The 128,508-nt window shown below is 41.4% G+C and overlaps 2 protein-coding genes across 10 annotated transcripts in view; one reads left to right on the top strand and one right to left on the bottom strand.

Annotated features, from left to right (window-relative positions):
* sema5ba (sema domain, seven thrombospondin repeats (type 1 and type 1-like), transmembrane domain (TM) and short cytoplasmic domain, (semaphorin) 5Ba) overlaps nucleotides 1-41,133 on the bottom strand; it is a 192,874-nt gene extending 151,741 nt beyond the window's left edge. For 6 of the 8 annotated variants that reach the window (XR_013902313.1, XM_026144737.2, XM_026144735.2 and 3 more), the window contains exons 1-2: nucleotides 40,955-41,133; nucleotides 2,295-2,361 (exon numbers count right to left, since the gene is read on the bottom strand). The gene's annotated coding sequence lies outside the window, so the exon portion shown is untranslated. The remainder of the gene's footprint in view (nucleotides 1-2,294; nucleotides 2,362-40,954) is intronic. The other 2 variants (XM_080290786.1, XM_080290785.1) reach the window with 2 other exon arrangements.
* Nucleotides 41,134-42,361: 1,228 nt separating this feature from the next.
* Nucleotides 42,362-120,687, top strand: pdia5 (protein disulfide isomerase family A, member 5). 2 transcript variants are annotated; one of them, XM_026144230.2, is made up of 17 exons: nucleotides 42,362-42,497; nucleotides 57,894-58,020; nucleotides 61,007-61,094; nucleotides 72,945-73,028; nucleotides 73,177-73,222; nucleotides 76,504-76,596; nucleotides 78,192-78,252; nucleotides 81,555-81,622; nucleotides 85,316-85,407; nucleotides 89,843-89,914; nucleotides 91,939-92,075; nucleotides 102,684-102,754; nucleotides 103,441-103,604; nucleotides 104,047-104,177; nucleotides 107,751-107,821; nucleotides 118,366-118,500; nucleotides 120,532-120,687. In XM_026144230.2, the coding sequence occupies exons 1-17, from the start codon at nucleotides 42,372-42,374 to the stop codon at nucleotides 120,610-120,612; spliced, it is 1,647 nt and encodes a 548-aa protein (XP_026000015.2). In that variant the 5' UTR covers nucleotides 42,362-42,371; the 3' UTR covers nucleotides 120,613-120,687. The 2 variants fall into 2 exon arrangements, with proteins under 2 accessions (XP_026000015.2, XP_026000014.2); XM_026144229.2 differs by lacking the exon at nucleotides 120,532-120,687 and adding an exon at nucleotides 118,688-118,831.
* The last annotated feature ends 7,821 nt before the right edge of the window (nucleotides 120,688-128,508 follow it).

A 128,508-nucleotide genomic window follows, 5' to 3' on the forward strand; every position in this document is an offset into this window, starting at 1 on the left:
TGTGTTTGTGTGTGTGTGTGAAGGTATTTGAGACAAGTTAAATGAAAGTTTGAGCTCACTCTGCATGCCATTGTGTTTAAAACATGTAGGCCAACAGTTTTCTCACCACCTCTGTTCATTAGCACATGCTCAAGGCACGATCTGATATCGTCGTGTTGGTGTTGTTCCCAGATCATCATACTAAATGTTGTTCGAGGATCAACATTGCAAGTGACCAATCAGAATGTTGTGACATCATACTTTTGCGACATTGGGAAAAACCGCCGTAAAACCAAAAACTGTACTTAAGCTGCGAGAAACCGCCTCTGTCCGCCGATCAACGGACCCTGACCCTAACCCTAACGCTTTAATAAACGGTAAGCAGAACTGATATTGTCCTTGCAACATTGGAATTTCATAAATGCCCAAATGGCTTGGCGCACAAAAGAATAACGTCACAACAATGTGATTGGTCACTTGCGATGTTGAACCTGGAACAACATTTTCATGATGATCTGGGAACAACACCAACACGACGATATCAGATCATCCAAACTCCAGGAGAGCTTGCATATATTAAAAACTTAGCCTACTATTCAGTTTTTTTGTAATCTGGATACCTTCCCTCAGGGGACAATCACATTCCAACTGTACTCACCAACATAGCTATGAGATTTAAAAATGCCACGTTAATAACACATTTAGAAAAAAACTGTTGTACTTTGTGTACATTTTTGTGCAATTATGGACAGACTACTTTCTATAACTGCACAAAAAGCTGCACTACACTTCCCTTCACTCTTTTTTTTTTAACAGTATAATTAATTTTTTCTAGTAGAAAACCAACATTTTACTTAATTTTCGCCACAGTTCATCCAGTCATAGGGTTTAATGTCTAAACCTAATATGGTGACGGGCCTTACTGACACGGTTTGGCCGGATGATTAAATCTGGCCCTGACAGTTTAAATGCACAGCAAGTTAAGAAAACACCAGGAAACATTTTTAAAAAGAGAAACCACTTCACACAAAACACAAGGGAAGTGTTTTGGGGGGAGACGAGAACATGAAGGAACAGCTCCAGAAGTGACAAGCTAACAGTGAGCAGCTAATAGCAAATATATAAGTTTAGTATTACATGACTCATGTGATTAAAATACACTCTGACTGCATATTTCTCTCCCTCACAACACTGATGAATCTCCACTTCGTTTTCTCTCAGTGCATTTATTCGTGTGTTTCAGTTTCTATATGCAAAAACAACCCCCACCCAAAAAAACCACTATAACACTTCCGTTGTATTTTCTGAGTTTTTTCCTACTTCCGTTGCCTTTTGTGTGCTTTTGCAGGGTTTGTCTATTTGCTGGTTACGTTGCAACTCTCCGGCCCACCGTAGAAATATCTTAAAACGTTACATAAGATAAACTTTCAAGCGTCAGGTGTTGATGGACGGAATAATGACCCAACTTTCTTGCTCTTGCTACAGCTGAATTAAAAAAGGCATGTAAAAGCTCTGAGAATGGCCCCAGCCTGCTCTGGTGAAGGTGATTTCAAAAGATGATTATGCACTCATGTCACCTGTATAATAATTTCACTGTGCTGTGTCAATTAGGCACAAGGCTGTCGACGACCGGAGTGCTTCGCTTTCACATGGAAAAAAGTACTTTTGACTATCCAGCATCAATTTGACACTCACTTATTTTATCCTTGTCTTTATTTTTTGTTGGCATTGTGCTGTTTTTAACTCATTTTTAAGTACAACAATTTGAGTTGTAGATAACTGATGCGTGGCTTGTGCATCATAGTTTGATTGATTGAACGAGATGGATAGAAATAGAGGGACAAAGAGAGGTGGAAAGGTAAACCTTGACCGTTAGCAGCCTGCATGAAACCCCTCCACCCCTACCTGCCCCCACCACTTCTGCTTATCCTCCTCTCTTCCGCCTCTACTGCAAAACTCTCCCCACTGCCTTTCAAATCACTTCAGTCAGTCAGAATAAAGGACTTTCACCAAAAAAGACTGCCTTACTTTTACCACAAAGGCCAGTGAGACTTCTTTTTGGTCTTGGGGGGAGTGGAAGACATTTAAATAAAGTTAGAATGAGAGGAAAAGAGTAATTGCTATCCTTCATCCACAAGACCAGAGAGAAATGTTGTTGTTTCCCAGGAAAAAAATTGAGGATAAAAGTAAAAAGAGTCAACTAACTTGCTGCACCACTGCATAGCAGCAATTCAGAGAAGGATATAGAAACCAGTCAAAGTAGTGCATGAAAATGACACGGAGGCTCCAAATGAAAAAGATTAAAGTGTACTCACCAGCTAAGCATCACTGGGGTGTAGGCACAGGGGGCTGTGAGGGCCGTCTGTCCTTTTCAAATTGATTCTGTTAGAAGGGGAAAGGAGACAGAGAAGGAAGGGGGAGGGGTGAGTGTTTCACTAGCTACTCGCCTCCATCTCATAAGCAGAGCGCAGAACCACAAAGAAGTGCTGGCGGTCTCGTAAACAAACCGCCAACTTTTCAATGAAGGAGAGAAGGCGGAGCGGGAACGGCTTTTTAAACCCCAACCTTAATGGGGTTTGGGGGGCGGGGGGCTGAAGGGAAAGAGGGACCTGCGAGAGGCCTTTGTAACAACTGATGGCCTAACTGGACAATAACAAACCACCAAGTTCAGTATAGTTCAAGCACATTAAGCCCTAAACCTGACTCGACTCGCACAAACAACACAACCAATATGTGGCTCAACTGTAAACGAACACACAGATGTAAATGCGGCACACAGACGCCTAAACTGTGTCGAACCAAACACAGATGCTAATATACAGAGAGCACATTTGGTTCCAAGCTTTTTGATCTCAGTGCCACAGAGCAAATTGGAACAAATAGCCCTGGTTTGGTTTCTAAGGCAACCTGAAGGAGCAGCTCAGACTCGCGATCCCTCTTGTGTCGTCAGCTGCCGTGATATGGCTGCTGTTTCTTTCACTTCAACACAGAGGAGCAAAAATGAATCAAAGAGGAATGATAAAGTTCACTAATGATGATTTATTAACTGTACATCTTATAGGATGTTATCACATAAATGCAGAAATTAACTAAAAGGGCATTTAGGTTGGAACCAAAGAATAAAAGGCTTTGTTTTATAGTAATAATAAATATGAAGTGCATATCAAACTCTTAGTCAGCTAATTAAGCACCCAGTTCTTCGACCACATTCTCCAGCTTGATGCTGAGACACTTAAGAGTGAGAAAGACAGGTAGAAAAATACAGTAAAGAGGATTTTCCATGGAGCTAAGCCGAGAATTTAGGGCTGAGCAGCAGGAAGTGTCCGCTCACACACACAGAAACTCCCCATAATCTCCACTGTCAGTGTGGGATCAGGCTTTATTCACTGCAACAAGTGAGGAGGAAGAATTCTCATAAACTGCTTAGTCTGTGACCTAAAGTCTTATTCACTTTCTCTCACACACACACACACACACACACACACACACACACACACACACACACACACACACACACACACACACACACACACACACTTACTTCAATGTCCCGCATCTACACAAGAAAGTCGTGCAGACAGGATCTGGGATTGCATGACCCTGCTCAGATTCAGTATGGCTTTATTGACCACAAGTGGCATGAATGTGATACTGGGCTCGGTGCAAATCAAGCAGCAAAGCCGAGATTTAAGTAAGACAGATAACAATAGGTAACATCAGGGCCAACGTTTGGCTCCAGACCTCTGTGTGAGCACCTTCATCTTAGCGTGGGACATTTCAGATTCACCAATCGTGGTGCTCGTGAGGCGTTTCTGCAGATCAGGTGAAAAAAACAGAGAACCAGCAAGGGTTTTGTTGATAGCAGCAATAAAGACGTCACTCTCAGTCAGAAAACATCGAGACTGAAAAATTGCAACGGGTTTGGATGAAAATGGCACCGTTTTTTTTCTTTTGTTCTGAAATGTTTTGACAGAACACACGGAGAGATGCAGAGAAACTCGTCACCAACTGAAATATCGCAAACATCACATTTTCTCATTATCACTATTGGATTGAATGTACACTGAAATGCATGATATATCTACCAGCAGCAATTCGTGAAATTTATTATAATAAAAAATGAGTGCAGAAGCAGGACAGCGTGGTTAGCGCTGCTGTCCAAGGTCCAAAGACATACAGTTAGTGGGGTAGGATTAACTGGTGGTTCTAAACTACCCATAGATGTGAATGTGAGTGTGAATGATTGTCTGTCGGTGTTAGCCCAACATCAGATTGGCGACCTTTCCAGGTTGTACCCCGGAAAGCTCTCAGCCTATGGCAGCTTGGACCCTGAATTGGCTAAGCAGAGGAAAATGGATGGATGGAGTCCTGAAAGTATTTTTAGTAATACTGCGCAATACTGCAAATTTTGGTATATATTCAATGCCAAGTGAATACAGGGCCAGTACTGCTGATATTAATGCCGATACTTTTAACCTATAAAGCTTATGCAGTGCAGAGCACAGTGCGATGATTTATGAGCTGAATCATCATCAATTTGCACATTTTAATGACCACTAAATCACTGCGATTTTTTACTTTCCACAATAATGAGTTAACACAACAAAACACACCGTTCGGTTTTTCATGCAGTTTGAAACTGTGTTTGTTGGAGACCTGGTAGGTAAATGTGCCTTCCGCTAAAACACTGTGGGTCAGATTGGTTGTTTAGATGTGCTATAGGCTAGAAATCAAAATAAACATGATAGTCAACACAAAAAGGTTCAGAATTTTTTTATAGTGCATGTTTGAGCAATAGTTTTTCATTTGCAAAAAGTTGTTTAACACAGTTCAGTGCTGCTAGTGCTGAACTTAGGGGATAGACACAAAGTATCAATCCCATCACACTAGTATCGGCCTGATACCAATATCAATGTTGGTATCGACACTATGGATATTTAGATTGACCTGCTCACCTCTAATGTTTAGATGTTTCAGACCCACACATACAGCACAAACACACAGAGACATATATACAGAGCAATTACAACAGATGCTGTCCATCTTAATTTGAATCTTATCTTGAATCCTTGAAAGTCCTCTTTCTTCTTGGTGGTCATCCTGTGAACTTATGTGAAGAACTAGTAAAGCTTTCAAAAACAGCATGAATCAAAGCAGACTGGAGGCACAGTCTCCAACCTGGAACTTTTTTTTTTTTTTTTGCAAGCTGAAACTTTTGCAGCCCACCGCAGAGCATCTCACTCATTTTCTGTCCATAAGAAGTGATTATCAACATTCTCCACGAGACCCAGCAGCGAAAATCAAATTCTCCTAATTAAGCTCCAGTTACTGGTAACTGAATCAGGCAGTTTAATGAAGACTTAGCGGGAAGCGGGTGAAGAGGCAAGTTACAGAGCGGCAGGAGTTCACGGCTCAACAACTCTCGATGTTTATCTCACACAGAAATGCACAGGAGCACAAACACTTATACACACATTGTACTTGTGCAGTTCAACATTCACCCTTTAGGCACTAAAGGAAACGTGTCTAATTAGGAGCAAATTACTGCCTGCAGCTTTCCAGTTGAGATCACTAGGTTGCTGTTGCTAAACAAACTTTTTTTTTATGAAGTTCAAATCGAACACAGCAGATCCCAGCAGTTACTGCAACGAGGACACACTACGTGATATGAGCTGGGAAAAGTGGCACTTCAAAGGCTCTCATTACTCTGTTATACAATCATGGAAACCTTTAAAGCCACTGTCATATCTTTAGACGTTACCACCAATTAATGTGCTTTTTACCAAACTTGCAACTTTTTTCCCCTAAAAATCGTTTGAAAACTGACACCAGCCCTTTCATTTTTTTTTAAATTCAAACTGACTTAAAGTTTGTTGTAATGTTTGTGAGCAACGGAGCAGGTAGCGAAGTGTTTGATCTATACGTGTCGACTAATCTAATCGATCTCCAGGCAGCGCTGTGTCTCAGTTTTTAACAGCTGATCGTGCACACTCAAGTGCAGCCTTCAGTTAGAGTCCTGTCACATTAGTTCTGCTTCTGTGAAATGTTGAAAATTTCCAGAAAAATATGCAAATTGGCGTGTTGTTCAGTCGCTGGCTGTGCACTCAAAAGATCATGAATCTCGCATAATTAACTGAGCGTCGGTGACTTTTGTGAGTCATGTCATTTCGCTGCTGCTCTCTACCGAAGTGCGTGCTATTCTTGACAGCGCAAAACAAGCAGAGGTGGCGTGCAACTGGCATTCCCAGGGTGACTCAGGCTGCAGCAGTGCTCATGGGCAAGGCAGGAGCCATAAACCATGCCAGTTTATGAAAATATTTTTAAAAAATCTGATTTTAAAGGCATAATGTTCATTTCGAATGGTAACAAAAGTGTAGACAGATTGTTTTAACCTGACCTCACACAGAGACGAACCATAGATTGCAATTTAGTTGGAGTGTTGTATGGTGTTTGGGTTTGCTTGCCTTGTTTTGTTTACATCAGCAAACAATAATGTGTCAACACAGCAGGATGACGCGCCTCAATTATGATTAGCTGTGTGGGAAAAAATGCACATTTCTCAAAAGCATCACTTCAGCTGTGTGTCATTAAACTTCACACTAATGTGGTTATCAACTAACAGACTGGTTGAAATACACTGTTCTTGTCTGCCTATTCGCATAACAGAGCAAAAAGGAAGCAACCTTTAACTTTAACTGAAATATATAATCAGCCAATCACATGGCGGTATGGTAGGCATTTACATAGATGTGGTGAGCATCAGAATGGGGGAGAAAGGTGATTTAAATGACTGTGTGCTTGCTGGTGCCAGAGAGGCTGCTCTAAGTATTTCAGAAACTGCTGATCTACTGTGATTTGTCCCACACAACCATCTCTATCTCTGTTTCTCTGGGTGAAAATGCCTTGTTGATGCCAGAGGTCATAAGACAATGGCCAGACTGCTTTGAGCTGATAGGAAGGAAGCAGTAAGTCAAAGAACTACAAAGCTCAGATCATCATAAACAGGGTTCTTTACAGTGAGGTTACAAACCCAGTAGTAGCAAAGTGTACCTAATAAAGTGTCCAGTGAGTGTATGTCTTCTCTTCTTTGTATTAAAATTAATGGCATTTCCAAAAACAAGGCTTAATTACTTAATTGTGAGAAGTAAATGACTGATTTGTCTCAGAGGTTTTTACTATCAGAACAACATGTAGGAATCTTTCCCACTAATAACTAAACTAAAAGTGATAAATAAACACAAAATGAATTCATTTTCATTTTATGTATTTTATGTAAATAAAATAATAAACCTAATCAACAGGACACGGAGGGAAGAGAACGAGAGAAGGAAGGGAGACAGGGGCAGTAAGGCTAATAATCTACCACATCCAAGAGACTGGGAACCAGAACACACACACACACACACACACACACACACACACACACACACACACACACACACACGCACACACACACACACACACACACGCACACACACAGAGCTGCTATCCGAAAGGTCGAGCCTTACATACAAGACGGTTTAATTTGCACAACCTGAAACCATGGCATCACACTGACGGGCAAAGTCATCTATTACCCTCGTTATTATGCACCGTCCTCCTGTGTCCTCGCAGCCCACTGGCTGAGTTTCCAGCACAGTTTCACATATCCTCGGCTTTTCATCATCACATCTGACACCTGTTTATATACGTCTTAACCTCTGACCTCACCCTCCCTGCTCTCAGAGACAACAGCGCTAGGTGAGCAGAGAGGTCGCCTCCGTTACCGCGAGAGTGGCGACAAAAGGTTACAGCGGCAAATGAATTGAGGACTAAATGTAAAGACCAGAGGGGGGAATAAAACTAAGGGTGGCCGTCCTGATCCAGGCCTCCGTGCCGTGTATGTTCTTGCATGTAAAAATGTGTTCCTGCACTCGACGTCTTGGTGAAAAAGCAATTTCAGATTTTGAGCAATGCGTATGTGTTTCTGATTGCTCAGTAAGCTCAAGTGGGTCTCTGTAGTAATTAAGTGGCACCTCCATTAAAGACGCCTTGGGCTGCTAATACATCAGTGTTAGTTTTAAAGCTGCACAGCTGACCAAATGGCTTAGAGAAATGATGGGGAGCTAACTATGCTATTTAAATTCAACAATCCTCAGAGATGTGACATCACCACGTGCAGAGTGCTCTTCCGCCGCTGAGTCCAAACACTGAATGTTAATGATGTCTCTGCAACAAGCTTTCATCATTTAAAAAAAAGAGAGAGAAGGTGACATTATTACTGCTACGATTTTATTATTTATTTTTTAAATCCCTTTAAAAATTTACCCCAAAATCTTCCCCTTTCCATCACTTTGACATGCTCGCTGCTGCAGTTAACATCTACAGCTGTATTTACGATTTATTGATGCCAGCTCCTGCCATTGTGTATGGCTCACCAGCTCAACTAAATGCAGCTAATGATAGTATTTCCACAGGTTTCGAAAGGTGATTAATCTGCTTTAATAATGGCCATTCAACTTAGGTTGAAGGTTACATAAAGGGGAGACCCTGGGCTAACAAGCTTATAGTCTCAAGTTAAAGCCAATTAAATAGTAGCTGCTAACAGGGCAACATTTACACTTACATGCATTTGCTTTGTTGACAGGACTTCCACTAATCCTGTAAATTGATGCCATCATTTTAGACTGCTGTAATAATTCTAAAGGTCACTCGTATGGGATCAGTTTAACCATAGAAGCATTTTTTAAAACAGCATTTTTTAAAAACAGCATCTTTTTAAAAAGCATTTTTTAAAACAGCATTTTTTAAAAACAGCATTTTTTAAAAACAGCATTTTTTTAAAACAGCATTTTTTAAAAACAGCATCTTTTTAAAAAGCATTTTTTAAAACAGCATTTTTTTAAAAAGCATTTTTTAAAACAGCATTTTTTAAAAACAGCATTTTTTAAAACAGCATTTTTTAAAAACAGCATCTTTTTAAAAAGCATTTTTTAAAACAGCATTTTTTAAAAACAGCATTTTTTAAAAACAGCATTTTTTTAAAACAGCATTTTTTAAAAACAGCATTTTTTAAAACAGCATTTTTTAAAAACAGCATTTTTTTAAAAAGCATTTTTTAAAACAGCATTTTTTAAAACCGTATTTCTGTCTTTTTCTTTATTTTTTTCTTAAATCTACTTGTTTCTATTTGAATATAATTTGCACTTGTTTTCCCGTCCATACAACCGAGTCCTCGTGAAGCTTACTCGTGAAGATCTCTCCATTTTGCGCTCGCATGATGTCAGCCTTACAATTTGAGGAGGAGGGGGGAGGCATAAATATCTTATCGTTTTTACGTAACCCCTTTAATGACGGTAAGCTCTCAAGCTGGCCCTTCTCAGTCTTCAAGTTCCTCCATAAATATTCAATCGGGCTGAGGTCAGGTGACAATCAGCACTCCTCGGTTTTCTTTGGTCTTTAAGTAGTTTTTTAAGTAGTTAAGTGAGTTTGGGCTCATTATCCTGCTGCTGCACGATTCCTTCTGCACAAAGATGCAAAGACGAGAATGTCGTGCATCGCTGATGGAGTGCTGCTTCTCCTTGACCTCCTTGGGCCATGATAATCAGATATTAGACGTAATATATTGTGACAGCCCTACAACCACATTTGCATATTCCCGCCATCATGTTTCGCTTTTGGTTTGATCGACTGCGATGACATCCTCTGTCGAATTTCTCTTGCTGCATATCATCATCCGCTGTGAAATACTGTTAAAATTTCACCCGCACCAAGTATTTTGCCTCATTTTCCTCTCTTTACAAGTGCTTTACAGAAGCCGCTCATCTTCTTAGACCACTACTAGAGTCTCTGTCTGATAGTGCTTTAGCTGATTGGAGTCTTGTATTGGTTATTTAGCCAATTCTGTGTTGTGATGAAGCTCCTTTTGCAGCTTTTATTAAGCCTAGGATGTATTGATCTTCCAGTGCTGTGGATACAGCTGAGCCAATTTGCGCAAAATATTTTAGCGTAGCGCCACTGCCCCCTCAGAAGACTCCAGTCCAGCTGTGTCAGAGTTAACATGGTCAGTGCAACTAATAGAAATACTTTTAAAAATGCTCTTTTGTTGCTTGTGTTTTTAAATATTTCTTTCTCTCGTTACCCCCTTGCAAGCCTACTAGGTGTAACTCTTGGAGCTCTGTTCTGAACTGAGTGGTTTCTCTCATATTTCAGGTCTGCTTATAGAATAGAAATGAATGAGCTGTGCAGCTACCCATGGAAAAACACAAAGGCTATTCTAATGGTCAAACTATGTCTTTATTTGCATATAAAGTGGCATCTGAGCTCATCATTAAAGGTACAGGGGAGGTCCGAAACTGTAGTCTTTATGAGGGAAAGAGTTAAATGACTTTTCCACAATTTTAAAAACGATTTTAACAGCAGTGAAGAGTGTAGACAGGAAGTTAGGGGTAGGAGCAAAGGGGAATGACATATAGGAAAACAACCTGGGTCAGACGTGAACACACACCCCCTCGGCCTTTGAGACACTGGTCCCATGCCCAGCCAGGTGAGCCACGGGGATTCTCAAACTTTCGGATTGCATCCACGACCAAAAAACCCCTAAATTACGCTTCTTTTTTAAAATCAGAAGCATAATTTTCTTTAAATATTTCTTCCACATTCATTGGCCTTATACAGTTGTAGTCCTAACAGGACTAAATAATTGTTATAATTTTACAATGCTGGGTTTAATTAAACACATGAAAAACATTTAAGCCACAGAGGCACATTTGGAATTGAGTGATGGCTCAGGATGCAACAAAGAAATGCTGTGTGGTGTCTGAGTGAACAACTTCAGTGAGTGCGTGTGCTCCTCTGGACCAGGTGTTTGCTTTGGGATAAATGCTGGTCTTAACCGTGATCCCAGTACTGCTGATTAGTCTCCCACTCGAGTAAATACGTTCACTCTCCAAGCTGTTTGTGCGTGATGGCACAGTTTCTAAATGTGTGCACTTACATGTGCTCTCCTCCCCACCTTCTTTTTCTGCTTCTGTTTGCCACGGCGCTCGTTTTGTGGGAGAGGCCGCTCAAATTTCTGTTTCTCTAAGCGAACTCGAGTCATTCCAAATAAATTTTGTTGTGATGGCACAGAGCGGAGTTCGCAGCAGGGGGGAAAAGAACTGTCAGCAGGCAGGCGAAAGCAGCGACCTCAGCTTCACTCCGAAATGATACTTATCGAGCTGATTATTGATCCGCACGTCCGAACTGTGCAGCAGCCAAATGGCCTCAGCGGTCTCACTGAGCCGGCAGAACGAGATCTGGATCCATGTGACCGCACAAGCATGCAAAGCATGTGATGCACATGAGAGGTGAGAGTGACGCGAAGAAGAAAAAAATTAACCCTTGTCTGTTGCAGCAGTGGGTCTAGCTCACCCTGCCTCTGAGTACACAAAGAGCAAACACGATGTGACTCTTTATTGTGGTTCTAAATGAATGGCTGACGTTGGTGCCAACATTCAAAGTGCATTTTCTTCAGCACAATGGTACAGACAGGTGTGTCCACAAGGTGGAGGAGAATGGGAGACAAAACTGAGCTGAACATCAATGAAGTGATGTTGTTAAAAATACTCTAATCCTCACGTTTCCTGGAGAAAACTCTTTGGTTATTAAAACATCCGAGGTAAAACACAACAATTGCGCGGGACGGGGAGTGCATTCACACAGTCAGTTACACTCCAAGTTGGTGTGTGGTATAACAAATCTTATATTTTGTCCTTTATCCTCTCGTTCATTCTTTATTTCCCCTTTAGGTAAAATAAAAGAAACATGTTTTTCCACCTAACAGAGCATCTGTCTTGTTTTCGAGCATATTTATGAGCTTTTTTTTTTAAATTAGCTTCTAACAACGAGTGACAGGCCCTCACTGAGAATAACAATTCTGGTGATTTCATCTGAGAGAATTGTGTTTTTGCCTGTTTCTTCGCCTTCTTCTTCCTAGTTTGAATTGGGCTCAGCTCAATAAAAGGAATGTCAAAATATGTGAATCAAGCTGTGACGGTTATATTGCTTGTTTTGGCATCATGCCGTCATTCAAATCAGAAGATTGTTGCAAAAATGATGATGAGACCAGGTTTGCCCTCGTGCAGGAGACGCAGATGAACAGAATCAAATATACTGCGGATACATTTATTATGAAGCAGAAACTTGATTTCAAAGAGAGCCGGTGAACACGTATTACAGCGGGCTTTGTAAACCAATTACAAACACCTAATCTTACACAGTTTCATATACAGCACCACTCCAGACGAGGAGACACAGAGGCATGTGTGCTCTGACAGCAGGCAGCTCGGCTGTGTTTGTGCCTCACATGTCATCATGTTCCATAAAGCCCCGCCCCATTTATAACGTTGACCTGTATGCTCAATGGCTTAGTTTATTTTATTTTGTTTAAAAGGCCAAAGCTGTTTTCATTTCTGACTGTTATTTTTTTCTTGTTCAGTCATTAATCTAGCAAAGTTTCATTTGCCATTTCCTTTTTTCCTCAGGTTTCGCATTTGCTAATCGAGCCTCAGTCTCTTGATATCTTTTTACTCTTTCCACAGAAAGGTAGAAAAAAGGTAAGACTCATGATATATATAGCTTTTAGCTGGTTGCTGCTGCTGTTGGCCCTTTACTCCTTTGTTTGTTGTACAAGCTGCTCTATTTCATAATTTATATTGTTTATATCTTGTGCTAACACTACTGTACATCTTCCTGTTTTCTACATTTAGCGTTTTTGACATTAAAACAAAATCTTTGAATCGTTCTCTCATTGACATGACAAACATCGTCAGTGGCACATTATACCATCGTGATGAAACGATTCTCCCAAAGGCCAAAAATCAAACTTGGCTTTTGTCTGTTGAGTGTGCTTACTGGGAAGCACCGTCTGTGCTACAGAAAGAAACAGAGAATATTTTCTGTCATCTCTCCCTAACAACACAGCAGTGATGTGTTAGAAAAGCATGGCCTACTCTCACAGGGCTTGTTAAAATCATTTTTAAATACCGAAAGATTCCACGAGTTAGAAGTGACTTCAGGCTGGGCCAAGCAATTCAAGACTTGGTTATTTATTTATTTGAAGATTTCAATATTCAGTATTTAGTATGATCACCTTCATCCTTCAACACAGCCTGAACTCACAGCACAACATTCTTGTCATTTCTTTAAGTAGTATTCAGGAAAAGTTCTCCAGGCTTCTTAAAGGACATTCAAAGCTGGATGTTGGCTACCTCTGGTTTTCCCGTTTTTGCGTGGGTACTTGGCTACCTCCCACAGTCTAAAGAGATGCAGTTAGTGGTGTTGGTTAATTGGTGCTTCTAAAATTCCCCAGGTGTGAATCTGAGTGTGAATGGTTGCTTGTTTCAATGTGTTAGCCCTGTGACAGACTGGCGGCCTGGTTAGGGTGTACCCTGCCTCTCGCCCTAAGACAGCTGGACTCCAGCCCACACCCCTGACCCTGAAAAGGATAAGTGGACAAGAATGGATGGATGGGTGACAAAATTTCACCACCTGCTGAAATTCAGCCTCAAACTATGACAGATCCTCCACCGTGTTTCAAAGACCGCTGCAGACACTCCGTGTCACACTTCACTCCTGACCTCCTTCATACATACTGATGATGATTTGAATCAGAAATACCTAAAGATACAAAATGCTTCCTTGCTAAACTGTCTTTTATGTACAGTCAAACGGGAGTCAGCGTTGACCGCCTCACATTGTACAGCATGTTCTCCCCCTCTCTAATCCTGAAACTTGAATTTTCTAATGAACCTTGGTGAGAATATCCCCAAAAGCATGAACCGAAACCCTTTGTCCCTCATTATCCAAAACACTTGATATCTGTTTTCTAACTTTTTCTCCACCTTACAGCTCAAGAGAGGAAAAACTCTGACAAGAGCTGCATCATTAAAATATGCAGCAAAAAAAAAATCTAGCTATGCCCCCCACCCCACTCCACCCCCCAACTTTGTGGGTGGAGAGCAGCTGTACTCAAAAACACGGGAAGACAGAACTTATTATATCATACAGACCTGAAGTGGTTACTTCTCTCTTAGGAGGCTCTATATGTGGCACTGAAAGGAGAGGAAAGCCATTTGCACCTGCCATTCACAGGCATATTTACTAAACTTTTGCAGCATAGAGCCTTGAGGATAAAGAACCGAAGAAGTGGGGTGAGGAATTATTTATTAAGCCAAAGGAGTCCAATTTTTAGAAGAAATAGAAAGAATAACTCTCTGGCTTTTCCCTGTTGGTCAGATGCCATCAAGGGAAAAAGTGAGCAGAGCTGAGCAGAGCAGCAGTGAGTATCACCCCGACTGAGGAAGAAAGAAGGAAAGAAAGAAAGAGTGTGGGCGATGAGGAGGAGGAAACAAAAGGAGAAGGGAGAGGGGAATTGCAGCATTGCAGCACCACACAAATCCAGAGAAAAGCGCACCTTTGGGGAGGACATGCTGCTAGAAGTCTTACACAGAACTAAAACTAGATTCTCTGCAGTATTCAGCCGCATCACAGCAAATTAAAACATAGATGGCATAAGCCGTACCATGGCAATCAGTTGGCTTTTTCTACTGCTGAAGCTGGTGCAGCTCATACGCTTTTATCCCCTCCACTATGTAAATTATGAACAGAAAACTGAGCGAAATGTCCCCATCAGCCTAATGTATTATGTGCATTAAGCTAACGCGGTTTTCAGCCTGCAGCACTAAAACACAGTCCCAACTCATAATGTGAGAGCAAAAACTCTTGTGGTAATGTATGGAGAATTAGAATTAACCCTGGCATGGCTGACCGGACCTCAGGTGACCCTATTATTCAACCCGTGAGTCTTGTGACTCAGAAGGGTTGCTTTCTACACTCAAAGGTTTGTAGACGTGCAAAAATTAGGGCCAAATGGAGAGAGAAAAAATACATTAACCTCCTGATTTCACAGTCTTATCACATGATCTTAGGACCTGGATGGTTGCTGGGATTTTCTTCCGTTCAGCCGTGATGGGCTGTCAGGTGACAAGGCCTACAGGAGCTTGTAGTCCACTTAATCCTAATGATGTGATGTTGAACCCTTTGAAGTCAAATCTTACGTGTGACTATGTGAGACGGGGCTGAGCTGGGTGTTCATCAGCCAGTATGCTCTTGGATGACTGAAACTTTTCCACATCTATATACATGAATAGGCAGAGGTTGGCCTTATTTCTGATCGAGGTGTTTTAATCAATATGAGTGAGACACCGAGTGGGGGTAACATTTAATTGTTCTGTGTGCATTCAAATAGAAAAGGTTCCCCAAACTGTTCTTCATAGCTGGAAGCATGCTGCTGTTTGTAAAATCAACGTGTTTATAGCATTAACATCTCCCTCAGTGTCACTGAGGGATGCTTTCCAAACAACTAAAAACTACAACAGGCGAAAAGTGGTACATTTTTGTATTTTTGATGAGAGGGTAGGCTTTTTCTAACAGTAGCATTGTGTAGGTTTCAAAGGTGCCTCGTGTTTGTTGCTTGCTCCTTTGTGTTAGATTTCAACTCAAGGTCTAGGCAACCCAGAGTCACCCTCCACTATGGTCACATGGTCTATGTTGTCGATCCGTATGTTAGCAAAGCTATCGCAGTCTCATTCTAGCCAACTGAAAGTAGCATAGCTCTGGAAAGAAAGTTTGGTTTATACAGGTGAGCGTGCTGGATGACATATTTACACTACAGTGTGCTTGAATTAATTGCCCTCATAGAGACAAAAAGTGAGAAAGCATCTTTGCCAATCTGACATCACATATATTACATCGTGGGACAAATTCTGCAATGTAAGAAAAACACAACTGCTGCAGGATGAGCATCAGATCTGTGCAACAACCATCTAAACAACACGTTCAGAAGGTTTAACAGAGTAGTTACTTTTACGGTTACTTTTCAGTGACCTATATATCATCTCTGTTGCAGTCTGTGCTATTAACAGCGTTTCAGTATTTGGAGTCTCCCTTACTTTGTAGCTTTTTTCTGAATGCTGCTCAAAATTTTCAAGACTTTTTTTGTAGTTTCCTTTTATTTTATCTATTTGCCTGGGTATTCTTCTCAAGTTTCAGTCCATCAAGCACTCAGGGCCACTATAGACTACGGCTGCCATACTCGAAGGACCAAACCTTTCAAACTTACAGCGTCTCAATATTTCATACAGAGAAGACTGATTTTACGCATTTTGGGGGGAGATTTAAGCAAAAAACACTGATCCAAGCTGAGAGGCCCTCAAGCACCAATGGTTTTATTGACTAAACCCTTATATACCCACACAAACACACTAAAACGGCTTATTGTTTCCTTAACAATCAGTCTGGGGCTCGTTTCATTTTAGAGCCGGCAGCCACGAGAGTCAGGGATGGATGTGGAAGGAGTGCAGACTGATAGAAAAGGACTGCAGGTGATTCGTCTTAGTGAGCTGGGCTTGGTCAGTTGGACACAAAAGTGCAGGGTACGTCTGGTTTTAATCAATGGAAATCCCACCTGGAGCAGAGAGTGAAAGGGCCAAAAAAAAAAAAAAATGAAAGTGGCTTAGTGAAAAGGAGAAAATTGGTAAAAGAGAGACATCAAGCAAGGAATGAAAAGCAACGGCATAGCGGACAGGCAGGAAAATAGGACATGGTCAGGAATTAAAAAGCAAGTTTGTGATTAAAAAGGATGATACACAGTAAACAGGGGAGAACAAACGACAGAGATAAATGTGGAAAGTGTGAAAAGGAGGGGTGGAAGAGAGCACGAATTAAACCGTTTAACATGCAAAGGGCTGAGAAATCAAGCTCCCGATCCATCTTTTAAAGTGCAGAAATGAAACCCCCATTCATCATCGAGCTGTGAGGATATAACTAAAGAAAAAGGAAAGTGGCAGGTAACCAATGCCCCTGTCTGTTATCGAATTCTTCTCCTGGGACGACAGCAAAGAGTTTCTGACTTTTTGAAAGGCACCAGGAAGACAGAAAGAGTGTTTGATGAAGTAATTTGGTGTTTACTGCCACAGACTCATCCGTCATACACGCAGTTTGCTTAACAACTCTTGAAATGGAGGTACTTAGCAATTAAGATTGAGTTGCAGAACGGAGAGACAGGTTCAAATTATATGTGATGCAGTAAAGAAGGCTATTAATTTGGGTTCAAAGAGAGCTCTGCCCGAGGGGGGGGGAATAAAAGGAAGCACTAAAGCGTGTTACACCGTCTGAGTGTGCATAGGCGTGGGTGTCGTGTGCGTTTTAAAAGCCTGCTTCCAACTGATTCCCAGTCCACTCTAACAAAATGTTTGAGCTAACACAACATAACTTACTCCTGACAACACTTTAAACAAACTTAAGGTGCCCTCTGCACAACCTGCACGAGTCAACACAAGGTAGTTTGCAAGTGATACATTATTAATTCAGGTTTCATCAGGCGGGCAAAGAAAGAACATTTCCAAGCAGAACTCTGTGAAGCAATCAAAGTTGTGATCTAAGCATCCCTCTTCTGTCAAGCCTCTCAAAGCAGCGGATCAAAGTTTGCTGGGATACAATCTGGCGTGAATGAGGCCAGTGTTGCCTCCAACAACTTTAAAACCACCCTTATTCAATTTCTGCTTCATTTCACTTTATGGCATCTAGGAGGCTGCTGCAAAACAATTCTTGGTTCTTGGGGACACGCGGGGTATAAAGTCATTCAAAAGTGCCTGAAAACATTGAAATCTAAAAACAAACACAACTTGTTATTAAAGTGGCAATAGAAGGGTTTTGATCATAAACTGAATGTTGCTAGCTCAATGTAATTGCTATGAAATGTGCCCATCATAGTTTAGATTCAATCCCAATCAGACCGGTTTTCACAATGCCACCAGTTACAGAATCTCACAGTAGAAAGTCTACAGCACCAAAGAGGGGAAAGAACAATGCTCTCAGAAAAGGCAAAAAAAGGCTCAGAAGGAGACAAGAAGAACCTTGAATAGATGCACTGGATAAAGTGCTGGGCCACTTATAAAACTAGGGCAGGGCAATATGGCCAAAAATATTTATCACGATATACATTTAAAAATTTGCGATAACGATATAACTGACGATATAATTGACACTAGACAAAATACTTTACAACTCCACAACTTTATTAGTGCAAAAAAATCCCCATCAATGTATTTTCACTTAAACAAGCAGCTGTTTTTTTATGTGCATTAAAGTTATATAAAAATTTACCAGTGCAAATGCAAATTCCTTGCTGACAGTTTAACCAAAAGGCATTTCCAGTGGAAATTGGCCGACATATCCTCAGCATAACCATGTATAATATCCACAAAACTTAAAAAGAGGTTATACACACACAAGATGTTGAAGCACAGTACGTATCACTCCGCGAGGCTCCTGCCTACGGTAGCCTTAATGCTCCGACAATCCATCAAGCGGTGCAGGTTTGTAGCTTAGCAAAGTCGTACTGAAACATTTTTGACAGATTTTTGAACGCCGTGTGCCACATAAAATCGGTTCGGTAATAACGGTAATAACGGCCCGCTTGCATGCTCTACCAAAAAAATGTGCTTTGGTGTGTATCTGAGGGACGAAAGCCAAACCAGTTCCACACCACTGAAGTTGCAGCATTTTTACAAACCAATTCTGGTTCATCTGTTTCATTCAACGATCCGCTTTCGCCCTTCTCATTCTCCATCGCCGGCACGCTTTTTCCACGTGCGTATGAAAACAAAGGCACTGCGCATGCGCGTTTTACCCATCTCGATATTTCATTTTCTTACCATTGCCTAACCTTATACCTGTATTACCGTGAATGCTATGATATGGCCCAGCCCTAGTGGAAACCCATGCCACGAAGCTCCTGGCGCACAGTTCTTGTGCTGATGTTAATGCCAGAGGAGGTTTGGATCTTTGCAATTATTAAGTCTGCATAAGAAATTTCAAAAAGAAGAAATTTCACAAATTCACTTGTTGCAATAGTTGCATCCTATTACAATACCACAGTCGAATGTTCTTTCACAAACGTGTGTAAAGGCTGACCGTACGGCTAGGTGCTCGATTTTACACACCTGATTCAACAGGACTGAAAACACCTGAACTCAGAGGTTAACAGTTGTGGGCTGAGACTTTTGCCCATATAGAGTATTTACTCTGAAACAGCAACATTCATATGGCATCATTTCTTTCTTCCCGGTTAGTAAGTAACGAAACCTGCTTACTTAACAGCCAACGACTGGATGCTTTTACAGAGAGCAATTAGAAACAGAGCCCCAAAATGTTAATATACAGCAATCTGTCATAGGAAAAACCCAGTGTGGCTATTACTTAGATAATATAGCAGTGTTAATTAAGTCATTTTCTCCCCTGGAGGGCCGTGTGCCAGGACCGAGGCCTATCTGTTACAGCATAAAAATGCAGCCGCTGCTGTTTTTTGAAGGATGCCGGGCATGGCACAGCCACTGAAAAAATGCTTCTCTGTGTTAGTGTGGCTAAAATTTATGTAGCATGTGTTTCCTCTCTGTTGCATCAAATCTGTCGCAGCTGCAAATTTTAAGAGGAGGTTCAATAACATTAGTGTTTCCTGACTCATGAGATTATCATTTACACTCTAATCGACGGTTGAGCTTGCAGTCGTTGCTGGAATATCTAAATATCACTCTGGCCTTGTAAAAAGGGCAGCAGCCTCTACTGTATTTCAAGTGTCTCTTATGCAAAAAAAAAAAACCCAACCAATCAGTGTTTTGCAACCTTTACTTAATAAATTTGTTATTTGTTTGTTTTATAGGTGAAAAATTTCATTAATATTTCTATAAACCTAAGGATCTAATAGTGAGATCATTGACATTTTTAGGCCAATATCTTACCTTATTTTTATTAATGGCTGACATTTATTTAATTATTAATTCTTGTGATATAATTTTGTCTAAATTAAAGGTTTTAAAGTCACTAAATCCAACCTGATTGGACATTTAAGTGCTCAGAGCTAAATTAAAGGTTGGGATATGTTGTTGAGCTTAAGAAAGCCTTCTTTGAAGCTCAAATGTGTGATTACGGGTAGTTTCAATACAACTGTCTCAAGGTGTCTTAATATTAATTCATAGAAATCTGAAGGAAAGCCTTTAAGTGAAGGGATTATAAAGAAGCCACTGAACAAAGTGCCACTGCGGTTTGTGTAACTAAACCACAAACAGCTATGGAGGCTGAGTGATGTGCTGTGATAGATGTACTGCAATCACAATAAGCATGAAATAGGTTTGACTCAGTCAGCAACAGAGCCAAAGAAAAGCAGCAATTTAGGAAGAATATGGTCATTCAGACATAAAAACCACTAACAAGATAAACTATGCTTTACAACCAAAGCTTCTCAATAGCTCCAGAGCGCATATTTTGCATCACTCCACTCAGGCTGAATGGATAGTAGTGCCTTTATCATCAGCCAGTAAAGAGAAAGAAAGAAAAAAATGCTTTTTGTCAGTTGTGCGCATCTTAGATTCCTCACTCATAGCCTTGGGTTTTACAGTACGCTTTGAAATCATGCACCTGTGGTGTATTTAGAGTCTGGCACCAAAACAAAAGACAAAAACGAGAAGTGGCATTGGAGGGAGACGATGGCTTGAGGTGGCATAAGTCTTTTAGCCTCTGTCACATTCCTGTGCCAGCTAGCTGTCTGGGTGTCCCTGGAGGCTAAAGTCACCACACTAGATCACAGGGAGTATGTGGGAACACATAAACATGCACGTATACAGTAGCAAAGAGCAGTGTCCTGTCCTCTGTCCTCAGTATCAAATGGCTGTTGTCAGCAGATGCAGGGCCATGATGCTGGATTCAGGCCAGGGTCTTTTTACTTCAGAATATTTTATAGCACCCCAGGTCATTCTGCTGCATCACAGATCTGAGCTGCCTCAGTCATCACAATGTCACCATAATGGCTTTTAATACTGATCTAAAACTATAGTACTTAGAAATTATGGAACCATATCAGCTCAATGGGTTACAGAAGAGGTTTCCATCATAATTCCAAGTTAGCCACTAAAAAACGACTTTCTCCTTTTAACAGTGATTTTTTTCTTCAGTTTTTATGCAAACCTGGAAAATGATCACAGGTCTTGTGTCCACATTTCAACTTAATGGGTATCCACTGCTGGACTGTCGAATATTAAAACAATTATTCGAAAAGATTAAATACTCTGTCAGCATTCAGCAAGTATTTTTCATCAGGGTTTGACAGCACTGATCTCGCTGTTGAAAGCTAATAGAATTATCGTTGTTCTATATACTGTTAATATTCAGCATTCCAAAGTTGTAGAAGGATTTCATTGTTGAGAACAGGAACAGAAAGCCAGAGAGAAGACAGTTTTAACATATACACTGCCTACAGAGCCGATCGCAGCTCCCACAGGGCAAAAGTCAGTTGACATAACCCATGCATGTCTTTGGACTGTTGGAGCAAGCTGGAGACGCAGGGAGAAACTTCACACACAAAGTCTCCAGCCAGCTGGCAAACAAGATTTCTTGCAATTTTTTCCTGTATTTTCGTGGCAGCATGGCTGAGAACATCCATTAATAAGACGGCAAACATTCAAAAAAGTTTACTGAACACAGTTTCTTCCACCTATTTAATTCAGGATCAAGAAGGGGCTGGTTCCAGCTGCCAAAGAGTACATCCTGGATATTTTACCAACCTGTTGCAGGACTGACACATAGAGACAGACATTCACACCTATGGGCAATTTAGAATCACCGGTTGTCCTGACCCAATGCACGTTCTAGGACTGTGGGAGGAAGGGAGAGCGCATGCTTTGTTGGGTTGATTTGAACAACAGATGCACTGATGCTCTGCTTCATAAACTTGCAAATTCTTGTAGGATATGAGTTTACAAGTGAGTTTCTGAATACTCAAAACTATTAGCTTTCAGACTCTGTTTGCAACACCTGCTGCTTGTGGAAATTACAAGAGAAAACAAAAAGTTAAAATTCCAGTCCATTCAAATCTTCTCCAGATCCAGGGTGCCGCATTTATTACCAGTGAACGATTGTAAAAAAAAATCAGATTTTGATTGAATCTAAAATGAAACTAATCCAAGACACAAATCACAGAAGGGCAATGAATTGAAGACGCACCAGGAGGATCCTGCTAATAAATATCCATCACAGAAAAATGCGGCCACTGGAAAACGCTCATTTAGATTACCTGCGTTTACTTTCTTCATGCAAAAACAAATGACGACATGGAAGAGAGGCACAACGCAGCAGAAACAAAACAGGAGGGACAGAGAAATGACACCTAAAGTTAAATGAAGTCCAGCCAACACAAACTGGCCGTCCTTGACCAACGGGCTCGTGTTTTATGCCTTGGTTATCCCTCGCGCCCCAGAGCACAAACGGCCCTCTGTCGTTTGTGCTGCCTTAATGAATAGGAGCACATCTTCGGCAAAGTCAAAGACGCGTGGGCATGGCCGCCACCACTGCTGATTTGTAAATCGCTAAGGATGTCTGGGCATCCTGCCAGCAGGGGCATGCTGTCAAAGCAGCAGGGGGCATCGAGGGTGACTGGAGCAGGCTACTCCGCTGCGAATAAAGCTAAGAGAAACAAGTTTCCAGTCCAACTGTGAGTGTTAACTGGAATCTTGCACCATGCCACATGTTTAATACATATGCACTTCATACACATGGGACAGCGAACCACAGAAAATAGCCCAGTGGTTAAAAATCCTTTCATCCCAATCAAATAAAGTCCATAAATATAATGTTTAAGTAATGCCTTTCCAGACGTGTTCCTGTTTGAACACCACATTACCTCTGTACATAAGCCAAACCAGGCCCGCAGGGAAATGCTTGTCCCAGTTTTGTTGCAGAGGAACTCGACTGGCCTGCACAGAGCTCAGAGATCCCCATTCAACACCTGGAATGCTCTCAGCGAGCCACGATTTATCAGCCAACATTAGCGTTGGATTACAGTAATGATCGAACGGCTGAATGGGATTAATTTCCCCGCAGAAAGGTTGCAGAATTAAAGTGTTCCAAGAAGAGTGGAGGTTATTACAATCACATCTTCATGCTTGTCTTCCAGCATTAATGTAGAAGCCTTATCCAAACAGAATAATCCCAACAATAAAATACTTTTTTTAAAGAGTAGAGGAGAAGTAGTAGAAGTTTTCATTCCAGCCAAACCATATGAGTTTCAACCACTGCTGAACTTTAGATATTTTAGTTTTAGGAAATTCATATCTAAAGATACACTCAGCCTTGGTGCCATGAACCCATTTCCACTTGCTGCAAGCCACAGGTTATGAGTATTGCGAACACTGATAGCTAAACAATCTGTCCTTTCAGGGTGAGCTCTGCATACAGAAGACCCTTCCACGTGTAAACTGAGACATGGGCATGTAATAACAGCTTCTGAGCTGCGCCAGCCTGCTGTCTGAGTCAAAGAACCCTATCTTCATGACCAGTGCAGGCAGCTTGAGAGTATGCAAAAGACACCTGGCTTCTGCTAGTAACTAAAACCACCTGAGACCCGCCGCTTATAACTTGGTTTTCTGTTGTTTCCTATGTTGGACAATTAGGATTACAGCGCCTCATCAATCCTGAGTGTCATGGCTTCCTTTCCAACTTTCCTAACAGTTTCTCATCTTCTACTATTGAAATGTATCACATTGTCACATTTTATTTCATTATTAATTTCTCCTGTCACTGTAAGGCTTAACTAAAAGCCCAACATCTGTCTTTGGCACAGAATCTGTGGTGATGTGTGCTTACATTGTCCCACTCTGCAGCAACCAGACATCAGGCAAAGCTGCAAACGTTCAGACTTTTGGACAAACAGTATAAAGTCTCATTGCATGAGGAGGTTGTAAGTCACCACACCCTCCTCTTTCTATTCAACTTTTGCCAGGCCTTTTTGCATTTTGCACTGCTGCCCATGAAAACGCAATCTCAGGAGCTCTTGGAGATTCAGTTTGTGTGCCCAAGCCCTACTTCTTTGCGTCTGTTGATTGTGCTTGCCGCATCACAACATGTCTCACAGTCTCTCAAAGCCTCTAAAACTTTTAGAAGCCACGTCTGCAGCATAAAAGTTGTTTGAGAGAGCTGTGTGAAGAGTATTTCTTTCCCATGTCCCCACGGGCGACATAATTCACAGGAGCTGGAATGAGAGGCGAAACCAGAGCACCACAGAAAATGAGAGAGCAGCATGTGTCTAAACAACACACACAGGCTTGTCTGACCCTGTGGTAATTGCCAGTGCTGTTGCAGTGACGTGATGTAAGTATTCATCTGCCTGCCTCCATCACCATCCCGCCATTCACCCAGCCAGGTTGGTGTTAACAGACCAAACCACTGTAGTGTAATCAAGTAAATAAAGCCTTGTGGGTTAGATGTAAATTAGATTCAGTGCAGCTGAGAGGAGGCACAGAAATAACAAGGTCACATCTCTGGACATTGATATAGTTTAAGATACTACAAGGACACATTAGAATGAGAAGGGACAAGCAGGGCATTATGACAGAGAAAAATGTGACGGGAATACCTCACAGCATAATTTGTTTATGCAGTTTATTCCTTCGCTTGTTTTTTTGGGGGGGGTTTTGCCTGTCCCATTTGGTTCTTTAGCCGTCAGAATTGTTGTCTGAAGACCAACAAGGAGACCCAATAGATTTACTTTGCCAAATGGATCATCACAGCCTCGCCGTATTGGTCCATTTGATCGACCTTTGTTGTTATTATTTATTTTATTTTATTTTCAGTTGTTACAGACGGGACAGACATGACTGAGGGATAGGAAAGGGAGAGAGAACGATGAAGGAAAAGAAAAGAAAAACAGAAGGGAAGAGGGACAGTGAGAAAGGGCATTTAAAAAGAGAAAGGAGAGGGGAAAAAAGAAGAGAAAACAAGCAAAAAAAAACAGCAACATACTAAACACAACACCATCACGTTAATCTAGCTAAGTGTAAACAGCAGTAAATACTAAATATTGAATGTTGTTGTGTAGCAAACAGAACCGACAGCGCACAATGTGCTTGGAAATAGCAGCCTATGAGGTGTAGTTTATGTCTATGAACAGTGAACACCCGTGTGCACACCTGTGTGGATCAGCGCGCTTGTAATCGAAAGGTTTCCCCATGTAACGGTCTGCTAGAGGATGTAGAGAGCCATAGCCCCGCCCCCAGGGCATGAAGCAGGCATGGAGGAGATCCAGACTCCAGACATCCAGAGGCCCCAGAGTGCGAGAGCCCAAAGAGGACCACCTTCAGTTGTTTAGGATATGCATGTTGGCCTAAATCTAAAATTATTCCCTCGTGTTACTGCTTTGTTTTTTTGTTTTTCTTTTAAGTTGCACTCCACAGTCTTTTTCACTGGTGTTGCTGATATTCATTCTAGGTATTAACATGTTTTTATCTCAGCAAACAATCCTTCAATATGTTTTTGTTTTGTTTTTTTCAGATATAAGCCACATTTTATCTCCTTACTGACACTATACATCTTTGCCACATGATGACACCTGAGCTTGAGCCTCTATTTAATGAAAAATGTGGCATGTGGCTGACAACTAATGGCAAATTCCAGCTTGTATGCAAACACTCGCCTCCAGAAATAGAGAAGATTTTACCTTAAAGTAAACTTTAATACTGCAGTCAACACATTTCGAAAAACATGCATGTTTTACTTCCATGCAAACTGGCGACCACAGCAACCTGTGTGCAACTAAAGCAATGGCGATGACGTTTTTTGGTGTATCGCCAGTTTTATGCTAGCGACTGCCAAAAGCCTGCGCTTAAACCAGTCTAGGCAGGACTAGTCATGCACGCCTAGGCCAGGGTCTAGCCGTGCATGACTGGTCTCTAGGTCTGTAGACTTTAGCTATCAGTTTCACAGTGACTGACACCAACTCCCTGAAACTGGTCAGGAAATACACAATTTTCTCCTTTGTGTGTAGGACTGACAGCTAAGTGGCAAGTATCTGTGTCTGTGTCTGTGTTGGTGCTTTGCATACAGTTAATGTCTGCAGCTTGCTAACCAAGCAAGCTAGCTAGCAATAGCTTATTACGTCATCCTCGTCCAAATATTTCTTTAAACACACAAATCCAGTCCAGAAAACATCGTGATGGTTATGTGATTATTTTATATACAGTCAGTGGCTAAAAAGTCTAAATGCTAGTAAGTGAAGGTCTTAAATGAATTTAACTCTTTACCCCTTGAAAATCTACTAGGAGTAACCCTTGAAGCTCTTGTCTAAATTGAGTGGTTTCTGTCATATTTTAGGCCTGCTTACAGAGTTACTGAGAGTAATCTAACAGTCGTCAAACCACATCTTTATTAATATACACTGAGGTTTTAGTACTTGTTATTGTGAGTACAGGGGAGGTCGTCAAATGTTGTCTTTATGGGCGAAAGAGTTAAAAAGAAATCTGAGAGCTGAGACATAAATGAGAGCACACATAGATAAATAAATGAGGTGTTCTCAGTCCTTGCTCCAAATGTCTGTTTAACAATACATTTAGCATTCAGGGGGACGCCACACATTCAAAACCTCCACTGGGACCTGAGCCATACCTAAAAGAAAACCGCTCATGGCGGGTGATGAATGGGGCTGCTGGCCAACACTAGCAAGAGCAATCTGCTGTGAGTGGGGGCAGACATTTACTCTGCCATCAAACTTCCACCATCTGATTTACACATAGCTAGAAAGTGCTCTACTGCTTTCCTGCTGTGTTTCTTAAGCCTTTTGTAAACAGAAATTAAAAACCTAAAACCTCCCATTTATTGCACTGGAGTCCATTGAAGAAGCTATACTGTGCTTAAACAAATTTATTAGAGCACCTGTCAGAAACACAAGCGAACGCAAATAAAACTGTCTGACACACGTGTTTAGAAACGCACATAAATTACAGTAATTTGGCAGACAATGCTGTGCTTGACTATTTTTTCTGCTTTTTTCTAAGACTGTACATGTGAAAATTCATAAATAACAGCAATAATTATCATTAGAGTTAAAAACATTATTTGAATTAAAGAGGTTGCACATGCTGGTGGATTAACCATTGCAGAAATACTGTTAATTTAAACATAAACCTTAGATCGGGTGGTGGTCTAATAAGTTTATTAAGCATTGTAGGTTTGGGGAAGATGGCAAGGTTATGTTATCTCTTGAAATACTGCCTATATATGTGGAGCCACTTCTTTGTGCCTTTTAAAAAGGTCTCACACAAGCACTGTACTGTCACTGCACTGTAACCAACATGAGATGGAAACCCAGAGGGTCAGGTAACAGAGAGCAAAAAATGTCTGTAGGTGGTGGACATGGATTCCAGGTGCAAAGGTTACTGGAGGAGATTAACAGCAGTGCGTGACGCTCACACACTGGGCAGTACAGTGGCCCAACAGAGGATTTCAGCCACAGTGTTGCAGCGGGTTGGTGGAGTAAAAAGAAGCAGAGGAAGGAAAAGTGCAGTGATGTGCAAAATCCCGAGAAGAGAACAAGATCCTGAAAAGGAGCTCTAATTGGCCTAAGCATCCAGGTGGGCCACATGAAAGAGGGACAGTCACCGTGACAAAGCTTTAAGAGTTTTTTCCCATACAAAAGTGTGTCCAATACAAGGAGGGTTCGTGCACGTGAGTGGGGTTTTTTTGTGCAAATATAGCCACATACTAAAGTTTTTCCATCATTGAACCCTGCTGGTTAAATATCCAGGCATAGTATTTCCTGAGTGTTCTTGTTGGGGGTGGAGGGGTTGGATGCGGTGGTGGATAGAGGATGCCCAGTTGGCCGCTTATCTCTATCATGCAGACGCTTGGCCCACAGTCTTCCATCACTTCGCTTCCTTGTTAACAGGCTGCACGGTAATCGGAGAGCCATGTGACTCAACAGTAGCCCCTTCTCCCCTCGCCACCTGGAGGTTGGAGAAAAAGGCCACTTCGACTTGTTTGATGTTTTTGGAATAAGATGCATTTACCTCAGTGCAAGATGCTGAGACAAATGTTCTGCCATTAATCAGCAGGATGGAGAGGATTGATTTTAGGAGACACGCAGGTGAATCTCATTTCCTTCTTGGCTTAATCCAACATTTCAATTTACTCTCGCTTTCATCCACCAAGTCAAAAAGTAATAGATTTTTATGTAATAAATAATTCACATGACTGTGATTAAACCTCCAGCCATTCTGGTGCTTTTGAGACGAGGTGCTGGGCGCGGCGTGCTTTTTAATACTCTGATGGTGACAACGGGGCTCTGAGAGTTGACCGTCTCTGTTTCTGCCAGGACATTAATCACTGTCACACTCCTCTCTTTCTGCTTCAGTCTCAAGCAGACCCTCCTGCCCCCACCGAGAGCCACTTCTATTGCCATAGTAACCAAAGCTAACCCGACTCAGCAGTGCTGTAGAGGTAGTGTGGCACAAAAATGTGTTTATGATTGAACACTTAAAGCCAGGGAGGCAGAGCGTAGACGCGTCGTGCTTTCTGTTCCACTTTGTTGACTTGCCCGTCAGACTTGTCATTGGCCAAAGACAGCAACCTTTGTTCAATGTTCAGCTTCAAATAAGGATCGTGGTCACAATCTGAAGTGCCTGCACTCGCAGTACTTACTGTTTCGCTCATTTCAGGCCTGTGCTTGTATATGTTCTCAGTGTTCAGCACCTGTTAGCTAATGAGTCCTTAATTAAGGCTACAGTCTTGCAGCACTATTCCCCTGTCAGCCTCATATCCAGAATTGAGCGTATAGAATAGAATAGAATAGAATAGAATAGAATTCAACTTTATTGTCATTGCACATGCACAGGTACAGGGCAACGAAATGCAGTTTGCATCCATCCAGAAGTGCTTAGTGATATAGATATATTACAATATATATTAGCAATAATATAGAAATGGGTCTATTATGTTATAATGTACACGGTATGAAGTATGTTGTGAATATTCTATAACTATAAGTATGTACAGGCTGTAGTGAGTACAAGCTATGTACAGGATATGGACAGGATATAAATATGAAAAACTATACAGAATATGAAATAAATAACTTTACAGGAATCTGAGATATACAGCTATACAGAAATGTGAACTATGCAAGTTGTAAACAGTTGTAGGGTTAAAAATTATCGTATGTACAGAATGATTGTTTACACAGGGCTATACAGTAGTGCAGGTAAGGTAAGTGAGGGTGTGGATAATTTCTACAGAGGCTATATAAAGTGCTAGTGGTTGTGAGTGGTGGTTCAGTCCATGTTATTATTGTGTGTTTGAGGGTACAGTTGTCCATTGTGTGTGTGTGTATGTTCAGTCCATGAGTTAACGTGGGTCAGATGTCAGGAGGCAGAGTTCAAGAGTCTGACAGCTGTGGGGAAGAAGCTGTTCCGGTACCTGGTGGTCTTAGTCCGGAGGCTCCTGTAGCGCCTCCCAGAGGGCAGGAGGGTGAAGAGTCCATGTGATGGGTGACTGGGGTCTCTGATGATTTTCCCAGCCCTTTTCAGACACCGCTTCCTGTAGATGTCTTTTATGGCAGGAAGTGGTGCTCCGGCGATGCGCTGGGCAGTTTTCACGGCCCTCTGCAACGCCTTCCGGTCCGAGGCAGAGCAGTTCCCGTACCAGACTGTTATACAGTTGGTCAGGATGCTCTCGATGGTGCAGCGATAGAAGTTCACCAGGATGTCTGAGGACAGGTGGTTCTTCCTCAGAGTCCTCAAGAAGAAGAGGCGCTGGTGAGCCTTCTTGACCAGCTTGGAGCAGTTGGTCGTCCAGGTGAGATCCTCGGAGATGTGGACTCCCAGGAACTTGAAGCTGCTCACACGCTCCACAGCCGTCCCCTTAATGTGGATGGGTGGATGTGGGTCAGCATTCCTCCTGTAGTCCACGATGAGCTCCTTGGTCTTCTCGGTGTTAAGCAGCAGGTTGTTTGTGTCGCACCACTCAGCCAGACGATCCACCTCCTCCCTGTAGGCGGCCTCATCGTTGTCACTGATGAGGCCAATCACCGTGGTGTCATCTGCAAACTTAATGATGGTGTTGGAACCATCAGCAGGTCTGCAGTTGTGGGTGAAGAGGGAGTAGAGGAAAGGGCTCATCACACAGCCTTGTGGTACACCGGTGTTCATCGTGATTGTAGATGAGCAGTGGTTATCCAGCCGGACATGTTGGGGGCGGTTGGTCAGGAAGTCCAGTAACCATTTGCAGATGAGGGAACTGATGCCCAGGTCTGTCAGTTTCCTGATGAGTTGTGAGGGGTGGATTGTATTGAATGCTGAACTGAAGTCTATAAACAGCATTCTGGCGTAGGTGTTGTTGTTGTCCAGGTGTGAGAGGACAGAGTGCAGTGCGATGGAGACTGCATCCTCTGTGCTCCTGTTCCGGCGGTATGCGAATTGGTGGGGGTCCAGGGTGGGGGGGAGACAGGATTTGAAGTGTGCTAGGACCAGCTGCTCTAAGCACTTAGTGATGATGGGAGTGAGTGCTATGGGCGGTAGTCATTGAGGCAAGATGGGTTGGAGTTTTTGGGTATCGGGACGATGGAGGTGGATTTGAAGCAGGCCGGTACCACAGCGTGGGCCAAGGACAGGTTGAATATGTCTGTGAGCACTCCTGCAAGCTCCTCAGAACACGCTCTGAGAATACGCCCGGGGATGCCATCGGGACCTGCAGCCTTGTGGACATTGATCCTGCTCAGCACCGCTCCTACATCGGTGGGGGAGAGAGTCAGAGGTTGGTGGTCTGGCGTCACGTCTGCTTTGGTTGTGGTTGTGGGGTTCCCTCGCTCAAAACGAGCATAAAAGTTGTTGAGCTCGTTGAGGAAGGAGACATCAGAGGATGCGGGGGAGGGTTTGGTGGTCCTGTAGTCTGTAATGGTCTGGAGTCCTTGCCACATGCGTCGGGGGTTGGAGTTGGAGAAGTGTTCTTCTACCTTCTTTTTGTAATGGTGTTTGGCTTTTTTGATGCCCTTCTTTAGATTAGCCCTGGCTGTACTGTAGGCGTGTGCATCTCCTGACCTAAAGGCGGTGTTGCGGGCCTTCAGGAGGAGACGAACATCCCGGTTCATCCAAGGCTTCTGGTTGGGGTACATGGTGATCCGTTTCTGGGTGGTGACACTGTCTGTGGTTTCGGAGATGTAATCCAGTACAGATGAGGCATACTGGTCCAGGTCTGTGTGGGTGAACATATTCCAGTCTGTGTTTTTAAATCTGTCCTGGAGCACTGCGTCTGTCCCCTCTGGCCACACTTTAATTGTCCTCACAGCAGGTTTCACACGTTGGATGAGTGGTGAATACCGAGGTGTGAGGAACAGGGAGAGATGGTCCGATTGTCCAATGTGGGGGAGGGGTGTGGCTTTGTAGGCTCCAGCCAGGTTGGAATACACATGGTCTAAAGTCTTGTCTCCTCTGGTGTGGCAGGAGACATGTTGGTGGAATCTGGGAAGGACTGTCTTTAAGTTGGTGTGGTTGAAGTCGCCAGCAACAATAAAAGCAGCCTCGGGGTGTTTATTCTGGTGTTTGTTAATGGCTGTAGAAAGTTCTTTCATGGCCAACCTAGCATTAGCGTCGGGGGGTATATACACGGCAGTGAGTATGATCGAAGTGAGTTCTCTGGGGAGATAATAAGGTCTGCATTTGACCATTAAAAACTCCGCAGCTCGCACGCAGCATGAATCACAAATCAGCCACTTTGGCGGAGAAAAAGAACAAATTCCGGTCTGCCTGTTGGCTTAAAACCAAGAGATTTCTGGCAAGAGCCACACAAAAAGGTCAAAAGACACGGCAGAATAATTTCTCCTGAAAGTCTGTCAGGTTAAGCTGGAGTATTGCTGAGTGCTCATTGCTACGCAGGTCAAATAGACAGGAAAAAAAAACAAAAGAAAACAGACGCAGACAATGAATAATAGCATGATCGGATTCTCCCTGAAAAAGCTGAAATGTTTTGACACCTCAGATGTGAAATAGGTCTATAGCTGCCACACAAAATAAGTGTATATGCTCTCTGTTGTTGTTTCCCTTTGTCAGAACCGTGCTGCGTCTTGCAAAAGTACACGTCTATATATGCTGATTTTCTGGAGAAGGCTGACAGCAGGCGTGGATTGTTTTGGATTGAGAAGAAGAATAACGCAGCTGTGAAGATTAGGTAACAAAAGGGTTTTTTTGGTGGATTTCACTGTGGTACCTGAGGAGATAAGTAATTATTCAACACGCATGCCTCTTGTTATCTGGTCAGGGCAGCGATAATACAAACTGCATAAAACATTTAGATGGGGAAATGTGAACTTGTCACACTAAAGGGAAATCAGAAAAAAACAAAGGGCGAACAGCGTGACAAAGTAGACATCAAAAAGCAACAAAAAACACCATGTGGGATCTCTGTGCCAGTGCTCTTCAGCGCATTTGATCTTACTGGAGCTATACTTGGCTTTGGAGTTGTCGACGTGGCATTATCCACTAGTTCAAAGCAGCAAAGCAGAGCCCAGCTGATATAGGATTATTAAGACTGATACCGATATTTGGCAGTTTAAAAATCTGATATTCAAATATATTGGCTGATATGTTTTTTTCTTTTAGACACACAAGACATAAACTTTCACGTGTAGTTATTTATGTACCTGTTTGCGCTCTTCCTGGCTCGATCAGCTGGTTGTTGTGTTTGTTGGTTATTCATAATGTTCCCACCTTTCTGTAAAATGTTATTTCCTTTTATGAAAAGAAAAACACATTCAAAATTCCCAGGGAGGAGTTTCCTCTACGTCCTCTCTTTTGTCCTTCTAAAGCTGTTGCTACACGTGAAAAGTTGTGCTTTTGTTTCCACTGTCCTCTATTCTTTGTTCTGGAAATTATTTGAAATGTTTCAGGTATTTGTGGGAGGAAAGAGTGGGCGCTTACACGGCACGTAACATCATGGCAGCCTAATATTAACCATATTTTCACTGTTGCTGTACAATAATAAGGACTTTTTCAACCTTCATACATCATAGACTCATAAAAATGATGACAACTATCCCACGGCGCTCTCAGGATCCCAGGACAACTCTGTCATTCTCTACTCTCCACTTGCATTAGATTTCAAGCCATTATCTGGAAGAAGGACAACGCCACTGAATCGTATTTAGTGCTGCAAAATCATTAGGCTCATGCTGCACATCGCATCCTGACATGTGGTTGTCCAATTATACATGCTACGTGAATGTGGGGATGTGGGTAACAGTATAATCGGAGAGCAGCTGCCCGCTTTCACTAACTGCTGCTGATTTTCTAGCCATTACTGCAAATGTACACAACAGAAGCCGACACGCATATGTTCGGACACAAACACATGGATACTCAAACAAACAAACAGGCGCGCTCACAAACGCCAGATTGCTGACCGGCAGAGATGCATGTGCTGCGCTTTCTAATGAGCCAGTTCTACGACCTATCAGAGGCTGCTGATAAAAATCTAAAATACTGCAAACGAATGTCAAGTAAACACATCAGGAATTCTCAGCAGCTTTATCTGATAGTCTCCAAAGCGCCTGGTACTATTGAAGTCACATACTGAATAATGGCAGCTTCTTAGCATGCCAAATAGTCTCTAACAAAAACAAATAATGTATATCGTCATTCCATTTCCTGTCAGCGTGTAAATAAAAAGCTAGATGAGTAGTGCATGAGTTGCCTCTGCATATCAGTTTAAGCCTTGTTTGCACTGCCTTCTTCAAACCTATTATTTCACAGAGCACAAACTGAAGAAAGGAGTTTAGATCTCACCGTATGACTCCATTTGGAGAGATATAATCATTTTACAGGGTAAAAATGAGCCTTAGTCTATTAGGAGAGGTTTCTAAAAGCTGCACACAATGGGTCTTTTTGAAGCAAAATACCTGAAGCCCTGAGATCCCTGAGAGGAATGTTGACGACTCGAAAGCAAAAGTATGAGTTTGATGAAGCCACTTAACAATATTTGAACACTTTATACAGCCAAGTGTAGTTTTTATAGACTCCTAGTCGTATAATCTAATGTTTAAAGTGTATGAATGAAAAATACCAGCACTTCTGTCGACCTCAACGTGATTTATTTATGCTTTGTGCATTCAGGCTTAGGTCAGGTTTCAGACAACCAATTTCCATTGTATTTATATTTTGCTCCACATACCTGAATTTCTATACAGCAAAACGTAGCAATCCAGATGCTTCCATAGAGGAATGAAAATACATATTATCATGTTCAGGCTTTGCTTTTTTACCAGATCTCGGTTCAAAGAAACACCTACAGGAAAGCGCGCAGCAACTTTTCAGACAGTGCTCTTCAACGCCTACATGGAAACAAACAAGTGAAGGGGCTGTTGAGAAAGAATGGCGTTCATTCATTGCAGTAAAGTCACCTTGTAAGGCAGCTGAATTCTCGCACGATTCGATAGATCACGATCATGAGAGCTGCGGTTCAATCAACAACATAAAGGGAAGTGCTCGCCTTCTTCTCCTGGGTGTTTAAATAGATAGATGGTTCATCCAGTCACTTGACAAATGTCTTTTGGAAATGAAGATGATGTCAGTTATACACAGTTTTGTTTTTGTTGCATAGACCTGGAATCACAAACGTCTTTCTGAAGCCCCTCAGACTGCGACAGGTTTTACTTCTTTACACCTTTTGTGTAATTCGCCGATCTTATTCGATGACGTTTTGGTATGTGGTGTTAATCAAATGTCTCGTGCAATAATGTGCTAATTATTTAATGAAAAATGCTGCTCGTTTTCCAAACAGCTTACATGTTACCTATTTGGAAAACTGGTAACAACTTCCTAGCTGGTTCAGTGGCACGTCAGGTTACCAGTGAAGTAGAGACCTGCCATCTGTTGATTTAACAATATGCTTTCTGCATTGTATTAAAAAAGTCCAAATCCACTCTGAGTAATGCCAGATAAACTCAGACATTCAAAACAAGTGCTCTTACATACTCAATACCATCCGGAAGGTTTAAGCAATGGTAAATGTTAAATGTTCTTATTTAGCTTTTTTTTACGATGAGCACTCAAAGTGTTTTATACAACTTGTTCATTCACCCAATCACACCCGTTCTCACAAGCACTTCCAGTTAGCAGGTGACCTGCTCTACTACCTGAGCTACAGCCACCCCATCAAATCAAACTACTTGCTTCAGCCAAAGGAATTCAGAAAGGAAATCATTGCCGTCTCATGCCCTGTTCTAAGTTTGTTTGTTTGTTTCAGTTTTTGAAGGTCAGCTTTTGTCCTTAAATCAAAGGTTATAACAGAGGCGGAAATGTGTACAGGTTTCAAAGCAAAAGCAAAATTGTGATTTATGATTTCTTGACCTATTTCATGCGGACTGACTTGACTTGAAGGAGGAGGCTTGGGGCTTGGGGTTTTTGCAGAGGTACAGCATCCTGTTCTTTCTTCTTTGCAGCTATGACAAAATCAAAGGTAAATATATGTGATTTTACCTTTGAACAATGGCCAGATGTGTTAATGATTTGTCACTCAACTATGATTCCTCTGAGAGCAAAGAGAGGAGATCCTTAAATTACTTTTCCAAATTACAACATTTTCTTTTTTTTTTTTTTTACAGAAAAACCCCCCCAAAAAAACACAAAAATCTAATATATTCTATCTAGAAACTGCAGAAACAATCTCTTTGACTTGGAAGATTCAAGAAACTTCCACTATAAAAGACCTCTCCGGTGTCTTTAGAGTGAAAACAGACAACCTGAGAGCCCATCCATCTCACAGAGCCAGTGGTTCACAGTAGTATTAAAGCGGTGGAATGGGAACAATGTTCCCACCGTCCCCACAAAGGGCTCAACACCCATCTTCCAAATCAGTCCTCTGGGTCACACCAAGCCTTGAATGAGCTCCCTTCCTAAAGCTTCTGGGGGTTTGAGCCGTGCATCCAGAGCATCAATGGAAATAGTGTTCCTCCCCCTCACAATAGTCAAATCAACTGTGGGAGTACTTTCTCCTCCTCTCGCTCCCCTTTTATTCCGGCTTTGCTCAGACCTTGCCGAGGCTGAACGGAGGAGGGATGGGAGAGAAAAGGCACATGCCTTCACGTCCGCTTCGCATGCACACAAAGAGAAAAATCAAATTGCTCAGACATGCACACATGCGCGTATGAGCGCACGCTCGCTCACGACGCGCGTTCTCGCACACCTCGTCTAATGGCCAAGAGGGGTAACAATGAGAACGTGTGGAAAAAGACAGAAATCCCAGAATATTCTCATGTTGGGAAGAATGCACATCCAGTTTAAAAGCTGCCCTCCAAATGAGGAACAGAGTCGCCTTTATTCAAACCACACCTGTTATTAATTGTTTTTTATTATTAATTAATTATTAATTTTATTAACCAATTAATCCTTTTCATCTGGAAATTCTTAGAAAATGTGGAGGCTGTTCATCACTAGACCAAGACCAAAGTTTATATGTTTCAGCCAACAAGCTAAGCAGCAAATTCTCACATATGGAAAATAAGAAAAGAATAATCTGTTGCATGCTAATTTTAAACTCCAATAATCATTTAAAGCTTCAAAAAAATCAAGTTTCCCCTCCTGCTTGACAGGCTTTCCATTTTTATCTCTATTCTCCTTGTTTGTAAATAGCAGAGGAGGAAACAATGATGATAACGTTCCGCAGACAAATTGAGACTGTTGGGTCGCATCAAGCTTTAATTAGCAGGGTTGCAGACAGGGGGCAGAGACATTGCTGCCGTACTGGATTTCACAGACAACGAGGTTGTCTGTCAATGCAGAGAAAGGCCAGGTTACAAACAGCCAGACAGCGTGAGTGAAGGCCACGCCAAGTACACTCTGCATTCAGAAACAATGAGATCTGGGGAGGCTGAGGGGACCCAGACAGACACTGTGGAATTATTCATTTCCACCCACCAGCTCAGACCGCTCGGCCTCCCTCTGCTGACGGCTCAAACTGTCTGCTTATTGCAAGTACACGTTCCTCCTCAAACCGAGTCTGTCATTAACAAAAGACTGAGCTAAAAAAAATCTGATGCAGATTCTCATCAGGGTGCTGCTGCGGCGGTGAGGCAAAGTGCATCTGTCAAGCTGCAGTTTGTTTCTGACAGTAAAATTGGCCACAAAACACTCACATCAACCTCAAAAAAAGGACAAAAAAAAGCAAGAAACAAGCCTGGGCCAAAATTTGAATGTTTCTCTAAGTTGTCACATAGCTGAGGAATGATTTCATTTTGAATAAAATGAGGCTCGGGACCTCAATCGAGCCTCGGTGTGTGTCTGTGTGTGTGTGAATGGAAAATGGCAACATTTATGTCAGTACTGTGGGACAACATAATCACATTCAGGTGACTAGGCAGCAGAGCTCTGTATTCTCAGTATAAAGACCACGGCGAGTATTGAGGCGAGGGCTGCCACCTCAAATCATAGTGTCTGACGCTGTTATTTCAAATCTGGCGTTATATTAACATAACAGAGAGCAACAGACACTCCAATGTGGCTGCAGTGTTCTGAATATACAGAGCCACTTTAAGGCAGCATCTCTCCATGTGTCTCTTCACACTCCTTGAAATATCTTAACAAAAAAATGAAGAAAGAAAGAAAGAAAGAAAACAGCACGTCTTTTGGACCCTCTCTCTGCTTTTGGACAGCTTTGTTTTTCCTCAGTGCACCCTGACCTGATTACCATGTGAATCCTGCTCCAGAAGGCCACTTTAAAACTGTAAAAAATCTCTTTTCTTTACTTCCACATAGCAAGGACATGCACATACACACACAAAGGGGTGCAAAATAAGGACCAACAGGCAGAATTGTGCACCCCTGCAAACCACTCATTACTTTGTAACCATAAAGGCATCCTTCCTGAAAGTGCAGAGATAGGTTTTTGGTTATGGGGGTGTTTTTATTTTTGTTGGAACTCTCAAGTCAGGGTTCAAAAAAGACATAAGATGATAGAGTGCATAAATGAAGTGAGGTGTGGTTCACACGGGTGGCAGCAGATGTCCTGGACAGCTTGTTTGGCGTGCATGAAAAGTCAAACAGCTGAATGACAGACTAACAGCAGAGATATCGCTCTGTGAAAGCTGTCAGTTTCCACTCTCTACCTTGGTTTCTTGGATGGTGAAAACCTACACCTTGAAATGACAAAACAGTCTGTCAACAGCAAGAGTTATTGTTATTTTTATCCCTCAAGCTCCTTTTCCATCTTTATACAACTGGAGCTATATGAAGGGTAACTGCGCGAGAAAAGTGGCATCAAACCTGACACAATCACACTTCTTATCTGTATCCGTCTGTTATCGCTTTAGACGAGACGTGCTCACGGCAACACTCGCGCACCTGCGATGGTCAGACCATATTGAGCGTTTCATCCTCGTCAGGCGGAGGAGAGGAGAGATCAAGTTCTCCGGACATTAAACTTTCATATCTGTTCACCGCATCTCAAATGATGCCCGACAACAGAAATATCTCACCTGGCCCCGTCTAAATATGCATCATTAAAAATCTGATGAAAAGGCCGCCAGCTCGTCTATTCCACACCTATCATATTTGGTAATGGAAATGAATTATTTATGTCGCCATTAGATGCCATGGAGATACATGACCCCTGGATAACATTGGGAAAACAAAACACTTCCACACGCTGTAGTTACATGGAAAATGAGAAAGAAGGGGAAAGTGAACGTAGAGTAGTTCTAAGAGGATAGCTGGAGGGGGATAGGTTGCAGGGAGGTTATCCAGTTTGGGATTGTTTTTTTTGGATCTCTTTCTGCTTGGTAGGTCTGATTCTGCCCCACCAGGACCTGTCAAGAGCCCTCATAAATTCATCAAAGATGAACCTACTTTCCATTTGAATGGAGTGACCCAGGATACTAAAAACAGCTCTCCAAATAACAAAAGCGTTAATGATCCATATGACAAGCATCTGGGCCTAACAAAACCTGTCAAATGGATGAATATCAATCAAAAGATGAGGGAGATATGGTAGTTTCACACATATTGATGAATGAACAAAATAAAAGCAATAGTTATGCCAATGTAGGGTGATCAGATGAGATGAAATAAGATGATGTGGCAAATTTATTCATCCCATATTTGGGAAATTCTTTTGTTACGGCAGTTTAAGTGATCAATTATAACTGGATTGTGATGGGGTTGCTCCTTGTTATTCCACAGAAAGGGAAGTGGGAAATTACCACTATGAAGCTGTCTTTAGTGGATTACTAATTGTAGCTAATTGAGGATATTAAATATGTTTTTTTCTTGTCTGTTGTATGGAAAAAAAACAAGCTGCATTAAAAAAGGATTATATCATCACCTTTGCCAAAACTCACACCAGCCATGGTGCATATTTGAGTGTTAATGAATAATACATTAATTTACAATACTGAAGAAACTGAACAACTGGGGCTCAATAAAAACATTTTTTTTAAAAAGCTACAGATGAATAGAGTGCAGCACCACAAAAACTACCAAGAGCCCAGTGATGATAGTCGCTGTTGCAGGAAAATAGCTTTCAGTTGAATAAGCTGTTTGATTAATTTGGTCGGGGGGGGGGGGGGGGGGTAATAAGATTTAATATTTTAAGCCTTAAAAATTCCAGCCACAAAATTTCTCTGAAAACTGTTCTCAGTGAACTGTCTCCAGATAAAAGTTTGTGCGTAAGCTTTTGGCATTTGATCGACTGATTAAAACAAAAACAAAAAAACAATCAAGCAATACTTCATGAAAGTCTCTTTGCGTGCTCATTTGACCAAACTTGTGTGCGTGCAGATTGTCTGTAACTCTACAGCAGACGTTACCTGGCAAGGTGTCGCCACAGCTGTACAGTGCCGCTCAACACTGCCCTCTGTTGCTCTGCTACAACACGGTCCGCTTTGGAGCGCTTGACAAATCATTTCAGGATAATCAACTCAAATTTACGCAAAATGAAATCGACCTATTTCTTTTATAATAGGGTATCTCTTTGTTCGAAATCCACAGCCTCAGGCGCTTTTACCTGGACAGCTTTACAATTTAAACTATTACAAATCTGAAGTGTCTTTATCGGGGAGAAATGGAGAAGCTATTCATCCAAGTGACAAGCTCATGAATATTTTCTGAGTGTTCTCGTGCAGAATTAGCCTCACTAACGTTTCCTGGGATTGGGAAAGAACAAAACACCCGAAACGTTGTGCGCAAGGCTGCTCAACCCGTGCGTAAAAGCTGTTAATCTGTTATCGGAAGTGATGAGGTCATTATTGGCCGTCTTTAAGTCAGACAATAAAATTCACTTGCACAGTCGGGAAGAAAAGACAGGGTGGTCGATTTTACACCAAACTTCTGAACCGCCAAATTGGGTTACCGCGCACACAAATATTTAAAAAGAGAAATGCCGACCAGGCGCACAATCTCCCAAAAAATGCACTTTCCTTCCCAAGCATATCTCCTAACAACGGGAACAAGTTTCCCAACAAGGTTGCTTTTTAAGTCCACGTCTTGCCTCTTACCGGGACTACAGGACAGCGTGCAGCACAAAGTAAGTTTGAGGCAGTGCTAATGTGGCAGGCACAGCCAGCTCCTGCAGCCCACAAATGCGCCTCTGATCCTGGGATGAAACGTGAGTGGAAAGTAAAACTGGCGAGACATAAAGGAGCAGCTCTGAATAACACGCTATATCAACGGACAAATCACTTTGCCTCAAGCAGTTAAAGTGGGAAAAAGAGGATATCCGCAAAGTGTCTGACATTTAGGATAAAAACACAGCCCCACCGCTCAAACCCCGCTCTGATAGAAAAATGGTCCAGAGAGAAACGGACCCCACAGCATGGCTGAATAAAGCTTTCGAGTAGCCAATCCATTAGTGATGGAGGGTCCCTTATTTATTTTATCTGTGCAGGTCAGCTAAGCTGCAGCAGGCTATTGTGCTGATTTGCCTTTAATATGAAAAAAAAATCAAACACCTCAGTCAAAGTCGAACTGCAATCCATTTCGTAAATCTGAAGCGGGATACAAGCTGGAAACTGGTGCACAACACACCCAAAAAGTGCTTTGTATTAGTCCTCCCAGGTATTTTGCAGTGGAAAAGAAGGGAAAAGTGATTTTTCTTTTACCTTGCAAGATGTTTGTATTCCCTAAGTTGATGAGAATGCCAGGTAGAGATAAGGAGAGAATCACAGTCGCAGTTTTTAAGCTGTGGAGCCAGAATAGAGATGGGTTCTAGTCTTGTTTCCTCAGCCGCTGCGCGTTCCTCTCCGAGAGACCTGCAGCCGACAACTGCGCTCTCTCTTCTTTACCGTCGGACGATACCACCGGGTTGGGGGAGAGCGGGGAGGAGTGGAGGATTGGGGGTGGTGAGGAGGGTGGGGGGGGAGTAAGAGGCCGATTTGCAAGCGCAATCGGGAGGAACATACGCACGGACACCCCGGAGAGCAAGAAGAGTGTCACAACACTGCCTATGTCCAGTGCAGAAACAGCCGCACCGAGTTAAGAAAAGACCAAAGGGATTTTCTGGGAAAGGTTTGCCCTGCGTGCTGTTGTCTGGGATGCAACAGCAGCCTACCTGCCGTCGGGGTAACCGGGCAATAAAGGTCCACTGGGAATGTGAGTGTTCCCCTGCTTTGCAAGTAACAGCAAGCTTAAACAGGGAACACAAGTTATGGTTATACACTTTTCTGTTTTGTTACTACTCTAGTCTATTTACATTCCACAAGCCTAAAATTTACAGGAAATTCTTAACTATGTCTTAGGCCAATTACAATGGCAACAACCAATACATGCAAGTAAAACCAAACAAACAAAACTTTTCAATTTGTTTACTACTGAATTTCAAGATGGCAATAAGGTTAACATCAGAGCAAGTCAAAGTCCATTCTGAAAACACTGTCATTCTATGCTGTAGATGTGTTTTCTTTAGTGTCAAAAAAGACTTGATGGGCACATCCGAAAGAAACATTTGTTTATAGAGCATCACTGCTCTATTCTATTCTATTCTATTCTATTCTATTCTATTCTATTCTTCACTGACGTATATGGATTAAACTGGGTGTTTGATTGGCCCCTTTTTTATCGTTATACAGTGTTATCACTGTACGCAATTTTCTACAATTCTCCACATCTATTCTGTTCTATTATATTTTATTCTATTCACCTTGCGCCAAACGTTGCAAATCAGATGTTGTTGAGCACATTTCATCAAGCCAATTTTTCTTCAGGAGTGGAAGTCCAATTGATAAAGAGCTAATTAAGATCCTTTCAATCACAAGCCAATTTACTAATTAGCCCCTCGTGTAATTAATTGTCCTTCAGTATGTCTGCATTAGTCCGATAAAAACAAAACCACGTAGACTACAGTTCTTACACTCGGTGCTAACCTGTGTGTGTGTGTGTGTGTGTGTTTGTGTGTGTGTGTGTGTGTGTGTGTGTGTGTGTGTGTGTGTGTGTGTGTTGGGGGTAGCAGCTGCAATAGCTCCCCCGTGACTTTTGCTGCCTCCCCCGCTCAGGACTACATTTCCCAATAACCCTTGCGCCATGCTCAAGAATCCGTGGAAAAGCGAATGCGCCTGCGTATCCAGACGTGGCAACGGCATCATGGCCTCTTGGAATCGCTACGGGAGTCGGATGAGAGAGGCGAAAATGTTAACGTTGGTGTTGCTGGTGAGTCACACGAACCTCTTGTGTGTTTCATTTAAAGTGCGTCGCTGTGCCATCCCTCAATACAGAAGAGAAATTATTTTTTAAAAATAAATCTAAATCGCTCCTCCTCTCCGCGTCTTCTAGCCTGTCCGTGCAGGAGGTGCAGGAGGGAAGTTGACAGCCCTTGACTGAACTTGGTGCCCAGATTTAAGCAGCTAGTAATAATAATAAGGGGGCACTGCGGTGTGTGTGGCGCAGGTATTATCACTGGATTTATTTATGTAGCTGCCCGCACTCAGCGGCGTCTGGCCGGCGGTCGCATGTGCACACACGGGGTCCCTCCCATGTTTCTAAACCGTAAACCGTCCGGTAAAGTCCGGACAACCGGGGCTCCTCAGAGAGCTTACCTTTCTGTCACAGCTTATGCTGCACATGCCGCTTTTGTTGCATTCACCGGGCGTGTTAGACTTACACTCCACGGTCGCAGCTCAGCAGCCCATTCATTTTCACTCTTAAGTGGAACTGAAAGTTGCAAACTGAAGTGACTTGCACAGTGCGGGTCTGGCTGTTGACCACTGACTGGCAGTTGGGGAGCATGCAGCTCAAGTGCGCTTTGGAAGCAGGACAGTAGGCTGTGCAGTCTCCCTCCGTGTGGCGTGACGTGTCACAACGTGTTCACGTGCCCTAATTTAATTGTATCAAACAGCAAATATGTTGACTCTTGTGCACTATAATTTAGGATAAGAAAACCCGTGATTCTAACTTGGTCCTGCTCGGTAAAATGAGATAGGGGCGATCGTGGCTCAAGAGTTGGGAGTTCGCCTTGTAATCGGAAGGTTGGCGGTTCGAGCCCCAGCTTGGACAGTCTCGGTCGTTGTGTCCTTGGGCAAGACACTTCACCCGTTGCCTACTGGTGGTGGTCAGAGGGCCTGGTGGCGCCAGTGTCCGGCAGCCTCGCCTCTGTCAGTGCGCCCCAGGGTGGCTGTGGCTACAATGTAGCTTACCATCACCAGTGTGTGAATGTGTGCGTGAATGACTGGATATGTAAAGCGCTTTGGGGTCCTTAGGGACTAGAAAAGCGCTATATAAATACAGGCCAATGAGAGATCATGGGGAAAATCGCCTGTGAATTTGTCACAGAACTCAATACCTTCACAGAGCAGAGATGCCAAACTCATTTTACATTTTGGGCCACGTACAGCCCACTTTGATCTTAAGTGGGCCAGACCTGTGAAACTCCTCTGTCTGTCAGTGTGAAGAAGTTTAGCTACACATTTAATCCCCGAGATATTTTAACATAAGGAAAGGAAGAACTTTCAGCAGTATATCTCAGTTTTTCCTACATGATTAAAAAAAATGCTGTAGTAAGAACTAAGTCTGTAAAATTACAGAATAAGTGATCTTAGCTTAATGTGCAGACTGTCCTTCTATTATAAAACAGAGAATTTGTGTTGTGTTCATTGACAGATTGTCCTCTTCCTCCCACTGTCAGCCCATTGTAAAAGTCATAGGTTTCTATTGTTGACAGTGGAAGAACAGGACATTGCTGTCATTTAATTATTTGTCTATTAATTATTCACTTTGGCGTAGCATGAATGGAGGAGCTCAGTAGAAAAAGCTGTAAAACATAGGAAGCTACAGTTAAAAGTCTAAAAATGTACCCCCTCCTTCACATTTTCCAAAGCTGTCCAGTGGGCCAGATTGGAATCTTTAGCGGACTGATTCTGGCCCCAGGACTTTATGTTTGACACCCCTAGCATAGCGTAAGTGAATCTTTGGTGTTTCCATGCGATTAATGATCTTAAATAAGCATTAACAGTAAGGACAGCCCTCCTATGTAGGTGTTCCTGGAGTCACACAGAGCTTTATGTCCGTGAAGTTTGCTGGGACACTCACGTGTGGAGCCCAATGAAGATTCTTCGCTCTGTAGACATAATTACATCCAAAACACACAACAGGGACACAGCTTCTAAAGTGTTAGACTAAACAAAAGTGTGTTAAGATGTCAGATGTGCTGCTGTAACTGCTTAAACATTTATAACTTCAGGAAAAATCTACACTGATCTGCTCCAGTTGATTTTCATCTTGCAGAGCGATGATAAATGGAGGACAATAGCTCCCCGGAACTCTGGGAAGATATCTTAAATTAAATATAAGCCTGCAAAGTGTACCATAATAAAGAAGGTAAGGTGTGCGAGCACCCTTTAAACAGGTAATCAGTTCATTGTCTCAGCTCTAAAAAGCGAGCTAGCTCTGTAATGTAGAGCGACATTCGTGCCACTTTAGACCACGGTTACTGATGCAGACCTTTTCCTGCTCTGCTTCCTGTTGTGAAGCAGCCTTTCGCACACAAGGGTGGTGATTGGGTGTGTGTGTGTGCGTGCGTGCAGTACGCTCTGTATATATGCATTTGACAGTGATACTTTGTGGCACCGTGCCACAGCTCTTGGGAGTAAATAGTGACTGTGCTGTTCAAGCGCTTACTCTCGGCTATAATTTTACAGCATTTACATTCACAGCAGAAACATGGAGTCAATTTATTCAGCTGGTGTTAATTATTAAAACAGAACAAAAATCAAATTTCTTCAATTTCGACCTCTTCCAGCCCAATTTAAACTCCTTGAGTCTACTGGACCTCATCAGAACCGGCAGATTTCAGTATATTGGGCCTGATAAGTGCTTTATGACGGCAGGTGAATCCAGCAGCAGCTTTGAAGGCTCCATCATCTGCCAGTAGAAGCAGACCAAGCTAGATGCCGGGCATCAAAACTGATATGTGATATCATGAAAGGAAATGTGCAATTTATTGCTCAGGATGTTGGAGTTATTCCACAGTAGTTCCTGTGCTATGAGCCACTGGGATTTTCTCTTGGCTCTTGATAAAGCCTCTTTGGGTGTTAGGTAGCACTGTCGGGTGTTTGTAGGTGATTCTGTATGGGAGGTGATAAACCACTGCAGCAGTTAGAGGCCAGCTGTCTGGGTGGTAAAGGCCTGCCTGTCAAAACAATTTAATCCAAACACCCTTCTCTCTCACACACACACTCAGACACACACACCCCACCCACACCCACCCCATATACACAATTAACTATCTGGATTGCTTGCCCATGGCTGGTAACTTTAAAATTATGTCTCCTTGTCAATGACACACTACTTTTTTTCAGGCCAGAAAAATCAATGTGTGGCCCTACCTTCTTTCACTGACATTTCGTTTACACATTTACAGAAATAGCAGCGTTAGCAGTAGCCATGGGGATGGAGGGGACTTTATTGATGTGTTCCCCGAAACATATCTTTGTGGTATTTGCAGTGTTGAACATGTATTTTAGACATTAATTATATCCACACACTGTCATAACCACACTCTGCCATTAGCGATTGCTTGGTAAATTAATATATGTCGTAATACTTTACATGTTATTTCTGATTGCTGTTTATCTGAAGGAGATGGCCTCCTGGCAGTTTTTACTTGCAATAAAAAAATGTGTACTCTTAAACTTAATAAAACACTAAAAAATTGTGTCTTTCGTGTGTTTTGAGCATGATAAATAATCGCTTGGTCCTGGGTGGAAAAAAGAAAAGACTAAATCTATCATGTGTAGAATCTTTAAGACATTTCTCATAGGTCCTAAAAAGAGTTGGACAATGATGAAGAGGAGTTTGGGAAGCTCCTTCCAGCTATAGCCTTTTTAGGTCGTCAGTATTTGTGGGAGGTTTTAATTGAACAGCCTTCCTGAGGACATGACGCAATATCTGGGTTAGTTTGAAGTCAGCACTGTGGATTGACCATTTGAAAACCTTTTATTTTTTTCCCACCATTCTGTTGTTGATTGGATTTGGTTCATTCTCTTGTTGCGTCACCAAACCTCTCCTAAGCTTCAGGGCATGGAAAGGGGCTCTGACATACTTCTGTAACTTTATTGAAACGGTTTAGCTTACATTGTTCTCTAAATAACTGCATCTCACCCTCAGGTAGAAAAGCCTAATGCCTTCCTAATATGAGGATTATGCATTTTGCTGTAGGTTCAACATTTGCGTCATTGTCCCAGAAGTGTTGTAGAGCGTCCACTTGGCCTTTGCTACACTTGTGACATGGCATGTGTTTCTTATGTTTGGAAGTTGTCGACGTATCTGTTGGTGTTTTGCTGTTAGTCTGGTTCTTTTTTAACCTCTTTCTGTATTTCATGGTGTCCTCTTGGTGTGATCTTTGCTGGTGCCCCCTCAGAAAGAGACGGAGAGTAGCAAGAAATCTGGTTTCCCCTATTTGCTGTCAGTTTGTGTTAATGTGTAAATTGTTTATTTCTTTGGTAAAATGTGTTTGCCTATAATTTTAAATCACATGAAGATTGGCTTAAATTTTAGGAGTAATCAGTATAGAAATCCTGGTCATTCTAAAGGTTCACATCTACATGACTGCATTTAGTCATCAGTTATTATTAATATCTATGTGTCCTCCACTTCTCACCTTCAGCTTGTTCTAGCAGATGGCTGCCCTCCTGAGCCTGGTTCTGCCGGAGGTTTCTTCCTGTTAAAAGGGAGTTTTTTCTTTCCACTGTCACCCAGTGCCTGCTCACAGGAGGTCATCTGATTGTTGGCGTTCTCTATGCATTATCGTGGGGGCTTTACCTTACAATATAAGACAGCTGTTGTTGTGATTTGATGCTATACAAAATAAAATGAATTCATATTTGACTCTTTGTAAAAGATTTCTGCTAAAATGTTTGGTTAGTACCAGAAAAGCATCCATGCTTTATTTCACAGCACTGGCTCAGCAGTGTGTTAGTAGGCCAAACTTCTCTCGTGACGTCTGTCAGTGATAGCTGAAATGTGATAGTTGCAAAAGCAGTTAATTGATTGCTCCTCTGCTCATTTGAAAGCTAAGAGGCCTCTAAATCAGCACTCTGTGTGTGTATGTGTGTTATCAGATGCTAAATAGCTTCCTTTACAATCAGCCAGTCCGCACACACCAACTACACCTGAATGGCTCATTAGTCATAGGAAACTCAAGGCAAGTGCTTGACAAACACTGGTGTGATTTGTGCTGATTCAGTAATGCCCCTAGAACTGGATGCCATTTATTAAGCAGATTTGTCAGAGCAGATGGAGGGTGTGGGCTCGCAGGCAGGGGCTAGGGCTCCTGCTGCTTGGTGTGCACCACATTTTTCTGCGGTGACGTGATGGGATATACCTTTTATGGCAGAGGAGGAAGGTAGTTGTATAACCTACTAATGGATTTCCTCTGCCTTCTGAGGCATATTCAGGGTTGTAATTAGTGATGATGAACGCATTTCAGGTAGATTACCTTCATGAGAATGAATGTTTCACATTTGTACGTGTTTAAGTGATTGCGCCCTTTTTGGTTTTGAGCTTGGATTTGATATGTTTTTTCTTTTTGTTTCACTTTTCTTCAGCTTGTCTTTTTTTGCTACAGTCCCAGCAGGAGAAACGCAGGTTGGAGATCATAGCACATTATTGCAACGGTTACTTTAAAGATGGGAAGCAGGTCTGCGATAACTGACAAATCTGTTGCCATGTAAATGCACAGAATTCCTGTTAACTACTTGCATCCAGAGTCCTCGTTTATTTGAAACGGGAATTAAAATAGTGACATAGTTGCAGCAGGAATGTGATTTAACTGCAAAATGACAATGGCGCTGGCCAGTCCCCTATTGAAAAGACTTTGTCATCAATATGAGTCAGTGTGCAATGTATTGTCTGTGTTGATAAATTAGTTGGCAATTGGGTGCAAACCATTGCCAATTAGGGCTGTGCGATATGACCAAAATCTTATATCGGGATATAAGAATTCTATCGTCCCGATAACGATATAAATCACAAAAATGTAACATTTTCTGTAAATTCTGTGAATCTCGGGCAGCTCGACTTGCGGGAAGTGTTTCCAGCTGCGCGTCATGTAGCTGGAGTCGAGTGTTTTAACCGATGCATGAAACGATACATTTTTAGACATAAGTTGTAACGGCCGCCGTTTTCTTTGTGAGTATTTATTACACGGCGTGCTGCGGGGAAAAGTCTGTTCTAACGTTTGAGTCTAAGGTTTATTTTTTAGCACCTGGCGGCTTTTTTACTTCTCATCCGTAAATAATCTGCTCTTTCACGTGATTCAGTTTATTTTGAAAAGTCTCAACAGGATCTTTAGCTTTATTATGAAAGGTTTATGTGGAACATAAACAAGCGGACACGCGATGGTGTTACCGTTGTTGTTGCTAACGACAACGCATAAAAACAGGCGCTTGTCCGTCCGTAGTGTGGTTATATTAAATGTAAGAGAAAGAGAGAACTTTAAGAAATGAATATAGCCACTACAGTGACCATCAAAATGATGAAAAAATATTGCCGTAAACAGTTTATTTTGCGACACCACGAAACAAACGATAGCGTAAAATGAAACGATCGACGTTTTTATATCGTCATCCGATATATATCGTTATATCGAACAGCCCTATTGCCAGTCTTTCTGAGATTGCAGTCAGTCTGAGTTGGACTGTGATTAGAGATTTAGAGACCAATTTCCTCCCGCCAGGTGACCTGTGAAGTCACCTTGCAACTTGGTCACTGCAACAACTTTCAAGTGTATCAATGCAATCGCTGAGCAACTGTCAGATTTTCATAGGACAGCAACTGCCTTGTAGCTATTTAAACTCAAGTGCAACTGAGCCACTAGTGTTATGAGTCTGACGAAATTGTTGGCGGGTTGTTATCAGCTTCCAAAAGGTTGATTCTGTTCATCTTGACGCGGCGTTTTCAATGTGAGAAACGTTTTGTCACTAATCCAAGTGACTTCTTTAGTCTCAGCTCACTGCAGGTTTCCCCAACCGTATAAACAGTACATTTGCACAGTAAACTGAAACCAGCCCATTGAATAAACAATGGGCTGTCAGGTCAGTTCCTTGATCATTAATATGCAAATTGTCAAACGTTTCTCCCATTGAAAACGCTGCGTCCAGATGCATGATTGAACAAGCATCAAGACGTTATTATTAGGTGATATCAGCTTATCCCAAACATATTATTTTAGGTTCTGTGCACGTTCCGTATCAGATAAACAAAACGAAAACAGTTTGGCAGTAAATCCTTTGTGATATTTAGAGAGTTGTTTTTTAAAAGCTGCGGCTTTTAGTGCTGTCAGATTATATTGTGTCTCCAGATTGTGTTTGCCAAAATCAAATTGATAATAAAGGTAATTATTTCTCTTGAGTTGACTCACCAAGTGGAATTGGGGGCAATTTACCTCTGTAGAGTACAGAGGTAAAACAAAAGAAGCTTGTTTTTCTTTTCCTGCTCTGTGTTCCTCGTTCTCATTTAGCATTCCCAGTGGAGTCTGATACCTGTGAAAAATGAGTGCTGCTCCCCTTGTATCTAATCTCTATTCATCTGCTTTGTACCAATGACGTTGTCCACCTGTAGAGGGTGGCGATAATGGGGAAATGCAATGTTGGGAAGGTGCGAACACAACACAATTATAATGGCTCTCACAGCGATGGTAGGTGAGCAGAGCTTTCGGAGCTGTTGTTGTGGTACACAGCTTGGTGGTTGCTAGCCACTAGTGGGATTTCTGTTTATTGGTTATACTGCTGATGGGTCACTCGAACAAAGATGTCCTTAGGTTGAGGTCTTTGAAAAACCGGCACTCTAATCTGTAACCGGATTTTAAGAACACTGGTGTATTTCAGCTTAATACACAACATTAAGATGGTATTTACTAATTCATTAATCAAGCAGTAAACTGGGGATATGACTGAGCGGTTAACTAGAATTGAAATGATACGACTTGGATTATATATTCATAAACTAATTCTTGGTTTGCCTTTTTTTTTTTTTCTTGAAGAAAAATGTGGAATGAGCCTTATCCTTTCATCAGTGACAGTCTTGATGGTCTGTGAAGTATTAAATCCTACTTAATCAGACTCCATGATAATATTTTCTTTCTTGTTTGAACGTGATGAAACTGTAATGTCAGAGCTTTCTCATATTAATATTTTGAAGTAGGAAAAATCTATTAAATCAGCTATTTTTATCTTATCAGGTAACACCTACCACTGGACACATCCCTAAATTTCAGCATGTTCAGATAATGTATTAATGTAATGTTCATCAGATAGTCAGAAATGACAGGAAAATGCAACATAGTTATATGTACAACACAGTGCTGGTTGGTATGACTGTAAAAAGGTTCTATTGAATTTTGGTGCTCTCACAGTTTTGTCATTATTATTATTATTATTATTATTATTATTATTATTATTATTATTATTATTATAGATAATCAGGCTTTTCAACTGATTTAAAACAGACCATACTTCGATCAGGATTATATTTTTTCTCCTTATCTTTTAATGCCAGTATTAAAACACATCTTTTAAAGGTTGCCTGTTCTGTTGATGCATTGACTTTTAATTCTATGGTGTTTTCCAATTTTATGCATACTGTGATTTTGCTATTTAATTGTGTCCTTGAGTGTCTTGAAAGATGCCTATAAATAAAAGTTATTATTTTTATTATTATTATATTGAACATAAGTGTTTGTATTATGATAAAAAACTAATTAAATAAAACCACACAATGAAAACAATTACAAAAATATGTTCTTAACCCTGTAAGGTCAAGTGGATCAAATTTGATACATACATTTAAAAAAAAAAAAAAGATCTCTATGTAATCAGCCGCCACAAATGCTAATATAAGAAAAAAAGCACAATTTTGACAGTAAATCTCAGTTTTCTACATGATAAAGAAATATTGCTGTAGTAAATTAAAGAAATTGGTTTATCTATTAGTTTGGTGTAGTGTGATTGAGAATGGGGGAGGCAGAAAAAACAGAGTGATTCTGAACCCTGGGCATTATATTTGACACCCCTGATATAAAGTTACAGAGCTCAGGTTTTTGGTAATTAGTAGTCCATCAATGCATTGTATTACAGAGCTTCCTGCTGTAGTTAATTTGCTGTATTGTGGGGTTTTTGTTTTTTTTGAGACTATATGCTAATCAGCAGCAGTCACAACTTAATATGAAGTGTTATATTTTGGATTGAACAGAATAAATATTATTATTATTATGTATTATTTTCAACTTTCTTTGTTGTGGTTTCAGTACTTCCTGTGATAACTCAGACTGAATGTAATCTTAATGACAAATTAATTTTAAGACTTTCACATCAGACTGAAGGTGATTGACCCTTTGCCTATCAGTAATGTCAACTGACAGCATAATTCAGTGTGCTAGCATAAGGATACATGTGTTTGCTTAGTAAATACGTTGCTCGCTTAACGATTTCAATATGAAATTCTATCCATATGTCTTCTTCCGCTTATCCGGGGCTGGGTTGTGGGGGCGGCAGCCCAAGCAGAGAAGCCCAAACCTCCCTCTGTGTCCTGGGTCTGCCCCGGGCCTCCTCCCTGTGGGACATGCCGGGAACACCTTACCCAGGAGCCATCTTTGTTAGATGCCCAAACCACCTCAACTGGCTCCTTTTGATGTGACGGAGTAGCTTTCTACTCTGAGCTCCTCCCAGATGCCCGAACTTCTCAGACTATCTCTAAAGGAGAGGCCAGCCACCCTTCAGAGGAAGCCCATTTCCACCGCTTGTATCCGCGATCACGTTCCTTTGGTCTCTACCCACAGCTCGTGACCATAGAAATTTATAGCTTCGCTTTAACACTCAGCTCTCTTCACTACAACAGACTGGCACAGCGTCCGCATCACTGCAGCCGCAGCATCGATCCGTCTGTCGATCTCCCGCTCCCATCTCCCGTCACTAGTGAACAAGAACTTGTCCCTGTCCTGGGCACTCCACCCTTTTTCCATGGCCTCAGATTTGGAGGTGCTGATTCTCATTCCCACCGCTTCACACTCGGCTGCGAACCGTTCCATAGTGAGCTGGAGGCCATCACCTGATGGATCCAACAGAACCACATCATCCGCAAAAAGCAGAAATGGGATTCTGAGACCACCCAAGGGAAAGCCCTCCGCCACTTGGCTGCACCTAGAAATTCTGTCCATAAAAATTATGAACAGAATAAGTGACAAAGGGCAGCATTGGCAGAGCCCATCACCCACCAGGAATGAGTCCAACTTATAGCCAACTATGCAGACCAAGCACTTGCAACGGTTGTACTGTATAAGGATGAATGGCCCATAGCAATGGGCCAGACACCACATACTCCCAGAGCACCTGAATTCAAATAAAAAAAATAAATAAATAAAAACTCAGCTTTTTGTGACACATGCAGGAGTTTCTCTGTCCTGCATCTATTATGAAATTAGAACACATCAGGTTTAAGTTTGCATTAAAGCTTTCATGATACGGTGTATCGTAAAATGAATGTCAGGCCATACAGGACAGGTACAGTATTCAGTGTAGGGTGTCATTCTGCTGATTACCTAAGATTAAATGCCAGGTGTCCGTGTCTCTTTACTCTGGACTAGGCTGTAAAACTTGTGAATAGAGTCGGTACGAGTTAATGAGTCAGTGAAACCTATTTCTGTCTGATGATAGCGATACTTCTGTTTTTGAGCATTGGTGAGTCTTTCTGTGAAGTGGGTCAAACAGATTTAGGCGCTTGAACAGACTCATCAATGACAGTGGGGACATGAGCACTTTTAAGAAGCATACATCTTCTTAGTTTTCATCATAAGCAATTATCAATAGGAGATAAACATTAGGTGCAATTGTAAAATATTAGTTTCAGATCAGTTTCTGCTGGGCGGTAGTGGCTTGCTGCTTGTGATCCATTTAAGTCAAGCTTTAATCATTAACCATTCGATTTTTATGGACCACAGTAGCCTGATTGCACAAGTGATTGAGTGTTCAGAAACCATAGACATATTCATGAAATTTACATTCCACTTAGCAATCGTCATGTGGGTCAGTTACTAGAAATTCAGGGGAAAAATAGATCATTATGCCCTCATGGTAATATATATACATTTGCATATGCAATTCACCAATCTTCTCAGACTGTAGCACAGTGCACCATGTAATTCCCCCCCCCCCCAATAAATACATCATCTTGATTCAAAGACTGCTTTGAAACCATAGATGACTATTTATGAATATGCTAATTTCTTTCCTGGTACTGATACTGAATGCATCATGCTCCATTTTAACCTGTTCAAGATCTTTTTTGAATTAGAAGAGTTTAAGGATGAACATAATAAAGACTAATGTCTCCAAAAATGGAACATTTTCACATATTTTCAATAAATAACCAAATAAATTAATTACATTCTTTAAATCTGATGCAAATAATGAAAAATGTTCATTTTTAGAATGATTTACTGTACAAAGTATGTTGTGGGCTCGTTTAACTTCTGTCTCCATAAGACTAAAAGAACAAGAATTTGCTATGAATACATGGGGAGTTGAACTGAATGATTGCGATACCAAGGCAACTGTTTCAAGACTGCTATTATCTGATAGGAAATGGTGTCCTGTACTTATTATACTTATGTACTCTTACATTTATCATCAATAATTGCTATTTATTGCACAAGGCTACCAACTACAGAAAGAAAACCACTGCCAGCATTCAGCGAATAAGCCAAAGGCTGTGAAAAGGAACCACATTCTCATTCCAACTATTCTTTTTCAGTTACTTTTAACCCACATCTCATCTGATTGCACTTGAAGTTTAACCTCTGCGTTCTTCTAGTTTAGCCTTCTATACATGTGCCCGACTGTAATAAAACTAGCATAAATCATTGGTGGTGTGGTAAATGGCCTGTATTTGTATAGCGCTTTTACTAGTCCCTAAGGACCCCAAAGCGCTTTACACATCCAGTCATCCACCCATTCACACACTGGTGATGGCAAGCTACATTGTACCCACACCCGCACTGACAGAGGCGAGGCTGCCGGACACTGGCGCCACCGGGCCCTCTGACCACCACCAGTAGGCAACGGCGAACTCCCAACTCTTAAGCCACGATCGCCCGTATGGTAATGCTGCTTCTCAATAGGCCTGTCACTTTTGAAGGCTGTCTTGTTATTTCTATTATTGCACATCTACCACTTGAAGATGACACACACTTTGGATGGTGTAAGGCGCTTATAAAGAACAATAACAGACTTTGACAGTAGAAAAATCTGTTTCTCTCGAGTTTTGCAAAAACACCAGTTACCAGCAGACCTTTACTGGAATCCAACCTTTCAGTTTAAAGTTCATCTCTTGACGAACTGTTTTACTTCATTAAACCAAGCTTTGTTGGCCTAATCACTTTGTTCCTTACAACAGCCAAATTAGGAAATTTTGTTCCAATTGCTGGAAACTCTCTGAAATATCAAACATAGCTGGAAGGTCTGAAAGTTGGCTCTGGAAAGTTTCTAACTTTTGCCAAAGATGGCAGCTTGCTTCATATTAGACAGAACTGTCGATTCATTAAATCCTATTTCCATCTTCAGTCAGATATTCCTAGTCAGTCACTAAAGATGACCATCTAACGTTGTTTTAACTCAACACCAGTGCATGTATATACATGGCTATGCAAATACTAGACTGATTAATGATTTACTGGCGTTTTAAGAGCCGAGAAGGACTAAACATAATAATATGAGGCTAGACAAGCAGAGGCCTATAGCAGATGGACTCCTATTTGACTCTAGACTACTTTAATATGCAGAGGTTTTTATGGTCATCTTAATGACATCCCCACTTGGGTTGTGTTTGTCCAAAGGATATTGCTCCAGAAGTCTTGTGGTTTCTTCAGATCCAAACTTAATGCAAATCTAACCTGTGCTGCCATGTTCCTTTTACAGCGAAGAGTGTTTCTCCTTTACAACTCTTGCAAAAAAGCCATACTTGCTCAGTCGTTTTCTAATTGTGCTGAACTTTAACATTTAGTATACTAACTGAGGCCTGTAACTTCTCTGAGTGTTTTGCAGTCTGAACTTGGGGTGAACTGGCTGGCATGTTCAGCTCCTGGGAAGACTGACTGGTCTTGAATGTTTTTCACGTGTGAATAATCTCAATCTGGACTTCAAATTGTTTGGAAAGGCCTTTTAACCCCCTCACAGCTTACTGAGCAGCAGCAATTGCTTCTGTAAGATCACTGCTGATGTCTTTACCTTAGTATTGTGCTAACACACATCTTACCAGACCACCCAACTCCCAAAACTTCTGCTTTTACAGTTGCGGTCGCTCTTGCTAATGATCAGTTAATTAAATGTATTTAATTAGCAGCATCTGTTTACTCCTTACCCAGTAAAGGAAACAGCCTGTGTGTGAAAGCCTTACTGCTAAGACTTTATATAAATGCAAAATAAATGGATTATAGTGCCAAAGTGGTTTGAAGTACTGTTTTGCTCTAACACAGGGTCATTTTGAGTCCTTTTTCAACTGAAATGTGAATTAGCAGGACGCTCTTTTCAGAGCCACTTTTCAAGCCGACAGCAATTTAAAAAGAAAAACAAAAGAACAAAAGAATGAGTGTGGTAATAATTTGATTATTACAATGAATGTTGGTTTGAGAAACTCGCAGTGCTCCTCTTGCGCAGAGCAAAGACTCATGGTGTCAATGTATTTATTGTCATTTTTTCTATTTGTTTCCCCATCATTTAGTTTTCATTAAGATCTATGTCTGAGTTCCGTGGTGCACTATGTGTTATGTTGCACCACTTTGTTCCTTTCCCAATCAAGTAACCAACAGCTCCATTGGTGGCTTGATAAAAGCTACCTTCAGCTCCTCCCCTGTCACAAGGGGTCACCACAGCAGGTACCACATCTTTCTTTTTTACGCCAGGTAGTCTTCCTGATGCAACCTTAAAAGGGTTTTGCATCTCTAGCTGGAACTGCACCAGCAACCTTTCACTTGCCAAGCAATTGTGGAAACCAGGGGTGGGGAACTTCAGGCCTCAGGGGCTGGTGTCCTGCAGGTTTTAGATGTGTCCTTGATCCAACACAGCTGATTTAAATGGATTTAAAAAAAAACCTACTCAACATGCCATGAAGTTCTCCAGAGGCCTGGTAATGAACTAATCATTTGGCTCAGATGTGTGTTGACCCAGGGTGAGATCTAAATCCTGCAGGACACCGGCCCTTGAGGCCTGGAGTTCCCCACCCCTGGTTAAACCGTTAGACTATGGATCCACCATTTATGGCTTTATGTTCGTCATTATGTGTCTCAGAAGAACAGTTTCAGAACATCATTGAATATTTAGGAACTGATTAAGCAAGAATCAAATTTGGTTAACTTGACTCTAATCCTTCTTGGGGACCATGAAGTACCACATTTCCTGTCTTAGATAAATAAGACAGCCTGCCTCCTCATCCTTATCTCGCCTCCATCCTGCTGTCATAACCACTGAATGCCAACCTATTTAGACAAGTGTCACCCAGGTAGCCTCTAATTATCCCGCCCTTTGCCATCTGCTTCCTATGGGTCCAAAACAAATGCTTACACAGCTCGTGTTTATCTTGTCACATCAGTGTAATAAGACCACTGCACAAGTTACAAAACATAAACAGACCCCAGCCCTATATTTAATATTCCTCACGTTATATATGATACTGTGTGCAATATGGGGTATTTAAGTTGCCTCCTCTAAGCCTTTTAAGCTCTGTGTTCATTTTGAAGTTTACAGATGGTTTACAGAAAACAGTTTCTTTTTGTTCCTTGTAGTCTCACAACAGGAGAAAATCAAGTGGAGAATTAAAATTAGAAAGTAAGCCTGACAGGTGCTTGTTTCCAGGTTATAACAGCCGTCACTGAGGGAGCAGGCCATGTTTGATGTCTAATTTAGTTCTCCGTAGGCAGAAATGAAGGGCTTTTTAATGAATGGGGATGGCAGAGAGATGATTACAATGCACGGAAATAACTTTATATGGCAGAGTATAACCAGTCTACTCTCTCTCTCGCTCTTTTTAATTCCATAATTTGTCTTTGATTAAAGTGCAAGCCTCTCAGTGTGGGATTTGTTTTCCATATTAGTCCTTTCACAGTATTAGCTCACCTACCAGTGTCTGAAAAGTTAAAGGAGCCGTTCAGACTAATGATACAAATCCCCTCCTGTTGCCGTCTGCTGAACCCACTCTCTGTATAGGAGGATTTTTATAAGCAAAATTCTGTCTCGTTTGTACCATTGTAAAGGAAAGATAATCAGTAACTGTATAAATGTATATAAGAGCATCAACACTGCATGTCTGGTTCAAGGAATACTCGGTAAATATTGTGTGTTTTTATGAGTGGGTCTTGTGGTTTCATAAGGACTAGGTCATCAAAAATGATCCTGCTGGACCACTTAATGTATAAAGTGAATACTTATCTAACCTGAAAACACTGACTTATTGATTTGTTCTGAAATGGGCTAATTTACTAAATAATAATTTGTCTTTTTTCTACATTTAATGCTATGGAGAGATCTTATTGTGGTAATATTCGTGAATGTGTGTGTGTTTCACCAGGTGTGGCTCCTGTCGGTGCTGGAGGCAGTGAAGGTGTCTCCTCTCATAGAGAAAGTCAGTGACCACAAAGACTTCAAGAAGCTGCTCAGGACGAGAACAAATGTTCTGGTGCTCTACACGGAAACAGGTCAGAGAAGGCAGCCATCTCGTCGTGATCGGTATACCATAAATGGGTGCAGATTTTTCCACCAACACGCACGCGACAAATTCACTCATTTAGTTTTTGCTGCTGTGTCTGTCAAAGGAGGGGTTGGGGATAAACAATCGTGTTAATGGCTGGTGGATAATGCCGGTATTATCTCAGTAACTCTCAAACACTGTCGCTGTATAGGTTGTTGTGGAGTGCCGGAAAACAACATGCATTTCATACACATGCATTGTGTTAACAAAAGTGGTAACTATGGCTGCACAGCTATGGCCAACATGATTATCGCAATTATTTTTGAGCAGTGTTGAGATCAGCATTATTTGTCATGATTATCCATTGCTTTTTAGTGTGATACAAATGTCACGCAAACACAGCAGCACTTTCACATCCATGTTGTGCGGCATTCCCGCTAAATAAAACCGGTCCCGTTTAGTGGACACGCGTCTTTTGGGGAAATGCAACGTGGGTGACGTCAGTGCATCTTTGCGAGCTGACGCGCTGCACAGACTGGCTTTTATGGATTTGATGTGCAACCGCTGCATTGTTTTCCTTTGCCTTCATTCATTCACCAAGTTCACATGGATGAGTGAGTTAGTTGTATTGCTTTGCACTGCAGGCACAACTCTCCACCACTGTTTGCATACGATTTGTTCCTGATTAACACCACTTGCATTTCCAAACAACACATGGTGATCGCTTCTAGGGACAAGGTCTTCAGCTTTTGCTACGACAGACATTTGATTGATTGATCGATTTTGTATGACTAGCTCTGTGTTATATCACTGCAGTTAAGGGTGCCTAACAAACTTTGCACTAAACAATGCAGGGAACAGCTGTGACTTGAGTTTTCAGTATCACCAGATTGTGTTCATTTAATTGTGGGAAGCCAAATATATCATTAAGAATACAATTTTATTAATTGTGCAACCCTAGTGATAACCATCATGAAATTGCACGTTTTAGCATATTTTATGATCTGAGATTGAGGGCGTGCAATGTCATGTTATTGTCAGAGAAGGTAAGAATGAAATTTGCAATTTCAGGAAGCCTTAGTTACTAGTTACTTAGTTACTACATCTAAGTGTATTATTTTTAAGAGCATCCTAAATTGTGTACAGTCAGATGCCTCTTAAGAGCTGTTTCCTTCAATTGTGGGTGTGTAAGTGCAGCTGATGCGCAACATCCCGACAATTCACCTTCAGGGGTTCAAAAAGGCCAGATTCACAGAGTTGGATTAAGAGAACTTGAGGGGTGCGTGCCCATTAACTGCATGTGCCGCTGATTGTCTTTTGTTATGATTTTTGCTCTTGTACGTGGAAACTGTGATTTTTGTAGAGGGAAAACACCAAATTAATTAAAATTCCTTTAATCGCCCGCTCTAATTAGGAAGTGGTTTTGTGGAGTGGCACTTTGCCCAAATTCGATAGCATTCATTAAAAAACATTCTAGCACAGTATCTTCAAATGGATTCAGAAACAATGTTTTGCCCAGCTTTAGCCTCTAGCTCGCTTTCAAAGAATGATCGCAGCGGTCTGTTTCAATAAGGAAATTGGAAATGCTTATGGAATTAAAGAGTAGCTGTTAAATAGAAGCTAAAATGGTCAAATATAATTATACAGCTCTAAAGTACATTTTGTTTCCTGCTATCCATTAGCGAACGCTTACGCACCCCAGCAGCTTCTAATTCCATTTTGCAGATTTCCAAGAAGGAGTTCTTCCTGTTCATAATAAAAAAGAAGCAAACTTATATTGCTCAATAATCCACAGAGGACTCTGAGGCCTCTTTATAGCCACAGATATATTTCTTGATTAATGAGCCATATCGGCCTATATTAGCCCATTGGCTTCTATCTATCCAGCTGCGCGTCGGATTGATCACCGGCTGTAACTTCACCCAGACATTCCTGCTTTAAAGTCACTGAAGATTGCCCTCATGTAGGCCTCGATTATACCTCAAGGCACTTCACATTCATTCCCCCCTGATTAAACACAACCGTGCCCTGTTCTGTGTTCACCACCAGCCTCTGCAGTCAGTCACATCCCTGCTGAGTTTTGATCTGGTTGGTATTCATCATCCTTAACGCTGTCAACCAGTCGGTACCTGCTCACCTCCTATTCCGTACAATACCCTGATCCTGAGTTGCCAGATGTTTTTGTTGCCAACTCCAAGGCAGAACCCTGGGAAGTTGTGGCAGTGCTCCTACATCTAAATATAGTCTTTGCCTGGAGCATTGTGAGGAGCTGTTTTCTTTATGCAGTGAAAAACGCACATTTGGCTTCAGGGGAGTATAAAAATGATGTACTGCGTTGCACAAGAGCTGGAATATTACACTTTGTTTACTTTACTCAAAGGGATGTACCTAACTTGACGTAGCTGATGAAAATCAGTAACATTACACAGTGTTATTCTAGCTGGTGCAGTTTATATCCCACTAGTTTCTCTTTCTTAACACAGAAGGCAAGCTGCACAGCTCAGCCATATTGTGAGATATTGTGCACGTTTCCGGTGGTTGCGAACGCTCTAAACTCGGCGATCCCACACAAACCTTGCTGTTGGGATCATGCAGTTGGTGCAAACATGTTTGCTATGCTTTCCCATTTGTCGCACCGTTAGAGAGTGCTTCATTAGATCCAGAGTCTTTGTGTCGCCTTATAATCCTTCCATCTCCTGTTTAGTCACACTATTGTAAGATTTTGAAAGCTGATGTAACTTAAACCCCCTCGCTGAGCCCATCCGTTGAAAGGTAGTAGAAAATGCTCCCCCGTCACCCTTCTAACCCAAACTCAGCGATGTCTTTCTTCGTCACTCGGTGCTTTAGAAAGATGGTGAGCTCCACTGTAACTCGATTCTTTTTCTCTGTGCTTGTCATGACAGTGTCTCCTGTGTCTCATGGCTCTGGGTTGTCCTGGGCTATTGAGTGGCTTCGGTAAAAAGGCTTGACTGCGCTTTATTCTGTGTCTGTAGCTACATCAGGGGACTCCCACCTGAAACTGCTTTCTGATGTCGCCCAGACGGTGAAGGGCCAAGGGACTATTGCCTGGGTCAACTGTGGGTAAGTAAGGGGGTGATTTGAAAAACACATTCTAAGACTTCTTTCTCTACAAGTCTAAGACTCCCTGACATTACAGACTGTTTTGTCCTAGAAATTTTCTGACAGCAACTATAAGGCCAGAGCAATTTACTCCTCCCAAGAGTGTCTCTGCCACCATCCATCTGCAGAATAATTTATGGCTTTTCCACTGGGGTGTAAATGGCCTCGTCTCACTGGTTCTACTGGCACAATCTGACAGGAGGCCACTCACTTATTAAAGCTATTGAAGTTTTTAGTCTAATGTATTACATCTCTTTACACCATTTTAGTTCTTCCTTTTCACTGGGTCTCTTTCTTTCTGTTTTTTTTTTTTGTTTTGTTTTGTTTTTTGAAAAGGTAAATAAATGCTAATCACGTCTCTTGCTTAAAGCTATATGCTAATTCTCAGGTGAGGGCGCCACGTAATTATGGTTCATACAGTTTTTTTTCTCTGCATTTAATTTTTTACCTTAAGTTTTTTTGCATGTTTGAAAAAAAACTGGTTGCATTAGTCATGTGTGTAATTTCAATTTATTAGTTGATTTCATTGCTTAAAAATCAATCGATACTTGTGCCAATAACACAATTTTGGTGTTTTAAAAAAATGCTAAATGCTGCCATAGTTTACCTCAAGAAATATTTTTCAAAGCCTTTTTTCATTTAACATTAAAAACAGAGCTTCTCTCAGACATAATTACAATATTTGAAGAGCTTAGAGGGAAGTCTAAACTTAATAATAAACACAAACAAGTCATCTTATAAAAAATCATCATCTAAGGCACAGGTCTCAAACTCCAGGCCTCGAGGCCCAGTGTCCTGCAAGTTTTTATTTCAATGGCTAAATTACCTCCTCAACATGTCTTAAGGTTCTCCAGAATCCTGGTAATGAACTAATCATTTGATTCAGGTGTGTTGAAACAGGGTGATAGCTAAAACCTGCAGGACACCCGCCCTTGAGGCCTGGAGCTCGACACCCCTGATCTAAGGAGATGAATCGAATCAGACTATTATAACTTCTTAATATCTCAATTGGTGGAGAATTTACACCAGAAATGGGCTCCATAGAGGCAAAATTTAAAATCTGAAATCAGATAACGATACAACAAACACATAACAATGATTATAATATAGAAGATTAATGCAAATATATATAAAAACAAAGAAGTTACATGGATTCAACAAAAATATTCTAGATGTGTGTTAAATGCAATGATTCGAAAGGGACCTTTGTTTTTCCATCGTGTGTGGGATGTGCAGATTGTGATGGGAAAAAGTATTTCTAAACCGGTCCCGCTACAGCCTTAATTTTTAAATTCTTGGTTTAATCAATTATCAGTAAAGAATGAATGGATGCTGATGGGCCTTAGTCTGCTAAGAAGAAAACAAATGGGCTTATGGGTACAACAAATGTTGTCAAGCCTGCCATTAAAAAATTTAAAAAAAAAAAGTTTTTTAAGGGGAACTTTTGAATCTTTATGGGGAGCATTTATGGATTTTTGTCAACAATGGCCTGGTCTGAAGAGGATGTGGACAACTGACAGTTTTTCATACTTCCTCAATAAAGACGACGTTAAAAAAAAAAAGCTCCTGCTCTTTTTGAGAATAGTCAAATTGATATCGAATTTTTAAGATCAGTACTGATATTTGGTGGCTTCCAGTGTTCCGAGATATTGGCCAATATTCTTTCGGAAGCAGGAAACATAAACAGATTTCCCTGAAATGTTTTATGTGTAGTTATTTCCCTTTCTAGCAGAGGCACTGTATGTCCAGGTTTTCTGTTTGTTTGTTCTACAGAAATTGTTTTTGGTTTTTTTTTTAGTTTTGCTTTTGTTTTGCTTTTTTGCCAAAACTCAAAAGAAATTATGAGCCAATCACAAAACAAATCTGTGACCTGTCAACACCCCCAGATGTCATATAGGGTTTTAGTCTGTTTTGGCTGAGCCACAGTGAGAAATTTGTCTCTAAGCCACTCCAGTGTAGTCTCTAACTGCTTTAAGGTGAATCATTGCTCTGATCCCAGGTCACATGCAGGTTTTAAAGGACATCTGTGTCACTTAAATGTGACGGATGAATCCACATGATATGTGGTGAAACTGTTGCAAAACCACATTTTAGGGGGTTTTGGTCCTTTCGCTTAACAGTTAATTTAGTCATAAAGAAAAATAATTATGCACTTATCCCACACTTTTCCTTTAAAGGGAGAACAATCATGACTTTCTGGAAAACAACAATCCCAGGCTCGCTCTGTGGACCTGCTAAATGCTAGATACTTCGAAGACACAGACAAGAATTGTTTTCTCCAAGCATAACTTGGTTTTCTCCCCAGTGATCTGACTTGATCTTGTTGTTTTCCGTGCCCTTCTGATGTTCAGTTCCACTATTTCTTTTTACCTGTCAACCCATCACCTGTCTTCTTTGCCAGATGGGAAAGAACAGATCATAAAACAGGAAACTATGAGGAAGGGAGTAACTCCCCTTTGACACCTAGTGCACATGCCAACATTCACAATCTCTCTCAACCTTATCCGGGATTGAAGACCGGGCGGTTAGAAAGGAAAAGAAACTAAATACAAACCGGTGCGAAGGAATTGTCAGAGGCTTTGGTTTCCATGTTTCCCTACAAAGACACTCCACGATGCGTGTCTTTCTTGAGTGTTTACTTTTTGACTCACCTGCTGTTTTTTGTCAGGGAGACTATGGAATTATCTCTCTTCCTTCTCCAAGAACTCCAGCATTTAGGAGAGTGTGCGAATGCTAAGTAGAGATTCACACCGAGCCAGATTCCCGCCAGGGGAGCTAGAGCAAGCTGGGTTCATCACTACAGGACACATGGACCCAGTGCCAGGCTCTGTAGCAAAGCATTGTGCTTTTTGGCATATTTCTCGACAGTCTCAAATGGAGCGGTTCCAAGCTGAAGCTCCAGCTGAGAGCTCATGGTGGACAGAGGGAGAGAGAGTAGAGTGCATATCGCTGTGTGAGAATGGTCATCTCTGCCAACGAAGAGAGCCACAGAGGCCAGAATGACACACTTTGAACAGATGACAGGGACCTGAGTGTTGGCCAACTGGGATCCACCCGTGGGATGAATGATCTCATACAGGAAGAAAGGACAGGACTGGGCTGTCCCTCCTAAACTCCACTTCAAATGTAGCATAAACAGAGCATTGAAACATATATGATCCTGTAAGGCACAGTGTGAAAACCAGAACACAAACAAATGAAGGGATTAGGATTTGCGTTTTAGAAGAGTAATAATTGAATGGCGTGCAGAGCTTCATCCTCTTTGCGTGGTGAATCCATTATTAATCCTTTACAAAGTGGCTCTGTTGACTTTGGCCTAGTGTGAAGGTTTGGCTCCAACTTGTTACTTGAATCATTCGCTAGTCTTCAAAGTCTTCCTTTCACAATCACCTTCTTCCAGGTATTTTGTGGTAAACTATGGTTGTTCCAGTTGACCCAGTGATCTCCAGTTACTTGTGAATAAAGGAAATATTGAACTTTTTTTTTTCCTGTTAATTTACAGTTATGGAAAAATACATTTTTGCACAAGACTCCTTTGTAAAACCAAGTATGCCCCATGATTTATGAGTGTGTAGAGTTACCTTTAGCAGCATTGATGTGAAGTAACTGTTCTGTGTATAGTTTGATCAGTCACTCAGTCATTGTGGAGGAATGTTGGCCCACTCACACAATACCTTGTAATGACAGTAAATAAGTTTAAAAAAAAAAAAGGTTTTCTTGAAATTCTTGCAAATTTGTTGAAAATAAAAATAAAAATCTAACACAGTATTTAAAGCCATTGCCATCACTGTGTAAATTGAGCTCAGGCACATTCTGCTTCCACCAAGCATCTGTCAGATATTTCTACAACTTGATTGGACTCCACCTGTGATTAGGGATGGGTACCGGTATCCGGTGCCATTATGGCACCGGTTCTGACATAAACGGTAGTAACCAGACCGAAAAGCAGCGCACATTTCGGTGCTTTTTTTTTTTTTTTACTGAAATGTCATACACTTTGGATTCTAGGTAATCATTTTACCTTTGCAAGGATAGTAGGCGGGGCCAGGTACGTATGTTCTTTTAGAGCAGAGCTACAGGTTAAAAATGTCCAAGGCGAAGCGGTCAAAAGTCTGGCTGTACTTCACAGCAAAAGATGCAAACTCAGCAGCCTGCAACAAGTGCTTTAAGCTGATACTGTGATACTGTGCAAAGGAGGTAACACCTTGAATCTGACGACGAACCTGGCGACGCATAGCATTTTTTAAAAGCCAAGAAATGCACCGAGTTAGCAACATCCCCCAAGAACCCGAAGAATAGAGTCCTGGTCCCTAGCCCTGCCAGTGTAGCAGAAATGATGAGGATGATGATGCAACAGCAGCCGTTCTTCTCTGCGTGAGTAGCTTAATGTTGTTCGTGTGTAATTTACGTTGAGTAGGCTAACCACGTTATTACATTAATGCATGTAAGGTGAACTAGCAAACACCGTGGTAGTTACATGCTTCTTGTTTGATGGCAGATACTCCCTTCACCCTGGCCAAAAAAGCTAAAATGACCAAAGAAAAAGTGGAAAACAGCTGAACATGAGAGGTTTTTGGACAAAGTTTGTGGTTTGTTTTTTTTGTTTTTTTTCCCATTCTTTAAGCACCGTTTAAGCACAGGCACCGTTTCAAAAGTACCGGTTTGGCACCGGTATCGGATAAAACCTAAACGATACCCATCCCTACCTGTGATAAATTCAGTTGGTTGGACAGGATTTAGAAAGGGGCACACCTCTTTATTTAAAATCCCATTGTTGACAGTGCATGTCAGAGCACAAAACCAAGCCATGACGTCTAAGTCATTGTCTGTAGACCTTTGAGACAGGATTATATTGAGGCACAGATATGGGGAAGGGTACAGGGGAAAAAATGGCCTCCATCATCCATAAATGGAAGAAGTTTTGAACCACCAGGACTCTTCCTAGAGCTGGCCGCCCAGATAACCTGAGTAAGGTAGAAGGGCCTTGGTCAAGGAGGTGACTGAACAACCTGATGGTCACTTTAGCTCCAGCATTCCTCTGTGGATTGAGGAGAGCCTTGCAGAAGGATAACTATTCCTACAGCACTCTACCAATCAGGCTTGTGTCACCTGGCTACTACCATTCCTAAAGTGAGACATGGCCCTGTCGGCATCATGCTGTGGGGATGTTTTTCAGCAGCAGGAACTATGAAACGAGTCAGTATTGAGGAATAGCAGCAATGTACTGAAGCACCCTTGATTATAACCTGCTCCATGGAAATATGGACTAGGCTGAAAGTTCATCTTCAAACATGGCAATGACCTTAAGCACACAGCCAAGACAGCACCCGAGTGGCTTAGGGAACACTGTGTGAATGTCCTTGAGCGCCCCAGCTGGAACCCAGAATTGAACCCAATTCAACATCTCTGGAGAAATCTGAAAATGGGTGTGCTCTGATGCTCTCAATCCAACCTGATGGAGCTTGAGAGGTTCAGCAAAGAAGAATGGAAGAACAACAACAGGTGTGCCAAGCTTGAGGCATTATACTCAAAAAGACTTGAGGCCGTAATTGCTGTCGAAGGTGCTTTAACCAAGTACAAAGTAAAGGCTGTGAGTGCTTTTATAAATGTTATATTTATGTTTTTATTTGTAATAAATTTGCAAGAATTCTGTAACATGACACAACATGTGGTACAGGTGAAGCACTGTGGATACTTTCCAGACTCACTGTGTATTGTGCTAACATTGACATTTTTGATTTAAAAAAAAAAAAATAATAATTTAATACTAATAGTGAAACATTAGTTTCGGAAATGAAAAACAACAAATTGCTCCTTTGATTTAACACATCCCAATAATTCCCTCAAAATATAATGGATTCAACCTGAGGCAAGTTAAATTGTATTTAATTGTATAAGATAATCCACATCGAAAACAGCACATCAGCTGAATTGCAAAATTACTATACGTTACTGTATAGTAATGTATAGTAGTAAACTTAGTAAACTTACTATACGTTTTGTATAAATCCAAAACGTATAGTATAAACTAAGTGTGACCAATCCTGTTGCATTTCACATCATACCAACCACTGAAATATTAGTTGATGTTAATCCAAAGTTTAATGCAAGGCAGTTGTTCTAATGTAGTGGTCAAACCATTGTTGGGCTGCCATTCACTGCATTGTTTCCCTCAGTGGTGAACATCAGCAGTGTTGGGGAGTAACGGAATACATGTACCGCCGTTACGTATTTAGAATACAAAATATGAGTAACTGTATTCCGTTACAGTTACCGTTTAAAAAGGTGGTATTCAGAATACAGTTACTTTGTTGAAATAAATGGATTACACTGCAGTACTTTCCTGTTTCATTTTGTCGCGGGTCAGGACTGTTTGGGTTTTGTTTGACAGCTACGTTCTTTCATAGCTGGACTGGCCATCGGGCATACCGGGCATTTGCCCGGTGGGCCGCTGGCGATTTTTTGTTTTTATGGGCCGTTTTTTGTTTTGTTTTTTTTTTTGTTTTTTTTTAAGGAAGGGTATATATAATGAAAGGTGGTGGATTGGCCAATTGGTCATGATCGACTCTGGGCTGGACCAATTACAGCCGAGGAGGCCGGATGCACCCTCCCCCCTGTTTAGCAATCACGTGATTTTCGCGCATTGCATGCCGGGAACTCGTGGCAAAACAATCCAAGTACCGCATCAAATGCAAGCGTTTGCAGCACCGCAAAACGTTCATTCTCCGGTTCCAATACCTTCTTGTTTTTTCTTTGCCGCACAAAAAAGGAATGTACAGAACAAAAGGAGAACAATGCCGGTCCGTACAAAGACAGACTCGACGAAAAGACAAAGAAAAGATATGAGAAAAAATCAAAGGAGTGAAAGGGTTAGACCCTTACGAGCACACAGAGGCAAGGCAAGGCAAGTTTATTTGTATAGCACAATTCAACAACAAGGTGATTCAAAGTGCTTTACAGAGACATTAAAAACAAGAACAAATAAAAAGCATGATTTAAAATAGATTAAAACAAGCAAATAAACTAACTAACTAATTAACAAACAAACAAACAAACAACAGTATATAAAATCAAAACAGATAAAATCAGAACAGTAGATAAAATCAGTAGTTAAATGTAAGTTTTGAAATTTAAGCTTAAAGTGTGGATTTGGTGCTTTATTCAAATGCAGCTGAGAATAGGTGAGTCTTCAACCTGGATTTAAATAAACTGAGTGTTTCAGCTGATCTGAGGCTTTCTGGGAGTTTGTTCCAGATATAAGGAGCATAAAAGCTGAATGCAGCTTCTCCGTGTCTGGTTCTGACTCTGGGAACTGATAAAAGACCGGATCCAGATGACCTGAGGGATCTGGATGGTTCATACTGGGTCAGGAGGTCATTGATGTATTTTGGTCCTAAACCATTCAGAGCTTTATAGGCCAGCATCAGAACTTTAAAGTCTATCCTCTGACGGACAGGCAGCCAGTGTAAAGACCTCAGAGCTGGACTGATGTGGTCCACTTTTTTGGTCTTAGTGAGGACTCGAGCAGCAGAGTTCTGAATGAGCTGTAGTTGTCTGACTGATTGTTTAGGTAGACCTGTAAAGATGCTGTTACAGTAATCAAGCCTACTAAAGATGAATGCATGGACTAGTTTTTCCAGGTCCTGTTGAGACATCAGATCTTTTATCCTTGATATATTCTTGAGGTGATAGTAAGCTGACTTTGTTATTGTCTTAATGTGTTTTTCTAAGTTTAGGTCTGCATCCATCACTACACCCAAATTTCTCGCCTGGTTTGTGGTTTTTAGATGTATAGATTGAAGTTCTCTGGTGAAATGTAATCGTTTTTCTTTGGCGCCAAAGACTATTACCTCAGTTTTGTTTTTGTTTAGCTGGAGAAAATTGTGGCACAACCAGTCATTGATTTCCTCAATGCATTTACCAAGAGCCTGTACAGGGCCTCGGTCTCCTGGTGACATTGTGATATATATTTGTGTGTCATCTGCATAGCTGTGATAGTTTATTTTGTTGTTGTTTATAATCTGTGCCAGTGGGAGCATGTAGATGTTAAACAGAAGGGGTCCCAAGATGGAACCTTGGGGAACTCCACATGTGATACTTGTCTGCTCAGATGTGAAGTTACCTATTGATACAAAGTATTTCCTTTTTTCTAAGTATGTTTTGAACCAGTTTAGTACAGTTCCTGAAAGACCTGTCCAGTTCTCCAGTCGTTTGAGTAATATGTTGTGGTCAACTGTATCAAATGCTGCACTGAGATCCAGTAAAACTAAGACTGACATTTTTCCACTGTCTGTATTCAGACATATGTCATTAAACACTTTGGTCAGAGCGGTTTCAGTGCTGTGGTTCTGTCTAAAACCTGACTGGAAGGCATCGTAGCAGTTATTCTGTTTTAAGAAGTAACTGAGCTGTTGAGAAACTGCTTTTTCAATGATCTTACTTAAAAACGGGAGATTTGACAAAAGACGTTGGCGTGCTGCCCAACTTTCACCACGCTCATATTTATAATTATACGGTTCTTGGAGTGAGTGCATACACTCATGAAGTTTAGTAACTTCAGGTCACTGCAACAAGCCCAGGTACAGTTTACCGACGGATGGGTACAGGACCTTGAAATGCACCGTGTAGAACGAAAGACCATCGTACGAACAAAGGTAAGTTTATCAGTCTCACAAATTGTCGTCATAAATACACATTCGTTAATAGGACCTTTGAGCTCAACGGTAATTAATTAGTAGTGGAAATAATTTCTGGCAGCATTACAGAAATGTAGCAGTGACAATAATATTGTATGCTGTAATCGCACTGGACAATTAGTGATACAAAAAACCTGTTTTATCCTGTGAATAAAAGTATATGTTTTTGTCAATGTACCATAATAACAGAAGCGAAACGCAATATTGTGTCAGGACAATTTACTATTTATGCACAATAAATAAAGGAGCATAGCGCGACAATTTCTGTTCAGCGCCAGACTTGTAACCTATATCACCAATTATGTTAAGAAAAAGGACGTATTAACTACTACAAAACTCTGATCTTTGTGGGAATGCTTGGAGCAGACTAACATGTGAGCTGGAGTGTTCTGGGACGTTATATTTGGTATATCCAGACCATCCGTCGGCTCTTACTTCGGAAACATGGCTTAAAAAATTTCTCTTCAACTACGTAATCCGATTAAAAAAAAAAACGATCTCTTTACCCGTCGACTTTCCATGGCTGTCATGCGACCAGCTATTGCAGTTAATAATACAACAGCTTCTTGGCATTTTTTGGGTTTCTTTTTATCGCTAGTACCTCTTGCCACAAGTTCCCAGAATCCTTTGCGGTTTTACCCCTGAATGACGTCACATTTTCAATCTTTATCCTGGTGGGCCGGTCTCTAGTCAAAATGCCCGGGCCGATTTTTTGTCCCAGTCCAGCCCTGCGTTCTTTCGTTCCAGGCGGCAGCGTTACGGTTGCCATGGTTACAGGGCGACGCTCTCTCTCTCTCTGCGACTGTGTGTTTCCTGGGTGAGAGAGCGCCTTTTCGTTGTTGTGCTAAGCTAACAGGCAGAATGCTACAAGCATAGCTCTAAAGAATGTAGCATCATGGGCAGTGTAGTCCGTGTTGCAGGAGAATGCACTGCCATACACGTTATGGGTCTGTGAGCGCGAGGAGGGAGAAAAAGGCGAGTGGAAAGGTACGAGTTGTCGTCGAGGAAAAACGGGAGCTGGAAGCATGTATTAAGACTCGACTGTACACCGTGTTCGTGTTTTCCTCCGAAAACAATAAGTTCCGTTGGAGCAGCCTTTCAACGCCTCTCTCTGTCTCTCGCAAGAAAAGTTGACCCACACAACAAAGTAAAGCTATTTTTCGGCTACGAGCCGACAGGGACCCCGCCGTATTAGTCAGAGGTCCCTTTACTACAGTTCGGAGTCGCGGACCTTCAGTAATAGTAATAAATCACACAGCAATAGTACATTCACGTTGTTGTAAAAAGCATGATAATATATTAAGTAATCCAAAGTATTCAGAATACGTTACTCTCATTGAGTAACGTAACGGAATACGTTACAGAATACATTTTGGGGCATGTATTCTGTATTCTGTAACGGAATACATTTTAAAAGTAACCTTCCCAACACTGAACATCAGCTAGTGAGTCATTCTGAGTTCTTTGTGCTTCCGTTGTTTTTTTTTTCCTTCCTGTGATTGAAAAAGTAGTGCCATCTCAGGGGTTGGTTGAAGCATGTGGTTGGTTGAGTCACTTTTACTTTGTATCTATGACTGAGTGAGTAAGAGGATGAAGCCAAAGTCCATTGTTGCGTTGGCACATACCCATGCTGTTTAGCTTATTCACATCCTAAAAAGACTGATTTGACAGTCCTGGTGTTTTATTCCACTAGAATATAGATCAGTTCAGTTTTCAACTCTCTTTTTAAAAAAATCTTTTTTTGTATGTTGTAGAAGTATAATTAGGACTGTGCTATATGACCCAAATCTCATATCCCAATCTATGACATTTCTCATCCCAATAACAATATACATCACAAAATAGTGCTTTTTCTGTCAATTCTGTGAATCTCAGGCAGAGGCAACTGAAGAATGAGCATTTCTTCCTGTTAAAAGGGAGTTTTTCCTTCCCACTGTCACCAAAGTGCTTGCTCATAGGGGGTCATATGATTGTTGGGTTTTTCTCTGTATGTATTATTGTAGAGTCTACCTTACAATATAACGCACTTTGAGGCAACTGTTGTTGTGATTTGGCGTTGTATAAAAAAAATTGAATTGAATTGAAAAAGAATGACGCGACATGAGTTTGAAATTGATACCATAGGGTGTATCTACTAAAAATTTCGGGAGAATCTCAATCACCTTTGTCCTCGAGGTCAGAGGTGTGTACTCTGTTTGGTGGTTTGGTGACAGCTGACATTAGCCATGTTTCTTACCAAGATGGATTTTGGGATGTGTGTGTGTGTGTGTGTGTGTGTGTGTGTGTGTGTGTGTGTGTGTGTGTGTGTGGACAAGAAGCTGGAAGCAGCAGACTGGTCTTGAACCTGGTGACTGCACATCATCTCGAAATATGTGTCAAGGTCACATCTGCTCATGGGTGTACCCTGACTGGTGCCATCTGTCATTATGAGCCGGTCGAGTCTGGCATTACGCACACGTTCATCACCTGAAATACTGTCTGTCAGCACATGCAAACATACATGGATTTAGTCTTCATCTAAAGAAGGGAAAAAAAACTACACTGAACTTTTACTGGCTTGCTGTGTGTCTGGGAGCCATAATTGAATATCTAACAAATGTTTTTCCACCTCTCTAAATGAATACATATTTGCATTGCTCTTTATTACAGATGAGAAGGTGTACTTATTTTTGCTGATAGTGCTTCATTGTAGCAAGTATGAAGTATGTGTAGGTGGCAGGATGCATATCTATTCCCTTTCCAGCTACAGTGGGGGTTTTTTTTCTTCTTCTTTCAATTACAGCAGAAAGCCTCATAAAATGAAACGTCTGTATGCCAACACATTACATCTGTGCTTTGTGTTTCCACCGAAGCAGCAAATAAACAGAGCAAGCAGCATTGTTTATATTATATCATACATGTGATTCGATTAATTTGATGAAAAGTCCGTATCTTCTTGCTTCGATTTCTTTATTCAGTTCAGTGAAGTTGGAATTTATATGGTCTGGCACAGAAATGAATGCATAAATCTACTAATCATTAGGAAAATTTGTACGTGTGTGTGAAGGAGAATTTGAAAAATGCAAAGGGAATAGGATTCTGAGTTTGATTTACGCTTTGTGTGTCGATCCTTCAGAGATTCAGAGGGCCGGAAGCTGTGTAAGAAAGTGAAGGTGGACCCGAGCTCCAAACGTGGAAGAGCAGAGCTGCTGCATTACAAGTGAGTAACCAGCAACTCAGCTGGCTGTCAGATGCTTATCCACACCTCAGTGCTTTTTGGAAAGTGATACCGTGCTTGCAGCTTAAGAAGTGCATTACTTACAGTTTACTCCTGGTGTTGAGAGCATTGTGTCCCGCGTGTCTTTCAGAGATGGGACATTCCACACGGAGTACAGCAGGCCTGCTACTTTCAAGGTCAGAATCTGAGAATCTGCATTCTTTACATGTCGAGCACTGTTGTCTGCTGTGTAGTATTTCCTAATTGCTCCTCACATTCAGAGGACTAATTATTTTACCTCTGGCTCTACAGAGCCCTGCCTTCTGCTTTCATTTCTTTCTTCTTCCTTCTTTTTCTTTTTGTTATTAAGTTTATGAATGGAAAAAATGTGTGGTATTTTCCACACAAGAATATTAGACACAATGTTAAGAATTTGCCTGATTTTTATTCATTTATTTGTTTGTTTTTTTCTTTGAGAACCAGAAGCATCTGTGGTTACATGTAGTTGGCTATTTATGAAATCATTTATAACCTGCATTTTAATATCAACAGTGCATCAAATAACAGCTTGAAAACAGTGTCACTGTGTGAAAATGTGACCTTTATAGCAATGACCCTGCAAATTCTTTATTTCTATGTGCAGCCCCCCTCAGCTTTATAGTGCCTTACAGTTAGTTTCAGCTCATTGTTTATCTGCCTGCTGTGCAACCTTGCTCTCATGGCACAATCATACTCTCACTTTCATAGCGATGCTTTTTGTCACGGCAGGCGGTAGTTTTCAGAGGAAACGCTGCACAGATTGACTCTGCACTGTGTTCTCAGCACCAAAGAGAAGACGGAGCATATTGACCATATTGAAGCACTCAGCAGCAAAAGAGCGAACTAAAAAGCTAAAAAAGAGAAAAGTCATCAGATTATCATAAACATAATTTTAGATGACTGAGAATTTTAATGATATAATGGTAACAAGCTGGTGGTACGGGGCTAACGCTGTAGCTAACGCTGTTGCCTCGCAGCAAGAAGGTCCTGGCTTCTCACAGCATTATGTTGGCTTATGTTTATGATTGTTTCTGTGTATTAGTCTGGTGATAACTGGAAGCTATCAGTGTGTGTTTGAGATAATACAGTTACAACACAAAAAACTTGCAGCTGTGAGAAAAAATGCACATCTGTCTACATACCCAGAAATTCACAAATTAACTTATTAATTTCAGTTTAGCCAAAAACTCGTGGATCTGAAACAGAAATTCAAATATGCTTTTATATCTTCGTTTGTATAACCGAGATACAACCAGTTGGCAGACAGTTGAGTTGCAGACAAGCTGTGCTCATTGACACAGACTGACTGTGATTGATGCCAGTGTATTGCCAGTCTGTCTGCTTTTAGAAATTATCTTGCAATTATTTCCAAACCTTCACTAATCTGTCTGAGAGTCGTTGCAGTCAGCCTGAATTAAATTGCAGTTTGTCACCTTCCACAAGGGGACCTTGCAGTCGCCTCACAATCACCATACTTAACAATGTTTTATTGGTTTTATTGACTGCATCATGCAGACAGCAGCATTTATTAATGCAAACAAAATTAAGGGTATTTTCAGTGCTTTTATAATGAGCTGTAATTGGTGGTATACTACCTAATTTGAAGTGTGAATGTACTGAAATATAATGCAGACAGCAGCCACATTATAGTTTAATAAGTCAAATGTAAGCAGAAAGGTAGCCTGAGTAGTGTTTTCCCTGGAGTAAGTAAAGCTATAGCATGACTGCTTAATCCTTACTAAAGTAACCTTGTTAACTTCAGCACAGTGTTGTCACATATTAAAACTGAAAAATACTTCTTTCTACCTGGTATGATTTATCTTGGGTTGAACTTTTTAACCGTCTGTTTAAAGTCCATTTTCCACCACGAAACCACACTGGTCATTTCAAACGTTTACCTTTCGTCTAAGTGCACCCTTTACTCCTTCCTGGGGTGCAACTAGTGAGAGCAGCTACTCAACTAAGTGCATGTTTTTGCTTCAAGTGGTGAAAAGTGTTGGTTGTTTTTTCACCCTTAGCGGGAATAGTTTTCTTGCATATTTTCAAAGTACTGCGCTTTGTTAGAGGTTTTCGAAGTAGCTCCATCTTCAGGTATTAAATGATCATTGGAGGCTGACACTTGGCCCTCGCTCTCAGACATGCCCGGCCATGTCTCATTGTTGATTGCACTGGGAACATAAGCTGTTGCTATAGCAATGATATCATTACATGACACTTTTATGTCACATAAACATTTATAGTGGTGTTATGGCAGGTTATATGGTTATGACACAGCCCTAGCGTCAAGTGATTGATCTTCATGTTAGCTACAAGGTGTGTTTGTAATAATATAAGACTGCAGCAAGCCACACCCGACAGGTTTAATAATTTTGAACATGTGATGCAGAGCTTCTAATGATGCTCTTTACAGGTCTGCACTTTGGCTGCCTCAACTAATGCTGGCACACTAGACTGATTTAGCTTATAGCCTCCAGACCTGTTAATGAGGTCATAGCACCATCTGTTACTCTGATTCTGTAGCAAACACATCCTGAGGAAAAAAATCAAGACCTTAATTTTGTTACCAGTTATCCAGCTGCAGGTTACATATTTAAGGATCACTCACAGGTACCTCTAGCGTGAAATGTTTGGAATACAGAGTGCAATATAAAATATGCATCAGCCACAACAACCATAGAGATGTTGCTGGTCAGCTTAAAGTTTAATGCCTTTCACTGCAAGACAGCTGCTGCATATAGATATTTCCTAAAAGGCAAATTATGACTTTAGATAAAAGTGAAATTAACCGTTTACTTCTCTCCTCTATAATATGGAAATCCTTCTCTTTTTATTTTTTCAATGAGTTTCTACCAGAGAAACTCGTTATAAGGTGGAAGCTGTCACTCTTTTGAATGGTGCATGGTTTTATTACTTTGCTTGCTAGGGTTTGCGCTGTTTCTCTGACAGATTAAAAGGCATCTGAAACAATAAACCTCCACAAGTCTCTGTTTCAACCATTACAAAGTAGTTCTGATAATCAAGTCAAGGTCGTTAAATGTTCCGCCCGTGCACACGCGCCGTCGTTAGAGCACTGCTAAAAGAAATATTTCCTGCTGTTGCCTCCACAGACATATGGTTCATTATATTTACAGAAAGCTTTACCAAGCCCATTAGTAGACACTTAGAGGTACTGAAATAGCGCTGACACCTCTTGGATGCATGAACATGTTCATCTATATGAGCTTCCATCTGGCACAACCTACAGCGTTGCCTCAACTAAATTTAGGAGCGACTTCGGCAACGTAAATAATCACCACTCCGTCTTTTTATGTTGGTTTTTCACCCCCATAGGATTATTTTGTGGCAGTGAAAAGTTGTTGCATGATTTGAACTGTTGGCTTTGTTTAGACAGGCTGTCGCAGATCTGTCGTTTTGACTTTGCTTTTTTTTTCTCATTCAGTCAATGGTAGCGTTTTTGAAAGACCCATCGGGGCCCCCACTGTGGGAGGAGAACCCTGAGGCTAAAGATGTCGTCCACATAGAGACAGAAAAAGTAAGTACCAATTTAAATAAACTTTTGGGCTTTGGATTAATTTAATATCCATTTAGCTCCATTTAAGAAATCCAGAACATCACTGGGGACGTACATTTACTGTGATTCACAAGCACAGGCTGCATCTTTCCTCCATTTGTCTGTGTTAAAGTTTTGATTAGCCCCCCGACTCTGATACTGCAGCATCTCACCAACACAAAGCCCCGCACACAAAAAGCAACAGGCTTTATCGTCAAAGAGCTGCTCGGCGTAGTTCATGAGGTCACTCACACAGTCCCGCCTTTACAGCCTAAAAGCCTCCAAACGGCTCTCATCCAGACAAGTCAGATTGCAAAATCATCAAAAACTGCCAGCATATTCACAAACAGCTACCTCATCCTTAGATAAGTATATATGGAATTTAGAAAGACCTTTGTTTTTGGACTATAGCCACTTTGCATGATCCTTATTTATTTTATAGTCTTGAGAGCTTGAGCAAAAGAAGACAACTGGACTTGATTTGTCAAGGCAAGCTTGATATCCCTTCCCAGGTGCTTCAATGGCTGCTCACGCTTTGCATCAGGTGATCTGAATAGTTCACACGATGAGGTGGGGCAAGGTCTCACAGTGGTTTCATCCCTGACCTATACCTATTTTCACACCGTGGTTTATGTGTTGATGTGGATCGGTAGTAATGGTAGATGGACTGGCTCTTTTACAGCGCTTTTCTAACATTAACTCAGGGTTCAGTGTTTTGCCCAAGGATACTTGGTCACTTTGCAGACTTTAGCAGCCAGGGATTGAACTACCAACCTTCTGATTAGCAGATGATCCGTTTAGTCTCCTGAACTACAGACATAGAGAAACTGGTAATAAATATTTGTCTCATTCTGCACCTTGTTGTAGCCCAGTCTTAAAGAAGCTGATTAGCTCCTTTCCAATTAGCCCCACACTCTTTTTAAGCCAGCTGTCTTCTGATTGGCTGCCCCTCGCAAACAGAAGGTTTAAATAGCAGCTGGAAAATTCTGTTCTCACAGCCAGAGCTTTGTGCCTGAGATGTCCATGTTACTGATGATTAAAAAATGATTAAAGCAGCTTGAAATCTGAGCATCCACCACTGTAAAAGTACATGTGTAACAGAAAACAAAAGCGAGCATAACACAGTAACCCTCCTTTCATTTGAAGAACGAGGGACCTGGTTATCGCCTGCTCTCACCCTGAGGCTTGTTGAATGTGTTAACAAAAGATTGTGCTGAATGTGTGATTTTTATGTTTTTTGGAAGTAGCTGAGCTCATGAAAGTGATGATGAAAACGGGGAAACTGGTATGGGGGGCTGATGTGCCTGCTGTCCAAAGAAGAAAGTCCTCCCTTTCCTTTTTCTGTGATTAATGTGATGAATAACTCTCACACACGGTCGAATACAAAGCTGAAATAACAGATGATGTCATGATTTGCTATTTTAAACCAAAGAGTGTGAGAGAGAATTTCAGAAATCCAACATGGAGCATACTATTAGAGGAATCAAGCTATCGTGTGTGTTGTATATACATGTGTATACATGTGTTTTGCTGAAAAGCATCCTGACTCATCTCTTGTTCCCTCCTCGCTCTCGAAGGACTTCAGGAAGCTGCTGAAGAAAGAAGAGAGGCCGGTCCTCATGATGTTCTATGCTCCCTGTGAGTCTGCATTATTACGTTGTTCCTGCAGTGTTAGCAGCTCACAATAACTGGGACAAGCAGTGCTCATTTTGCTATCCTGCTTGCACATATTGTGGGAAACAGTATGTCTGGAAAAACAAGAGTAGCTATTATTGTCCTCAAATATTACATTAACTCACTTTATAAGGTGTCTAAACCGGGGGAGAGAGTACAGTTTAGGGAATAGCTCAATAAACTAGAGTTTGCTTGGTAATACTAAACCGTCGTAATCAATACTGCAATCTGATTATATATATATATTTATGGCACCTGGCAAACATGACACACTGTCTTAGGGCTGTTCGATATAACGATACAGTGGGGCAAAAAAGTATTTAGTCAGCCACCGATTGTGCAAGTTCCCCCCACCTAAAATGATGACAGAGGTCAGTAATTTGCACCAGAGGTACACTTCAACTGTGAGAGACAGAATGTGAAAAAAAAATCCATGAATCCACATGGTAGGATTTATAAAGAATTTATTTGTAAATCAGGGTGGAAAATAAGTATTTGGTCAATAACAAAAATACAACTCAATACTGTGTAACATAACCTTTGTTGGCAATAACAGAGGTCAAACGTTTACTATAGGTCTTTACCAGGTTTGCACACACAGTAGCTGGTATTTTGGCCCATTCCTCCATGCAGATCTTCTCGAGAGCAGTGATGTTTTGGGGCTGTCGCCGAGCAACACGGACTTTCAACTCCCGCCACAGATTTTCTATGGGGTTGAGGTCTGGAGACTGGCTAGGCCACTCCAGGACTTTCAAATGCTTCTTACGGAGCCACTCCTTTGTTGCCCGGGCGGTGTGTTTTGGATCATTGTCATGTTGGAAGACCCAGCCTCGTTTCATCTTCAAAGTTCTCACTGATGGAAGGAGGTTTTGGCTCAAAATCTCACGATACATGGCCCCATTCATTCTGTCCTTAACACGGATCAGTCGTCCTGTCCCCTTGGCAGAAAAACAGCCCCATAGCATGATGTTTCCACCCCCATGCTTCACAGTAGGTATGGTGTTCTTGGGATGCAACTCAGTATTCTTCTTCCTCCAAACACGACGAGTTGAGTTTATACCAAAAAGTTCTACTTTGGTTTCATCTGACCACATGACATTCTCCCAATCCTCTGCTGTATCATCCATGTGCTCTCTGGCAAACTTCAGACGGGCCTGGACATGCACTGGCTTCAGCAGCGGAACACGTCTGGCACTGCGGGATTTGATTCCCTGCCGTTGTAGTGTGTTACTGATGGTGACCTTTGTTACTTTGGTCCCAGCTCTCTGCAGGTCATTCACCAGGTCCCCCCGTGTGGTTCTGGGATCTTTGCTCACCGTTCTCATGATCATTTTGACCCCACGGGATGAGATCTTGCGTGGAGCCCCAGATCGAGGGAGATTATCAGTGGTCTTGTATGTCTTCCATTTTCTGATGATTGCTCCCACAGTGGATTTTTTTCACACCAAGCTGCTTGCCTATTGTAGATTCACTCTTCCCAGTCTGGTGCAGGTCTACAATACTTTTCCTGGTGTCCTTCGAAAGCTCTTTGGTCTTGGCCATGGCGGAGTTTGGAGTCTGACTGTTTGAGGCTGTGGACAGGTGTCTTTTATACAGATGATGAGTTCAAACAGGTGCCATTCATACAGGTAACGAGTGGGGGACAGAAAAGCTTCTTACAGAAGACGTTACAGGTCTGTGAGAGCCAGAGATTTTCCTTGTTTGAGGTGACCAAATACTTATTTTCCACCCTAATTTACGAATAAATTCTTTACAAATCCTACCATGTGAATTCATGGATTTTTTTTCACATTCTGTCTCTCACAGTTGAAGTGTACCTCTGGTGCAAATTACTGACCTCTGTCATCATTTTAGGTGGGGGAACTTGCACAATCGGTGGCTGACTAAATACTTTTTTGCCTCACTGTATATATCGGATGACGATATAAAAACGTCGATCGTTTGTTTCGTTTGTTTCGTGGTGTCGCAAAATAAACTGTTTACAGCAATATTTTTTCATCGTTTTGATGGTCACTATAGTGGCTATATTAATTTCTTAAAGTTCTCTCTTTCTCTTATATTTAATATAACCACACTACGGACGGACAAGCGCCTGTTTTTATGCGTTGTCGTTAGCAACAACGACGGTAACACCATCGCGTGCCCGCTTGTTTATGTTCCACATAAACCTTTCACAATAAAGCTCAAGATCCTGTTGAGACTTTTCAAAATAAACTGAATCACGTGAAAGAGCAGATTATTTACGGATGAGAAGTAAAAAAGAGCCGCCAGGTGCTAAAAAATAGACCTTAGACTCAAACGTTAGAACAGGCTTTTCCCCGCAGCACGCCGTGTGATAAATACTCACAAAGAAAACGGCGGCCGTTACAACTTATGTCTAAAAATGTATCGTTTCATGCATCTGCTAAAACACTCGACTCCAGCTACATGACCCGCAGCTGGAAACACTTCCCGCAAGTCGAGCTGCCCGAGATTCACAGAATTTACAGAAAATGTTACATTTTTGTGATTTATATCGTTATCGGGACGATAGAATTCTTATATCGGGATATGAGATTCTGGTCATATCGCACAGCCCTAACTGTCTCATCTTTCTATGTACTACACGTTTTTTATAATGTGGAGAAAAAAGGACTCCAACTGAGGAGATCCTTCTTTGCTGGTTAACTCCACTATTACAAACACAAATCGGATGCAAAGTTCTAAAATAACAGAGCGCTTTTAAAACAACCCGCGTGTTGCCAGGTCTTTTATCGACTGCTTAAAATTACTTGCTTTGTTCATTGATCAGTCCATGCAAAACAAAAAAAACTAGTTTCACTTTCTAAGAATATAAACTAGAAATAAAGCAACAGATTATCGCTGTCGCTCTTTGTTTGGCAAAATTGTTAAACAATTAAGCCGCAGCGTCTGTCTGAACGTCAGACCTGCTGATCACTTTGCCAGGATAAGAACAGTCGTTTTTGTTCAGCACGCAGTTAATTGTTGCCTCTTATTGTTGTTCAATAGAAAAGACTTCATATGGATTTTTGTTTTTTTTTTTGTTTTTTTGTTTCCAAGCGCTGTGCTCGATTATCCTCAGTGCATCATATCTTTCACAGCAGATAGCATACTGAGAGCTGCTGTTTACCAGGGGGAAAAATCTCCTAGCAGATGATGGAAAATCTTTTGACAGTCGTATAGATTATCATATAGCTGTCAGAGCAGTGTTCCCATTGAGTTCTCTGTAATAACCTCTGCTTCTCTCCTTTGTATTTTGGTTGCAGGGTGCGGCGTTTGTAAGAGAATGCAGCCCATTTTTCAGCAAGCGGCCACGGAGACAAAAGGGAAATATGTAAGTGTGCTAAATCTGCCCCTCAGTCAGTGGGCCCACTGTTGTGTTGCATCACCTGTCTCTGATCTGCAGCCCAGTCATCTTTGATGCTCGCGCATTAAATGAGATGTGTCAGCAGCGAATGTCAGGGATGTGAAATCTGCAAAAGGTACAGACAGACCAAATAAGGCATTTCCTGCAGGTTGTGTTTCCTGCAAAGACGATCTCTCGGGCACAGTACCTGATCAACTTTTGCACCATGTGTTGATTTAGTAGCATAATAACTCAGATGACCTTTAAAAGGCAATTCGAAGGTCCCTATCCTCTCTCTGCTGATTAATTAAGATTTTACCTGTGTTTTGATTGCACAGCAATATGTTTCGAATGATTTTAGCATTTTTAAGCAATGTACAGGAATATGCTGTAGCGGCAGACCGTGTTATGTTTTTTATATGTACATAATTTACATGTTTAGAGTAGTGCTGTTAAAATTACATTCGTTAAAATGACGTTGACGCCATAACCGCATTAACGCGGCAAATCTCCGTTAGAGAGTTAACGCAGATCGCCCTGTGTGCTAACGTGTTGACGCCGTGCAGCGTTAACGAGCTAACAGAGATTTGCCACGTTAATGTCATTTTAACGAGATTAACGCTGACAGCACTAATTTAGGTCCTGACTACTTTTTCCTGTAGTTTTCATCACTGGTGGGAAAGTTTCTTTAGTCTTTTTTTTTTTTTTAATTATTATTTTTAACAGTACTCGTGTCGTTTGCATGAGAAAAATATTATCTCATAAACACTTGTCCTTCAAGGATCACATGAAAAGATAATTAACTGCATGTTTGTTTCATCATCAAGCATGCATTCGAGTAGCGAACATTTAAGCCTCTTAGCTGGGAACTGGTACACTGTTTGGGTGTGTGCACGTGTGTGCGAGGCTGAGATAGGGTGAGGGAGTGCGCCTGTACTTCTGTTTATAAGTGAATGCTGAATTGGTGGTCAGCCAAGTCGTATCGCACATTTCTCGCCTCCGTGTCGTGGCACAGGAAGGCACAAAGGTGACGTCTGAAGTTCTGCATCTTGTCAGGGTGAAATAGCTGAAAAAACACAGATTCGTGTGGGGATGTGTTTTGATTGTATTGTTTCAGCTTTTTAGGTTTCTTCTGTGTTCTCTCTCAGTACCGGTTGTGACATATAACATGATTTTGTCAGAGCACCGTCCTTTAAAAGGGAATAAGGCATAGAGTTTGTCATGACTCATACACATTCCTCTCGCTATTTTTTTTTGCCATGAGCTGTGTTTGGTACAATATTTATTACAGAGGGAACCTGGGATGCTCCAGCTGTTTGATTTATATCAAATAACCTTCTGTACTGGAGAAATATTTTCAGAACTTTTTACTCATAAGCAGTGGAGTTAGGGACTCTCAACCGTGTCAGTGTTGCCAACTGTATCTGGAGCTAATTTTTACTCAGCATATAATTAGAGGTCGTTTTGAAAAACAAAATATTCTCTCGTGTTACATAATGATGTTTTCTATTTTATCCCCAAACAATATTACATGATAAGATGGAATGCTGTGCAGAAGTCTTGAGCCAGCTCTCATTTCTGTGCATTTTGTTAGGATGTGTGTTCTCTGTCAAAATGATCCCGCACTGCTTCACTAATGTTGAGGTCCAGCCTCTGGGGAGGCCAGTCCGTGATTGACAGTGACCCACTGTGTGTGCTTTTTTCTATCCAGGTATGCTTTTACTTCATTGGCAGTGTGTTTGGGATAATTGCCAGTGTTACATGGCTCAAGGGAAGGCTAAACCATGCTGCCATTCAACTAGCTTTTAGTAATGTGAAATATAACAAAGGAGAAAGAGGAACAAAAAGAGCTCGGATCCTTGGCTAAAGCAAACAGAAGAGAGGGACGACCATGAACCAGCCAGTTAGTTGGCTAGAAATGAGAGCTGGCTAGTTCTGGTAAACTAGACGAATAGACACAAAACCACAAACGGCTCAACCCGTGTCTAATAATAAACAAAGCTGTAAAAGCATCGGTGCTGATGGAGGTCAAGACGGCAGTTACAAACCACCATCCGCCACCTTCTTTGGGTTTTTTTTCCATCTGGCAGCCAATCAGCACTAAGAATAAATTAGATATGTGAGAGAGGAAGTTAATGAGAATGATAATAAAGACAGTAAATAACAAATAATGTTTTTTAAAATATCAACATGATGATCACGGCACTGAGGTCGTGCTGAAAAATGACACTGTTGCCAATCAGGTGCTTTCTAGATCTGGCGGTACTTCATCAAGTTCATGATTTTTTTTTTTTCTGGAGCTTTAAGCCACAAAGAGCCTCCACTGTGTTCTACAGATGGCTGTAGACACTCACTGTTGAGCCTGTCTACTGACTGACAATGATTTGAAACCAAAACTACTACTTTGGATTCATCACTCCATCAGCCCTGTTGCCACTGATTTTCAGCCTTATCTCCCCGTTGCCTGTTTAATGCTGAAGTGATTCGTAGGTCTGTGCAAAGGCGCTTAACAAAGGAAAAACAACATTCCTCTAAAAGTAGTCTGGTATAAGAATTGGACTGAAAATGAGTGAAAAAGCATCCAATGTCTTAAGAAAACCTTTAGATGATCTGTAGAAACCCTGGAGAAAGCCTGGCTGCTTGGAAGAAAAATAGAAATAAACGAATAGTGGCTCAAGACTAGGGATGGGTATCGTTTAGGTTTTATCCGATACCAGTACCAAACCGGTACTTTTGAAACGGTGCCGGTGCTTAAACGGTGCTGAACCGGTGCTTAAAGAATGGAGAACACAAACTTTGTCCAAAAACCTCATGTTTAGCTGGTTTTTTTTGTAAAAAGATAACAATGTTAGCCTTTTCTGCAGCTATGGGGCATATATGGCATCACTCTTGGCTGGAAGCAGTGCTTAAACAATGGGAAAAAACACAAACTTTGTCCAAAAACCTCTCATGTTTAGTTGTTTTCCACTTTTTCTTTGGTCCAGCCAGTACAGCCAGACTTTTGACCGCTTCGCCTTGGGCGTTTTTAATCTGTAGCTCTGCTCTAAAAGAACGTACGTACCTGGCCCGCCTACTATCCTCGGAAAGGTAAAATGATTGGCTGGAATCCAAAGTGTATGACATCTCAGGAAAAAAAAGCACTGAAATAAAGCACCGAAATGTGCGCTGCCTTTCGGTCTGGTTACTACCGTTTATGTCAGAACGGCACCGGATACTGGTACCCATCCCTACTCAAGACTTTCACACAGTATTGTACTTCTGACAGTTAAAGTAATTTTCTGCTATGCTAGACATACCATGCTTAACAGTTCACATTTATCAAGTACACCGAGCGGGATCCTGCACATATTTTCTTTATGTGGGTGTCTAAAATAAATTGTGATTCCTTTTTTAATATAGCTCAGACAAATCACATTCTGTCTTTTCAATTAAAAAGTCAGCAGGAAGTTTATAGCGGTGGTGTTTGATTACGGCCTGCTAATTAACAGTCATTGCACCTGTGTTGTTTCGCAGTTCACACTTGGAGTAATCCGTCTTTGTTCAGTTTGGAGCCCGCCGATGACGACTGACCTGTCTCGATGTTTGATGTTCTTGCTATTTCTTTTCTCTCTCTGCCGTCATTTTGCTTCACATCTTTGATGGCCCATGTCTCATTTTCCCTTTCATATCATTTTTCTTAAGGTCCTAGCAGGAATGAATGTGCACCCAGCTGAGTTCGACGGCCTCAAGCAGGAGTACGGCGTCAAAGGCTACCCAACCTTCTGCTACTTTGAGTGAGTCGAGTCCTCTCATCCGTTTCTTTTTAGGCTTAGTCCCTGACTTCCAAAGCTCAAAACATCAGAGTAGGGCCACTTCAAATAGAAAGTGCAGTCTCTGCCCATTTAAACAGCAAGCAGGCGTGATGGCAGCAGACTCGCAGCTTGCAAAGGTGACCCCTTAAGGTTTGCAGTTCTTTCGTGCAGGTGCAAAGGAGAAAGTTTCTGATGAACTTTGGGATCCTCTGGCCTCATCCTTGAAAATGTACACTCACAGGAGGTGGTTGCTACTGTCAGGGAATAAGGAGAACACATGGGTGTTGGTGTATGGTTAGCAGTGAAGTAAAACTGAAGGGATAATTAGTTGCTTGACCAAAAAAAAAAAACAATTCTTGGCATTTAAAGTGTTTAGAGTCCTGCTTGAACATATATTTATTGCCACAGTCACTGAACCACTCTGCAAATAGGCACTAAATCATTCATCTGACGTCACTCTAGGGTACAGAGATATTGGCCACCAGGGATGCAAAGAAGTTTGGGCTTCGGTCTCACTAGATAAATGGCTCTAACTGTGAACTCATGGAGGCCCAGCTTCCACTCTCACAGCCTTCACTTCAGAGGTTTGGGCAAGCTCATGGAGCCCATTGATCTTGAGTTGCAGTTCTTCATCATGTTGACAATGCGTAACAAAAGTAACTGTCTTCCAAAAATGTTACTCTGTGTTGCACTGTGGTGTTTGAACAATCTCCATCAGTCAGTCGCTCATTCCAGGATCTGCACTGTTACCTTCCTCAGGGCAATTTCTTATATCCGTAGCCCCTTTAGGTCCAACACCCTTCACATCCCAGTGGCCATGCCATAGGGTGGGCAGTACTGTGACAATGTATACTGATACAAAGGTGGATGATCATGTTAAACACCAAGAATATGTTTAATATGATCATCTCAGACACAGAGAGAAGCTCCACCTATTTGTTTTATTTTGTTTTGTTTTTTTGCGAGGAGCTACGGAAGAGAATTAGGGCCACTGGGGAAAAAAGTGGGCATGTCTTATTTTTTCTTCTTTTACAGAATTCTCAGATTAAAGTCAGAATTCTGACTTTAATCTGAGAATTTTGACTTTTTCCTCCAAATTATTTTTTTCTCAGAATTCTGAGAAACTTCTGACTTTTTTTCTCAGAAATTTTTTCTTTAATCTCAGGATTCTGGAAAAGAAGAAGAAAAAAAAGACGTGGCCACTTTTTTTTTTTTTTTTAGTGGCCGTAATCCTCTTCCGTAAGGGGCATCCAACCAGGAGAAAATCATCTTAAATGGAGATGAATCACAATGTGTTGTTCAGAGTGCAGGCTCATGATAAGATGGTTTTGGTTTGTGAATCATGGAAAAACTTCTTTTGTAGAGTCCGAGAATAAAAATGTGGAGCCAGAAAATTAGCATAACGGGTCCACTTAAAGCTAATATTCAAGCATAACAGAGAAATGTTGCGTTGCCTACTTTGTCTTAATAAAAAAGTGAACTGAGTAACTTAAGGTTTCTTTGGACAATTTCGACAGGGCTTATTTAGTTAATGTGAGATTGTAGTTACCTGTCATTGGAAGGCTTATGATCCCGAAAGTCATTTGCGTATGTAGTAGAGAAGATCTATGACTTTCAAGGGTCATTTGGACTTTAAGCGCTGCTCAAGGGCCAAGTAAAATATTATTAGGCAGAATTTTTAAGCACAAACTCTGATTGCCTAATTCACCGGCTTGCCCTGTAACAATGCACTGCACTGTAACAGTAAGTGAGTAAAGTTTAGCTCTTAAACTGGACAGCCCTTCATTATTTCAGCCTCCCTGTCTTCACAAACACGGCCCTCTGATGTGAAGCGAGCCGTTGCATTGTTTCACACAGCGCCGTTGTCTATGCAAAGACTGCCTCTGGTCCTAATAAAGGCAGCGTTTTAAATTATTAAAATGGTCGACTAAGTAAATGCTTTTAATATGCTGTAGCAGAGTTTTTTTTGTTATCTTTAACAACACCTTAAGGCCACATGTGACATTGATTTAGCACTCTCTTTTAGGTGTTGGAGAAATGTATGCTGCTGGCAATCTGATAACTTCAGATTACTGCTCAGCGCTAGTGTCCAAATATGAATAGACACACAAAATCACAGCTTGCGGCCACATACGCAGCAGGAATAGAGAGTGTGACTGATAGTGTTTGTTAATGCAGACACCCCCACCCCCACCCCACCCAGCTGGAGCCTCTCTGCACTGTCCACATATTTACAGTGTTGTTAACTAAGTGCTCCCACGCTGTTCTCTGCTTGTTTTGGGGTTTTTTTAAAAAATATGTTTGCATTTTTTTTTTCTTGCAATGCAATAGACACCTGGAAGGAAAAGCAGCGAAATTATGTCATGCAGCGAAGGTCAGCTGGGGATCAAGCCCGTAGGCATCGCTGTTTTGTGGGGCACGCCCTAAATATGAGGCTACTGGGGTGCCACCGTGCTCTGCTTCTTTATGTCTCCTGCACTGGCTTTATCATCCTTATTTCCACATTAAACACTCTCTCATTCCAGTCTGGCCTTTTAATTAGACCGGGACTGATTAAGTGCCTCTGTGGTTGGTGTGTGTGTGTGTGTGTGTGTGTGTGTGTGTGTGTGTGTGTGTGTGTGTGTGCTCTTGCCTTCTTCCTGTTTGTGTGCACTTCTTTCTATCTCGTGTGTGTACTGTGTGTATGCAGGTACACGGGCATGACCAGCACACTTGTGTGTAGCTGAGCCGGAGCCAGTCCGTTAGCTGCGAGTGCATTAGTGTCAGCACACGGCTAGCTAACGACCATCCGAGCCCATTGGCTTCAGTAATGAGCCCCTCACTGATAAACAGCAGCTAATCACTGCAGGGTAAATCAGCATCAGCACCGTCGGAGTTATCTCTCCATTGCACCCGTTTGCAAGACCAAGTTTTCAAGGTCTTTTAGGTTTTCAGTTACACAGATTAAGAAAGCTTACTCCCCCAGAGTTACAGCACACCTCAAGTTCCTGTCGAATATTCAAACAAAAACCTGGAAGTCTTTCGGCTCCTTTGTCCTTGCCGCGTCCTTTTATGGAAATGCTAGAGACTGTTGGCTAAATGACATTTATTTAAAATTTCCTCTCTTTCTACAAGGTTTCGGTGTACTTTACAGCAGCAGAGATAAAGCAAGTGAATATAGAGTCGGTCATAAATCTCGCTGATTGAATTCCAAGCAGCCACTCTGTGCCGCAGAAGTCGGGTTACTTAAGATGCGAGTTTTAAGCTCCAAATCCACAGAGCGTAATCATGTATCACCTTTTAATAGTGTCCGCTCTGTATTTGGGGAGCTGTAACTGCAGTCGTCACCACCTTCTGTGTTTTCAAAATCACCCTGCCCAGAGCCAGTAACTACCCACATTGATCCTTCGACATTGGGCTGAGCCGCCATGTCCGCTTCCCAGCCTTGGTTTAGTCACGGTGAATGCAGTAGATAAACTCATTGCTATGAAGAAAATCTGCTTAGGTTTTGAATCTGTCTTTCAGACTGTGAGGCTGAAGAGAGGCCTCGAGCTCATTTCAAATGCATTACGTCGGGTCACTTGCATTCCTTATGTGCACTTTTTAAGCTGAACTTCAAGACAGAGAAAAGAAATTTCAATCTTGTTAAAATTTTTGTCAGAGGCGCAGCTCTCTAAAACATCTGGCTTTGAACTGGTTGCGAAAGGCCCGACTCAGCTCTTTGTCAGAGACATTCGGTGCCATCATAACTGTTTTTTTTAAGATCCTGTCGCACATGACCTGGATTACTGCGACACGACTTTTTCAGTCCTGACTGAGATGTTGTTTCAGCCTCATCTAACAAGAACTGCTGATCAAAAGATGCATCCCAGAAAATAAGTCTTTGTTTTCATTTTGACTCAGTTTTAGCTTGAAAAACATCCAAAAACATCCAAAAGTTCAGTATTTGTTCGTTTTTTTAAAAGAAAAACCTTTGCAAGTTTTATATGTCAGTTTCTTTCCAAATAACTGAAACCAGCACTTATTGAGGCATTATTATCAAAGTAATACCGCATGCATAGAATCAATAAATCTGATATAAACCGCTTAAAAGATTTGCAGACTTTGCCTTAAAATAAGGTTTTTTCCTCCATCTCATAAGTCCAAAAGCAAAGCATACTGAACACACTGACCATTAGTATTGAGCTGAGCTTTAAGAACTGCTGGTGATGATTTTTAGAAGGCATGTTTTTAGAAGGCATGTTTTGGGTGGGGTGTGTTTTTAAAATTAAATGCAGTAATGTTGCTGTAATGCAAGTTGTTATGTTTACAAAAAGCATCAAATCACAGACGTCTTTGGCAGTGGTTTTCAAACTCACATTGCCAAGTCGTCATTCTGCCCGTTGCTGAAGTCTGCTTTCAGAGACGATCTGGTTTTCATGCTCCTTTTGTCTCTTAGGAAGGGGAAGTTCCTTCACCACTACGAGAACTACGGCGCCACAGCCAAGGACATCGCAGACTGGTTGAAGAAGTAAGTATGGTCCCTGTCACTTCATCTACTGACGATTTTAAGTAGGACCAAGCAGAGGCTTGAAGACGCCCGGAGGAGTTTTAACTAATAAAAACGACACGATGAAGCTTCTGAACTCAAGTCTACCTTCTGCCTCTAACAAGTACCCCCCCACCACAAGCACACAAACACATCTTAAATGTCAGGCATCACCTTTTCCTTTTGCTGTGCTCTTTCTCACAAACGCTCTCCTCTCTGCTCACCCTGACTCACCTTGCCACAGTGTCATCAATCTACACCTGCTCCGTTCCTGTCTCATTTTTCTTTCTCACCTTGGCTCACACTCTGCCCGTAACCCCTCCGTCTCTTACTGGCAGGAAAGTCGCAACTGTCCACAGGCCTGCAGCCAGAGGGCACAGAGCAAGGCTTTCACAGCTATCGCAGGAAACGGAGCGAGACAGGCAGGGGATGTACTCCGTGTGCCTCTGGGCTCTTATTAGCCCAGAGGCAGAACTCACCATCTCCACTCCTAGACTTTGACTAACTTGTTTATTTAGGACTCAGAGACTGATTTAAAAGCAGTGAGCCAGCTGGCTAAAAAGTCTAATTGCAGCTTATATTTGAGTAAAAAGTTTCTGTTACCTGAATATGCACGAAATGACTGAATTAATATATTAAATCTAATTAATTTTAAACTAATCATGTCCTTAAATGTGCTGCACACAACCACCACAGCACGTAGAAGCTAGTCTCCAGGCGCTTCACATAATAAAAGTAAGAGTTTACAGTATTTTAGGGAAGCAGAGTGTGTAAGCACTTGGTGACAGTGGGGAGGAAATCTTTTTAACTCGAGCAGAAGCAGGCTCCAGGAGAGAGTCTGTCTGCCTTCACCAGCGTAGCTGATTTTCACAGGAATATGTTCCATATGGTTTAAAAAAAAAGAAAGAAAGAAAGTGGAAAAAGCCTCTCCTGCAAGCACCATTACATTTGCAGTTTTTCGTGTCATACTTTTTTTTTCTTTTTCTTCATCTGAGATGCTGCACGAAAACGGGAAAAAAGGGGTTTTTGAAGTAAACAGTGCTCAGAGATTTTTCCAGAAGAGTCTATTGTCCTCTTCCTGTAGCACTTTTAGCCGCTGATTTATTTTTCTTTTCTCATTTATCAGTCAAACTTCACATCCTAAATGTTAATGTTGTCATTTTGTTCAGATTCAGCTGTCTCCGATTTTTTTTAATACCCACCTCAGTAGCTTTCTGCGCTCTTTTCTCACTGGACTGAGAAATGCCCTTTGCTGTTTGCACTGACGGGATTCCTACACCTGCCGTAATGAATACAAGTATTCTGGGGGTTGCAGTCAGAAGCTGTACTGAAGCTACTCTGTTGAATTAGTGAAGCCCCTTCCTTTTGTACGCTCCGCTTTAGTCTCTTGACCTCAGCTTGGTGCGCAGTCTGAATTTGTTCATTGAAAGTGTAGTGTCAAGAATAAAAAAGTGGACACAGAAGGAGAGGTAAGAGTTGGTATCCTTGGCGATTATATCTGAGCAGCAAAAGATGTCGTCTGATAAATCTTAAGTGTTATCACTCCCTGATAAACCTTGATCCAGAGCTTTTTATATATCACAGCTGTGTATTAGATAGTTGACGTTGCTGGAGGGTTGTTTTTAGCACTCGGTTTTCACTGTTCTGGTGTTGTTAAATATATCAGCCTCGCTGGCTTCAGTGCACTGGCTCAGGCCAGAGCGTGTAACGATGAGGAAATGCGGCAGAGGAGGGCCGTGTATAACAGTGAGTGTTTATGCTGTAGCCACTCGTTCTTGGAACTGGAGCAGTGTGCTCCACCACACCCACAAAGGTGGGGCTGCTTTTGTCCAGATGTGTGTGCGCGTGTGTGCTTTTGTGACATACTGGGTGGAGTGTGGGCTGCAGCTGTGTCTGATTATATTTAATTTTTCTTTACACAGATTACACATAAGCTGGACTGTCTCTGCTTTTCAGTCTCACCTCTGTTGCCCTTGTTGTCCCCCCCCCCCCCCTTCCTGTTTTAGTCCTCAGCCCCCCCAGCCGAAGACCCCTGAAGTCCCCTGGTCAGAGACAGACTCTGCGGTCTTCCACCTGTCCGATGAGTCCTTTGACAGCTTCCTGGAGGAACATCCTGCTGCCCTGGTCATGTTTTACGCCCCTTGTGAGTAAAAGAGCAAAAGAGCACGGTCTATATTTATCAACTGCTACACGTAAAATATTGTTATGTAAATGATGCACTTTTTCCCCCACTAAGAGCCGTTTTAAATTTAAGCGAGGTCCAGAGTTCTTTTAAACTGGTTGAGGGGGATGTAATCGCTCGTGTTACAACTGGGGGGTTCGTAAAAGTTACTTCAGCACTCGCACTCAGTGAAGCACTTTTTCTTTCTTTTTGGTGCTTTCTTTCACTCAGTGTTTGATCAGTATTGGACCAACAGTTGATTATAGCGTTTATACGATGGCAAAACGTTTTTGTTTGTTTGTTGCTGTTTTTTTTGGCCCAAAGCCAGAACCCAAAGAAGTTAAATATTTCACACTTTTAGCCGTCGGGAAGATAGATCCGCCTCGCTTCGAGCTGGTGTGTTAGGGCAGCTGTCTCTCACTTGCTGCAGAGATGCACCCTGGGTATAGACAGAGTGGCAGAGGGAATTAACCGTTAAGCACTGCGGTTACACTCGACTACCTTCAATTCTGACGATACGCTTTGCCAGAAAAGTTTTTCGCTTGTAAAGGGCAAACATGAGCAGTCTGTCAAAACATCTAGCAAAAAGTCCAACGGACACAAAGGCACAGTTGTCAGAGGGCTAGCTTGCGTTTCCTTTCTCGTTGCTATAGTTACTGTAGGATGTGTATGCTAAACAGCCCAGAGCAGCCCACACCTTGTTTACTGATTTTACAAACGTAGGTTAACGATTAAAAATAACCACAATAAGTAATCTAAGTTGAAGTAATCTAACGAAAGTAATCTTCCTGCGCAGTAAGGTCAGACGCGCAGATTTAATCTGCCCTGACAAACAGCTAACTCCCATTCTCACTGTTTCTCATGAAAATGTAACAAAATATCAACACTTGGGAGAAAGAGCATACATATGGACACATTCCACATTTGACATTAAGGAAAATAAGAAGCTTTGTAAAGCGTGTGGATTTTAACATTTTATAGTTTAGTCTACTATAATCGTTTCATAGTTATGCGGTGGCTCTGAGAGGCTAAACGGACTGCAAATTAAGAAAACACCAGCAATAAGAAAAATGCTGCGAAAGCACACAAAACACAACGGAAATGAGAAAAACGGAAACAGGAGGAAAAAAAACCAAAAACAGAAATAGGAAAAAACATATTTCCAAAAGCACAAGGGAATTGTTTCTGGGGAGACAATAACCTGACGGACCAGTTGCAGGAACCAAAATATGCTAAGAATTGCGCTGGGAGACAGTGAAGTGGAGGATCTATCATTTTTGTGAGGAAAGAACAGATGAGAGGTCAGTGTGTTAGCCTAACTATTAGCCTAAAAATCCAGTAGTATATGAATCATGAGATTAAAACACACTTACCTAGCATGTTTTGGTTCCTGGAACTGGTCCGTCAGGTTATTGTCTCCCCCTTTTGCAGTGTTTTTCTTACTGCTGGTGTTTTCTTAAGTTGCAATCCGTTTGGCCTCTCAGGGCCACCGTATACTTAGTTGATTAAAACTGAAGTAATTCAAACTGAAACTAAATGACATTTTACACTAAAGCCTCAGTCCAAGATAACTCTGCACTCATAGTCGCTTAAAGTCACTGAATGTCATTGACTTTCTCTAGTCTTGGGTCGCCCCGTTCCTGCTAGCTGTTAGCTGCTTTCTTTATGGTTTCCCTTTATGGGGGTTTGTTAAAGTACTGAATTGATAAAAATGATACGAGTCAGAGTAGAAGAACCAGTAAAATCTTCACAAAATCCCAATTTCAGTGGAAACTAGTAACATTTGTAGGAAGGGTCGTTGTTGAGGCTGTTATTGAATGTGGTCCCATGAAAAGATGGAGTTTAGGTTCAAAATCACTTACAAAGCCCATGATGGTCGTAGTGAAGGAATCGTTAATGTAATCAAGTCAGATAATGCAGCACATGTGGTACTTGTATATATTAATACATGGAGCGAATGATTTCAGCAGCCTGTCAGAGGAGCTCCTCATTCCTTCCTGCACTGGATAACATTGTGCTCTCGCACGTCCTCTTGGGTCGAACTGTTGTTTAGTCACATAAGTAACATCACTGTTTGACTGTCATGCTCAGTATTAACAATCAGCTGGATAAAGTAACCGAAGGCCGATTGAAAAATGGAAAACAAACTCAAAGACAAAGCGGCTGCAGTAAGTTTCGCTCTTTTGCCCAGCTCGCTCGCACACAAGCTCATCTTCGCAAACCAACACTTCATTGTTTCCATGTGGCTGACATAAGCCTGCTTGTCATCTTTATTCACGCAACATACTTCTGTTGTTACACAGAACTTTGTAAACATGCCAGTTTTCTGTTCAGTAGCTTAGATCCCAGATTGCTTTGCTTTTGTGAAGCCCTCCTGCGTGTGAGGGGGAGGCCAAAAATAGCTTTTGTAATCAGTAAATGTATCACACACACTTTTTTTTTTTTTAAATAATGGAAATTTATTCAATTTGATTTGACTGTTTTTGACCTTTGTTTTTGTTTTTTTTAGCTACCTGTATGCTTTGGATCACATCACCACCTCCTGCTGTTTACCCCTGTACTCTCTTTCTTCTCTGTAGCTGCTGCCCTCCCTCTGTGCTCATTTTAGACTCGCCTCTGTTAAAATAAACTAATCAGTATAAATAGGATCCTTTAAAGTTAGCTTTAACTATAACAAGGATTCATTGCTTTCACATTTGATCTGATACTTGCTGCAGAGCTTCATACCGCCTGGTTGCTGGGAGCACTGCACTCAGTCCAAAGGGCAAACAGGAGCCCCAGCTGTGATTAAAAACATATCCGTGATACTAACACTGCGGGTGGACCCATTCCCTGCTAAAACTCAGTAATATTTTGCAATACTAAACCCTGTATGTAAATTAACTCTAGCAGTTTCACTAAAGAACTATTGATGCACATGAGTATAGACAAAAAGCATTTGCATTGCACTGCAGCTGCAAACCTTGAATATGGACACTTACTGTGCAAGTCTGGGTTCGAGATGGCGTTTACAACTAAACTGCTTGATTGCTTTGATCCTGGCTTTGATCTCTTTAATGCTTTTAAATGTGTACATTCCCACAGACACACTCCATACTTTTGTAGTAGTTTTTAGTTTTCCCAGAAGAGTGTAAACTGTCAAAACTATAGAAAACAGGGATCAGTTCAAAATGAGTTGCCATTAAAGATGTTAATATAGTTTTCTCAATTGTGTAATTTAGATAAGGGTTAATGCAAAGCACAAGTGTCAACACAAGCTGTGTATGAGGTATGATCATACAGGTCATATGTAATTATTCCAGGACTCCAAACATTAAAATGGAAGCAGTCCTACAGTCCTGAGACTTCCTGTGTGGCTGTTTGGATCATTCCTTTCTGTCTACCTACACATGCGCCAATACTGGATAACTCCAGTGTTTCAAAACAATGGAAGCTAGATTTGGAGAGCAAAACGGGTGATAAGTGAAAAAGTGTTTTGTGTGTGCTGTATTTTGGCATGCACCACAGTTCACGTTCCCTTTCCCTAAACCCTTGAGGTTACAGGAAAATATGGTGTTGACAGCGTCATCCTGGGGGATGAATTCACAGAGCATAATTAACAAAATTAGGAAAAAACAAGGTGCATATGGACCCTGCAGGCTCTATTGTTGTGTCTTTGGCTTGTAGCCAGAGACAAAGCCCTCATATAAATATATATATTTAAATATATATAAATAAAAGTTGATTTCTCCTTTATCCATCGATTTTCTCCCATTTGTCTGGGACAAGGAGGTAGTAGCCTAAGCAGAGAGGCCCAAATCTCCCTCTGCCAGCAGAGAGATTTCATCTTTCTAGTGTTTCTTGGGTCATCCCAGGTCTTTGCTGGCTTGGAACATCTCGCCCAGGAGATGCCCAAAAGCCATCCTAGTTTCAGCTGGCTCCTTTCGATGTGGAGGAGTAGCGGGTCCATTCTTTGTCCCTCGAGATGACTGAACTATTCATCCCATCTCCAAGAAGAAAGCCAGGTGCTCTTCAGAAAAAACAGTTTCCACTACTTGTATCCACGATTTTAGTCTTTTGGTCACTACCCAAAGCTCGTGATCATTGCCTCAGAATTAGAGGCACTAATGCACCAGAGTGAACTCGACTCCACCACCTGTTGAAGCCAACAGAACTGAATCATCTGCAGACATGCAAGTGGTCAAAACTTAGAACCTGGTCAGACTTCATGGACCGGTCTCAGAAGAGTAGCTGGGCTTGAAATGGTCCAGAGAAACAAGAGACAATGGCATTTTTTATTTGTTTTATTGTTGTTGTTATTGTTATTTTAATGGGCAGAGTCCTGGGACTTCATTGATTATACATGTTTGACTTGAATTAATGACTTTTCAAGCAGGTTTTATTTGATTGTCAGAGAAGAACAGTTAAAATTTCCGGTTTCTGTCTTTTGCTGAGGAAGAAAGCTGAAGAGCGCAGTCTTACCTGGGTTTTTGCATTTATATTGAATTGCCTATTCAGGCTTAAAGCTGCAATAAACTGTCATAGTTTTGCTTTTATTGATATTTACTAAGGCGTCAGGCACCATGGATTACGCAACATAGATTCAGGAATTATTTTATTGTCTTTAGTTTGTGGAGTTGTTTAAGTAAGAAAATGCTTTTTCTTTTTTTCCTTTTTTTTTTTTTTTTTTTACCCTGAGTGTGCATAACAGCGCTGAAAGCAGACTAATCCTCCCTCTCCAGATGTGGTGTCACAGCTTCACAGATGCTTGTGCTGCACTTGACTCACCCTGTGGACATCAGCCAGTCACCCACACACACTCCAATCAAGGGCAGTCAGCTGAAACAAGTGGCATCAAACATTTTCAGCGCGCACACGCGCACATACCTGTGACACATCAAATGCATATCTCACACCGTGACAAAACATTTATTACACACAATTACACAATCGCTCTCTCACACACACACACACACACACACACACACACAGCATTGGAGCTTCGGTGCAGTTTCTTAATGGCCCTGCTGTCAGAGTGAGATTAATGGCCTCCCAAACACCACCATCAGCTTTCATTCTTGTCCACCTTTCTCACCGTCCTCTGTACGGTGCACAGCAGGGGAGCGAAACCTCCAAACGAACCCTCTGTTTCCCAGAGCCGGCCTCATTACGTCCCCGGACCAAAAACAAACATTGCTCATTGTTGTTTGTTCAGATTGTTGTTCCAGCTGATATAGCTGTAAATGACGTGATAATGTTTGGTCCCAGACGATTGGGCTTTGGCTGGCTTAACGGGTGGTTCAGAAGCAGCCGCAGGTCAAGCTTACCCCTGCAGTGGGCACAGACGAGTTGACCTTACAACACGAGTTGTCCTAACACATGTAACGTTTCCTGTGACACAAACACCTTTTCACCTTTCTCTCTTTTTCGGTGCATTTCAGTTTGTTTTGGGGTTTTTTTTTATAATAGCTGCAGTGATGTGGAGCCAGGGTGTTCATTTTTTTGACTCTGATCTCTTCACCCCCACATACACTCTGAATCAGCAATATTTCTGTATTTTCCTGTAAGCTCCCGCCCTCCCCTACACACACACACACTTGCACACACACCGACCGTGGCCCTTATGCACCACTTTTTCCCAAATGCCGAGCAGGGATGACGCAGAGCACAGGACGGACGTTTGCTTTTGTCTCTTACTCATCGCTTTGAAGGGTCAGACAAAGTCCTTGTAGTCACTCTGGTTCTCTGGTAAGCCTCAAAACAATCTGCATGATCACACACTACAGTCACTCAGTTGAAAGAGAAGCAGCTTTTCTATCCCACAAGGCATATCACACTTGATTTATAGCTTGCGCCAGTGCTGCATTGTATATTGAAGAAAGAAATTCCTGAACTGTTATGACAAGGGCAATTTAACAGGTTTGGAAAAGCACCAAGTTTGTTTCATGCATCTGTGCACAACAGCACTGAGCACATTCACACAAGCGCTCATCCCTGATCAAACGGCATATTCATAAGATCTTAAGACAAAGCGTCTTGTACACTGGGCGATAAATTACTGTGTTATATATATTTAAAAGTTGGTTGTTTTTTTGTTTTTGTTTTTTTATTGTTTTTAAATCTACAAATAAAATGTTTGCTAGTCACTCACTGCTCATGCAACATTAAATGTACCGCTTACATCAAACACGGTTTATTTACAGCAAGCTATACGCTGCAAATTGTGTCTTCTGCTTCTCGATGAAAAAAGGGTTTTTGGTAAAACTGAGATTTGTTGTGATTTATAACGAGGGGTTGATGATCTACTGAAAGTTTCCAGAAGCCTGATCACAGATTGGCTCTAATGACGTTTTTGTTTTAAAACTTGTAACTTTTATTGCATTTAACATATCAGCCATGCTACAGTGTTTTAGTCCAGGACGTTTTTGGAAGGTATTCCCTCCCACTCGTTGCCAGATTTGGTCTCATCAGCCACAACATATTGCCAAAACATTATAACTAAGCTCACATAGCTTTGTGGTTCTGTTTTTCTCATGTGGGTAATCTTTTTTCCCCCCCCATTGCCACGGCTTCCTTTTGTAATAGATTTTGCCATATTTTCTCCCATCTAATCGTCAGTCCAGGGAAAGATGTACCTTTATAGCCCTTATGCAACACTTGTTCCAAATCCCGAGCAGGAACGACGCACTTGTGTTCTTCCTCTCTGTATACAGCCATTTCATTTGGTGCACCTGCTCAACTGCCTGTCAGCCAATTACATGGCAGCATCTGTGTGTTTAGACATGCTGAAATGAAGTGGCTGAAGTTCAAACTGAGCATCAGAAAAGAAGAAAAGGGTGATTCAACCTCTTAAGCCCAAACGCCTAACCGATCTCCTGCCTTTTGCCCCTGTATCTGGGAGCGTTGGGGCTCAAGAGGTTAAGTGATTGTAAATGAGGCTGTTGGTGCCAGCTTGAAGCAGATGGGCTACAGCAGCAGAAGACCAGACCGAGGGCCACTCCTGTCAACAGGAAACTGTAGTTGCGGTTCACACAGGCTCACCAAAACAGAAACAAACAATTACCTGGTTTGATGAGTCCTGGTTTCTGCTGCAACATGACCAAACGACATGAGTGCATGGATCCATTCTGCCTTGTAACAATAGTTTAGGCTGCTTGTCCAGTGTCAGGGTGTGAGGTTTATTTTCTTGGCAAAATTTATTCTCGTAGTACCAACTGAGCGTTCTTGTCACACCACAGTCTGAGTGCCTTTGCTGACCATGTCCATCCCTTTCCCGCTTCCACCATGACAACGCACCATGTGACAAACCCCATTTCAAACGTGTTGCTTGAACATAACGGTGAGCCTCCACAGTCACCAGATCTCTATCTAAACGAGCGCCTTTGGCATGTGTTGCAACTGGAGATTTGCATCATGGATGTGCAGCTGACAAATCTGCAGCAGCTGTGTGATGCTGTCATGTCAACATGGAGCAAAATCTCTGAGGAAAGTTTCAGTAGAGAAAGTTGTTTTAGTAGAGACAGATTATTTATGACTCTGTTAAAATATTTGTCTTGACTTAATTTGTTTTCATTTTTAAAAGACCCAATAAAAACTAGAGATGGCACGATACCACTTTTTTATGTCCGATACCGATACCGATATCATAAATTTGGATATCTGCCGATACCGATATGAATCCGATATGGTGTTTTTTAATCAACAAAACTGTTTTTTAAATATCTTGCTGCATTTTGTATAAGTTCATACTCAAGTTTAAAACAACAACTACACTAAAGCTATTCTGTTATACCTGTATGCAAAAAAAAATATTTCATAGTACAGCAATACTGATCAATCTAATAAACTTAAACCTACACCATCCTCCCTATTCTGGTATTTTAAAGAGTACTTAGCATAAATATTAAGCAACCTAACTAATAGGGTTCCAACTCCCAGCAACAACAAAAATAAATAAATAAAAAATAGGGAACCACCCCTCACGCTCCACCTCATGATGCTTAATCGACGTAATCAACCTTAATTTGATGCAGTGTGGAAAAAAAATGCACAGAAATCAATTATTTTTCAAGAAATATTAAATAGATTCAACATCTTTCTTCAACAAAATTGCAGACTGCACAGATGGTACCTTCCCAAAGGAAAAAGTACTATAGCTTACTAGGGTATATATTAGACTTAATAGTCACTATATACAGTAATGGACGGGATTCATTTTGCATCAAATTAAAACTTTGGCTGTCAGATAATTATTTATTAAAAGCTAGACATTTTAAATGAGAATAAGAAAGAAAAGTATGTCTTTGTGCCCCCTTTTCCCTGTTAATGCCCTATCGGCCCCCCTGGCTAAACTTTGCTAGATCCGCCCCTGCACAGTTACCAGCCGTCAGCTACGTAGAAAAAGATCCTCGAGTAGAAAGTAATATTAAATAAATTCTAACAACAGCTGATCAAGCTTAAACGTGCTGCTGTTGTTCAGCCGCTGGTTTCCTCTTTCTGGTGCAAAGTGGGCCAAAAGCAAACTAGAGACACGGACTCGCGACAGAAAAGCCGATCAGCTGATCGTTAAGCAGTTTCATGATTGAAGTAGCAGCAAGAAGAGGCAGTCGCTTGTTAAGCTTAACGCAGGAATGCTTTACAAACATTCAGAGATGGACTTACACACTTGCTTTACTTCTCTCGGGATAACTTTGTCGGAGATGAAATGCCGGGTTGCTAGCGAAGCTCCAAATGCTATCCAGACCACTGACAGGTCCTGCATGCCACAGCCGCTCTATCACGTGATGCATACTGCTCTGACGTGCTAACCTGAGGTGAGTTACGGCGTGTTGCAAGTTTTGTGAGGTGCTTTCGTGATATTTAATGGATCGGATTACATTTTTTATTTTTCTCCGATATCCGATCCAGTAATTTAGGTCAGTATCGGACCGATACCGATACGTAATATCGGATCGGTCCATCTCTAATAAAAACCCATCAGTGTGGATGTAACCACAATTTTCTTACTTGGAGACAAACACACTCAAACTATACCTTGTGCACAGATCCCTGAGAGTGGAACATGTAGTAAGCAATCAAATATGACTTAACTCTCCTTGCAAACACGATATACTCTTGCTGCCTCGCTTACAGTTTCACCCTCAGCATGCTAGCCGTGCACCCTCTGGCAAACCAGGGTGAAGCAGCAAGACACCAGAGAATTACACGGGTTGGTTGCTTGATTCGCCCAGACAGCTCTGAGCGCGTAATGCTCTGCAATCTCTGCAGAGCATTACGCGCTCAGAGCCAATCTTCTAGGGTTGAAGGTGTTTCTTGAGAAATGTAAGCGTATGCTTTGATTAGATTTAAGAGATGATTTCTTGTTCTTGTCTCATTCATGTGACTGTTTTAGTTGACTGGTTGAAGGAGCTGGGTTTTGTTAGCTGGCCATAGATTCATCAATAATGATTGGAATAAAGGTAAAGGGGTATGTTTACCACTGTGTTGCATCACCTGCTGTTTTAGCAACACTATAGAAATGAGAAAGCTTGGTCTGTGTGGAGACCAGCTGTTTTAGTTTTGAAAACAAAATGTTAAGCCATCGTCCCTACAGGATATCTTTTGTTTTCTTTTTTTATTTTATTGCGCGGCACTTTTTCTGTACTGCATCTCGGATACAGTACTATTATGGATGGTGAGCTACTCTGACGGTTTGTGTCTTTAAATGGAGTGACACAGATGCTGATATGTAGTACTCTTTGCTTCCAGAAATGGTCCTGAGCCCATATCAGTTTAATGCACTGCCTGAGGGCCCAAAGGTCTCAGTCAATACTTATTAAGCTTTCCAAATTCCTTCAATCTTTTATTTATTTATTTTGGTGATGTAGGCAATAAAATCTGCACACTTTGTGAAACATTGCTTTTGAATTGCTCCCATCTTTACCTCTGAAGTACTCAGCCTCTCAAGGTTGCCATTTTTTTCAGTAGCCAGTCAAGTAAAAACAATGTTAACTAATTAATATTTTTAAAATTATTTTCAAATCCTTTCGTTCTGATTTGAGTTATGTTTAAATGGCACACTTTGTCCTTTAACCTCCTAAGACCCGAACTCTTCCACGGCATGCATTTTTAATTTCTCTTTGATATTTGGGCTGATTGGGACCTGATGAATGTAAAAACAAAGAATCACCGGATTTATTTTTTTTTTTTTTTTTTTACCCGATGTTTGTTTCTAAGAAAAATGAGAGCCACATATGAGGATATTCGTTTTAAATTTGTATAAAACAGAGGCAGTATAATGTCCTCGTAGGTGGATATCAGGCACTTGGAGAGCAAAATTGAGTATTTTGGTCTAGACAACCCAAAATGTGATGTCCACATATGTGGACGCCGGGTCCTAGGAGGTTAATGTTGTTCTCTGTGCCTTATCTTGATTATAATGAGCACATGTTCCTGTAAAATACAGATATTCTTATATCTAAATAGCCGCTTCTGAGGGATTATTTAAAACGTATTCAGGGCTAGGTTGAACTGAAACACTAGCAGATGTTGTTATTTTGTTGATTTTTCTTTCCATTTGCTGTCTAATCCTTCCGTCAGTCAGCCTCTAATGTGCATTTTTTAACTCTTTAGGGTGTGGCCACTGCAAGAAAATGAAGCCAGAGTACGATGAAGCTGCTGAAATACTCAACAAGGGTGCAGATGTAAGTCTCTCGACCTTTCTTTGTTTGTTTACAGCATGCATATCTACAGGCCTGTGTGCTTCATATCTCAGACTCTACTGAGCACACACCGTCATGTGTCATTAGCAGATCATAATAATCCCTCTTTTTTGGCTTTAAGGCTTTTGGCCGTTGCAGCTTGACACGCTGGTCAGCCTGTCCAACAGCCCAGCTTTTGATGTGTTTCTGATTAGTGGGCCGTGTTACTCACCTCTCCTCTCCCCCCATTCTGTCCTCAGTGGTAATCTAACACTCCCCAGCCAGGGGCAGGGCCTATAAAACTGTAGCCTGGTGACTGTAGCAATTATCTCACCCGTGAACGTCCCCCCGGCCCGGCGCTTGGACCTTGTCCTTGTGGCTTTCTGCCCAGCACTGGAGGTCAATGGGAAAAGCCTGCACATTATCTAATTCGAATGGACGGGAGCCACTGTCACCCTGAGCTCTTTAGACCCAGCGTATCATTATTTTTCCCCCCTTGTTTTTCTGCTAATGTTACTGATGTTTCTAATGCAGTGCTTTTTTTTATACACAGATGGCGTAATCTTTTTCCCAATGTAGCTGGTGTCATCAGATAGGCTAGACTGAGTGACCATTTATGCTCTAATTGAAGAGATTAGTCTATAGATCTTATTTTACCAGTGCCCTGTCTGCTTTTGTAACGTCTGCAGAGTCCGGGTGTTTTGGCAGCAGTGGATGCCACGGTGCATAAGGCTGTGTCGGATCGCTTCAAGATCTCTGGTTTCCCAACGGTTAAGTACTTCGAGAAAGGTGAAGAGAAGTACACGCTGCCACAGCTGCGAAACAAAGACAAGATCATCGAGTTCATGCACAAGTGAGTCTGACGCTTAACCGACAGCTTGATCGCTTCAAAAGTTGAGCAGTTAAGTGAAGCACTGATTGGCCGTAGCACCGGCTTTTCAAGACTTCCTCCCACTGTGAGAGAATAATCTTTGGAAAGGGTCAAAAAGTAATGGACTTGCAATGACATCAGTCCAGCTGTGGCATCTGCAGGCTCCATAAAGTCATAGTCTGCAATCACAGGTCAGCAGACATAATTTTATATCAGGCTGACATAAAGTGTGACTCAGTGTGAGTTCCATTATATCACCGGTAGTTACATAGTAAGCTTTTATTCATTTATTCCTTGGCCCACAAAATAAAGACAAAATCTTGGTAGAAACTGTATTTATGTTACCTTTTCTACAGTAAATCTGAGGCAATGTCCCCTTCCCTGGAGTGCACGTAATATTTTCACTTTATTTCATCCCCCGCAGTCCACAGGCGCCTCCTCCACCGGAGCAGTCTTGGGAGGAGAAACCCTCCAGCGTCAGCCATCTTGGGTCGGAGGATTTCCGAGAGGCTCTGAAGAAGAAAAAGCACGCTCTGGTCATGTTCTACGCTCCCTGTAAGTGTCTTTAATACTAAAATCAACTCCTTTCAGCATCTGGGAACAAAATCAGAAGGAAGCTCTTACACAAACATCTGGAATGGCTGAAAGCCTCATCTGTAACTGGCAGCTTTCGCAAGCTCTTGTATTTCATCTGCTCGGGCTGTTGTGATGAAAATATCAAACGTCTGTGAAGCTGTCGCAGCCGCGTGCGATCGCAGCTTCGTCCTCTTGAACTCTGTGCGATCGTAGCCTGGACTTCAACCAGCGTGCATACGTAACTCTGAGCTTCTTGCCAAACCTCGTCATTGGGCAGTATATAAAAAAGCCACACCTAAGCCACAGGGAGACTGAGTCATATTACTAAAAGAAATATGAACAAATCACTTTTCCACCTTTTTATATTTTCAGCCCTGAGAAACAGACAAACAACAGATTAGTGACTGGACTTCCATGAAAGAAAAGGCAGAAATCTCTGTTTTCGACACGCTTCATATGTGTCCTCATGCAAAACACAGGAGGAATACAGATTAGGAAGGCTAATTATCAATACACACAGACTCACACATGCACCTCTGTCCCTGTTAGGGAGGTTTTTTTGGCCCTTTTTCTGCCCTTTGTTTCTGATGAGGGCTTCAAAGCATGCGACAGGGCACAGCAGTCAGGCTGCTTCCTCTTCTGGGCCCTTTGGTGCTTCCCTCTACAAAGAGATGCTCCAGATGTACATCAGGCCGCGTCAACCTGCCGCCCTCCCAACTCGTCCGCCCCATCTGCACCTTGCTCGCTAGTGTCTTATTAGTGAAGGAGCTTGTGCTAATGGAGCATTTGATGAGATACAGCTGCTTTCTAAAACATCAAGGCTGGAAACGCTTCAGACAGAACAATCGATATAATTTTAGCAGAGGCTTGGGCTATTATCCTTTAGCCTCAAATCTGCATAATTGAACCCTAAACTAAAATTAAATGCTGGAACATCATCTTTGTCTCCTTTCGCATGCGTTCTGTGTTAAATTAAAGCATTTTCTGATTCACTGAATACCCATTTGTTGGCCCGCTGTATACTGTTGATCGGCCAGTTTGAGACATAACACTTTGGCGCGTTTAATGTTCTTTTTTTTTTTTTTTTCCTTCCGTACTTTCCACGATTCATCGAACTAAGGGGAGATATTCAAATCCAGGCTGTTACAGCGCATCCACAGGGCGGTTACTTTGCATTCATCAACCCTCGATTTCACTCAGATTCACTCTGTCTGCGATGGTAATTATGAGAAAGAGGAGTTTAAATGTGCAGGTACAGTCAAGAAATGAGAACTGCAGGAATCATTATCAACTCAAAGTCATTTTTTACCTGTTTTTTGATGACCGAAGGTACAGTAAAATATAAAGGCTGAAAAATTCCTGTACTTGCCATGCAGAGCAAAACCCCGTTCCTTTCTTCAGTTTAACTGCTAATTTAAGGCAGTCTCTAAGCTGCACCAGGGAGCTGCCTGATCAGCCTCCTGTTTCCTTCTGTGAGGGAAAGACGCGGACAACGATTGTATTTTTGATACACCAGTTTCAAAATTGCGACAGGACATTTACAGGTTTAAAGGCCATTTAATGTTGCAGCTAAAAGGGTAATTCAGCAGGAAATGGGTTGTGAGCGGTGCTGAATGCTCTCTTAGGGAGACTGCTCTGAAAGGGTTGGCAAATGTGTACTTGCACAGTTGACATATAATCGAATTGAGAGAGAGTCATGTGTGCGTGCGCGCGTGTGCGTGTGCGTGTGTGTGTGTGTGTGTGTGTGTGTGTGTGTGTGTGTGTGTGTGTGTGTGTGTGTTTGTGTCTATGATGCCTGTGGACATACGTAGTCAGATATGTCCACTTGCAGCCTGTGAAAGAAATCTTAATAGTGCAGCTTATAGTGATATTTTATTTTCTTCTTCCCACTTGTGATGTCAGTTTGCCAGATAGATTTCCTTCTGCATTATGACAATAATCAAACTGTATATAAAGGATGGACTTGGCTTCTAGCTCTGAAAAGTGAAGCCATTGTGAAAGTGGAAATTGACTGGACTGAAAAAAGCGGCCGGCGAGTCTGGTTCATTGAAAGCAAAAGACAAAAACAAAATGATAGCTCAAGACTTTTGCACATTATTGTACTGTATATTTTTTCTAATCGTAAGCATGGGTACAAAAGAAGTCTGAGTTATAGAGAAGTCTGTAGAAAAATGAGCCTCGGGTTCATTTGATGAGTTCAAATAGTTTTGGGTGAGTTTAAAGTTCAAATTTAAGTCATTACTTTGAAATTGTATTTATTAAGAAAAATGTTTATTTTGTAAATTACACGCCTTAATAGAAGGGCTTTCCTAATGGCGCCTACGTCCATCTTTGAAATACAGTCTGTGACCTGAACACAAGTGACATCCATGGGGGAAAAAGGCCTTTGCTGCTTTTGTCTAAAAGAGCATCTTATCCCTGTCCAGCACCTTTGAAAAGAAATGGAACACCATCGGGCCTTGTTACCTAAAATCCTTCTCTGGCCTCTAGTTTTGTGGCCAAATTGGAGAAACATCCCCTGCAGCCCCTTGCAAATATTTGTAATGAAAAGCCTGAAACCAGAAAACTGTTGCAGCAAAAGATTCATGGCCTTGGGGGAAAGCATGTTCAAGCAGGTTCTCCCATCATTTTTCAGTGACTGAAAATCCATTTATTGAGTTAGATGACTCAGATGTTTAGCTAACCGTAATATCTCCTGATCATTCAGCCGGGTGTAGGGACTGTATCCGCAGTTGGCCGACAACTCATGTCCCAAACGTACCATCAGAATTTGCTCTGGAGAGTCGATTGGACAACTGCCACAGCCTTATGTAGACCTTCAAAAAGTAACAAATTCTTTTAAGCATATTGTTCATTATGCTTCAGGGTTTAATTAGCTTTTAACCCTAACTCGGCACATGAAAGTGTCTTGCTAGTCACCCACTGCCAAGCTGCTTTCTTCTTCATGGGCAATTTATTTGTCACCACAAGGGGTATCCTTGCCTTTTCTTATTTCCAAAAGGGGCAAAGGGTTGTTTTTAATTAACAGAAGAAGGACTGCATACTTGACATTATCAACAAAAGATTAAAGCAAATGAGCAGGTCTAAGAAAACGTCACATTTCAGCAGAAACTGAGAAGAAAAGTTGTCAGAACAGCAAACAGTCTCCCAGTACAAAAAGTCATCACTCTTTTATTAATGCACTGCAGCTAGAGTTGGAAAGGCTTCCTCCTCCTGGTCAGCTCTGTGGACAGTTAATCATCGTGCCTCCACCTACAGAAAACAAAAGAGCTGTCTATAAATGTGCTCTGTAGGTATTGGCATACTGTATATGGAGTGCTGTTGGAGTACAGAGTCGGGGAGGTAGCGTTTATGATGCCAATAAATAGATCTACAGTCTCTCATAATATAAAAGTGACCTTGTTAGTAACCGGCAGTATATACTTGCATGTGTTCTGTGTCGTCTTTCGGTATAATTCTCCGTTTAGGGCATTAAGCTCGGTTTTGCGGTGCAAATGTATGATGATAATAGATATAGTTGTGATAACAGCCCATCTGCTTGTTCTTTTCCAGGGTGTCCACACTGTAAAAACGCTGTCCCCCACTTCACCACCGCAGCAGAGCTCTTCAAAGAGGATCGCAAGGTTCGTGTTGCTTTTTCACATACTCACTTAGATATGTGATTACTGGCTCTGATGGCGGCGCAAAGATGCCTCTAACTGGAGCTGTGCTTACAGTAAACATCACGGTTTTAGGTAATCGGCTCACAGTTAGAAGATCGGTATTGATTTGAATAAATATTGATTTGAAACCTTTCCGCGCAGTGTTCAGGCTAAAGTTAAAAAAGACAAATAAAACAAATTCTAGCTGCTTTTTTATCTTGTTTTGCTGTATCGTGTCTTTCACAACAAATAAAATAGTTATTTTAAAAGTAATGGAACAAAAGACGCAGATTTAGACCAACAAGGGACCTGATGTTGCAGAAACAAAATATTACAAATGACATAACGTATTTCCACCGTGGTCTTGACAGGCCGTAATCCTGTGTGTCTGCTTTATTACAGTCTTTCGTGACAGGCTGTAGTCATTACTAGATCTAATTTCTTCCAGGTTCTATTCAGTTACACTCAGGCTCAAAGCTTATCACTGTGAAATTATTAAGATCTTGTTTGTTTGCTTGTATTTTCCATCTTTAGGTTAGAAATGATTTCTTTCTTTCTTTCATTTATTGTGTTTGTGTTAAGCGTTCCCTGGACATACACAATATATCCACTCACCAGCCACTTCATTAGGTACACCTGCTCAGCTGCTCATTAATGCAAATATTTAATCACCAAATGTAAAACAAGCGTCAGAGAGGAGAAAGAGGGTTATTTAGGTGACTCTGAATGTGGCATGGTTGTTGGTGTCAGATAAGCTGGTTGAACCTTGAAGCAGATGGGATATTTTCCTTGCAAACCTTTGGCCACATAGTACCAGCTGAGCTTAGTTCAAATGCCACAGCCTGCCTGAGTGTTGTTGCTGATCATATCTATCTGTCTATGTGCGCAGTGCACGCATTTTCTGAAATCTCAAATCATCTGAAATCAGTTACCGTATTTCCCGGACTATAAAGCGCACCTAAATATTAGCCGCACAAGCTAAAATCAGGGGAAAATCCTGTTTTGTACATACATTAGCCGCACCTGACCAAAAGCCGCAGGTGTTTCAATGTTGACTTATCATATGTAAGAGAATATGCACAAAGGGAATTGTCAGGAAAGAGATGGCTGTTTGGAGACATCACTTTTATTAATATTTTGAAAAACAAGTTATGGGTACATATTTGCACATGTAGTACATAACAATAACCTACAGCACACCAGAAAAATAGATTCGGACTACCTTTTAGGCTCAGGTGCAGTGACACAGCTTTAACAAGAAGAAAAGTCAGTCATTCACCACCATCTTTCTCTTCTTCCGCACTAAAACCACCAAAGTCCTCTTCTCCAGTGTCGGATACAAACAGGCTCATGATGGCTTCGTCATCCACTCTTCTTCTCTCCTTCGTTGTCACTTTCAAAACCAAAGAAATCCTCATTGTCAGAGTCGAACACCCTCAGAAGGGCCGTGGCGGTGTCCTCCTCTCCATCATGCAGCAGTCCAGCCCTTCAAAATCCGTTGGTGATCGTGGATGTTTTCACACTTTTCCACGCTGTCAGAATCCACCGGTGGAGTTGGGCATAACTTGCTTTTTGGGCATAACTTGCAAGTTTATCGCCGCTCATCATCCACGACTCCCGCTGAACGCGTAGCGCTACTTTGAAGTTTGTTTTTCGCGCTACTTCGTACGGCACTACGTTGCCTGGCGGACGGACATGTGACTAACATACCACTCTTGAACCCCGATCCTTCCGCCAGGCAACGTAGTGCCGTACAACAGCGGAACACACGAAACAAATCGTCTTACGATATGACAAAAATCACGGACAATCCATAGAAAAGCCGCACCTGACTAAAAGCCGCAGGGTTCAAAGCTTGTGCAAAAAGTAGCGGCTTATAGCCCGACATTTACGGTACTTGAACATGATAATAAAACCTGATCCCACCTGGCTCTACAACGGTGTGCCTACTAAAGTGTCTGTTAAGTATTATCGGGAGGGGAGGGGGGAATATGTCACATTTTGGGAATTCTTTTCCAAAGTGGACCACATAAGTTGCACTTTAAAGATCTGAATATGTTTGAAATGTTCAGACATCATCATGATTCACATTAATTTATCCTCTGTAGTCTTCACAGATGCTTTTTTTGTATTTTCTTACAGCTTGAAAGGTGTTAGTTATAAAAACAAAAGAACGAGCATTTGCAGAGTAAATGCATTTGCATATTTGATGCAAAGTTATCAGAAAGTCTTTCGATTGTCGTTAACTTGAGAATTCACATCTTTAAAATGGTAAATGGCCTGTATTTGAATAGCGCTTTTACTAGTCCCTAAGGACCCCAAAGCGCTGAAAGTCCTCTCGCCCCATTCCTAATAATTGTTTTCATGTCTCACACAGGAATAACTGGTAATTGGCTTCCACCTATAGAAGGCTTTTGACCTTAGTTGGTTTTTACATAGTGTTTGACAAGCGCACTCAGAACAGTAGCAGAGGAGCTGTAACTTAGGGTTCAGTGTCTCCACTCCACTCCAGTCCACTCCAGTTTGACCATTTAGATGAAGCACCACACTGTTGCATCAAATTTTCTGCAGGCTTGGGGTTTGGAGGTTAATGGAGGTTCATGTAGTGGCAACAGGACACACTCACGCTCATCCTCCATCATCCCCACTCCCTCTCGTTACTTACCCTCAGGGACTCATGTCCTGACACCCTCCCACTCTTGCTCATTTCTGTTAATACCCTCTGACTGCAGGGCTTATTTCCAAACCTCTTAAACCACAACTGTGTGACTCACTCTCTTGCTCTCTCTCCCTTTCAAACATGCAGGAATTTTGGACACGTGTCAGGCAGCGCTCGAAGCTAAAGTATCAGATTGAAGTGACAAAAAAAACCCATCTAATTGCTGCCTTATCATTTGTGAAGTCTCATCAAAATGCTTAATGCTGAATAGCTGTTGTTCCAGTATTTCTCGGACCGTGTTGCTGTCTCAGTTGTTTGGAATTTTTCTAAATCAATGTCAGATGGTGTCCTCAGCAACTTAGCCATCTATTTTTCTGAGGCAATTCTTTGTAACATTTCTCAATAACATTAATCTTCAACAGATGAAAATGAAAATGCTTTAAACCTTTTTTTTTTTTTTCCTTGGGAAATTTGGATATCAGCTGCAACTGTAACACATCATTTCATTTATTCATTTCTGCAGAAACTCACACTCGCTTCCTTCATTTCTAAATACTGAAGTAGATCTGTGCATTTATAAATAACCATAATTTCAGTCAGATCGAATGGTCAATGCCCGACAAGCCAAAATAATAGAGCTGAATATTTAAAAAGAGGTTTGTGTGGTTTTAAAAGTTGATGGATTTAACCCTTAAAAATGTATATTTAAATTTAGCCATAAATCTGTTTAAATTAATCTTTTCTTGCACTTCCACTGCTTTTAGTGATTGAGTTTATTTTTTTTGAAAAAAGGATCATGTATAATAACATAAATGTTACCATTTGATGCATTGTATCAGAGTTAGCTAGAAGCTCATTTACATCTGCAGTTGCTTGGCAGATTACATGCAGAAGGTTTTCTGCTTCTTTAGCCCAACTGCTTCGAGGTCTGCTGCTGTTTTCAGATCCCTCACTTTAAGACTCTTGCATTTACTTTTCAATTCCAGTAACTTTTTGTTTGCACCTTGTAAGATTTTATCTTGTAAGGTAACAACAATTCTTACATTTTCCATCAAGAAACACACAACATTGATAACCTGACCACATACTACAATATTTACTTTATATTTTAAGCAAGACTTTCGCAACAGCCAGAAATGTACTATGAGACTCAGTATTTGGGACCACAACCTTAAAGCAGATCCTTCACGCTTTTTCTTATTTTCTGTCATATACACTCACCAGCCACCTCACTAGACTGACCTGTTAAACTGCTTGTTAATGTAAATCTCTAAAGACATGGAGACACAACAACCTGCTGAAGTTCAAATCAGAATCTCCACAGAAAGGTGATTTAAATAACTCTGAACATGACCCACCATGTGTGGCACCAACACAGTAACTTAAAAAACGTCTTGTTGAGACCAAGGCCAAAGTTTTTTGTAGGCTAGAGCAGCAGAAGACCACACAAAGTACCACTGTCCGCTAAAAACAGGAAACAAAGGCTACAATTCGGCAGTAGAAGACTGGATAAAAGTTGTTTGGTGTGATGAGTCTGTTTCTGCTGCACCATTCAGATGGTTTGAATTTGAAAGCATCAGTCCTCTTTGCCTTGCATCAACAGTTCAGGCTGCTGCTGGTGGTGCAACGATGTAACAGTGTGGTGGATAGCTTCTTGTCCATTTGGGGACCCTGAATATGAATTTACCACTGTCTCTGACCATGTCCATCCCCTATGACCACAGTGAAACCATCTCCTGATTGCTGCTTCCAGCAGGACAATGCTCCATGTTATAAAGCTCAAGTCATCTCAAACTGGTTTTGCGAACTGACATTGAGTTCGTTGTCGTCAAATGGCCTCCACAGTCACCAGATCCAATCTTCCAATAGAGCACCTTTGGAATGTGCTGGAATGTTGTTGATTCCAGAGGGCGGAGAAGAATAGCCTGACTTCATCAAGCTGAGGTGAAGGCAATAGAAATTCGAATAACTACTCATTACAATCAAGTTATGCACAAGATAGGCTGGTTCTAACCTTGTTAAAGTTCAAAGAAGAGAGACTGAAGTGTCATTATTGAGACAGTTGGAGCTGCACTCAGGTCCATTGGAAGACTGATTTAGCAAAGCAGGATATGAACATAACAAATCCACTTTAAGTTGCTTTAAACCATACCTTGAGTTTCGAGGTTATGATGAAAGTAGCACAAGCTGCATAATCAGGGGACCTGCATTCGTGTGGAAGTCACACAGATGCACAGTTTTAAGATGTATTTCCCTCTTGTCGTTCCCCCAGTGGCCAGAGGAGATTTGAAGTTTTGTTTGAACAGGACTAAATCTGCATAGTGGGTACTTGTGTTTACTTGGCAGTTCTCTCTGTTTATCAAGACAAGCCCCAGTGTATTATGCCAGACCGGTGTTGATCACAGTCTATTAACTGCCCTTGCCTCATTTACCAAAGACTAACACGGGCTTAGCTGCAAGCTTTGAAGACACAAACAATTAAAACTCCACATTCTGCTGTATATCAGCATGGGAGCCGTGTACAGGGTTTGTTCCATGCTGTTCTGTCTTTTCTCCAAATTCCAATCAATACCAGCGTTAAAGGTGCACATGGGCTGGAACAGCACTGCGATGAGAACACAGTTTCATTAGGGAATTTAAGGATTTGCTTAATATAACCTACCCTGTGGCTGCTACTGTACTGGTAAAATCATAGAGAAGCACACTGGTTCGTCTTGACCACAGCGCTGCAGAAATCAAGATTTCCCCGTGGAGCTTTTGACCTCTGCTGGCGCTTTGCAGTTGTTTTTGTATGCATGGCTCCCTGTTAGGGGTTCTGCGCACATCAATGAGGAGCTGTATATGCTCCAATCTACACAAACTACCAATGATGTCAACCTCTTTCAGTCACCAACAGGTGGTGGTAATGTGTGGAGATGTGATGCAATGCTCGAGCAACAACGGGGAATGAGTTTGGCTTTTGTGTTTTTCTGTATTTATCTGCAGGAAATTTGTTTCATCTTTTGAACACTTTGTTAAGTTCAATGCCTTGTTCTCTTGCTATGTTAATTCACTAGTTTCCTGCTTATTATTAGTCTATAACCCAGTCAGAAGTAAATACAGGAGAATTGCTGATACTGATACCTATGAAAGCCTGTTTCCATCACTAAAAAAAAAGTATCAATAACTCGAAATTTCTTATTATCCGGAAGGATATGGCGCAGGAGAATGCACACTCAAAACCAGATCGCAAGAAATTGGCGCTTTCGAGAGTACATTTGCTGATATGTGATTGATTTAGCTAATAACACAAGGATTTCATCATTTGTGAAGTCACGCTGAAAATAATCAGCAATTTGTGCATTCATGACTGGATGTAATACTGGTAGCTTAGCTGTAGCATTTGTAGCTGAGGGCTTCAGCTTCCGGGTAACAAGGAAATGACGTCATTCCCGTAGATTACAGATTGGCAGCGCTAACTTGAAATTTCGAGTTAATAAGTCGAAATTGGCTTCCATAGAGATACCTTTAACCAATTGTGTGTGAATGTGTGTGTGAATGGGTGGATGACTGAATGTAGTGTAAAGCGCTTTGGGGTCCTATGGACTAGAAAAGCGCTATACAAATGCAGGCCATTTACCATTTACCATTTAAGTCAGCTTATGTAGGGGAGAGCAATGTGTCAGGATTTATGTGATGGTTTGCAAATTCCAAGCACATTTTAATGACCACTGAATCACTGTGATTTGTACTTTACACAATATTTAGTTAACCCAACACACCTTTCAGCTTTTCATGTATTTTGAACGTTCATATGTCGATGAACAATATTCTTCACTCTCATTGGTAGTCCCTTCAGTCACTCCTCATTGAAGTCATACAGTCTGTGGTCTGTAGCTGCCACGTCACTGCAAATCACCTCCAGTGTGTGCACAGCTGTAGTAACTTGTATATTAGTTCTTTGTAAAATTTGTTTTTTATTACCATAAGGCAGAGAAGACCTTTTATAGGTGTTTATGTTTTTATATTTTATCTTAATCATACTGAGTTTACGTGTAATAAAATGTACAATGTAAATAAAAGTGCTATTGCCAGTCCCCATTACTCAGTTGATGCTTGTGTTGCAGCTACAATAAATCAAAGACGTGGTGTGTTACAGTAACCCCTTCAGTGCTGTGTCACTCTTTAATATGAGCTAATGTATTCCTTGAGGTGGTTTCAGTCCAGCGTATGCAGATCCATGTTAGATATTACAAGCACAGGTACTTTGTTGTTAGAACAGAGGTAGCTCTGAGTGTAGCTGTACCTCTTTGTTCCTCGGTTTGACGCTGGTAGAGATACTAGGCCAAATGGTAATATGCTGCCCCCTAAAATTTCACTATCCAGCCAATAATATGATGTGGGGTCCTCTGTCACTTGAAGATGAATCAATAACGGAATTGGCTGAGGACCTTTTGAAGAACAACAGCTCTACGACTTCATTTTCTCCTGTCAATTCACGGCAACTCTGATTGATTGCACAGGGATGAGCATTTGGAGGGAGCCTGTAGTTACATTATACCCCTCATTGCAGCTACAGTGCCATCTCTAATGCTGCTGCTGCTTAAAGCACACTCTATGTATCTCAAATTGCCCTAACTTAAAGGTGGTTAAAGATTTCACAATTAAAAAAAGAAAAACACGTAGTGCTCAAGATCTTGTGGTAAATTGCCCAGGTATACAAAGAAGAGGGTAATTTTTGGTGGTTTCACCTTAATTTCTGTTGACTATTGTGCCTTTCCAAAGGTGATGCACCTCACTCTTGCTGAATATGTACAGCTTGCAAGTCCATGAAATACTCTTGTTGTGGGAGCACAGTGAAGAACAGCTTAATACACTTGATTAACAGACCAGAGAAGAATATCCCTTTATAGGCTCTCTCTTGTCTCATATGCGCTCCATTTGCTCCCTATCTTCGCTTTTTTGTTTGCCCGTGTCTATTCTGGTGATGCAGATGAAGTCGACATTCTGCTGCATTGTACCCATTTTAGCGATTTGTTGGCAATTATGCAGATTTTCTGTCACTTGAGTATTTATATTTGCATACAAAACAAGGTGCATGTGTCTTGTAATTAGGACAAGAAAGTTTTCGAGTCGTTTGCGGTGCGGCATAAGTGTCAAATATTTCTCCTTCCGCAGCATGTCTGTCATTTCCACGTTTGGCTCGGGCAGACAGATAGACAGCGAGCGATTATTTGATGGTGACAAGTTCAATGTGGAGCACTCAGCACCCTGAGAGAGGGTGACATTTCTGCTGTCCAAAAGGACATGCTAAGTGAGCCATGTATCAGTGAGGCAGCATTTACGCCTCATTGGGACAGCTTGTCACTAATCGATGCAACAGCCACGCAACATAAATCTCGCTTGTTGTTTTTATGCTCGCTGATTGTTGTTGGGGGGCTTTTTTTTTTTTTTTTTTTTTTTTGTGCACCACCCACATAAACAGACCAATGCGTAAGTCACTTTTATGCCTCCATCCCGGTGACAGCTGTAGCCTAAGGCATTATGTTTTCTCAATGCCCCCCCCCAATCCAGCCAGCCAGCCATCACCATGAATGTGATACATTATTGTGCTTAAAGGTCAGGACCCTCATGGCCCTTCCCTTCTTGTGAATATGATGTCAATGTCAACTCAAGGATGAGCTGAAAAAAAAAGAAAGATCACAAAATGTGTTTTTGGCAGGTACTGAACTATTGCCATGCTAATTAGCTTAGCATGCTAATGCTAAGCATTTTCACAGATAATGGCACGACTCTTACATTACATTACATTTTACATTATGCCATGCCTTTGCCAAACTTATCTGTAGTTATAGCTTGAAACCATCATTTAGTGGTCATAATTTAAGAAATGGGGACCGTGTTGAGTCTTGTGCATGTCCCAAGCACCTCAAAATATAATGTTGTGTAAAAGTCTTAATCCGTCCCTCATTTCTTTGTATTTTGCTTCCAAGCAGCCAGACCGTCTTGATATTTTTAAAGTAGTCTTGAGCAGTAGGTCTTTCAAAGTTTTTATTTAGACATTGGCTGCTTTTTCACTTATTTTCAGACGAGTTCTTGAACTTGACCATTTTCAGAGGATTGTTTTTCTTAAATCTGACCTATGAATCAATGAAACACAAAAATGAACCTAACCAGTGTTTGTCTACATTACATCTGTACATTACACCTTATACAATGTTTTACATACATTGTATCTTTTGGCACTCTGTTACTATCAGCCTGTGGTAATTTTGTTTCTATTTCATTAGCTGAAACTAAGAAGAATGCCAAAGATAACACAGTTTGATAGACATAAAATAGTATTTTCAACAAGGGGAATCTCAAAAGGCTATCAGGTAAAAATCTGGTGTATTTCAGCATGTTGTGCAGTGTGTCCTTAAGAAAACTGACAAAGCCGTCATGAAGTGAAGTGGTTGGCTGGGGCCTTTCTGTGTGAAGTTTACATGTTCTCCCCATGCTGGTATGGGTTTTCTCCAGGTAAACTTTCCTCCCAGTCCAAAGACATATTGGTATTTCTTTCTGTTAGCCCTACGATAGATGGGTGATCTGTCGCCCTTTGACAGCTGGGGTAGGTTCCAGCTCACCCACACCCCTGAGTAAGATGTGTGGATAGCTGGATGGCTGGCAGGGGGGGAAATCCAGCAAAGACCTGACACGGGACTTGAGAGATGCATCCACTGCTCACTTGAACCCTTGTCAGAAATGGTCTCAGTGGAAGTTTAGCTCTCAAGAAGCCATTTATAAGAAAGGGAAATGGGGAGAAAAGGTTGAGGCGTGGCAAATTACACGAGAACTGGACTGAAAATCAGAAGTAACACATCTTATGGAGTGATAAATCAAATTTGAAATTATTGGTTCAAATTATTATCAATATGCAGGTCAACAGGCTGTGTTGAAGAATAAAGGGGAGCATATCAAATACTGACCGTCAAGCTCATTAGAACTGTACAGAATCAGTTTTTCTTCAATCTGTTTATGTTTACACACGTCTCAATAAATTGCTTCACCTGTTTCCTTATTTTCCTAGCAAATACAAAGAAATGAGAGTTGGCACAGTAGTGCTGTAGCTGTGTCCTCATTTGCATTCCTGTAATATTCTTCACCTTTTTAATAGTAGCAATGTACAGACTTGTGATAAAGTTTGTTTCATCTGAAAATATACCGAGTTCTTAAGATCCACTGAAACAAAAGCTAACTGGCCATAAAATGGAAATGCATCGTGCGAATTCAAATAATTGTCATAGTGATAATAAAATAACAATAAATGGGAAGAATGCACCAGGAATAATAGAAGTAACACATAAACTACCTTGACTGTTTAATGAATGTCTGCGTTAAACCTATTAACTATTAAAGATAATGACTGCAGTTTTTGAAATTCATACTACAGTAAAGTTTCCTCGAATGTAGCTCAAAAGGAGATTTTCTGAGAAGTTTATGTATTCTTATGTACTAATTATGTCTCGGTAGGAAGTTTATTTAACAAGCTTATTACACAGCAGCCGTTTGACAGAAAATAGAAAGAAGAATCAGGTGTTACAAATCAAATTAATGAAGCCTCCGTTGTATATAAGCACGGAGCCTCAGTTAATGTGATTGGTCACGTCTGTGTTTCCTTGCTATTTTATGTCAGAATGGGTGCTGTGAAATGGGTCTGTTAGTTGGAGAAAACTTTTTACGACAAAAAAATAATATTTTCAGATTATTTACACACTCATCTAATTAAGGCACAGTCCCAAGCGCCTCATCTGAATACGGCAGGGTGCCAAGCGCCTTTAAAATCTTGTGAATTTAAAGCATGTTTTATTATGCGCACTGAAAGTGAATGCGCAATTGCCTGTTTCAGATCGTGTACGCAGCTGTGGACTGCACTAAAGGACAGAACCACGAGCTTTGCAAGCAGGAAGGGGTGGAGGGCTACCCAACATTCAACTACTACAACTATGGCAAGTTTGTGGAGAAGTACAATGGAGATCGAGGGGTAAGTGATTGGAGGCGGTTTATGATGTTGCAGTGAATGAACGTTCAGTGATGATCTGCATAGGGGGGGAAAAAGTACCCAATTATCAGAGAAACCAATAACCGCCAACAATTGTGTGGATTACAGTTGGATGGGGAAGGTTGTGAACTTTGTTTTTTAATATGTGCTAAAATATCATATTCCACAGATGTCCTGAGAGATAGATGAGAAGCATTTGTTACAACAGCAGATGATTACCGTCCATCTGTCCTGCACACCATCTTGAAGGAATTTATTCTTTCATGCAGAATGCATTAAACTGTTGGATGAGCTACGTGCCTCGGATCCCTCAGCATTTCTGTTGGCCTGAGTCAGGACTTTGGCTTCGTCATCCCAAGATGCTATCAGTGTGCGTGTCGCACGTCCTGACGTTTCTCCTTAGAATCTGCTGATAATTTTCAGAATCGATTGCTCCATCAATGATGATGAGCTGTCCTGGCCCAGATGCGGCTAAACAGGCCCAATCCATAATGTTCCCATCCCCACAGTGTTTGCAGTTGGGATCGAGTTCTCATGCTGAATCCCTCCATAGTGGATTCAGGAGGATTAACATTAGCAAATGTTAGAAAAGCTGTTCCCTGTCTCACACCTTACTTTTACTCTTATTTATTGCCCTACTGTTCTTAAAAGAAGGGCAACAATTTTGTTGTGTGCCGTAACTCTTTAGAGATGGTTCTGTAATCTTTTCCACCATCACGCGTATTAACAACTGCTTTCTGAGGTCTTCAGAAATCTCCTTTATTCTTGATTTGTGTCCTCAAACGTGTCATAACGAGCGCTCTTTAAATAAAAACACACCCGACTCAAATCTCAGTCATGGTTGATTTGTAATCCTCGTCATCCCATCGATAGAAAACACCCGAATATCCCATTCAGATTAATCCTAGAGTCACATACATTTAATATTAGATGATTATTCTCAATATGTAAATGACCAAATCTAACATTTTAACTTAAGTGACCAACTTAGATTCTGTTTATCTCCTTCTCAAAGTGATGTGTTTACTGAGGTTATGTATTAGGTTCACATGTGTGCAGAAATATAGAAAATCTCAGATCACAAACTATTTCTGAGACTGCGTTTAGATCAGGGATGTCGAATTTTACATTGTGGACCACATGCAGCCCACGTTAATGTTAAGCAAGCTGGAACAGTGACACTAGATAATAACATATTTACATGATAAATGCATAAAACTGGAGATAAGGTCAAAGTACAATTTATAGAAAATATCCATTTTTTTTTCTTTTGGACTCGATGTCTAAAAACTGACATTTCTATAGCAGATGGTCATTGAATTGTTTATCCACTACTTAATTACTTTGGTGTAGTATGTAAAGAAGGGATGGGGGTATCAATAGGAAAAGCTGTTAATCTTGAAATAAAAATCTGTTCACTCGCTCACTTTGCATTTCTCACAGACGTCTGGTCGGCTGGATTGGAGTCTGCCGAGTCGATTCTGACCCTCAGGCCTTGTGTTTGAGATGCGTGATTTAGATAGTTCAGCTGGTTCAGAAATTAGAACAGGATTGAAAGTAGAGGAGAAAAAGATGCATCATTAATGCTGTTATTTCTTCACTCCAGCTGTTGCAGTTCTTCTCCCTGTGTCAGAAACTCAGAAACGACCTCCGAGATGTTGTTCAGTGACGGGGGGGTGGGTTGGCTTTACTTTTTCCACACCTTGCCTCCCTCCCCCTGCCTGTGGACAGACTGCCATTCTTGGCCTGAAATCATGTGTCAACTGAATTATTTATAGCATCAAATGGTTCAGAGCTCAGTCCAGCTCAACTCAACCGTACGTGGAGAATTATCTGCGGGCAGCAGCAGAAAACACTGTGCAGCCTGACCTCAAGCACAGTGGCGGTATTTACATTTTGTCCTCCCCCTCAGCACCATCAGGTGAAGATGAGGTTTATCCACAGGACTGCCTGAGAACTTGCTTCAAGTTGAGAAATATGCTGTGGTGATTGTTACTTTCCTTGTCTTCACAGGAGGCAGGCTTCACGGGTTTCATGCGCAGCTTAAGAGGACGCGACCAGGAGAAGGTTGTCAAGCGGAAGGAGGAGCTCTGAGAGAAGCATGCGGGGAGTGGGGGGGCGGCGTGGGGTGGGGGGGCAATGCACTGTGACCCTTGAGCCTGGCAAAGGGCCCTTTCAGCACTGACGGGGGAGACTCGACAACCTCAGCGAAAGGCTATTTTTTTATACCGTGGTGACTCCGTTTGTAATAATACCAGAGTACTTGCTGTCAGACCAACCACTTGAGACTCGTGTTTTTCACGGATGTTCTGATGGGAAGAAAATACACAGACGAGGAAAAAAAGAAAAGGTTTTCTTGTTTTTGCCCAACCACTGTGACTGAATATGTGAAAAGCTACACCCTATACTGTATCTATGCAATACTGCCCCATGCTTAGCTCTGCAGGGGTTTGTGTGACTGTCAGACCACCATGGTGGTGGACCGGTGGTGGGCATCAGTATCTAACGGTGGAGGTTGCACTGTCCCAATGGGTCCTAATCCAGCCCCATCAACCCTGTTCTGTCTCTAAAAGAGACAAATGCTGATTATTGACATACACCTTTTGGTTTCAGTGATTTGGGGGGTTTTTTAGCTTTTTTTTTTTTTTTTTTTTGTTCTTCTTGTTCTTGTTGTTGTACAGAACCTTCACGTCTGCAGAACAATTTGAAATATTGATTATTTTTTCACATCATTTGGAAAGTAACGGCATTTTAACACCACCACTAAAAAAAAAAAGAAAGAAAAGAACCTAAAGCTTGTACAGTGAAATGTGAGGTGCTCCAGTGAGTAGTGTAGGTTTGTTAAATTGGTGAAATCACAGCTAAAGGATCAGTATTCTGTGTGGGTGTGCACTATCATGATTGATTTTTGCTTTTAGAAAGGAGTTTTTGTTTGCCCCCAAACTGTGGCCTTACAGATGTAAAAATATAAAATGTCTGGAATTGCAGAAATATAATAAGTGGAAGAGATTCAGAGGCCTGGTGCCCTTGTAACTCTCTCATGAAATGACCAAGTAAAGGAGAATGAGGGTGGGGGGGAGGGAACACAACAGAACATGAAATGCCAAATATTACTGCAAGCTGCCCTTCAGAGTTTCACAGTTCATACTTTTCCAAATCTTATTATTAATCTTATCATTCACAGCTGGAGTGACTTTACCTCTTGCTCCTTCATTAATTGTTAATAATGGGAGAGTTCATTGACAGAAGCATGGGAGATGCTCACATCTGGTGTCTGAATAGTCTATGTGATCAACAAACATCCAAAACATGAGTCTTACCTCCGTCCACTGAAGTAATCACAGATTCCGCTCAATATCCCACAAATCCCCTCTGTATTCACACTCTACTGGAATATCTCAGACCTCTGATTTACACTTTGGGCATTCAGTTTTTTTGTGTGCGTTTGTCTGTAACCAATCTGTTTCATCACTGGTGTTTCTGCTACTTCCTGTTTAACTGAAACTCGCAGAGGAGTCGAGCGCAAAAGACGGCTTTCCGAAATCTTTCCCGTTTCCCTTCTTCTGAGTGCGCGTCTACCTGAAGTGCCTCGGCCTGGAATGGTTCGGCTTCAGTCAGCTTGGATAGTGCTCTCCCATGCTTTCCTTCATATTTAAAACGGATGACTTCACGAGACGCCCAAGGAATAATTAACTGTTAAGTCTCCAGAGCCTCTTCCAGTTCTCGCAGCATAACACCATCAGTTCGGGGGCCAGAGTCATTACCTTCTGTGATACGTTTTTTTTTTTCTTTCTTCCATAATTTTGTATTTCTTTTTTTCTTTTTTTCTAGCTCCCTTGCTTCAGCCTCTATAAATATTTAAAGTCTTATCTGTAGCTGAACTTGTGTTTTATTATTCAAGACTTTGGTTTCTTTCATTATGAATAAGGTTCTCAGGGATAGCAAAACACAGTCAAAGGGAACTAGTTTGCTTTGTAATTTATCATTCCAGCTGAATAATTTTCGACCCTTAAATCACCAAGGATAAAACACAACACACCTAAATTGTCCTTCTTCCTGTCTTCTGTCACAACAGCTTGTGCTGAATAAGATGTTTGTCAGTGAACCATTTTTTTCTTTTTTGGGGATTCTTTGCGTATGAAACCGTTTCAAGTGTTCAGACTGTCGCCCGGCACACGGTGTTCAGTGTGATTACTATCATTTCACCATATGCAAGAGCATTTTGAAAAAAGTGCTTTAAACAGTTACGTGACATATCGTCGTAATTACGTGTTCATTCTTCTCTCGATGAGAAGTCATTACCTTTGATTACTCTGAACATTTGTTTGTGTTTGGCAGTTTCCACACTGACATAATGCGTTAGCTGAATAATAGAAAGACTTTATTCCTTATCCCAAAGGTATCCGTGTTATGTTGGACTTTTTTCACAGTTATGCCAAGAAGTCATTGTTGCCTTTGATTTTTTTTTTTTTCCACTTCTCTGTGTCCAGCCATATGTACAGGTTCAATCCTTGCAGTAAAGAAAAGAAAAATAAAGCCAAACATTTCCAAAAAGGCTTTCAACTGTGTTTATATAAAAATAATATTAATAAGAAGTAATAATTTATTCATCTCCTCGGGGAAATTTTGGTGTCAAACTGCAAAAATCTCCAGCTATGGTACTTATTTCTTTATATTTTGCTAGGAAATTGGTGAAATGGGTTCAGCAATTTGGTATGATCACCTTTATTCTTCAACTCATCTGAAATCTTAGTCGGCTTTTTTTGTCATTTCTTTAAGTAGTTTTCAGGAATACTTCTCCAGGATTTTTTTGAAGGATATTCAAAGCTGTTCTTTGGATGTTGGCTGACTTTTGTTCTGTTCTCTGCCAACATAATCTTACACTGCTTCAGTAATACTGAGGCAAGTGATGATTATTCATAGGTCAGTGTGAAGTGACTTAACAAACAAAAGCATATCCCATTAAAAATGGTTGGGTTCAAGGACTGGGCTAAAAATAAGTGGAAAAGCAGCCAATTTCCAGTGAAAAACTGAAAGAGAATCTGGAGATCTGTTGCTAAAGACCACTTTAAAAAATTATGAGACACTCACTCATTGAAGCAAAAGGGTAAGAAATTAGGGGTGGTTTAAGACTTTTGCACAATATTCCAAATAAAACAAATAAATGCCTAAAAACAGCAGAAAAAAGCCAATGGTTGTAACAGTATTGGAAGCTAGAGTGATGAACCAGGTCATCAGTCTTTTGTGTTAACAAATTTCTAAAATCTCACTGCAGTGGGATCAAAGTGTCTTCTACAATGTTCTGTGCTGCAGCACAGTGCAAGAAGACTACACCGAGCCACCAAAATATTGTGGAGAGGATGACTGTTATTATCAAAGATGGTCTGTACTTTTGTTTCTGTACACCTTTCCACCACAATTCCCAGTGCTGCCACAGTCCTGCCCATTATTCCAGGCATCATGCGTCATCGCTAACACACAGCAGTAACAAAGAGGACACTGGTAGCAAAGATCTGATAGAATTAAAACAGCATGTCACTGTCTACATTTAGTAAGTCTGCACTGGCCCTTCCTGTACAGGACATCTGCAACCAATCTGTTATATTATCAAGGGGGACACCGGGATATTTATAACTCTGCACCACCTCAGTGTCCTCTCCACGGATGTTGATAGGCCAAAGACGGAGCTTAGACCTATGGAAATCTACAAGTACCCATGCATTTTTTTTTTTTACAGCCAACTTTATTTGAGCATTTTTAAAAATCATATTAGAGGGAAAGGCTTTAGGCGGGTTGCATCAACTATTTGGTGAATTTGATGTTAGACTCCCAGGCAATATATCCTCTCAATTTTAGCTATCCCATGAATTTTCCTCAAGCGTCACCGTGACGTTGGCAGTATCGGTGTTTTGTTTTTTTATGTGGATGACTCAGCAGCGACTGAAAGGACTGTAAATGAATTAGTGGACATCAATGTCTATGTTGAGAATTAGAAAACGAGGATAAAACTCTGCAGCGCAAACGCTGCAGACTGTTAGCGTGTTTATTGGCAAGCACTGCATTTAGTAATGGACAAAAATGGATGGACTGCACTGTTGGAGCCATGAAATAAACAGATGACGACCTTGTCAGGTCGCTGGGCTATTGGACAGCCCCTGTGGAAGCAGAGTTTTTTGGGGGGTTTTTTTTTTTTTTTTTGCTTGTTTGGTTTGACTTTTTTTTTTTTTCCTCCTCTGCATCTCATAAGGGAAACAAATGGACCTCAAGCAGCACTCAGCAGATGTGACACTGGTGGCTTTATTATGAGAAATGGCTAGAAAGTGGCACAGGACCCAAATGTGACACAGTCACAGCTTTGCTGCCTGGACCTCTGCATTTGAAGGACAGCAAACATAAAAAAAATATTACAGATCATTTTTTCCAGGATCAAGGTAAAAGTAAATATGAGGAGCTCACCTCAGACCTCGGTCTAAGCTGTGGCATGACTTTGAAGGTTTTGTGTTTAGTGTTTGTAGTCCATGGGTCATGCAGGTCTGCTTGGATAAAGTGCTGTTTTTGGGATGCATGCAGTGTCGAACATTAACAGGCTGATTAATGCCTGTGAGCACAGGCAGTAATACTCTCTCAATCCCAATTTCACTTTAGAGGATTTTCAGAGGGGCAGAGAACTCTGGAGCATTGGTTCATTGCTCCTTTGTTGGTTTTCTTGGAGGGGAGGGCGAGGCGTTTTAAACCAGTGGAAAATGAGCATAAGAAATGGAGGGCAAAGGGTTATTGGTACAAAGTTAAGGTCTATTCAGATTCAAGTACCCTTAACAGAGGCAATTTTACCTTTCTGGATAATTGTGTTTGGGTTGTTCAGAATGCCATATCTGAGTTTGCACTCTGTCGTTATCTGCCTGCTCATCATCTAACTCAATCAATCAATCTTTATTTATAAAGCACTTTTCATACAAAAATGTAGCACAAAGTGCTTTACATGGTTAAAAGCAGCCCCCCCCCCCCCCCCCCCCCCCCACACACACACACATACACACACACACGCGCACACTTGAAGAGTAAAATTGGGCTGGGCACACATGAGCCAGGTGAGGAAACTTCCATGTGTATTGTCATTATTTTCATTTCCCTATTTTTATTATTTTTTTATTTTTTAGAAAGTCAAACAGCTATTTCGTTTTTCAGATGCATCAGTGAAAAGTCAGCACATCTTTTCTTGGCATTCTGTAATTCCCTGCTTATTTAAATGTTGGGGTAAATTAGGAATGCCAGATGAATTTTTGCTTTTGCACATGTTTCTCACAATGGTTCTCACATTGAGTAATTTTGTGTTGTGCTGTTAAAAATGCTGCAGGAACTGGTGATTTGGATTTAAGAAAATGCATCAGAACAGTGCCATAAAAATGCTGTCTGCTCACATCATTGCTTAAAAGCTGGAACTCAGTTAAACACAGTATTGGGAAGGTTACTTTTAAAATGTATTCCACTACAGATTACATGCCCCAAAATGTATTTTGTAACGTGTTACGTTACGTTACTCAATGAGAGTAACGTATTCTGAATACTTTGGATTATTTAATATATTATCATGCTGTTTACAACTACATGAATGTGATTTATTACTATTACTGAAGTTCCGCGGGTCTGAACCGTAGTAAAGGACCTCTGACTAATACGTCGGTTCCGTGTTGGGCTCGTAGCCGAAAACTAGCTTTACTTTGTTGTGTGGGTCAAGTTTGCTTGCCAGAGACAGAGAGAGGCGTTGAAAGGCTGCTCCAACGGAACTTATTGTTTCAGAGGAAAACACGAACACAGCGTACAGTCGAGTCTTAATAGCTTACTTACAACTGGGCTCGTCAGGCACTCTTCTTGGCTGCAGTGGTTATTTACATGCTTCCAGCTCCCGTTTTTGCTCGATGACAGCTCGGACTTTTCCACTCTCCTTTTTCTCCCTCCTCGCGCTCACAGACACATAACGTGTATGGCAGTCCATTCTCCCTGCAACACGGACTACACTGCCCATGATGCTACATTCTTTAGAGCTATGCTTGTAGCATTCTGCCTATTAGCTTAGCACAACAAAAAGGCCTCTCTAACCCAGGAAACACGCAGAGAGAGCGTGTCACCATGTAACCATGGCAACCGTAGTGCTGCCGCCTGGAACAACAGAACGTAGCTGTCAAACAAAACCCAAACAGTCCTGACCCGCCACAATATGAAACAGGAAAGTACTGCTGTGTAATCCATTTATTTCAACAAAGTAACTGTATTCTAAATACCACCTTTTTAAACTGTAACTGTAACGGAATACAGTTACTCATATTTTGTACTTTAAATACGTAACGGGGGTACATGTATTCCGTTACTCCCCAATACTGGTTACACAGCAATAACTCTGTGCATTTAGGCATGTAGATATGGTCAGCACAACCTGCTGACCTTTTGCTGGTGCCACACAGGCTGGGCTGAGTATTTCAGAAACTGCTGATCTACTGAAAAGGGGAAAATATCCAGTGATCGTCAGTTTTCTGGTGGAAGAAAATGACTTGTTAATGCCAGAGGTCAGAGGAGAATGGCCAGATTGATTTGTGCTGATAGGAAGGCAACAATAACCACTCTTTACAACCAGGGTATACAAAAGTGCATATCTGAATGCAAAGTATGTTAAACCATGAAGCAGATGGACTGAAGCCTCAGACGACTACACCAAGTGCCACTCCCCATGTCTACAATTTGTACAGGCTTATCAAAATTGACAATAGAAGATTGGACAAGTGGTTAAACAATAAATAGGAAGCAACAAACAAACATGCATGGATCCATGCGTCAGTGGTTCAGACTACTGCTGGAGGTGTGATGGTGTGGTGAATATTTTCTTGGCACTCTTTGGTCTCCTTAGCACCACTTTAACATTATAAGCCTACCTAAGTACTGTTGCTGACCATGTCCATCATTTATGACCACAGCGTGCCCATCTTCTGATGACTGCTTCCAGCAGGACTTGAGCTTTGTGTCCTGTGCCCCAAAGCTCAAATTTGCTGAAACTGGTTTCTTTAGCATGACGATGAGTAACCAAAGGCCTCCACAGTCACCAGTTTTCAATCCAACAGAGCACCTTTGGAATCTCTGCGTAGAGTCCTGTTAAAGTTTTCTTTTACATATGAAAGTATACCGCCACTGGGACACACTATTTTAGAGAGATTTATTTCATTGCTTTTTTCACCAAACAGTATTATGCATTGGTTGAAACTCGTGGTGCTACAGTATAGTATGTCTGGTTGCTACTGCAGTCCAGACTGCAGTCTTATCCACAGAAGACCTGGGTCATTATGAAGCAAAGAAATATGATAAGAGGAAAACTGAACTGACATGCTGATATCCTGATACAGCAAATGGCCTATAATTTAAAAAGAAGAGCTAATACAGTTATGCAGCAAAGTGAGCTTAATTAAAATATTTTTTAAAAATCTCAGTTTTGTCTTTTGTATTCTTTTCATTAATTTATTATTGTAAATATAGCATTGCATTCTGTTTTTGTTTTACACTTTTTTGTATTTTTGGAAACAAAGCTTGGCCACAAGAGCATCAGCGAGTTTCAACACAGAAGAAGAAGAAGAAGAAGAAGGTGTACTTTATTGGTTCCCGTGGTCTCTGCATTTAACCCATTCACTCAGTGAAGCAGTGGGCAGCCATTGGGCGCCCGGGGAGCAGTGTGTAGGGACGGTACCTTGCTCAGGGGTACCTCAGGGTAGCTGTTCAGGGGAATTGAACCCACGACCTTCCGATCATGGGGCCACCACTCTACCTACTGAGCTGAGTGTACAGAGTGGCTCACAGAGACCATTCTTTCCAAACATGTCGAATGGAGATGAGGTGAGAAAAACACCAAACTAGGAGAACTCACTGCTGTGTAAAATGCCATATCATGTCTCAACTAAATCCAGGGGTGAAATGCACTGATATGTGTGATTAATTGCAGGCACTGGGGAT

The sequence above is a fragment of the Astatotilapia calliptera genome, chromosome 16 (genome assembly GCF_964374335.1).
Source record: "Astatotilapia calliptera chromosome 16, fAstCal68.1, whole genome shotgun sequence".
In the NCBI taxonomy this organism is placed as follows: domain Eukaryota; kingdom Metazoa; phylum Chordata; class Actinopteri; order Cichliformes; family Cichlidae; genus Astatotilapia; species Astatotilapia calliptera.

Excerpts from the sequence above, each read along its gene's own strand:
- pdia5 (XM_026144230.2), top strand. The coding sequence starts at position 42,372 with ATGCTCAAGAATCCGTGGAAAAGCGAATGCGCCTGCGTATCCAGACGT. Across the intron at positions 92,076-102,683 it reads GGTCATGTTTTACGCCCCTT|GGTGTGGCCACTGCAAGAAA; the intron begins GTGAGTAAAAGA and ends TTAACTCTTTAG. Across the intron at positions 103,605-104,046 it reads ATCATCGAGTTCATGCACAA|TCCACAGGCGCCTCCTCCAC; the intron begins GTGAGTCTGACG and ends CATCCCCCGCAG.